Here is a 139,166-nt window from a genome sequence, read left to right as displayed (position 1 = left end):
GATATTCTTTGTAAGAAAAAATATTTTGAATAAAATTTAATACAACTTAGTCCAATAAACTATACCGTTTAGAACTTATTATGTTATTGTTTTATAAACTTTTATAACAATTATTTGTTCTCTACTTTATGATTTATTTATTTTTATAGAAAAATGTATCATATTTTTTCAAATATATAATTTAATTGAGAAAGTAATGAAGTACGAATAATGAGTGAAATTATTAAAAACTAAACTGACTTTTCCCTCTAAATTTAAATAATAAGTTAATTTGACCTCTAATTTGTTGTCAACTTTGTAAAATTTAAAATATTGGCTTTTTTAAGAATTTAGAGGAGAAATTCTTAGGGAGATGCTATAAAGAAATTCTGAATATAATTATGTTAATGCGTTTGCATCTTGAATTGGTAATCTAAAAACAATCACTCCATTTATGAATTATTGTGAAGACCATCCGTTACTACAGCTTTAACATCTGCTTATAGAGCAATCGATCAATGATGATTGCAAAATTCTTACAATCTTGATTTGTTTTCACATGTAAATTATTTAAGATAAAATAACAAAACTATATAAAAAGAGGAAGAAAATAACAACAATGCTAAATTTGCTGAAATATTACATGAGCACCTCAAAAAATTGAAACTTTACATTCAATACCTTTACAATGAGGATGCAACACATGGCACACACAAAACTAATAAAAAAGGTCAAAAACGCGTCAGAATAGATCAAAAACGCGTCAGAAACGCATCTGACATACGTTTGACACGCGCGTCAGTCACGTGTCAGTTTGTCAAAGTATTCACACATGTATCATTTATGTATCGGATATGTATCAAGGACATATCTGATTATTATTTTTCATATTTCTAAAATAAAAATAAATATATATATATATATATATATATATATATATATGTATTACTTATGTGTCCCTAAGGTGTTATAATATATTTTAAATTAAAAGATATATTTATCACGTGCTTTAATTAAACTTCACGCATCAAATAATATCAATAATATTTTGATATATTATTGTTCACTATAAATTGTAGTATAAAAATAATAAGTTATAAGGTGTATATATAACATAAAAATTTTATTAATATTATTTGATATATATTATTGTCTTTGAGGTGTATATATAATATATTTTAAATTAAAGATACATGTATCACATACTTTAATTGAAATTCGCGCATCAATATCTTTATATGTTAATCGATATATATATCTTTAGTATACATGATATATACAAAAAAGAACTAATAACAATATTATCCACTTTATTAGCATTAAAAAATAGGTTTAATGTCTTAAAAAACCCTGACCTTTCATCCTCTTTTCAATCATACCCTGACGTTGCAAATCTGTCAATTTTACCATATTTTGCATTTTTTCATTTCAATTGTATCCTAAAGAATAAAATTGGCCTTTTATTTATTTGGCAAAAATTCTCTAAATTGACCCTTTTTGCATTATATTAATTTTTTATATTAAATTAACCATTTAAAAAAAATTATTGAACTTTTGTCATATAAATAAAGGCCAATTTTATGCTTTAGGGTACAATTAAAATGAAAAAAATGCAAACTGGGGTAAAATTGACAATTTTTCAACGTCAGGGTAGGATTGAAAAGGGGATGAAAGGTCGGGGTTTTTTAAGGCATTAAGCCTAAAAAATATTTTTCTCTTTATTATTTGCAACAATTTCGCATTATGCGTCTAAACTATTTCTGATATGTATAAGATGTATCGTATATGTATAGTGTTTGTATTTAAGTTGTATATTTTAACACATTGAATATATAACGGGTAGTTGAAATATATCTATAACATATATTAAAATAAAAATATGCCACATGCTCTATAAACTGTATAAAATATTTATCGATGATACGTATTAAAGATATATTTATCATGTTTTAGTTGTATATGAAAGATGTATCTAACAAATACATCTAAACATATATTAAGGATGTATATGTCATGTATAAATTATATATCAACGATGTATCTGTTTAATACATTTTACAAATATATCTATCATATATATAAATTATTTATCAGAGATATATCAAATATGTATACAAAATATATATGTAATACATGTAATAAAATTTTCGATAAGTTTTGAGATGTATAAAAATATTAGTAATAAAATTTAAAAAAGGACAATAAGAAAAAGGTTCTGAACAACGAATATGTATTAAATATGTATTTCAAATGTATTGAATATGTATTAGAGGTGTATTGTATATGTATCAGATATTTTTTTCAAATATTTTCTATATGTATCAAATATTCATCGGTTGATTCAATTAAAACGATAAAAATGAAAAATAACAAATTAAAAGTTTAATTAATTCAATTAATTAAACTTCAATTTACTACATCTAGTTCACTTTTCGATCAAGATTAAAAAAAAAATTAACTCACCTATGTGTCGATTACCTATTTTTCTTAAATAATAAATTTATAATTATCCAATATAAGATGTGTTGAAAATGTATTAGAGATGTATTAAAAATGTGTCAAAGATGTATGTTTGATTATTTAAATTTATCTTTCAAGTGGTTTTTTGTATGTTTGATTATTTTTAATTTTTTTATATAAATTAAATTCACCACATTATAATTATTGTAATTTTTTTCTAATATAAATTAATATTTTTTCAATCTATTTTATTTTAACTACAATAAATGTGTTATAGATGTATCCACTATTAAATTATAACATTGTACTAAATATATATCAAAATTCAAATCCAAATTTTATAACTCGCAAACTAAAGCAAAAAACTAAAGAAACATTTGCAATTAGGTCCTCTATTTTTAAATTAACTCAAATTGATTCAAATTATCTACCTAGGCTGTTGAATCATCCTTGGACTCACTTTCACATTCACAATCTTTGGCACTTTCTCCATGAAATGTGGTACCTGAGCTTTTCCTTTTTGCCATTTCATCCCTCTAATTGAAACCAGCTCCACAACTTGTGTTACACCTTCATCACCAACCCCTTTGCACCTCATCACCAACCCCTCTAATTGAAACCAGCTCCACAAATTATCGCTTAAATAGTTTACTTTGCAAAAACAAAATGGAGATGCAAATAATTTCCACAACTTAGGCCGTTTTCTTTTCTTTTCATAACTAACACCTCTAGCTTTAGCTTGAAAATCTATAACTTCCCTTAAAAATATCTTTACAGCTCTTGCACCAAATGGATTACCTTCTAGTCGTCCTCCATGTTCTTCATAAGCTGCTCTGAGCCGTCTGATGAGTGCGTCGAGGCTGCCCCATGCTTGCCAAAGCGGGCACGGGCAGGGTGCTGGTGGGTTTGGCAGGCCAAAAAATGGACATTTGGTCATGGATTTTAGTTTTTCCGAACTGATCAAGATAGCGGAGGAATTCAAGAACATGAGCACCGCTGCACATGAGCAGTGAGAGTGGTGGCCGGTGGTTCATGACAACTTAGGATTTCCTTATCAATAATTTTTTAAAAAATTGCAGTTTCTAATTGGGGGTGTGTGATTAAATAACAACAGTTTGAATGAGTTTGAATTATTTTGATAGAATGATTTGATTTTTGGTGGTTTGTTGTTTGAATTGTTTAAGCTTTGTTTTGGGTGAGAGGAAGAAGAGAGAAGAAAAGGTTAACCACGGCCATTAATGGAGGAAATAAGAAAATAGAAAGAAGAAAAACAATATGTGTCAGATCTATTAAAAAAAAGAAGGGTTAATTCCTAAAAAAATCACGAACTTTAGAAGTTTCATTTTAATCATGACCTTTAAAAGTTGTCATTTAAATGCACGAACTTTCATATTATTTCAAATCTATCACCAAAGTAAAATTCGGTGTATTTTATCTGACTAAAAATTCATAATCCTAGATACTCTAACTGAATGATAATAAGATTTGATGTTGATTAATAACTTGGGTCTTTTATTAATAGTTTAGTGAAGAATTTAGTCAATAAAAATACACTGAAATGATGAATTTGAAACAATATGAAAGTTCGTGCCTTTAAATGGCAACTTTTAAAGGTCATGATTAAAATGAAACTTCGTGTAAAGCTCGTGATTTTTTTAGAAATTAATCCAAAAAAGAATGAAAAAGGACAAGTGGAAGGTTGTGATTAAGTAGGTATGAAATGTAATGTTTTCCCGTTATTAGCTTAAAAAGGTAAAGAAAAAACCAGTATAAGTGTAAGATTTAAGAAGTCTTAGCATTTTTGTAAGAAAGGCCCTTATTTAGCCCAGACCTGTAATTTTCTCATTATTTAATAAAACTTATACAAACAAATAACAAAAACAATAAAGGACCTATTAATTTTTTATAAATAATTTAAATAGAAAAATAACAATCATACGGTTTAAAGCTACTTGATTATAAAACAAATAGCATAAGAAAATTTAGTTTTGTATTTATGCAATATTAATTGCTTTATGTATTGCCAGAAAAATACAAAAATAAATAAACATATAATAAAAAAAAGGTATATCTGTTTAATTTGAATTAATCTTTACTGGAAACAATAAGAATAGATGATAAACATATAGCTAGAACTGTTCTACAGAAACCAAGAACATAACAAAATTCATTAGAATGAAATAACATATTAATTTCTGCATAACAGGCATTTACTTCAATTTATGCACTTACCATCAATTAGTGGATGAAAATAAAATTCATAAACAATAATATATAATGAAAGAAATCCAGGAAGTACCTTTTTGTTATTAGGATCATGAAAGAATTTGCATGAGTCCGTAACACCAAGACTAAGGTTCTAAAATTTGTCACAGAAAACAAAAACACATGTAGACACAGAAACGTTAACCACCAGCGTCACTAACATGTGAAAGAGTCCTTAGCACAAAGGCTAAGAAGAGTTCAAATTTCTGTCGCAGATAACAAAAATAATTGTGGACAAAGGAAAATAATTTAACATCACTATATGGAATGGTAATAGATCACACGTCAAAGTTTATACAGTTTATCAGTAACTGGCGGGACTGGTGAATTGAAGAATGCTAGTTGCTTTGCTTAACTGATCACTTATACATCATACTTGACATTTTATAAATGATGCTGATACATTGTTTGAGGATCACTATCTATCTAAACCATTGAGATTTTACAGAAGTTGAAGATCATATTCAAGTGTGTCTAAAAATACTGTCTGACATTTATTTTTGCTATATATTGTTATAGTTTTTTGTTTGAATTATTATTGTAAGAAATTTTAAATTTTACACATTAAAATAAATAAAGAATTAAGTTAGGCAATAACAAAATGTGATGATCTAACTTTGAACGCCAAAAGGGCATTGAGTAATCTCTGACTCGGTACACAGCTTTGTCTTTCAATACACTGGCTTGATAATTACTCGGAAAGCATCTAAACCAAAATTGTTAACAGACTAAGCTCAAACATTGCAGCACCACTCAAGTAAGAACATAAACTATCGAACATCTTAACAAAAATTACAGCTTTTAACAATATTACTTATAACTTTTTATAAAGCTAGTTGCTTATCTAATCCCACAAAGTAAGACCCCATTAACCTTGAAGTGCAAAATTATTCAGCCAAATTATAATTCCAACAACATACAACTATGAGAAACTATACACATACAATTGAAGATGGAAACATGCATCAAATCTATAAAACCAGATAAGAAGCACAATAAAGAGTTACAAAGATTTGCAAAATAAAAAGCAAGTCTTTTGGTGGTCAGTCGGTTGTTGATCGACGACCGGCAATGGTATTTATCGTTTTAGTTAGATCGGCGGCCAGCGATGTGCTCGGTGGGAATCGAAGTAAAAAAAGTAACCTTTATTTTGAACCGATGGAGTTAAGAGCATCAGTCGAAGAATTACAGTTAGGTGAGAATTGAGTAAGAATTAAAGTTGGAGGAAGCGAGGTTCAGAAATTAAGGAAAAAAGAAAACAAAAAAGCAAAGGGTTAAAATGGATTTTGCAAATTAAATCAGGGTATAATGGTAAAGTTGAACCCAAAATACTGTTCCTGCTACAGTGATTTGGGTTCAACTTTAATGTATTAGATAGATTTTTCTTATTTAATTTTGTTTTTTAGTTACGATAAGAAATATTTATTATCTCCAATTTTTAAGATCAAATTTTAATATTGAAGACTATATTTAGGTTCAACAATAAAAATAAATATATTCAATGAGTGATAAATTTAATTTTTATAATAATTTTTTAACTTAGTTGCACCAAAAATCACTAACTTTCGTGTGTTTTTGGTATTTAACATAATCTTTTCTTCTTGGCAGATTTAACATTAACTTTCAGTTTTTGGCATATTTGTCCACGGTTCCTTTTCCTTTGAAAAATTGTGCTGGTTTATGTAAAACGACGTCGTTTTTCATCCAAAATAGTTCCGTGGACAAATATACAAAAAAATAAAAGTTAATGTTAATTATGCAAAGAAAATAAGATTATGTTAAATATCAAAAACACGCGAAAGTTAGCGATTTTTGGCACAATTAAGCCTTATTTTTTTAATAAAAGTTTGTTTTGTCCTTTTTATAAAGTTTTATTATCTTTTAATGCATCCAAGTTTATTTTCCCTTTCATTATAAAAATAAAAAGGGCTTTAATGTATATTTTAGCTAAATAGTTGTTAATCTGATTTTTAAATTGTTAAGCGATGTACAAATTATGATGTATATTCATGTGTTTCATTCTATATCAAATCTGTAAAAATACATTTTAATTTTCTTTAATTATTTATGATATTAGTTTAATGAAAAATTCTATATTTTAAAAAACATTTATAAGGAGAATTTCAATTATTTACTCTACTTAAATGTGAGAAAGAAAATAATAATAATTTTAATTTATTATAGGGGGATAATAGTAATTATCAAAGTGCCAATCTCAAAGGCAAAGGAAAAGAGAGCAAGCTGGTAATTCTCCATTTCTCCTCCCAAAGTTAGGGGCATCATTGTCACCCAAATAAAAATATGTCAATGTCAATGTCAAATATTGTCATTTAAAAATCTATTTGTTCTAAAAAAAGGACCCCAACCAAGTATGGTGACAAATGACTTGCTCTATTCTTGACCTATACATATATAGCTTTTCATGGACCAAATTTCACATTAGTCCCTCCACATAAATAATACAACCTATTTGTCCTCCCTGGCCAGCCTGCTAGCAAGTAGAATTTTAGGGATTTTATTTTATTTAAGTTTGGTTGGATTTGATTTGATTTGATTTAGAATGCCTTTACATAAAAACTTACTTTAATCATTGAGTAGAGAACAAGATTAAATTTTGCTTCATGTCACATGTTTGGATATTTTGCTTTATGTCATATGTTAGCTACCTCTCATTTCATTATATGCACCATTTGATTTAAACAAAAAATAAAAATTATGTTGGTTCAAATTGAGCGCAATATATGGAAAAATACATTCATGAGGCCCAGAATGTGAACCATATAACCGTGGGCCGGACACCATATTAAACCCAAAACCCTAAGGTAATGGGTTAGGTAATCCATTTCACTTATATATTCCACATTTTACTCATATCTTTCCAATGTGGGATTTCCATCACACTTAATATTCAACAATCTCCCCCTTAAGTGTGATACCCTTTCACATTGGACCGCTCAACTTACCTCGGAACTAGACTCCAACCCTTTCGGGATAGAAGACCCGGAGTCACCAAGTTCCACCCAGCCGAACCGGGCTTTGATACCAATTGTTGGTTCAAATTGAGCGCAATGTATGGGAGAATACATTCATGAGGCCCAGAATGTGAACCATATAACCGTGGGCCGGACACCACATTAAACCCAAAACCCTAAGGTAATGGGTTAGGTAGTCCATTCCACTTATATATTCCACATTCTACTTATATCTTTCCAATGTTGGATTTCCATCACACTTAATATTCAACAAATTAGACGATCAAAATTTATTAATTTTATAAATTTTATAAAGTTCTAATGATATTAATTGTTTGTTTCAATAAAATATCACGAAAATCCATAAAAGAATTAAAAAATACATCATCTTCTAATATATTTTTTTATTCATATGTTAGATGTGTAAGTCTAAATTCATCAAATTTTTTTATGAATGATGAATTATTATAATATTTTATAATCTGATATCATTTCTGTAAATCGTTGAGTTTATATTCAATTCAAATGGTGAAATGTTATAGTTTTAAATCAATATTTTTTTAATTCAAACAATGCTCTAGATGTCTTTGTGTTTGCATGTCATTCACGACAAGCGGGAAGGAGTCAATTACCGAGTCACTAATTAACAAAATGTGAGATTTTTGGAGTAGCAATCAATGCAAAAATAATTAATTAGAAATCTTAATCATATTTGATCCAATGTTTTTTCTGATAATCGGAGAGGGAGAGTGTTTGTGGGAAGAGTTGATCCCATGACCTAGCAATTTGCCAACACTTATACCATTTGAGTTATAACTTATCGGTTGATCCAACATATTCATATTAAAAAAAAAGAATTAAAAACATAATATTTTTCTTAGTGTAATTTTTTTCAAAATATCAGTCTTATTTTTATATTTTCACATTTAACATATTTGCATATGCATTTTCATATTCCAAAACAGAACTTCTAAAAATAGCCCTTGAAAATGAAGAACCCATAAACAACTTGGGCTTATGAAAAAGGCCAGGACTGAAGTACCCGCCATGAATAACGATTTTAACTACCATTTGATAGTGTGCAATGCAACAGAAGTAGGCAGGCAACAAGAAACAAAGAAGAAGCAGAAAAAAGAAAATGTGAAAGAAATGAGCATTTGGGCATTTCGGGTAACTTTCCCTCTCTAAAATCCCCCAGTTTTAGCATCAAAATCAGCTTTCAGTTGAGAATTTTTTTTTATATATTTATTTCTGAATCATCTAAATTTAGCATCTTGGGAATCCACCCATTTCTCCTTGATCGTTTCTAGTCAGTTGAGATTACTTATTAAATAAAACCCATCTTCTTTTTAATCACTCTCACTCCGCTTTAAGTCCACCACCAGATCCCTTCATTATTTGTAGTTACGACAATATTGGGCTACTGGCTTTCTTAATTTCTTGAATGACTCCTTACAACAATGGTGTCGCCTAATCGAGAGTTTCCTTGTAATGTCAGCTTTGATCAGTTAGGAAATATAGGGAAGCCTTTGGGTGCAATTAAATTTGATGAATTTATGAAAAATATGATTTCTGTTGAAGAAGCTCACGTTTTACAAAATGTTAATCCTTCGTCTTCGTGTTCTTCATCCTCATCGACGTCTCCTCTCTTTCTTGGGAATTTCGAGTTGAATAACGGAGGAGCGTTGAGTAAGAAACCTGTCGACGATGTTTGGAAGGAAATCGAGAATTTAAAACACGTAAACCACATGGATAGCCAATCGATTCAACAAAAGCTCAGTGACACTTCACTTGAGGATTTCTTGGTTCGAGCTGGCGTGATCAACATCGGAAATCAAAATGCGATGATTAGTAGTAGTCATCCGCCGCTTATGGCTATAGATCCGATGGGTATGGTTTCTCAACAAGCAGATTGGTTGCAGCTGCCGATGGCAGCTCAGGAGCAGCAGTTGAATTCCGATTTTCATGTATCGGAATCCGTTTATGAGAACCCGGTTATTGATGTTGGATATACTGATGATCAGCTCACTATGACCATCCAATGCCAGCAACAGAGCCGCAAGCAGCTGCTGAAAAGAAACGGCGGTATTCTGACGATATAATGGAGAAGACGATTGAAAGGAGACAGAAACGGATGATCAAGAATCGCGAGTCTGCTGCAAGATCCAGAGCAAGAAAGCAGGTCAATTTTCTTACAGCACGATCCTACACAATTCAAGTAATCGAGTTAATAACTGACAAAATTTGTTTGTTATATTGATAGGCTTATACAAATCGCTTGGAGCATGAAGTGTTTCAGTTGCAGAAAACAAACAGCAGCCTCAAGAAGCTGAAGGTACTATAAACATTTTCTTTATTTTCTTGTGGAAACAATTAAAAGGTGGCAATTAGATCTATAGCTTTTATATGATATTATGGTTTTAGCAGGAACAGGAGATGCTTCAATTGTCTTGTCAAATTCCTACAACCAGATACCAGCTTCGGCGGACGAGCTCAGCTTCATTCTAGCTTCTGTAAATATTAGAAAAAAAGAAGATACCTTCATCAAATTAATATTTCTTCTGCTTTGAATTATTTTCTTCTGCTTTGCTAGTGACCATTTCACAGATTTATACAGTATCAGAATCTGTTATGGGATTTTACATATTCAAATATTCAATTCAGACACCATAGAGGTATACAAAAGTATTGATGGAATAGAGATATGAACTGGGAAAACAACAAGGAACAGGACAGTGTGAACAAGCACTTTCATATAAAACGTGGTATGCATACTAAGGATAAGCCATTTGTACATAAAAATGAGAAGTCTCAGAACATATAATTTACAACCTATGAATAACCCTAATGGTTCACTTTCATGACAACAATTTTGTGGATGCTAAGTAATTGTACCTCTTTATCACATGAAATTGTCTTGAATTAGCTTCTTCAGTTCCTCGAGCTTTTTGATGACGTTCGGATTCAATAGGTCCCTAGCCTCTCGTATTAGAGTGCCTTCCTGACTAGAATTATAAGCATCTACAACAGCCTTTATCCACGTGTGTAGCTTTTCTGGGGTACTACAACAAGAGAAGCATAAATTTATTAAACAAAAATAATCGACATAGCAGATTAACGAAACAATTCTGAGGCAAAGACTTATGTTAAAAGGATCTAGTCTTTATATAAAGAAATCTAGCCTATACATAGAATTCTTCATTTTGCTTAATCATGAAATATGCTAACATAATGATGGCAGCCTTGATACTACACGTTTGGGCGATTTGATATCGTATTATGATAGCTGAAACATGAATAAAAAAGAAATTCGTATTCATACGTGTATAGGCAGTCTACATCCTGTCCTTCAAGTTCATCCCCTGGGGTAAATGCATCTTTTAACGAACATAGTAACTCCTCAGGATCCTCAATTTTAAGGAGATGCTTTAGTATTCTAATATCCTTCGGCACAACTCTCTGCAGATTGCCCACTGCTGTCTTGTATAGATGATACAGTATATCCTTTACCTGCAGCACAGCAAAAAAAAAAAAAACAGAAGTAATAAGATGATTTTTGCTCTTTCCTCACTCTGATATGTTTAGGAATAATAACCTTTTTTTTTCTTGTTTTTTTCATTTATGGATTTTTATGGCTGGGAAATAGGGTAGTACCAATGCCAGGGAGCCACTGAAATAAATATTTATACATTAATTATTAAATGACTTGCAGGCTTTGTTAGCCCAAAGATACAGTATGCACATTCTTTTTGCATCATACTTACACAAGATTTTCATTTAGCTTATGCGTCATTGTTGACGGAGGGGAAAGCATCAGTGATTATGAATCATATTCATTACTGCTTCATAAATTTGACTAATTTCGCATAGCACAACTATGAGATGACTAAATCAACAGAACTCTCCTATAGTCATCTATCGTGGAAACGCTATGTGAGTATGTGACCATATTATTCTTTCAAAAGGCGCAAAAAAAAAAATATTAAATGAAGTTGGAAATTTATCATTTTGATTTAGCACATATTTTCAGCCACATACAGTGCCTTTGTAGTTATCAGGCGTGTCATGTTTTGAGACGGCAATTGCTTACCTCATCTTTTGTCATGTTGGACTCTTTAGCAGCCGACCAAGCTTTTGTGATCATCAAAACCAAAGATGAATCGAGTTGATTTTTGGCAGCTAAGTCATCTATCTTCCTGCAAGCAGCATCTAAAGAGGGAGAATTGACGATATCTTGCAACTTCAACTCTGCAGCTTGCAAAGCTTCCATGCTTTCTGTTGCACTATCATAGGCTTGAACAGCTTCCACACAATCATTTCCGAGCTTTGCCAATGCTTATAACGCATAAATAAGAAATATTGTCAGTACCATACACAAATTTAGAAGTGAAGGCAACTTTAAGATGTGAAGATATTCCCACAATGAAGGATTTCTCCCAAGTCATATCTCATTTAGTAGTGGATCAAAAGAAAGTTACCAAAACATGCCAGCCAAATAAATACTACTACAGGATTCAACTAAGTTACAGGCGATGAACTTGTCAAAATAAGGCATGAAACTATTTTTTTAAAATTGGATAGATGTAGTTTGAGTTCATTGGTAAGCATCGGAATGTCCTTATATATTTTTGCATACTAACCATCTCTCATTTTCACTAATATGTGTTTACAACTAACTCATCTCATTTCTGGATCTATAGAGCAGGCATTGATACACAAAAAATAGGGAGTAGTTTTATGTATCGAGTATAAAATAATAATGAATTCTTAATTACATCAAAGAAGTCTAATCATTGCAATGCAGTCTTATCACAATAATTTCATTTCTATAAATCAAAATAAATCAAAACATCATCAAAAGGGCAGAATTCAGCCTCACCATTTTGTTCAGTTGGATCGTCATGATATGATTGTGCAACAGTAAAAACATGCACAAAAAATTCCTTTGTGAAATCTTTCCTACGCCTAGCAACAACTTCACTAATATTTGAAGGAGCCTTCTTGATCACTTCAATAAGTTCATTATGTCTTTGAACATCTTCATCTATCTGTTGAATAGAATTCCACACATCAACCGATAACAACTTCATCACCATCAACAACAACAAGAAATACAATTTCATCAATCTTGAATTATAATTTTTTTACCTCTCTCAACTTCCTTGCAAACTTGAGCAACTTATGCTTCATTCCAGGATCATTCTCACTGTCAGCTCGTTCTTGGCAACGCTTATAGAAATGAGGCCGAATATTATCCCATTCTTTACTAAAAGCAAGCAATCTTCTCCAATCAGTTGGTGTAGGCTTATCAATCATGAATGTCCCGATAAGCTTATTACATACTTTAACCATGTTCTCATCATCAGAAACTATCAACGGCTCTCCTTTTCTGTCACTAGATACTTCAGTTGCACCACCAGCGAAAGCAGATACATAAAATTTTGGCTGGCTAGTAGCAATAACTGTTAACAAGGTCATAAAGTTCATAGCTTTGATAAATCTCCATGAAAACACAGTAATAAAAATAGAAACTTTGAAGAAAAGATAAAATCTTTGTTAAGTATAAAGAAAACCCAGTTCATAAAGAGAGAATTAGAATTACCTTTGAATTTAGGAGATAAATTAAGATTTGAATATCTAATGAAAGATGGAGATGGAGACTGAGCTCTAAATGATAAAGAGCAACAGTTGTTGAAAGTCACAGAAGCTAACTCCATCTGAAAATTTACCAGCTTCAATTTCACTACACAAATTAGGCTAAGAAAAGGGTTTCAGAGGAAGGTTTTAGACACAGCTTGGGTTTATGTCGATACGATGTCGTATTAAGCTGAAAATGAAAGCAACCAGAAATGACAAATGAGTCATTTTATTGAGTTTAAAACTAAAAAAATTTAGCGCTAAAATTAAAAGGCTCTCAAATATCTGGCTGCCCACCATACCTGAACCTCTGTTTTCGTCTTTGGCTGTGAAAATTTCTGAATTAGTCGAGCAAATGCTATCATTAACGTGTCTGTCATTGGATATTGCTACTTTATTTCACCAACCGTCTCTTGTACAATCTTCAAAACCCAAATTCACTTCAAAAACAATAATCAAGAACCAACCAACAACTACAACAAAAATACATTCCTTCTCTTACAAGAACGATACCCATTCACGAAGAACTTCAAATTTGTGCTATTTAACCAAGTTTGATTCATACCCAGATGCTGATTCGCTGGATGCACAATGCTCAACTGGTTCTACTAATTACAGTCTGCTTGCGCTTTGGCTTCGGTCCTGTTATAGCGTAAAGGATGTAAAAAGAGTGCACGCGGTTGTTTTAAAGTGTTTGAAGAATTCTAGTACTTATGTAAATAACAATTTGATTAGCAGGTATGTGAAACTAGGGGAATTAAATGAGGCGCGGAAGGTGTTTGATGAAATGCCTGAACGAAATGTTGTTAGTTGGACTGCTATGATTAATGGGTATGTTGGTTTTGGGTTGGATGATGAAGCTTTGAGGTTGTTTAGTGAGTTTGTAGATAGTGGGATTGCAGGGAATAGTAGGACTTTTGTGTGTGTGCTGAATTTGTGCGGTAAAAGGTGTGATTTTAAGCTCGGGAGTCAAATACATGCCTGTGTTGTAAAGGGTAAATGGAGGAATTTAATTTTGGATAGTGCTATTGTTTCGTTTTATGCTCAATGTGGCGACTTGAAAAGCGCCTTTTTTATTTTTGATCGGATGATGGAAAAGGATGTGGTTTGTTGGACAAGCTTGGTTAGTGCTTGCTCGCAACAGGGACATGCAGAGGAGGCTTTTAGGATGTTTTCGCAAATGCTGAGTGATGGATTTTCGCCTAATGAGTTTACGGTATGTGCAGTTTTAAAGGCTTGTGGAGAAAAGAAGGTGTTAAAGTTTGGGAGACAATTACATGGTGCCATAGTTAAGAGGATGTATAAACATGATATTTTTATCGGAAGCGCTTTAGTGGATATGTATGCGAAATGTGGGGAGATGATAGATTCTAGAAAAGTGTTTATTGGAATGAGGAATAGAAATACGGTTACATGGACTTCTATTATAGCAGGGTATGCTAGGCAAGGGCTTGGTGAAGAAGCCTTATGTCTCTTTCGAGTGATGAAGAGACGGAAGATTATTTCTAACAATTTTACTGTTGTGAGCGTTCTTAGGGCCTGCGGCTCAATCTCAGCTTCACTTACCGGGAAAGAAGTTCATGCACAAATTATCAAGAATGGGGTTCAATCAAATGTGTATTTAGGAAGCACTCTTGTGTGGTTCTACTGCAAATGTGGGGAGTTTGATGTTGCTTCAAAGGTCCTTGAACAGATGCCATTTAAGAATGTTGTATCGTGGACTGCCATGATTTCTGGTTGTGCAGGTCTCGGGTATGAATCTGAAGCTCTCGAGTTTTTGAAAGAAATGATGGAGGAAGGCGTAGAACCTAATGAATATACATATTCATCAGCTCTAAAAGCTTGTGCTAATCTTGAAACTGTTCTACAAGGAAAATTGATTCACTCATTTGCCAATAAGACCCCTGCCTCATCCAATGTGTTCGTCGGCAGTGCCTTAATATACATGTATTCCAAATGCGGACATTTATCAGATGCAATTCAAGTTTTCGACAGCATGCCAGAGCGGAACTTAATTGCGTGGAAGACGATGATTTTGAGTTACGCAAGGAACGGATTCTGCCGAGAGGCTTTAAAGCTTATGTATCGTATGGAGGCAGAGGGCATTGAAGTGGATAATTACATCTATACTTCAGTGATGAGTTCATGTGGTGATGTAGATTGGAATGCAGAGTCTTCATCCGAGTATTGTTTGCGGTCTTAGTAAACTGCATTTGCAGTTTACGGGCATTATTGTAAACTTGTACTAATATTTTTGTCTTCGGGAGAGATGAGGAGGAAACAAATATTTTGAAGTTAGATAAACACTCCCATTTGTAGGAAATTGATGTAAATAATAATGGAAATATAATTTGTAGGAGGATTTATAGTCCATTTGGTACCAAAACTTTTCCAAACTATGAATTTAGTTTTTTTCTGTTACACATATCAATATACAAATCATAATTTATTAAAATTATTTTTGAATACACATCACGGTATATCACATTTTAAGACCATATGGTGTCGCATCAGCCCATTATTTTCCGACATGGCACTGATGTGACGGTACATGATTTAATATAGAATATGACTTTATGTAGATTAAAAAAATACTTTTGTTATTTGTGAAGGTTTTTAATTTATTGAAATGTCATTGGAAATAGAGTAAAATTAAATGTAGAGATATTGGATGTAGTAAAATAAAAATAGAGGAATGTTATTGTTTGTAGTACATTATTAAAAGGACCATGATGGAAGAGAAGGAAGTTGAGGGACTGTGAGCGCAAATTAGCCAGATTAATTTCCTTTTATCAACCCACGGACTTCCCGCTTCTTCCTCTGTGAAATGAAATAAGAAGAAGAATCCACATAACGATCCTTTGCTCTTTCAATTCAATCCGAAAGTCATTTGCTATATCTTTAGATCCGGCTGGTAAGCTACTCGATTTTTGTTATTATTTTAATCTCATTTTGTTTAATTTTAGTTTTATGAAAAACACGCAAAATAGTAGCAATAGTAATAATCAAGAATTAGTGAAATCAATGTTTGTTTTAGTTGACCTGATTTGTTCTGTGCTAATTGAGAATTATAGAATTTTCTTTATTTTATATATTTCTTTGGTCAATTAGATCATCTTTCTTGGCTTGGCGTGCTATTTTCAGTTAGTGGTTCACAAATTTGTCTTTTAATCCATGCCTTATTGGAAAAACCTAATAATGAAGTTATTTTTTCTTGTTTGTACTAGTCTTCTTGTTGACTGGAACAACAAGTAGTTTGATCATGACTAAGACCGATAACTGATGCAATTGCGATCCAGGATCTCCAATTGATCAATATGAGAGGTTTATCAGAAAATCATTAGAGGTTTAGTAGAGTTTTAAATTTGTCGAATGTTCATATTTTTCTTTTTGTTGTATTTTGCCTTTTCATTTCCTTCACCCCCTTTGGATAATATTATGTCCTTTTAGGCTGAAATTGATGTTGTTGCATTGAACTTGGTTGAATGTGTTGGTATTCACTTATCACCTTTGATCTATCGCTGTACAACTTCCAATCTAGTGTCTGAATTCTGAATGCTATTTTGCTTACTGCATTTTGCATGACCAATCAATAATTATCACATGATTAAAATAATCTTGCTTTGTGTTTGAAGTTTGAACTTGACTTATTTTTTTAGATATTTATTGTTTAAACTTTCGTTTTCACTTCTTCAGGTTTCTAATATTCTTGTATTGATCTTTTTGGAGTAAGGGGATTTATTTGTTTGGGAAATGCTTTGTTGAGCTTTATTCAAGAGTATATGTTGGTATTGTTGTGGAAAAAGAGGTATTAATGGAGAAAAATAATACAAGTGATTCTCCAAGTTCTGAAAAGCTAGGGCAGTCTGTTGTGGATGTTCAGAAAAATGATCAGAAGGACCAGTCGGAGGAAGTAAAATCTATAAATATTAGCGAGGATGATTCTGAAATGGCTAAGGATAATGATAAATTTTATAGTGGTGAAAATGTTGACAATGATTATGGCTTGCTGCTTAAAAGTGAAGGAGATGTATCGCATGATAGTGTTAACAATAACATTAGCAGGATGGATGAGGGTGGGGATGTTTCTAAAATTGAAGGAGATAACATGAACAATTTCATTTTGCAACAAGTTGGCCTGAGTGACGAAGTAGATGAGGTAAAGAGTCTTGACCGCAAACCTGAAGGAGGGAAGCAAACTCCAGGTGAACTATCTGGTGATGTGGAGAAGAAGAATCCTATTTTTGGTGGCACAGAGGTCCCTGTGGTTGAAGCTAGCAGGACTACATCTTCGCATTCTGCAGATGCTGATCAGGAAACCGATGGATCTGCTAGGCCTGAGAAGGCTATGACTTTTCGGGACTATGTCAAGAATAAAGGTGTAGTTGCTGTCACTGGTTTTTTGCATGTCCTCTCTGGGAAAAAAGATGGAATTGAGCCGTTTCCTTCTGATGAAGACAAGGGGTCTTCAGATTTTGCAAATGATAGAGAAACTGCAGATGTTTCCCAAAAGCCAGGAGATAAATCTGCATGGAATCCTCTTAGCTATATTATGGCTTCTCGTAATGCTGATGTAGAAGACAGGGCTGAACAAGGGGTGGAACGCGTTGAAGAACCACCAGAACCGATGGTCATGAAAGGAAGAATAATACTGTATACACGGTTAGGATGTCAAAACTGTAAGGATGTTAGACTATTTTTGTACCATAAAAGGCTTAGATATGTTGAAATTAATATTGATGTATATCCTAGTAGAAAGCAAGAGCTAGAAAAGTTTACTGGGTCTTCTGCTGTTCCTAAAGTATTTTTTAATGAGGTTGTGATCGGAGGGTTGAGTGAGCTTAAGGGCTTGGATGAGTCTGGTAAACTTCAAGAGAAGATTGATTATTTAATTACTGAAGCACCAGGACATGAGGCTCCTCTGCCGCCACTTTCTGGTGAAGATGATGTGTCAACTAGCGGGTCTTTTGATGAATTAGCTCTTATTGTGCGGAAAATGAAAGAAACCATAGTTGTTAAGGATCGGTTTTACAAAATGCGAAGGTTCACCGGCTGCTTTCTAGGTTCAGAGGCTATAGAATTCTTATCAGAAGACCAGTACTTGGAGAGGGAAGACGTATGTTTTGTTTCTTTTTTTGTTTTGAAGGCGTATGTTTTGTTTCTTTTTTTGTTTTTCGTATTTGAGACATCTTTAGCACAAAAGCTTGCTAGTTTTTTGAAAGTAGCAAATTTTTAAGTCTCATTGTTTGGTCTGCTTGGCATAAAGGGCCAATTGCTTTACGCATCTGCTTAAAGATGTTTGAAATATTGAGATGTGATATTATTCTTATGTTTTTTCTTGTCCTTGTTCTGAACAGGCCATCGAATTTGGACGAAAGCTAGCTAGCAAACTTTTTTTCCGACATGTTCTTGAGTGAGTTCCTTAAAAAATACTCAAAGTTCTTACTTTATGTTTTTAAAATTATATACTTATACAATATCTTGATTGATTACTTTTTGCTACTTTTGTGTTTTGTGATTACTAAAACTATAGTGAAAATCTCTTTGAGGATGGTAACCACTTGTACTGGTTTTTGGATGATGATCCGATCGTGTCATCTCAATGTCACAACATTCCTGTGGGTATAATTGAGGCCAAGCCTAAACCCATAACAGAAATTGCATCGAGACTCAGATTTGTATTTTTTGCAATAAATGAAGCCTACACATCGGAAGATGGAAAGCATATTGACTACAGAAGTATTCATGGAAGTGAAGAATTTGCAAGGTTTGATGCATTTTCTTTCTCTAAAATTGATCGGTACTTTGGTAGCATTATGAATGTTTCTTTATCCAGTATGCTATCTCTATTGACGGAGGCGTATTTGTAGATACTTGAGGATAATTCAAGAGCTCCAAAGGGTGGAATTTCATGATTTACCAAGGGAAGAGAAGCTTGCTTTCTTTATTAATCTCCACAATCTAATGGTCATTCATGCAATATTAGTTTTAGGCTACCCAAATGGTGCTTTGGAACGAAGGAAGTTTTTTGGAGACTTCAAGTATGTAATTGGTGGGTGTACATTCTCACTTTCAGCTATCCAAAATGGCATTTTGAGGGCCAACCAGCGACCACCATACAATCTAATGAAACCATTTGGTGTGAATGATAAACGTTGCAAGGTATATCTGTTTATTTTTCTCGAATGTTAAAGTTAAGAGTCTAGCATTTTCTTGATTTATGTTTATTTATATGCATAATACATGGATAGGTTACTGCCACAAGCAGTGGCAGAAGTTTTTGTTGGCTATGTTTTCTGGCAGTGCCTTTTTTCTCTGTTTTCTGTTTCTTTTCTTTTTGTTTGTTGTGGGCCCGTGGCTGGGGATAAGAGGGGTAACAGGATGTTGGTTATACTTCCTCTGCAAACTTTAGACACATTCATGAAATATCGTGTAATGAATCATTGTATTTTATTTGATGTGGAAAAGCTGACTTTAGCAATACTTTCATGGGAAGGAAACAGGAATCGCCCTTTGTTAAAGGTCATAATTATGAACATTGATTTATTTGGCATTAGTAGTTCCCTGTTCTGTTAGCAATAAGCAACAGCGGTAGTTTTATTTTTCCATACTACATGAATTCAATTTTAACCTATTTGTCCAGTCTAATTATTATTTCATATATTGGAAGCATTAAAATTTAACATAAGCGGAAAAGCAAAGGACTCATAGAGTCGGGCTAAGATCTGGTCAGACTAAGATCTTTTATTTAAGTTTCGTCTTTGACTGAAAACTAGTACCTGGTCTTGATTAATAAATCTACGGTACCTCATAAGTAAATTATTCATGGGACCATTGTTTTTATCTTCTTTTAATACGTGCTTTATTCACATTATCTTAGTATTGGTGGATAAAGGCTTATGTTGTGACTTAAATGTCTTCTTTTTCCATAATCCATCATGTAATATTTAGCCATTATAGTTTTGCTCTTTTACTTGGGGAGAAAAGGGCTATCCAATAGGTTACACAGACATGAAAAAGTTTCGAATTATAGTTATCTCATACTCGATTCGTATTCTTTATCAGGCAGCTCTTCCCTATCCGGAGCCTCTAATTCACTTTGCACTTGTTAATGGTACTCGTTCTGGACCTGCACTTAAGTGCTACTCACCTGGAAATGTTGACAAAGAGTTGTTGGAAGCAGCCCGCTGTTTCCTAAGAGGTGGAGGGCTTGTCATTGATGTGAATGCCAAGGTTGCACATGTCAGCAAGATCCTTAAATGGTAAGTTCTTTCGCAGGATATGCAGTTCTTCTGTTTTCTGGATTACCATGTTAAAACGGGACATTTCTGGTATTTAACCGAATTAACTGACTGAACCAAATCAAAAAAGTTAGTTTGGTTTAGTTAATTTGGTTTGGTTATTGTTGTGAATTCTCAAAAGTTTGTATATATTTTGGCTAAGGTTCAGTGAAGAGAAATTAGAGAATTCGAATTTGGTTAATTTCATTCAGGAGTGTTTATGTAAATGAAAGTGTATTAGGAGTGTTTTTCTCAGAAAACTGTACAAGTATTGCTTGAGATTAATGCTATGTCCTTATGTGATGTGCAGGTTTAGCATGGATTTCGGCAAGAATGAGGTAGAGGTACTGAAGCATGCATCAAACTACCTGGAGCCTACCAACTCTGAATTATTGCTGGAGTTACTCGCCAATGGTCAATTAAAGGTGCAGTACCAGACTTATGATTGGGGTTTGAACTTGTAGCCTTAGTTTTGGCTTTTCTTGTAAACTGTGTAGATTTTTACAATTCCCTTCACACAAAATTCATTACCCAATGAGGAAATTTCAATATATTTTGAAAAAAATGGCAAATTACTATCTGAATGTCTAGTTTTATCGTTGTTAACTTATAATTGCTTTGTGCTTTCTTTGATTTTGAGCAGGTCTTTTTTGATAGCATTTTATATGTAACTATTACATTAAGATTAATTTCATGTTCAAAACTGAAGAGTCATAGCTTATAATTTGATGTCCACATTAGCATTTTTTCCAATTAGAAAATTGCTCGGTGTTCTAAATTGTAAAAAAATTGATAATTCATGTTTAACATTGACAAGATTTAAAAGTCATATTGTTATCTTGAGAAAATACATAAACAACTACCTGATGTAATATATTATACAAACACAACTTCTATTGACATGGCGATACAAATGTGCCTGGATAGCCTTCTTTATCATAATCAATTCAACAGAAAACATAAACACTGAACTAACCAACGCACAAAATATAAATAAAGGCCAAAAAAAATACTAAAAAGGAACAAGGGAGAAAAAAAAAGGATGACTAGGAGTATCATTGTATTTTTAAGCATCGATCATTTGAATTCAATTCAACTCAAACATTCATGCCAACAACTCCACTTGCTAACTAATCACCTTCATAGAAACATCAAATCTACCAATATAGGTGGTGAGGCTGCCTGTAACTTGTTTTCAATGTGCGGATTGGGTTGTACACAACAGAAGCACAACAACACTATGAGGATAGACGAGGACCTCCTTTCAGGAAAGCATGTGGACAAAGCCCAGAACACTCTATCGAGCATGCTTGTCAGACTTCATCACCACTAAATCATTCCATGATGCGAAGAGCCGGAACTGAAAGCATTCCTCGTTTCCCTCGTCGGTTCCGCAGTTTTTCATGAAGTTTTCTCAAGAATGATACACCAGTTTGATTTGTCAAAAAATCGATCAACTACTACTGCATCCTTCATTCCAGTTACTAACCTGTAGAAGTTATATAAAACAAGCAAAGCTAGAAGGATTATTTTATGAAACATACCCAAAAATAAAGAGAAAAGCTCAAAAGGATTTCTAACCAAAAGCAGGAATTGGCAAAGCTAATTAAACCGCCAGAGAATAAAAAACACAGAAATAGGTCAATGATATGAAATTGAATGGATCAAAAATTACATGTTGCAAAGTTAGAAAAACATCAATAACGACAAACTCTCTGTTCAAAGCATACCTTTCAAGTTCACCTTCACTGAAGACATGGTAGTATCTGTTATACACTACAGCTCCCTTTTTATCATCTTTTTTCGCCAGACCACTAGCGAGAGCCCCCGCAGAGGCACCACTGATTTCTGCACGATGATATGGTAAATGCCAAGGGACGAAATATTCCTGCTGATTTTTTGCATTTCTTTCATTTTCATCAACTGCGAAATTATTTTCAGTTACATCCATATTTTTCGTGAAGTTGCCATCTGCATTCTCCTCTGAATCTCTAATATGCTCTTTGAAAATATTCTCCTCTGTTTCTGATATGCTTTCCAAAGTGACGGCTGAAGGGCTTCGGACCCGAGGGCTGCCTGCGCCTATCCACTCTTCGACATACTTTTGGGATAGCGGAGTCCATTTGGCAACCAAAGATCCATCTTCCTGTTCTACAGCCCAAACAGTTATCAGTACCAGACCACCCTTTCTGACAACTCGGACTAATTCCTCAATAGCCTTCTTCCTCCTACTCTCTGTACTCAAGTGATGTAATACAGCTATGGAAATCGCAGCGTCCGCAAAACCAGTTCGATAAGCAAGATTAACTGCATCCCCAACAAAAACTTCATGTCCTCTCTCTGCACAAATTTTAATAAGCGATGCACTTATATCGCATCCTATAAAATAGCAATTAGGATTTAAACCCAAGTATTTCCCATTTCCACATCCCGCATCCAATATGAGAGATCCCGAAGGCAAAGAATTCAAAAAGGTTGCAACCTTTGGCCACTTAGCAAACCTAGTTGAACTAAAGTGGGGTGCAATAGCATCATAAACATGATGCACATACTTCTTTTCAATTTCAGGGGTGTATTGGACACTTGAAGATGAGCACTTCTGTTCTTCATCTACTGATGACAATTGCTGGATATGAGATTCTCCATCAGATGCAAGATTACACAAGCCAGAAGAACCTTTAACTTTGATTTCTCTCATAGCTTTAAAAATTCTAAATTGCCAGAGACTACCAATTCCAAGAAGGGATCGAGCAAAGGTTTGCCTAGAAGTTTCACTGAATCTACTTTCTCTTAGAACATCAAAGATCATCAGCTCACGGCAAACATTCTAGGAAGAAGCAATACTGCACAAGGACAAAAGTTTGAAGTTATTGTATGACTACAATGGCACAAAGAATGACACTAATCGCATAGGTTGAACTTTACAAACCCTCCTCAACCACGCTCTACCCTCAATGCAAACATAGTGTTAAAAATAGATCTCATCTTATGATCCAATGAAAGAAAAGGTGGGAAATCTGGAAGATATGCTAATGTACTAAAAGTAAGTCAAACTAATCACAAAATCAGTTAGAATTGGGAGTCCCAGCTAGCAAAATACTATAGGAAAAAGAAGCCTGCTAATATTCCAAAAAATTGATAGATCAGCATAAAAAAAAACATTTTATGCTACCATTTCCCAGTCGTATTTATTATAAAAAATCTTATCTTTTAAGATTTTATAGATAATATACAATGAATCTAAAGCTTAAATCAAAAAATCAGTTAGTAAAAAATTAGTCAACAACAAATTCAAATATACATTAAATTATTAAGTAAATCAGAATAACATACACAAACTTTACAAAATGAATTAACATTTATAAGAACGGAACTCACCTAATTGCATAGAACTGACGTTTTCTTGTGGATTATTGTGCAAGTACTAATAGCAATTAGCACGGTGCCAATATTAGCAGATGACTAGATGGCAGACGGGTTTTCTATTGTGCAGGTACTAATAACAATTAGCACTGAGCTTGTTTTCTATTGGTTTTAACTTGACACGGAGTATTAAAAGAGTTGACTAAAAAAAGGGGCAAAAATTCAGACTTTTGCCAAACCGGATTAAAAACACCCCATGATTAAAAAAAAAAGCAAATTACATTTAGGTTCCTGAGTTATTCCATAATTAACAGTTTGGTATCTTTTGTTTCAAAAGTATACTTAATGGTCCTTCAGTTTTATTTCTCTTAACTAAAAAACACTTCCGTTAATTTGCGGGACTAAACGGAAGTTAAATGAGGTATCAAATCGTTTAAAAGTGAGGTATTAAATCATTTAATAAAATTAAAAGTGAGACCAAATCGTTTACGAAATTAAAAATGGGGTTCCAAATCGTTTGAAAATAAATGTCGAAATTAACGGAAGGGTCTAATAACTAACGGAATTGAAACTGAGGTACCAAATTGTTAATTATAATATACCTCAGGAACCTCAAAGTAATTTGCTCTTAAAAAAATAGAGTGGGATAACTAATTAATTATAATTAAACCTTATTATTCAAAACCCAAATATCCTTAACTAATCCTAATTATCACTAATTAACCACAATTAACCCTTATAATTTTAACCTCCTTCTTCAAGAAAAGAGCAGCAACACCGGCGGAGAAGCAGCACCGGTGGAGAAGAAACGGGATTGGAAAAACAACAAGCATCAGAATGCAAAGTTAATTTTAAAAGAAAATTATATTGCAAAATGAAAAATGGCAGAAAATGAACTGGAAATCATTAATATTAAAATGGAAAGAAAAGAATCCATAACAAGAAATTGCAATTTGAACAAACCCAACGCAAACCAATACCGAAATTACAAAATGTTAAGAATTAAAGAGGGAACAATGATTTACATGAACACAAGGAGAAGACAGATCTAAGCACCAACCTCAACAAGAACACGAAGATTAACTCTATCATTAAGCATTAGCAGCAAAAAGAATAGACGACGATGAGGCGATGGCAGAGACGATTGGAACAGCGACGGAGGAGCAGAGGCGGTGCCGGAGATGGAGAAGAAGAAACCGAACGGCGGAGGCGGAAAATGAAGAAGAAGATGTGTTGATTTGGGTATGTAGGTTTAAGTGGAAAAAATTTCTAAACGGTTCCTGATGTTTTTCAAAAAGTTAATATAATATTTGAACTTTTAAAATTATAAAAAATAATTAAAATCTGAAAATCTTTAAATGTCAATTTGAATAACAAAACAAAAATAAGGAGTCTTGTTAAATTTGTTCCTATCCTAATAAAAGAGTGTTTTTCACTTTTTAACGTAAGAGTGATGCAGGGTGTTTTTTATACAAAATGGCAAAAATTTAAAAAATTATCCTTTTTTTTTACAATTGGCTTTTTAATATTTTGTACAAAGTTGAGAGGGTGGTTTTATAAATAAAGGATCGATTCACCTCCTCAACTTGGCACGAAATATTAAATAAGTCATTTTTGAACAAAAAGAGTCAAACAGACCCGTAGCTTGTCATTTTCATATTAAAAAATCTTTCGTCTATTCTCATCTCTCTCCATTTTTTTTGTTAGAGAGGTGAAATTAATATGAAATGACAAGCCAGCTATGAGTTTATTTGACCCTTTTTACTTAAAAATGACTCATTTAATATTTGTCGCCAAGTTGATTGGATGAATTGAACCTTTATTTGTGGTTTTATTATACAATGACTAAATGGCAGATGGGCTCCAATGCATTGAAATAGTAATTTAAATTAGAGATCCCTTGACTCTGTTTTCTGTCATTATAATCTTTATTTAATCTAGGCTAAATAAATAAAAAAAGGCCAAATCTTTTATGAAAGTTTTATAAAAGTCCAATTCTTTTAATTTTATCCAATTTATCCTGAAACGTATGATTTAGTTTCAATTATATCCAACTATGTAATTTTGCTCATGTGGCGCCTACGTAGCGCTGATGTGGCATATGCCACATATCAGCACCACATAAGTAAAATTGTGCAGTTGGACATAACTAAAATGGGTTAGAGATAGGGTAAAAAATAGGCCAAATGTTATAAAAAGATCAAACCTTTCACAAAAATTTCACAAAAGTCCTGACCTTTCAATTTTGTCGATTTTGGCCAAAAACTGATTATTTGGTTTCACAAAAGTCCTGACCTTTCAATTTTGGCTAAAAATGGATTATTTGATTTCATAAAAGTCCTGATCTTTCAATATTTGGCATGCCACATAGTCGTCATATAGGCGCCACATAGGCAAATTGAAATCATATTGAGAGTTGCCCACAACTGAAACCAAATAATTTGTTTTTGACCAAAATCGACAAAATTGAAAGGTCAGGACTTTTGTGAAACTTTTATGAAAGGTTTGGCCTTTTTACGACATTTGGCCTAAAAATATAGGGTTACAAAACTAAAAGAGAAAATGTGATAGTAAATTAAAAGTAAAACGAAAAAAAATAGACAGCCCGAGATTTTTAAATTTTTTGACACGTGGCGAGTAGGAAAAGGGAGCAACGAGTAAATCGTTGCCACGTCATCCGAGAAAATGGTTCAGAGACGGCGTCAGTTTTTTTTTGGACGGAAGGGTTTAGTGGCCTATTAAGTAAAGTTTAAAGGGTTTTATGATGTTTTTAAAAATTTAGGAGATTTGTGATAGAATCTCTCTAAATTGGAGTGCAATGGTTGATTGATAGCCGTGGAAATATGGAGTTTTCAAGCTGTTTGTGGTGTTGAACAAGTATTGCAATGGAAGTATTTAGTTTTTTCTAAATTGAAATTTTGTGCAACATTCATTCCCCCTCTGTTTCTCTATCATATGCACCACCTCTCCTTTTTATTGCTTTCCTTGAGTGTCCAATTATTCCACCGCACAACCAATGTTCATTATGTTTGTGACGGCCACTTATATACTGTCAACTATAGTGCACATAACAGAAACGGATACGAAATGACAATTTTTTTTAATGTAAAAAATGAAAATATGGAAAATATCTAAATAATAGACATATAAAAGTATATTTATAAATATTTAAAATTATAAAATTTTATATATATTAATGTATTTGTAAAATGATAATTTCATGCAGATAAATTATTTTATATTTATAAAAAGTAATAAAATAAATCATTTAGACGTAATCAATCATTAAATTCATAAAAAAATATAATCTGAATATATTTTTAGAAAGAAGAAAAACTCTTGAAATAATTTTCAAAATACCCTATTTTTAGAAAATAATTACAGCGGTATCCACCTTTTGTAAATAATTACATTTCATACTTTTTCTATTTTTCAAATGTCCCTTTTAATTTCAAAAATACTCTTTTCGTTTTTTGTTCTGTTTTTTTGTTGGTGTTTTTATGATATCTTTATAGTGTGTTTACGGTATATTTTATGGTATATTTATGATGTATTTGTATTTATAGTATATTTATGGTGAATAAACGCTTGTTAAAAAAATATTTTTATAAATATTTTATAAAACTAGGTAGCGAATATAATTAGTAATTCATAATCTAGATTTTTATAATTACTTTATGGATATAAGATAGTTTGAGTATAATCCCAACACTTTGTTCATGAATGACTTAGGTAGCAATTTGCCACTTCAACTTGTAAGCAATGTGTAATTAACACATAAATTAACTTTGTTGGCAAATTAATACACGAACTTGATAATTATGGACAATTAATCCATTTTAGCAAATTAATTTACAAGTTAGGGGGGCAAATTGTCAATTTAGGAGACAATTAATTTACAAATTGAGAGGGCAAATTGCCAAAATGGAGTAAATTATCCATAATTCCGTATACTGATTTGTCCACAAAGTTAGTTTATGTGTTAATTGATCATTACTTACAAGTCGGAAGGGCATATTGCCACTTAAGTCGTTCATGAATTATAAATAACTTTAATAATAAAAATTGTAGGTAACAAGTTAAGTTTTTTTTATAAAAAAATTATACATACTTTTTAAGTTTTATAATGAGATTTTTAAAATAAAAGGAAAAGAGTACAAATTATTATTTTTAATATCAAATTTTTGCTAAAAATCATGTGAAAAAATGTCTTGATTATAAATTTTCCAATTTTTTGAAATTTAACAGAGCACCACCACGCGCCCTTGATTACAAATTTTCCAATCTAAAAAATGTAGTTCTTTCTTTTTTGCCAGAAACCTTTAATGTAGTTGCAGCAGCCAGTTTGTGACACGTGCTGATAGGGGCCGGTTTTTGTTTTCGTCCTGTGCTACAATGTTGTCTTTCGGTTTCAATGATGTGATCGATTGGTTAATTTTACAACCTTTAATTAGGAATAGTTAAATCCATTACTCTCTCTTTTCTCTCTAACAAACTCTAGCCGTCAAAAACTTTTTTCTTATTTTTTTTTCGTCAGTCGTCAATTGTTTAATTTTTCTGTTGACGGTAGCCACTCTTTTATTTATGTTATTTTAATTTTATAGAATACAATAAATAACCAATTTTTTTTTATGGATTAAAATTTATCAAGAAGTGCAATTCAATTATCAAGAAGCGGAGATAGATTGAATATATTTCAGTAACAAAATGAATTCGTTTATGAGCTATACTAGTTTTATTTATTTTTTATTGTTTGTCTTTTTTATAAATGTTTTATTTTGTCATTTCTTTATGAAATGTTTGTTGTCCTTTTTCTGTGAGAGATTTGATGTCTCTTTTTTTAGGAGCTATCAGGTGTTAATTGAATCGGATGTTGTGAGATTGCGGGTGTTTGGAGAAGTTTGAACGAAAAGTAATTGAAGATTGCACTTAATTCAAAAAACAGTTAGAATTTATTTTTATTTTCGTAAGTAAAGTCTGCGAATCAGACAACATGTTGTCTGTTCCATATCAAGTCATCGGGTTTAATTTTTCAAATTATCCCGAATTTCTTACAAATGTAACTGTTTCATATTCCATTTAATGAGATCTGATGATTAAAAAAAATAGGAATAGTTAATTTATATATATATATATATAATGCTATTTAATTCATCTATTTTAATCCAGATCAACTGAAAATGCTATATAATTCAGCTATTTTAACCGATTTTATTGTACCACATGATGTGACAGTTTTTCATTTGTTTTGTTTAATGTATACTTTAATTTTTTATTTTTAAGCCCATCCACTTATTTGTTATCACATCAAGTGATATAATAAAGTGAATTAAAAAGAATGAGCTAAATAATATTATTCAAAATAAAATTTATTTATTGGAACCATAATTATGAACCAAAATTACCGGTTTACAAACCATAACGCTCGCTACTAAAAGTTACTCATAAATTGATATGCAGTTTATCATTTCATCCTAAATCGATATGCTAATTATATAAATATCTAAACAAAATGAATTAATTTATAAATAATGTTACATATTGATTTATGAAAAATATATATCTATTTTTAGTATTAAATGTAGTTATTTTATTTCAATACATGAAGATATATGCATGGTAATATTAATTTTATTGAATTTATCAAATTTTATTAAATCGAATTCAAAATAGTTATATTATAAAAAAATTAAAAACTAAATTGAAGACTTGATATGAAATAAATATTTTGTGCTAACACGTGCACTGCTGGATTCATAGATATATCTACAAAAAATAAAAGATAAAATTATCAAATTATTTCGCTAATAAGATACAGGTATCCAATTAAAACCTCTTCATCACCTGAAATAACTGATATCATAAATTATAGAATATTCAAAAATCAAACAAATTATAATACCTCATAAAGGATTCTATCTTTATTTTTAAAAGATTTTAATCTATTTTTAATTATTGATTCATGATAAATTCAAATTAATATCTGCTTCGTCGATAAATTTTAATTAATTTATATAAAAAAATAGCTATTTACTAAATTTTATAAAAATAAATTTTAGTTGTCTATAGACAATTAAGATTTTTTTATATGAAGAGAGAAAACATAGTTTTTACACTGATATATATAATAATTGACTATTTAAATAATCAAAATTATCTACTATATAGTATAAGAAAAATAAAAAATAAAAATATTACTATTATCAGTCAATTTAAAAGGAAGACAAGATTTAGAATGTTTATCTTATATAATCGTTCCACCACGCATTTTTCACAATAAGATAATGCACATTTATAATTAATGGATACTGAATCCTACCATAAATACAATGGAGACGAGTCGCAGGAGATCCACTCTTAGATGATATCGGACTCCCACCAAAAGGGTTAAGCCAAACGAAACCGGTGGTCGAATCTATAAGATCCGCCTCGACTGAAATGTAATCTCATCCACAAGGATAGAACCGAATCCCTGAGAACTCGAACAAAGCGCGTCGACCCTGAAATTTGGACAGATTATCAAATCTGCAAAGATTCTCGAATATCTTTCCTATTTGGATACAAACTCTAAGTTAGGAAGATAACCTCTAACTTAGGAAGACGAGATTATTTAGGAAGACGTTCCTAAATAGGATACATGTCTGAATAAGGGAATTATACTCCTAAACCCTACTAAATATGATTCACTTTCCTATTCCAACATTATAAGGTATACAATCATCTACTATATAAGAAGGTTGAGGTATGCCTAAACATAAAATTACAATCATATACTTAAAACGCTGCTCAAAGCCTAAATTGTCTTTAGCATCGGAGAGTTAATCGGACAACCACCGTCCGGTTAGCTTCTACCTTATTTTGCATATTACATCACCGGATCAGAAGACAGACTCCATCAGAAATAAAAAAAAATTAATTATTAATTATTTTTTTAATTATTTAATTTTCTACATAATTAACGTCGTATTATTTTATTGTACGAATGACATTAACACAACGATTGTATTGTATAGTTTTTTCAAGATTAATTAGTCTTATTCCTGCATGCCCTTAATGTCACCAAGCTAGGGCGGATTGTACAATAATGGAGTTATTGGGCTCCACGTCCCTTTGCAAAAATCATATATATATATATAAACTCAATTCTAAAATAATAAAATATATGTTAATTAATTAATAGCGTGATTGTTGATTTTTATTAGAGATTAGTGTCGCTTTATGTGTTTTACACGTGGCTCGTAGTTTGATTCGTCAAATTATCGAATTATATTTAAAATAGTAGTTAATTAGAAATAGTTAATTTTATTTAATATTTTAAATAATTTATCGATAGTTTAACATTTTTAATTGATATCTAAATTTTATATTTATAGAAAATTTAATTTAAAATATCAAATAATAATTATATTAGTAATTAAAGTAGTTTATTTTATTTAAAATTTTATATAATTAAAAAATAATTAAAATATTAATTATTAAATATTTTAATTAGTATATTTTAGTTAATACTTTTTACAATTATCTTAACATAGTAGTTTATTTTAATTAGTACTCTAATTTTAATAGTTACTTTAATATAATAGTTTATTTTAGTTAGTACTTTAATTTTAATATTATTTTAATAGTTTTTAATTAATAATTTATATTTTATAAAGTGAAAAGGACATTAACATAAATGTCCCCCCCCCCGCCGTGCTTTTATATATAATATAGATGAATAAAAATAGGGTTATTGGCAAAACAAATTCTAACGTTCCACTTTTTTTGCGATTTAAACCTAACGTTTAAAATTTTACGAAACAAATTCTGACCTTTTCAATTCTTGCAAATTGTAGCATAAGCCGTTTTCCGACCATTATTTGCTTATGCGGCAGCTATATTATTGGTATACTAAATCCCAACGTTTTAAAAATTTGCAAATAAAATTCCAACGTTTCGCAATTTTGCAACTTGTAGCCTAAAAAAGATGAGGAAATGGCTGAAATTAGAACTTGGGCTACAATTTGTAAAAATTAAAAAGGTTAGGATTTGTTTCGCCAATACTCCATAAAAATAAGGGTTAATGTAATAAAAATTCACCAACTTTACACGTTTTCTCATTTTAATCACGCAGTTTAAATTTTCTCATTTTTATGCACGAACTACCACTTTTTTTCAAGTTCATACACGGTGCTGAGGTGCCACAGCTCCATTGGTATAATTTGCTGAGGTGGAGACATTCTCGAATTATGTAAAATAGCAATGTGAGGTAGAAGTAGTGCTTATACCATGAGGTAGTGTTGCTATTAATTTTAAAGAGAATTACAAAATAAATAAAATTATTTTAATCTTTTCAACTTTTACTTTCTTTATTTTGTTAATTGTCCATTTAGTCAAATAAATTTGTCTATAATTACTTATACATTATAATTTTGAAATAAATTTAACTATTATCTTTCAAATTTATCCCTTTCTAATAAATGACTCTATGACTCAATTTATAAAATATTTATTAACTAATGAAGTTATATTAGTATTAATTTTTATAATTTAAAATAAAAATATCTGTTTTTTTAAAATTTTGACTAAATAGAGAATTTAAAAAGAATGAAGGGAGTAATAATAATAATAATAATAATAATAATAATAATAATAGTAATAAAGCTTAAAGAAGTATAGGAAAATCACGACTTTAGGGCAGAAGTCAATATAATTTTAAAATGAAAATTGATATTCAAAGTAAAAAAAATAAAATAAAGTGAATTATGACTCTGAATATAGACTAAAAAAAGTAGAGAATGACTAAATAAGAGGAGAATGGCAGACAGCTTTGATCGGCAGCTACATCACTTCACTTTCAGTTTCACTTCTACGAAATGACCTTTCTTCTCATATCACATTATCCTTCTATTTATACCTTTCTCTCGAACCATACCCACCGTTAATTAATTAAGTCTGATTAACTCTTTAAATTCACCACACTATGCATTTCAATTCTCAAGTTTCACACTGCATTTGCAAACCACATGCACTTCTTTTGCAACCTCAAACCAATTTGATCAGGTTCTTTAAATATTTTCTTACTTTTGTATATATAAATGTCACATTTCATTGATAAGTTTGATTATAATTATTCAGAATCCATGTCCATCTTTTTGTATATGTGTTATATTTAATTTTGTTTTAATTTGTTGACATGATGATTTGCAGTTCCAAGACCAACTATATGGACAGCAGAACTAGTTAGTGAATATTTATATTTATTAAGAAAATACTATGGTTTTAGCTATCAAAAAGTATTTACTAAATTGTTTTTTTTTATCGCTGCTAATCTCCATAGTTGTCCACTAAAATTCACCAATACTGATGAGTGACAAATCATTACAGGTCGTCACTGCACACAAGTTCCACGAAATGTGAATATGGAGAACCTTCGAAGTGGTTATTTATTTCCTGAGGTATGCAAAGAGATAAGTTAATTTAAATTAAATATTTACAACTAACTAATTAAAATATTCATAGAGAAACTAATCAAAACAGCTATATAATTGAATGTTGCTACATTTGAAGGTTTGGCCAGTCCTTCTCTGTATTGTATGAGGTTGAGGGTTCGACTTAATCCGTGATTTGCCTAGTTAAAAAAATTGAATAAACTATCTCTAATTAAAAAAAGAATGTTATATAAACGAGGAAAAATCCATCTCATGATATCGTATTTTTAATAAAATTTTAGTGTATGGTAATGTAATTCTGTTGCAATTAAATATGGTTTAAACAGATAACCTTAAGGGAAAACGCACACATGCAAAAGAAAGCACATGCAAAATTGATTAGACTTGGAATCGGTGATACCACAGAGCCTATACCGGATATGATAACGTCTGCTATGGCCCAGGTGACACACTTTCATACTAATATTTTTATTCCTATAGTCTTTTTTTTTTTTTTTTTATCAAATAGAGCTTCTATTAAGACTGGAATTTTATTTAAATTTTAAAATATAGCATGTAATTTTGTATATTCCGAGTCTTTCTCAATGTTTAAAATATTGCGCAAGTTTTGGAATTCAAATCTTTTAGAAGTTAAGGTTAATTTGGGAAAGAAAAATCAATGGTGTAAATTAATTATATAAGGGGAAAAAATAAAATTATACTTTTCCTGTTTGAGTGAGGAGAGAAAAATAGTGAAGGAAATAAATATTTTAATTTGAGGAAGGGTGAGCGCTTGTGGGAGAAATCGAACCCACGACCTAGCAGTTTGCTGTTTAGTGCTCATACCATTTGAGCTATAGTTCTATTGGTAAGGAAATAAATATTTAATATGCCCTAGAAGAAGTAGGAGTAGAAGTGAATATTTAATTCTATTGGTAAGGAAATAAATATTTAATAGAACTAGGACAAATAAAATGGGAAGGAGAGAGTGTTTCACACCTGATCATAAAATTATGAAAAAAATAAAATAAAAAATAAATTAGACCTGGTCAGGTTGGGTAGTATTTTTTTTCGAAAAGTATTTGGATGCATGCACACTCTATTGTGAAATGTGAGAGATTTGGAGAAAGGTCAACTTTTTGTTTTCACATTCTTTTGCACACATAAGTAAATATTTCAATGCTCCATGTACTTCGACTTTTCATAGTTTACAAGAGTTTTTTGAAAATTGAAAATTTTAAAGGAGTGTGTAATTAAACTTATTTTAGTATTTTTTTTACTGTCCAAAATCAGCAGTTCCAGTTTCATCAAAGGGAGAACCGGTCCGATTCTTCTCCAGTTCCAAGTTTGACCGGTTCCGAATCTGAACTGACTCGTAGTCAAATCTAACTTCGTGAATTATATATTAATAAGATATTGTAAAAAATACAAATACAATATTATCTAAACTATTAATACATTACTAATAATTTATTAATATTCATAAAAAAAATATTAATATTAAAGTATAAATTGAATATATGTATACACATACACACACACATGTATATGTATATTTGTGTTTGTATGTACACAATTTAGTTATTTAGTACAGTACATTTCAACACAGTCTAATACAATTTTTGGTATAAATTTCTACATACATAAGATTTAGAACCGTATTAAATTAAATTTTTAGTACTATCTAATTTGGAAAATGCCAACAATCAAAATATTATTCGATTCTATTTATTTTTAGTTTAATTCTTGGCTAGGTTGGGAGATCTATAAGACCCGTGCACAGTCGACCTCTATTATATTCTCACAATATTTTATTAAACCAAATAGTATATATATATAAAAAAAAAAGAATCAGAATTATTTTCATTCTATCTCATTTTCATTTCTATTTCTATTACAATGTTGAGTCTTGAACCAAACAGACATTTATTTCCTGATCATAAAGAACATTGATTGATTCCCCAAATTTTGTATTTTGCAGCGTGTGCATGGTTTGTCAACTATTGAAGGTTACAGAGGATATGGAGCTGAGCAAGGAAACATGGTAATGCCATCAAATTTTGGGGCTTATTTATTATTAATTTTATTAGCGGATTCAGATTTTTTTATAAAATGGATAAAAGTATATGAAAAGTATAAAAGATGGACAGAATTGACAAAATAAAAAATTTATAAGTGGGTATATTATAAATTTTAAAATGATAAAACTATCTTATTTAATTTAATATTAATATATTTTTAAAAATTTGAAATTATAAAGTGGGCAATTGCCCACCAATATGATCTTCCTTATTCATTAACAAATCACAGAAAGCCATTTAGGTTTACAAGATTGAGACACTAATTGGTCTATACCACAGGAATTAAGAAACGCTATTGCAGACAGGTTTTACAAAGACTTGGGTATAAAAGGACAGGAGATTTTTGTATCGGATGGAGCACAGTGTGATATTTCTCGCCTTCAGGTCAGTGTTTTAAAAATCGGATCGGCCGGCTCAACCAGTTTGATTAGGTGCCGGAGATAAATTCGATTTGATTGTTTCTTAAAAATAATTTTTTGGTTCATCCTCTTGAACCAGAAAAAACAGCAAAATAAAAAATTATTGAGCCCTTTAAATCATGAAAATCGTTTTGTTCTTTACTTGCTAGTTAAAATGTCATTTAAAAAAAACATTCTACTTTTTAATAAAATTTATCTGTTTAAAATCTGAAAGTTTATCTTAAAAAATATTTTATATATTTTACAAATATTTATACATTTATTTAAGGCCTAATTACTTAAAAACACCCCACGTTGTAATTTTTTTTCGTTTATACCCCGACCTAGGAAAATTTTCAATTATACCCTATTTTGAGTTTTTCGTTTTCAACTCTACCCCAACTAAGGGTACAATTAATAATTTAAATATTTTAAGGATAAAAACGTTAATAACAATTAAATAGAAGAATTTTACCATATTTTTTCTTATTTGGAAAAATACAAATAAGTCCTTCAACTTTCAAAAAATTTAAATAAGTCCACATAATTAATTGTTTTTAAAAATTTATTAAAAATTAAATTATTAAAAAAACTTTTCGATCTACCATCATACTTCTCCGATCCGTCACTAAATTCAAACAAAAAAATTAATTTTTTTTATTTTTAGACACCTTCGCCGGAGCCGCCGTCCCCCATCCGGAGAAGGAGGCTCCTTCATGTTCCTCCATGGAAGGAGGAACACTGTTCCTCCATCCATGGAGGAACAACGCTGTTCCTCCAAAATGGAGGAACAGCTATCTGTTCCTCCATTTTGGAGGAACACATCTGTTCCTCCATGGATGGAGGAACAGTGTTCCTCCTTCCATGGAGGAACACGCGGCGGCGGCGGACGACGGTTTTTTCGGGATTTTTAATTTTTTATAATTAGTTGATTTTTTTTAAAAAGATGGTGTTTTTGTAAATTTAATAACATTTATGTTTAATTAGAATATAGGTTAAAAATGAAGGACTATTTTAACTTTTTTTTTAGATGAAAAAATATTAACTTAGTGCTTCAGGGTAGAGATGAAAACGAAAAATCCAAAATAGTGTACAATTGAAAATTTTCCTAGGTCGGGGTATAAACGAAAAAAAATTATAAGGTGGGATGTTTTTAAATAATTAAGTCTTTATTTAAATAGTTCAACCGGTAGTTAAACGGGTTGAACTATAAACCAGTAGTCAAAACCACTATGTATCACTGCCCTTGCTTGAGAGCCATCAAAAATTCTGACTCTGAGTTTCTTCATAACAGATGCTCTTTGGTTCCAATGTGACAGTGGCTGTGCAGGACCCATCTTTTCCGGTAACCTTCAGAATTTATAATTTATGAGCTAATTTACACTATTAGTCCCTCAACTTCCTTCTCTCTACCATCATAATTAATTTCTTTTATTAATAATAATAAAACGTCTCAACTTTGACTTTATTCCACGGCAAATTCATTACTGTTTTTTTAGGGGGGAAATCCCTATTGTTAGTTTGGCTTAATTTCCTCTAATTTAGATAATATGGCGATGAGCTGGAGTCCTACCTGGAGTACACAATGAAATTACTTGTTTAGTCCACATAATTATGTCATATGTTAAGATCACATTGTCACATTAACATTAAAAAAAAAACACCAAGTCGGTTGTAATATCAAGATTGGCTTACGTAGCATCACATTATCTTAATACTATATCATATGACATTATATTAGATTAAAACAATAATCTAAGAGCAAATAACTCTCCGTTTCCCACATATATCTTAATTTATATTTTTATATTTTTTATTTAAAAATCAAACGATACGGTTTTATATTATTTCTTTCGTAAATATTTTAATCCTTCCGTTTATTTGTCAAAGGACTTAATTAAAAAAGTTCCTAAACTGCTTTTTGACACAAATAAATAAAACTTATATTTTTATAAGATTCAAAATCTAATAAAATGACTAAAACATTAACGGAAATAAAAATGGAGGATCATATCATTTGATTTTCAAATAAGAGGAACATAAGTGTGAATTCTGACATATATAAAAATCTGGTTAATAATTTGCTCGTAATTTGTTATATATAAAAGTTTGCAGTGGCGGATGTATGTGATAGAGGGTGGGGTCCATGTAATTTATTTTAATATACATGTCTATATATTGTTAAAAGCCATTAATTTAGATATAATAAATTTCTAATTTTTTAATAAAAATATACTTTACATAAATTCTTATTATGATTGTTTTATCAAATGCAGCATTTAAGATAATTAAATTTTTTATCCAACTTATTTATCTATTAGAGTATCTCCTTTGCAAATACTATAATTTGTGCTATTTTTAGCACAAAATATAGCAAAATGCTAAATATAGCATAAATTTTAATTTTTTTACTTCAATGCACAATGCTATATTAAATGACAAACTTATAATTTTATATTGATTTTTATTTTACATTCAATAAATATAAAATATTAATTAATAATTTCAATTTTTATTTAATATTTAAATCACATTAATAATTACTACTTAAATATTATAATGTATATTTTAATAAACAAAATATTTTTTAAATTTAAATATATATAATAAAAAAATTGAAACATTAGAAAAATATGACAAAATATAAATTATTTTATGTTTTTTTATAAAATACGCTATTAATTAATTATTTAAAATATTATTTTTAATAATAATAATTTATTTTTTTGAATATTTTTATGAATTGACTTGAATATTTTTCTGACTGATACTCATTAACTGGAAATTGAAAGATACTATCCAATATTTTCAGGATATAAAAATTTGTCGATAAATTATAAAAAAATATTTTAGTATTTTAATTTTATATAACTAATATATTTATGTATTTTTTATCATTTAAATTTTTAGTATGCATATGGACCCCATTGAGAAATATTTCTGGATCCACCACTTGTAGTTTGGCTCATTGTCACGTTATCTAAAGTTTAGATTTTTGATGCCATAAAAAAAAATTGTACAAATAAAAAAAAAGGACTATGATGAGAGAAAAGGAAATTGAGTCGGTGTAAATTATCTTAATCTAATGATCAAATAATAAATCCTGAGGATAGAAATAACTTTTGGAAGTGTAATTTTAACGAATCAGGGTTATATAGATACAAGTGTAATTATGGGTCAAGCCGGCAAGATTGAAGAGAAAACAGGAAAATATAACAACATTGTGTATATGAACTGTGGAGCTGAGAATGATTTTTTTCCTGATCTGTCAGCTACATCAAGAACAGATATTATATTCTTTTGCTCTCCAAACAATCCAACAGGAAATGCCGCATCGCGCGAGCAATTACAGCAATTAGTTGAATTTGCAAAGGTTAATGGGTCCATAATAGTTTATGATTCTGCATATTCTGCTTATATATCTGACGATGAAATTCCGAGATCAATCTTTGAAATTCCTGGAGCAAAAGAGGTAATTACTTAAGTCTGAATTCCTGTATACATCTCATCTGAGACTTAGACCTGACATGGTCTTTTTTCTTGATCCTTCAGGTTGCTATTGAAATTTCATCGTTTTCAAAATTTGCTGGGTTTACAGGCGTCAGGCTTGGATGGACAGTGGTTCCCGAAGAGCTGTTATATTCAAATGGATTTTCTGTAATAAAAGATTATAATCGGATCGTTTGCACTTGCTTCAATGGTGCATCAAATATTGCTCAGGCTGGAGGGCTAGCCTGCCTTTCTGAACATGGCTACAAGGTACCATTTCTATCAACTGCTTTTTTTTTTTTATATATATAATTGTGTTCGACTGTTTGTTAAATTATTAGATATTCTGAAACAGTATTGTTCTGCAGGTTGGATATCCGTCCAGCCCGGTTAAGTCCGTCTTGCCTGGTTTGGGATTTAGATTCTAAATCCATATTAGGACCCATTCTTACGTGCGGGTCCGAATTTTATTTTTAATTAAAAATTTAATAGATCTCAAAAAATATGATTAGACCGCACATAAATTCAATTTCTATTTAAAAGTTAGATAATATATGTATATTACGCTCGAACCATCAACCATGCCAAACTTGTAATTGCATGTAAAAGAGTCGGTTCCAACCGAGTCTAGTCTGAACCGGTCCAAATCAGGTTCATGATAATTTTAAGTAGGGGTACGCAAAACCCCTCCAGACCAAAAATTGAACAAATCCAGAATTCGCATATCGTATTTTCGCACAACTAAAGTTGTGGACCTACAGAAACATGGTCGAATTCGAATTAAGTTTTGAGTTTTAATTTAGAGTTGAGTCGAATTGAAAATTGATAATGCTTGGTATCGACTCCACCCGGTTATACCTTTGAATATTTTGTTGTTGACAAACAAATGTCCCCTTTTTGGATACAATTTCAGGCTGTGAAGAATGTGGTCAACTACTACAAAGGGAACGCAAAAATACTGGCTGAGACATTCGAATCTCTTGGACTCAAAGTTTACGGAGGAAAAAATGCACCATACATATGGGTACATTTTCCAGGCTTAAGTTCTTGGGATTTGTTCAACCAAATCCTTGAAAAAACAGATATAGTTACTGTTCCAGGCAGAGGATTTGGACCTGCTGGTGAAGGTTACATCAGAGTTAGTGCCTTTGCTCATAGTGAAACCATTTTGGAAGCTTCATTGAGACTGAAGAACTTCTTCACTTGATTGCAATTTTTAAAAATATAAGATAAAAATTGCCTTATTTCAAAAGATTAATTACTATTACTCCCATTGATTTAAGTTTGAAATACTGTTCGTTCTCTTAATTTTGAAAAATTAGTATTATTTCCTTGATTTTTATGTTTTACGTAACTAATTACTTTTTTTTTTTGAAATCATCAAATCTCATTAAATCGAATATGAAACAGTTACATTTGTAAGAAATTCGGAATAATTCGAAAACTAAATCCGATGACCTGACATGGAACAGACAACATGCTGCCTGATTCGCAGATCTTACTTACGAAAATAAAAATAAATTATTAACTGTTTCGCTAAATAAGTGCAGTCTTCGATCACTCGTCGATCAAAACTTATCCAATCACCCACAAACTCAGAGCATTCCATTCAATCACCACTTGATAACTCCTTCATAAAAAAGAGACAGCAAACTCCTACATAAAAAGGAGACAACAAACCTTTCACAGAGAAAGGACAACAAACCTTTCATAATGAAAGGACAACATAAAATATTCAGAAAAAAAACAAACAATGAAAAACAAATAAAACTAATATAGCTCATAAACGATTCCATTTTATTGATGAAAGATCTTCGATCTATCTTCACTTCTTGGTAAATGAATTGCGCTTCGTTGATAGGTTTTAATCCATCAAAAAAATGAAAAAGAGTCGCTATTTATTATATTCTATCAAATTAAAATAACATAAATAAAGGGATGGCTACTGTCAACAACAAAAATCAAACCATTGACGGCAGCCGGAGAAGAAATAAGAAGAAAACTCTTGGCGGCTAGGGTTTTTTTAGAGAGAAAAAAGAGGTTTTTATGGATCTTTGGTTATAAGATACGTAACTAATTACTTATGAAGGGAGATTTAGGTGAAGAAAACTAAAATGTGAGATAAATAATAATAATTTTTTAAGATTTATAAGAAAAACAGTAATTCATACTTAAATTCAAGAAAGTAATAAAAGTTAATGTTTTTTCAATTAAACTGAGCTAAATAAGTTGTTGATGCATGCGCTACAAAAATCAAATTGTGACGAAAAGGATCCGATATAAATGTATAACAGAAATTGATACATACTATGTAGTACCAATTTTATAGTCTATCTATCTATAACTATACTATAAGAGCGAAGGGGGGGGGGGACAAGCAAATTTACGATATTAACCTTTAATAATTAAAATAATTACAAATATAAAAATTATTAAGATGATAATATAGAAATTAGTTGTTGATGGAATTGTAATTGATTTAGAATTACTTTTTCTTTTTCCGTAAAAGTGAAATTTATTCGATGTGTAAGAGTTTGATTTCAATATAGTTTAGTCAACTTACTCCTTTAGATAATTGAGAGTATTAAAGATAGGAGCAAAGTTCAACAATTTGTTCGACAATCAATATAGCAGTTCAACTCCTTCATCTTTTTGCAATTTATTTAATTAATATTATATATATAATTATTTATATAACAGATTGTATAAATATCAATAATTTACTATAATTTGAGATTAAATAAAAAGTAATTTATACAAATAAATATTATATATATTGCTGGTCATATAAATATAGCTCTTAAATTTAATATAGTTTGATTAAGTAGAGTTAAATTAAATATAATAAAATTGAAATACTATAAAAATTATAGGTTTAATAGAATTCTCAAAATATTGGAATATTATGACAGTTTGAAGTTTAATAGGTTTCTAAAAGCACCTATACATAAATTGTTTTATATAAATTGAACTCATCATTTAACATGAAAGTTAAATTTATTTTAACAAGAAAAATTCCATCAAAAGGACTGCCAGCATTTTGGCTTCTAACGAGGTATGTAACGCGTGTATTAAAGAATTATTTGTTACTTTGTTAGGTAAAACAAAATTTTATTTTTTAGTATTATTGTTCCTTTGTGTTGTGTGCTTAGCATCAGAATAAGTGTTTATGTTAGTTTTGTATTTCATAATTTATAATTTGTGGCAGGAATGATTGTTATAGATACTGATTTAACACGTGCCTATGATGTATTTATGGTAGGATAAAAATTGATTGTGTTAGTAGTTATTAAAAACCTGGTTTTTCTCTCTCTGATCATAATATTTTTATTTTTGATCTTAATTTCTCTTTTTTCTTTTTCAGGTTTTAACATCTTTTTCAAGTGGTAACTATTTAATAATTTTTCATATCAATAACTAAAAAGTTAAATGCAAATTCATACACCAACTTTAACCTAATTTGCAATTACAACATAAACTTTTAAACTTGGCAGTGTCGGTAACCAACTTTCATTTCTTGGCAAATTGGTACACCGACCAATCATAAAACAACAAATGGCGGTTTATTACAATGTCCACGTTAGTATTCTTTGAGTTTGGTATATCGATTTGTCAAAAGTGTAAAGTTGGTTACTGACATTGCCAAGTTTCAAAGTTTATTTTGTAATGGAAAATTAGGTCAAAATTGGTGTATGGATTTGAATTTAACCCATAACTAAATAATAACTATCGATCACTTTTATATATTGCAGGTTCTGTTTTTCAGTTGAAATCAAAGATTTGGAATGAAGATTTTTATCCCTGAGCTGATTAAGCAAGCAGCTACTATAAATGTAATTTTTAATTTTATGCTTTAATTTAGTTTGTTTTTATTGATATTTTTAATATCATAGTTGTCTTTTATTCGACTTTTAGATTTATTACCTAAAATTACTCCATATGGCATTTACACTACAATAGTCACCATAAATAACGGGTCACATAAATATCGCTCACGTGCGTAGCACGTGGCGAAAAACTAGTACTATATATAAAAGCACGGATGGGGGGGGACAGGCAAATTTACCGAATAATCCTTTTAAATTTATCACTAAATAATGGTTTTATAGTAATTAACTAATTAGCTATTAAAGATATATTATAATTAGAGTTTTAATTAGAATTGAATTGTAATTTACTAAACGTCTAAACTTTTGGTTTGATTGAACTTCGTACAAGTATTACGAGTCTCTGATTAAATCCAACTGTATGCAAATTAATCCTGTACATACTGTAATGGATTAAAAAACAAGTAATACTGAAAATCAATGAAGAATGTATTCATCAATCCAACTTAGCATTAAGGGTACAAAATTCTCTACTAATTGATAGGTTATTCATGTATAATACATACATGTAAGTAATAAGCATATATATAGCTGTGTATTAGTACCGTGTGTATTAATATTTGCTTCCTTATTCAAATTGTGTTGTCTTTCATAATTAATTCCTAATTCAAATCAAATTCTAATTCTAACTGTATGTAATTTAATAATAAAATAAACATCTTAATTTATAAAGATAAAAAAAAAGTTTAATTAGATCATTGTTTAGTAATAAATTAAAAAAAATATCACGGTAGTGACGAAACTAGCCCGAAAATTGAGGTAGGACACAAATTTAATTAATAAAAATAAATATTTTTTTCATGAAAAATATGACTAAAATATATTATTATCAAAATTTTTAGTGTTATATAAATGAAAAGTAAAAAAAAACGCATGACAAAATAAATAGGAATCATTGTTTTTTAATTAGAGACAATTGTATTTTACGGGTTTTTATCTTCTAAAATCGTTATAAAATATCCACATCATCAATACTTTTTTTTTTAAGATTCATAAATTGATTTGTCATCTTTATCCGCAATTATATATTGATGATATTCTTAGCTAAGTAAGAAAACTCTTTCAATTGAATTGTTAATGCATATTACGTGTTTTATAGAAATAAAATTTATAAAAATTAGAAAATCAAGAGTATGTTTTTAAATAGGAAAATATTTGAAATTTTTAAGTTACAATTTAATTTAGATAGGGTGTGTCAAAAAAATTTAAATTGATTTATCTAATTATTATTGATATTAGGCTTTGTTAGAAAATTTTACGAAATTCCATCAATTTTCTTCCAGGTTAGCCTAAGCACAAATAATGTATTACATTGCACATTAATTGTCAATTCTATTATGCAAAATTAATTAGAAAATGTAAACAACCCTTTGTATTATGTAACTTAGGCCAACAAAATTTCTCATGTGAGGTAGGGCCATGCACGGTAAATTTGACAGTCCACCTTTCCATCCGTGCTTTGATACTGTCTAAGCGGTGTTTCAAGTATAATTAGACACCACAGAACTTTAAAATTGAAATGAACAAAAGATCACTTTATTCTCCGAACTTGGCACAAAGTATCAAAAAACGTCCAAATTAGCGAAACCAAATCACTTTTACCCCGATGTTGATGTGGCGCCCTAATTGGAGAATGAGATTTTAAATTTCAAATAATTAACTCTAATTAACCCTAATTAACTTAATCTAATTAAATACTTAATCTTAATTAATCTAAAATCCATCTTCTTCTACCTCCATCACCACTAGCCCTCCACCTCTATCAACCACCACCAAAAATCCATCAACCATCGCTGGAACCCATCAATAACCTCCCAGAATACCACCGCCCAAACCCATCAGTCGAGAAACGAAATCTGAGCCGACTCTCAGATGAGAGACGAGGGTTCGTCTCTCATGGCGAACAGAGAAGAACTCAGTTCGTCTCTAATTTCAGCAGTTGCTCATCAGAATTTAAAAAAAAAACTGATTTTTTTATAAAAAGTGCAAAAAAGTTCCTTATATTTTTAATTAATATAATTTTGATATGTAAAGTTTTAAAATTAAATTATTTTTTCTAATTATTATGGACTAATTTATACAATGTTAAAAGAATTAGGATTATTTTAAACCTTTTACCATTAAAAACCACCTATGAAAAAAAAAACCACCATTAAAATCAAAGAGTGTGTCTCACTCTCCTAGGTGAGAGTAGGGAGGGGGGTTTTTTGTATCAAAGTTCAGGATAAAAATGATATTGTTTTGTTAATTTGGACGTTTTTGATAACAATTACTAATTATACATAATATAATCTCCTTAATTCATAGTGAATATAATTATACAAGTCACACTACGAGCCACGTGCGTAGCACGTAATGCGAAACTAGTATTATGTAAAAAAGTCGGATTTGACAATGATTTATAGTCTAAAGAGAATAAATTTATATTATAACTTATTGAATAATATGTCTATCGATACTTTATTTATTTTTAGAATTTTGAATTTTATCATTAGTCAGAGACAATTTTTTCTTTTTTAAAAAAGAACACAATTGTAATACTCTCTCGTGGTGGACCAGAAATTTTTATTAGATGGGCAAGACTATACTAAAAGATGGATCAGTTGATAAAATTAAAATTTTAACATGGGCATACCATGAATTTAAAATGGTAAAATTATAGTATTTAATTTTATATTAATATTCTTTCAAAAAAAGTTTGAAATAATAAAATAGGCAACTAAACACTATAGGTTTTTTTTTTAGGTTCGCCTCTGATCAACTCTCTCCGTCCAATTTTGTACATCACCTTTTTATTTTACACATATTAAAAATACATTAAATATAATACACAATTTTTTTATATTTTTTTATCTTTTTGTCTTGGTAATGTGATACAGTCAAACATATCATTAATTTCTATCTAACAAATTCATTAATTAAGAGTAAAGAGAAAAATTGGTGTTAATAATATAAAAGTGACATTATTTTTAGGACATAAAAAGTGTAAGAGATGGCAAAAAAATGTATATTTTAGCCCCCTGATATACAAATTTCAAATGTTTGTTGTTTTTATCTATATGAATATATTGTCAAAAAAAAAATCTATATGAATACAAAATTAAAATTTTCAAGTATAAACTAATTTGAAGAATTTTATTTAATTATAGGCATGTTTCCTCAGATTGAATAAATTTGTAGTCTTTATTAAATGATGACCTATTAAAGTTAAATTAATCCAATTAAATTGTTTTAGAAAAGCTAGCACTAAAAAAAGTAATAATTTGATGATTGTCATTTGAAAACTAAAATCAATTAATAATTTAAAAATTTTAATTAGAATTGATAGAAAGGTAAACTTTCATAGTATATTGGCTTAATGTCGCAATAAACCTCGACCTTTTAGCTCTTTTTAATTTCACCCGGCGTTGTAAAATCACCAATTGTATCCCAATTCACATTTTTAGACTTTAATTGTACCCAATTTTATAAATTCGGCTCTTTTTCATTCGAAAAAAATTCAAAATAATCCTTATAAATGACTTATTTGAACTCTTTTTCATTTGAAATATTCAAATGAATAATTTATTTGAATCTTTTTTAATGAAAAAGATGACAATTTAGTATTTGTGAGTACAATTGAATGTGAAACGTGTAAATTTAAATACAATTAGCAATTTTATAATGTCGGAGTGAATTTGAAAAGGGATTAAAAAAAATCAAGATTTTTTTTAGGACCAATGGTAATGGGAGTTGACTATTGATAAAACAAATAATTGAATGAAGAATTTGAATTGGGATTTTAAACCCAGTTGTCGGATCAACAGTTATAAATCAAGAAAAGAAAACGCACAAAAGTTTAATTTTCCATCTTTTAATCATGGAAAGTGAAAATAATTGTTTTGTGATCTTCATATGAAAACCACTATCAATTCATGGAGGGCCAAACTCATATAAAGGCCTCTGTACTTTACACTTTTTTTTCCGTAGGTCCTTATACTTCATTTTTGTATTATAAGGTTCCTTTACTTACCTATTTTTTATTTTCAGATCCTTTTTGAGTTTTTTCCAGTTCTTTTATGCGACTGAAGGAAAAAAAGATTGTAAGTGTGGGGACTGAAAAAAACTCAAAAAGGACCTGAAAATTAAAAATATGTAAGTAGAAGGACCAGATAATACAAAAATGAAATATAAGGACCTATGGAAAAAAAAAGTATAATATACAGGGACCTCTACATGGGCTAAGCCTTCATGGAGTCCAAATAACACACCACGTCAATACTCTTTAATAATTCATCCTTTTATATTAATTACTTCGCTTTAATAATACATCTTTAATATTAATTCCCGTGATTTTTTTTATATTGGCTCCCGTCATTGTCAACGCAAAATACCCCAGAGGATCTTGTTTTCAACCATTAACTAAAAGAAATTAAATTAATTTGATGAGAATTTTAGAATGTCTTCAAGCAATTGTAATTTGAATAATCCAAATAACTAAATTTCATAAATTTAAATATTTTACTTTTCAACTATTAATTTCTTGGCCTAATGTTAAAAAAAACAAACCTTTACGACTTGTTGCAATAATATCTAAACCTTTTAATTTTTACAATAATATCCAAATTACATTTTTTTGTTGCAATAATATCCAAATTATATTTTTTGTAGCAATAATAGTCAAATCGATGGCTAAACTTGTTGTTTTCAATTAAGATATTAGACTCTTATTATGTTTTGATGTATAATAATATAGTAAAAGTCCCAAAAAATAGCAAAAAACTCAAAAACATTCACATAAAAAGTGCAATTTGGATATTATTGCAACAAAATAATTCAATTTGAATATTATTGCAAAAATTAAAAAGTTTGGATATAATTGCAACAAGTCGTAAAGGTTTGGGTTTTTTTTGCCACTAAGCCTAATTTCTTTAATCTGGGCTTACTAAAGTATGCACGCAAAATACTGTAAAAAAACATTTTCACACAGTTTAAAAATCATAATTAATACTATAGCTTTTCGCAACTTTATCTTTATTTTTTTCATCATACCCTTTTAAATACTATGAGTAATTTATATTTTAGACTATTGACAATAAATGATAAATTTTAAATAAGAGTAATATGAAAAAATTAACATTTTAAATTGTATCTATAAAAAATATGAACAATTATTTAAGACCAAAAAAAAGAAAAATGAACTATTGCTTTAAGATGGAGGAACTATTATTTATCAAACTTTAATGCTGTAATTTGTTATTTTAACCAAAGTTATGAAGTATTAATTGGATGACCTAGCCAATAGATAAATTACATGGCTTATATGAGTCACTCTTATTAGTCAGGGTAGTTGGGTACCATGTAATAATGCAAATTAATTAATTCCCTAATTAATCAAGCACTAATATATAAGTATGAATTATTTCTTAGTAGGACTATTCATTTGGCCGGTTAAACTGAATTAATTGACCTATTTATATTAAGTTCAGTTAATTTTTTTGGTTAAATCGATTTGGTCAAGAAATTATATATTTTTTAAATTCAATTAACTAAATTAATTGAATATTTTATACTACTTCCGTCTTTTAAAATAGACAAAATTTTTCATTTTAGTTTGACTAATTAAATTGAAATTTCGTCTTTATTGTTCATTATAATCTCACTATATTTTCTCTTTATTTTTAAGACGAAGAAACATTTACATCTAATTTTTCTACCGCTACATAAATATTTGCTAAAAAGAATTCGTTGTTATAGAAAAAATTTATTAAATATTTGTTTTGGTAATTTAGGGAGGGGGAGCGCTTGTGGGAGGAATTGAACCCACGACCTAACAGTTTGTTGCTTAACGCTTATACCATTTGAGTTATAGCTCATTGGTAAAAAAAAAATTTGATGAATAAAATTATATTAAAAGCCACAAGACGTGGCAAAGACCCAAACTTAAATTTTCGCACAAAAAAGAGGCACACTCATGGTGGCACACTCTAGGCTACAACTTAAGAAAGGGACTACATCAAGAATCCGGAAAAAGAATACAATTTGGATTTCTAAAGAAATCCAATTCAGAATAAGAAAAATTCCTATCACAAATTTTAAATAACCAAGCTGCCTTGGTAAAACAACTGAAGATCACCGCATTTTTGTCTGACTCCTTATTATTAAAAATTCTTCCGTTCCTGCACTTCCAAATTTCCCAAGTAACAATCATCCATAAACCTGCCATAATTTCCAATAGCGACCTCTCGGAATACTGTCATGCCACTGAGTCATAAAATCAAAAAACGATAATGGAAAAACCCAAACCACATCAAGTTTCTGAAGAATAGCACACCAAATACCTCTAGCAAAACTACAATGAATAAAAATGTGATCTTGACTTTCAACTACGCCACAAAGAGAGCACAGGGAGTTATCCGTTGAGATAATAGAGCGAATAGTCAAGAATTGAAGAGAAGGAATTCTACCATGAAGTGCAAGCCAAATAAAGAACTTAACTATTGGTAAATTTTATTAAATATTGAGTGTATATATTAAGATAATTAAAGTAAAAGTAAGATCGGATGTTAAATATTGATTTTAGCATCGATCGGTTGAGAACCGAACCCACTGGCTGCTTAGGGCATCATCCTAGGGGTATATAATATAAATGACCAACACAATCCCAATAACAGCTGAATTCATAAACATCAATCAGCTGAATTCTGAGTTCATAAACATCAATCAGCTGAATTCTGTTAATAGAGGGAATGGCGAGCGGGGGTTATGCAGTAGCTGAAGCATACATGCAGCGAAGCCTAGTTAGAGAAAGAATGAAGAGATTGGAAGAAGAAAGAGGCAGAGCTGAAGGGTTCAATTTCCCAATAAAACAATCAACTGCTTGTTTTCCATGCATGTTTAACAAAGTTGTTCCCGTCCAAATTGCTTCATTACACTCAAATCTAGAGATTGGACCAACACAATCCCAATAACAGTACCATCTTCATCTTTCTTCTTTAATTGTTTCTTTATGATGTGTATCAGCAATCTCTATTATGCTTTCACATCTTTTACGATGCCTAAATTATTAATTTTGCGTTGTTGATGTGTAATGATGGATATTCAATTTTAGTTCAAAAACTTTACTTACAAATAAAACGACAAAATTATAAAAAATTAAACTTATAAGATGGATAGGGGTGCAAACGAGTTAGGCTACTCGTCAGTTACTCGAGATTGATTCGAAAAATTCGAGCCGAGCTCGAGTTCGAGTTAGAGTAGCTTTCATCTCGAGCCGAGTTCGAGTATCAATTAGTGAGGTTCGCGAGCCTAAACGGGCCTAAAAAAGAACAATAATGATTTTTATTATCATTATATTAAATTTTTACAACTTAAAATTTAGGTATGCATCATAAAAATTGGTTAAATTGCATAATATATAGTAAAAAAATAATTGAAGTACAATAATTTTTTTTTTATTTTTTTTATTAAATTCAACTCGAGCTCGAGTTCGAGTAGCTCGGGTGTTGTTCAAGCTCGAGCTTCAAAATTTAAGCCCGTTTGAGCTCGAGCTCGAGCTTAACCTAACTCAGGCTCGGCTCGGCCCGGGCCATTTACACCCCTAAAGATGGAGTGCTTTAGAATGATATATGCTGATCAGATAGTCGTTTTTGTTTTTATTCAGCTCCGCCAAATTGAAAGATACCTGACACATCTCCTTAAACCGATTAAGAGCATCTCCAACTCAATTCAAAAAGGAGTTGGGTCCCATTATTTAGAGTTGACCAATTTCAACCCAATTCTATATTATTATTATTATTTTGAATTTTGAACAGTAAACTCTACATGTAGAGTTTCACAATCTATTTCTCTATAAAAATAAGTATGTATTTATAGTTTAAATAATTTTTAGTATTTATATATTTTTTTTCAATTAAAGAGGTTGGATGGTATTTTAATTTAAAAGAAATCAAACTGAAGTGATATTCGGCTTTCAGTCGAGCCAATTGAATCAATTGATTCGATTAGGTCTTAAACACTTGGGTAAAAATATTCATTCTTTCTTGCCGATCAAGAAAAATTAATGTTCACCTTAAAATACTAATATGTAATTGCGTCAATTCAAAATTATTCCTAAAGTAAAAAGGGCCTACATGCCATGCTAGTCCATAAATTCGCCTATACTCTATAGCCGGCCACTTGGAGTCAAGATTTTTTAATTTCACTAATATGAATAGCCTCACCATTGACTATATCTAAACTGTTTTAAATTAATTTTACTTTTCTTTTTCACTTTCTTTCTTCTAATTATTCGATATATTCAAGATAATTTATATATACATTAGAATAGAATGACTAACATGTGCTGAAATGATTATATTCGTGATATATATACACATTTATACATACATTAGATTCGATAGTATACTACAAATGACTTACATGTGCTGAAATGATTGTATTGTGATAATAAAAAAAAAATGATAGATTCAGTTCTTCACGTCTTTTTCTTTTACATCATTAAACCTTATTTATTCCATATAAATACTTATAATATATATATATATATAGGCATCATTTGGATTGAGGGATTTTGGAGGAACAAAATCTATAAATTTTGTATAATTCATGTATTTTATGGAAATCTATCATTTGGTGCAAAAAAATACCATGAAAATCCATGGATTTTGACAATCCATCATCCTCTAAAATCTATCGTTTAATTTCCCACCTCATAGGTGGGAAAGTTGAAATCCATCATTTTTAATGAATGATGGATTGTATTACAATTTAAATATTCCAAATTTATCCCCATAAATCTACGGATTTTGTATTCAATCCAAACAGTGGAATTTATAAATTCATTGATTTTACATTTTATAGATTTAAAATCCATCGATTTAGTAAAATCCATGGATTTTAAAAACTTTCAATCCAAACGGTGCCATAATGAAAACTTTTATGATGCTTTCTTAGTTAAATTTTTTTTCTATTCGATTATAACATTAACACCAACTAATCTGAACTTCAACAGGTTACAACCATGGGCGGTGCTAGGAATTTTAAAATAGGGCGGTTTGTTGGTAAAAATAAATAAATTGTGGGGACGAATGTTATAAAAATTAACGTATAATAACTAATATTTAAAATTTGAAGAACTAAATTTTTCGTTTTAAAAAATTTGAGGGGGCAGACGCTACCTCGGCCTCTAAGGCTGTGTCCGCCCCTGGTTACAACTATGTAATGTTTCTGTATGAGTTTCAATGGTATTGCATACTTAGAAATTGAACTTAAATTTTTTGATGAAATTAATTGTAACAGTTGATAGAAACAGCCAGTATTAATTTTTTAGACATAATTTTCTTTTAAGTGGTTCCAGTTTTGACGTGAAATTTCAGCATCACAAAAAGCCATGTAAAATCCATTAGTAAAATCAGTTGAAAAACTCGCTATTCAATTATAAATTACTTGGGGACTAAGCCAATTCATAAAGCATACATAAAATTAGTATAATATACTTTTTTGATCATATTCACAAAATTCAAAGCCTATAAATATATGTAACAATATAATTAATTTACCGTTCATTCATTACTCTCCAAACCTTAATTAGTGATGGCGGGATATGATGTTGCAGAAATTTACGTGATGAAAAAGTTAGAGAAAGAAAATATGAAGAAAGAAGCTACAGAAAAAGGAGGTGTTGCTGATTTTATTGAAAAGAAAAACAAGAAATGTGGAGCTTCTTTCTTTAGGGTTTTCAAATTTGGCCGTTCTGCTAAAATCTCCAGTAATAATTCAGAAAAAGGCAATGGAAGAAGTTAATTAATTAGCCTAATGGAGGCTGTTCTTATTTCTTTCAAGAAATTAACCACTGTTTGTTTTTTGCCTTGCTAATTAAACAAATCTGGTTTAACTAGGTCTATATATGCTTTTAAGGGTTATCTTCATTTGTTAGATGAGTTTGTTTTATGGTAATTTTTGTTTGATGAACACCACAAATTGTACATTTTTTCTTTCATTTATGTTCAATATTATGCTTCATGTGAAAAGAAACAGTACTATGTTCTAAAGTTTGTATTATCAATTTATCAGACTAATTCCTGTGAATCTTATTCTCGTACATTTTCTTTTTAATTCTTATTCTCGTACATGATTCTAATTTACTATGCTTTCACATTATTCTTTTTTGGTTTATGGTGTTAGAAAGTCAATATTTTTTATTTTTTATTAAAAGCTTCCAATAATATTTACAAATCTATCATAATTTACAAATTCCGTTGCAACTCTATTTTTTTTTTCAATCATATAATTGTGTCAATTTTTCGCCTTAGTACAATATCCATTTGCTTGTTTTATTCATATTTCAGTTTCTGTTTTAGCTTTAACTAACCACTGAAATATAAAAAATATAATTAGAATTTGCTTTTGTTTTGTTTTGTTTTCTCTTAAATTAGTTCTTATATTTAAAAAAAAAAAGAATTTTGCTAATTAAGTACTTCATATTAAAATACAACTGAAAATTAAGACAATTAAATTGATTAAAAAAAATGATAGATAGATTTGTAAACTTCAATTTTTTTTTATTGATCTGTAAAAGTGGACTAGAAAATACAGATAGTTTTGTTTTTTTTAAATATTATCATGACATGTTTTAGTAATTTGTAATTGCGTGGATTGATTTGATCCCCAATTGTTGTTCCTCAAGTAATTAATATGCACAAGTCGCATATTTTCTATAGCCATGGTCCATGGAAGTCAATTGGTCAAAAGAAGTTCCTACTAATTTAAGTAAAACTTTTTGATTAAATTAAGATTTATATATATATAATTGATCAAAGTGCTAAATTATTTAACTTTGTTAATGGAACGAAAAAATAAAATGAAGAGAAGCGTTCCATTAACAAAGTTAAATAAAATGAAGAGCAACCCGTCTAAAACTTAAATAATAATTCAAATAAATCTTAATTTTTCTTTATTCCGAAAACCCACTGGTTGGTCTGAACAGACCAACCGTTAAACCCACCATCGGTGGGTTTGCTAAAAGGAGACCCACTTTTGGTGGGTCTACTCATATGAGCCGACCACCTACGGTGGGTTTGCTAAAAAAAAAGATGTTTTTTACCCATCATGGTGGGTTCTCCGAATTTAAAAAAAATATTGAAAAGGATATTTTTTTTAATTTTTAAACGGTTTTTTTGACGATGGATTGGTTGTGGTGTCTCCAATTAAAATAAATATTGTATTCGTGAAAAATAAATAATTATTTGTTTAATTTTTGGATGAATTTTCCGGAGATCGATTTATTTAATTGGATTTTGATTGTTTAATTAGTTTTTGAAGTGTTTAATTGAGTTTTGATTGTTTAAAAAACATTTTATTTTTAAATATTATTTAATTATTGATATTTAAATGAAGAAGAGGGTGATAATGGCTAAAAAAATTATAAATATAAAATTGGTAAATATTTTAAACATTAAGGATGTTTTTGAACTTTTTCCATACATGCCACGTCATCACTTGACAGGAAAACAGACAGAGTTAATTTTTTGATGCGATCTGAACCAGTTTGGAAAACGTTAGGGGGCAAAGTAGCTACCTTTAATCTTAGGGTCTTATTAATTTCTTCGCTCTGATCTAAAGGACTAAAGTGAGTGTTTTGTCTAATTTAAATTAATTCTTCATTTAAAAGTACTTTATTTAATATTTTTATGAATTGTCTATAAAAGATTATATTTATGGTTATTAAATATTAATAGAAAGCCTCTCCAATCTCCATCGATCACTGTAATTCTTTCTGAATGTTCAACTCGAATACGGTAAAGGGCTAAAGGCGCTTCTGCTGAGTTGGTTCCCTGGTCAATTGAGACGACACCAAATCTATGATAGAGTACGCCAAAGCCTGCCCATCTCATTCTTTCTTGCCACCCAAGAAAATTCAATTTTCCCCTTGCTATTTTAATTTGTAATTGCGTCAATCCAAAATTCTTCCTCAAGCAATAAGGGTCCACATGCCATATTAGTCCATTCACTCTTTTTTTCATTTACTTTATGCATATTATTTTTTGTTGGTGGCAAAAAAAACCTCCGGCAGAGTCCGACCATAGATAAACTTTTGAATAGATTAGTTTTGGCATCTGATCCGTTCGGACTCCCATTTAATACATATATTTTAACAATTTAACCATAAATACTTTCATTAACTCTTATTTTATGGAATATGAGATTCGAACTTATTATGTTTTTTTACCTGTGTTAAGAATGCATAATATCTTTTTTAATAAAAATAAAATTTAGGCATGCAGATCAAAAATATCAGCAAACTAATAGATAAATTTCCACTATACACACAAAAGAAGAGGATTTTAGTGAAATGAAAGAGGATATTTATAGAGGTAGAAGGATATTATTCTTCTCCTTTTTAGTTATATGATAATGAGTAGTAAAATCAATAGTAAATTTAAAATTAAATAAAAAGAAAAACATAAATTATTAAATTAAAAATTAAAAATTTATTTTCAAATAGAATTTGAATTTATGATCGGTCATTTAACAGTTAGATTGATATAATTTTATTGAGAAATTTGATTTTTTTTTTTGCTAAATTAGAAGAAGTTTATAGTAATTGATTAACGCATGTGATTTTTCAATGTTTTTCGACGACAAAAAACCAAATCGCATATACCACATCTTTGCTTACGTAATACTCCCTCCGTCCCAATAGAGTTGTCCATTTTGAAAAAAAAAAATTATCCCAAAATTTTTGTCCACTTTCAAAAAGTAACTAATTTTTACACTCAATTTTTCTATATTACCCCTGTTTAAAATCCACTAATGAGTAAATTGAAAGTGGACCCTATATTAAATAGGGGTATGACAAGAAAAGTAAGAATTTTTTTATAAAATTCATGAATAATGATTGCTTTTCTTAACCTGTGTGATAAAGGCAAAGTGGACAACTCTATTGGGACGGAGGGAGTATCTACTGCATATTCTTGGAAAATATTAGATATAATAAAAATCCACCTCATCTTACTCGTTTATAATTGTACAAAACAGTAGTCCCAATCTAATTTCTTGGTGGCTAAGCCAATCCATAAATCATACATAAAATTGTTATAATATTATTTTAGTTCGTGTTCGTCATATATACAACCCTATAAATACATGTACCATTATTCATTTTTCATTCATTACTCTCCATAAATATCATATATTCTTAGCTTCATCATCTTTCTATTATAGCCATGGCAACAAGTTTTGCAGGGACGACTCTAGCAGAGGTTTACGTGATGAGAAAGTTACACAACGAAAAGATGAAGAAAGAAGCTGCAGAAAAAGGATCTGTTGCTGATTTTAATGAAAAGACAACCAAGAAATCCGGTGGTTTTTTCTTTAGGGTTTTCAAGAATCGCAGTTCTGCTAAAATCTCTAATTCAGATCAAGACTATGGAAGAAGCTAGGTTAGCCCTAATGCTGGCTGTTAATTTTAATTATTTCTTTCAAGAAAACACTGTTTATTTCTATATTATATGCTAAAGAAATCTAATTATATCAGGCCTGTGTTTTTGTAATCTTTTTTTTTTTGATGAATGCTTTTGTAATCTTTATTTGATCATTGATGAAGACAAACAAATTGAATCTTTTCTTCTTTATATATGTTCAATAATATGTTTCTTGTATAAAATGAAACAATATGTTCTGAAGTTTGTAATTAGAAATCTTATTTTTGTATAGGATTTTGGTACTTCTCCTGTACAATTTTATGTAAGATTTTTTTTTTCTTTGGATGTCCATTCTAATTAACATTTTTTATTTATAGAATATTTTTGACAATTTTTGTTTTTTTTACCCTCTAGAATTAATGTATTTAAAAGGATTTTTTTTAATATTGTGATGCATTTAATATAAGATGAGGACATAAAAATAAAATTATTAATCTTTTTTAAATTTGGTGCAATCAGAATTTTTTCAATAGAATAGGAGAGAAGGAATAACATGGAATAGAATAGCTATTCCATAAGAAATGGAATAGCCATTCTTTAGTTTTTGAGAGGAGTACTTATTCCACAAAATCATGGAATAGCTAGCAATTCCGTGGAATACCTATTCCATGAAGCAAAGCAAAGAATTTTCATTCTATACGGAATTGCTATTCCATTCCGCACCTATTCCATGAACCAAACATGGCCATAGAGGAATTGGAATTCCAACCCATCTCCATTATAATTTTAGCAGTAAAAGTTGGTGCAAGTTGCTAGTAATGGAAGTTGCCAAAAGAATTGGGTTCAAATCAAAAGAAGCCCAACTCGTAATGTTTTCTTTTTGGGACACTTGCTAGATGGAGGATATGTACAAGCATCACCTGTTAGTTTCTAATTTTAATATAAAGAGTTTTGAAAAAAATTGATATCACAAAAAGGACAGAAGAGCTAAACTTTTTGGAAAGTTTTGTGATATTCATAGTTTATTATAAATGACACATCTAATTATAAAAAGAGTTTAATTACAAATAAAATAAAAATTAATTGATGAATTTGTTTCATAACAATTATTTATTTAAAATTATTTGATTTATTAAATAATTAAAAATATTATAATTTGTTGATGTAATTTTTACAATTTTTTACTTATATATGGACTAATTAGACTATAAATAAATTGAGTCAAAATATCATTTTTTATTTACATTAATTAAATTCTTCCACTGATTTTACTAATAAAAATGGACATTTATTGTAAAAAAAATCATTTTACAATACCCTTTGTGATGTTTAAAAATTCAGATTAGATTCCTCAAATTCATTTCAACTTGAGGGGGTCAAGTTCACGATATAGACCATTCATTAAAAAAATGGATGGTGTACGGTGATTTAATTAAATTTGTATTTTTTTTAATCTACACCATTCATTTGCTCATAAATAGTGTATATGTATTGAACTTATTACTTAACCACTCAAGTTGAAATGAATTTGAGGAAATTTCAGTTTTAAAAATTCACAAAATGTTTTGTGTCAAAAATCAAAACTAAAAAGGTTTAATCACCAAAAAATGCCAAACTTTATGTCTTGTGTTAGTTATAGTCAAATCTTTCAAAATCACTAGATTTAGCCAATTTTGCTATACTCTGTTTCTTTTCAGCCATTTTTGAATCGAACCGAATTTGTTGCCTACATGTCATCCATGTCACTTCCAACTCAGCAAACTAGCTGACATGGCAACATTCCAAAATATGTCAAATCTTTACGTTTTGTGTCAGTTATAGCCAAATCTTTCAAAATCACCAAATTTAGCTAATTTTACTATTCTGATTCTTTTTCAGCCATTTTTGAATCGAACTGTATTTGTTGTCTCCATGTCATTCATGTTACTTCCAACTCAGCAAATTAGCTGACATGACAACATCGCAAACCACTAACCCAATTTAACCAAATCAAATATTAAACCAAATAAAATAAAATCAACTAAATCAAATAATAATTAATTAATTACTAAAATTCATATATATATATATATATACATACATATTAAAAAAATTTATTTTATTTAATTATTACTGGATATATAATAAATTTTTTACTATATAAATAAAAAATCGTAAAATTCAAACGGACATGGTTTTTGCAATACCTAAATCCAATGTCAAGTCACTTTCTTATGCACTATTTAGTGAGTACCCCCTTTCTCTAGGTGGTGGACTTATTGCAAACATAGGTAGAAAGGGGCTTAATACATAGTTTGACCCCTGAACTTGTACCCTTTTACCCATCTAACCTCTAAACTTAACGTCTCACCTATCGAACCTCTGAACTTGTTAAATAATCCGATTTGACCCCTGAACTTGATAAATTTGTAAATATTGAACCCTTCGTGTCCACCTGTCACTTGAAACATTCTGGAAGAAATTGTGTACGGAGGGGTTCAATGTTTACGTATTTATCAAGTTCGGGGGTCAAATCGAGTTATTTAACAAGTTCAGGGGTTCGATAGGTGAGACGTTAAATTTAGGGGTTAGATGGATATAAGGATACAAGTTCAGAGGTCAAGCTATGTATTCAGCCGGTAGAAAGGAGTAATATTTTTAAGGTAATAGGACATAAAGCATTGGGTCATGGTTTTTGCAATCAATTAAAAAAACATTTTAATCATTTTTCACCTTTTTAATACAAAAAACAAAGCTACCTTCTAAATTTAAAGAAAAAAAATTAAATAATTATGTAGTACTAATTAAATCTTGTATTAAATCATTTAAAATTATTAGATTTGCAATTATATTATAATAGCTTCTACCATTCTTCATCACCTTTTATTGATTAAAAAGAAAAATAACTTAAAGACCAAAAGCGCACTTTAACCCAAGCAATGTATGTCCTTAATGGAGTACTAGTTGTGTGTATTTGGTCAAAACATAATTAAATTTTAATATTTTTAAATTTTAATTGAACCGAACAAGTCAATCTGACTTAATTTTTTTATTTTAGTTTGTACTAAAAAATGAGTTTAAATTCGTTACTTTCAAAATTAAATCAAACTAAAATTAGAATTTTATATTATTTCAAATCAAATCAAATATATATATATATTGATTAAATATAATGATTCAGTTTTTTTTCACCTCCCTATTAAATTGTTTAATCTTCTTTTTGAATGATGGGTCCTAATAACTTTCTCTTTGAAGTCATTTTTCGATCTACTCATAAATTCCTAGGCAAGGTCAAGAAAGGTGCTTATGAGTAATGAACCATTTTTAGAATATCTTAAAGTTGATATGTTCAATGATAATCTTTTCAGAATTCACTTTATTAATGCTGATTAAGTAATTAGGAGAATGGGAAGGACCCATGAGATCATCATAAAAAATATCAAATCATTAAGAGAACATTAACCATAAAGTTAAATTATTTTTTGTTGAGGGGTCATAGTAAGCATTTGCCTTTTTCGTTTTCATTAATTAGTTTTCACAAACTCATTTTCTAGTTTCTACCTAATTGAAGGATCTTTATTGATGGAGTGCACGTGACAAGAAAGGGGTTATCACGTGATAAAGGGCCATTGGCTTAGCTGGGAAATTAAATAAATAAAATGCAAATCTGATCTGACTAGAATTCACTAGACCAGACCAAAGCCATGTGCATGGTTTTGCATTTCAAATTAGTAGACCCCATTAGTGCAAATATTTCCATGCCCTAATTCTTTAATCCTTGAAATTAGACTTACTGCTCATCATTGTTGCTTCACATCTTAGCTACCTTACCAATACTGGTGTAGCGAGAAAATAAAAAAAAGGTAAAAGAGTAAAATACTTATACGAAGAGATGAGAGCGTAATCAGACAACATCATCAAAAAAAAAAAAAAACTAAGTCGGGGTAAACTAACCAAAAAATCAAATTAAACTAAAATTAATCAATTAAACTCAGTTTAATTGCGATTAACTCAACGTTTGTACTTACACTAAATCATTTGTTAGATTTTTCAATAATGTATTTTTTAAGAGTTGCAATAATGTATTTTTTTTGCAAACACATATACAAAAGTAACTTCTTTTTTTTTATAAGTATCTTGTAAGAACATCATATTTTGGTTCATTGAGAATAAATTCAAATCTCAAATTTTCCTTTTTTTTATAAATTGCCATGGTTCTTAAAATAATAAAAAGAAAAACTTGAAGAACTTATAATGATTGTGGATCGGCCAGAACAGAAGAAACCAATAATGGTCCAAGAAAAACTCGCCCAAGTAGTGGAATGCAGTCAGTCTCGTCTTGTCAATTAATTCCGTCTTCCTTTGTCATACAAAATAGCGGTCCTTTGACCATTATATACTAATGTAAATTATTAATTTTTTTTATCACAGATAAATTTATTTTATATTAGTTGTTTGTAAAGATTAACGAGAATTAGTATATACTCCTCCGTCCCACTCTAATTGACAAAATAACTAAATTACAATAACCAATACAAATTAATAAATGATATAGATTGTTACTTCTATACCCCTCTATTGATAATGGAGCTAATTAATACTATTAGTATGTTAGTCAAATTCTCATTAAATATTCACTATTTTTCCATAAAAAATTTAAATTTAAATGAGGGTAAAGATGAAAAGTTAAAGAAAAAAATTATAGTTAAGTTAGTTTTGTCAATTAGAATGGGACACCAAAAACTCCATATTTTGTCAATTAGAGTGGGACGGAGAGAGTACTTTTAAAAATTAAACCAGACAAATCACGGTCTGAAGAGAATTGGGGATCGAATTTCCGACCTCATGCAAACTGAACGGCTTGACCATCAGACCAAGTCTTCAAATGCGTCAATTATTAGATTGATCTAGTAATTATGTTCAAGTTTAGTTGAATTCCATTGATTATTTTTAATATTAATTATTCTTCAATTTAAATTATAAACTCTCATATAATAATAATTAATTCATATTTATAATTAATTGATTTTTAGTTGAATTAATTATTATAAAAAAAATTATATAAATAATAATAATATGAAAATTAACTCTCAAAGTGCAGGTGAGTTGATAACACGCTCTGCTGACTTAAACGAGTTTTCCCTCCCGCAAGATACCCATCCGGTTCAAGTGGGAATTAATATAAATGAGTAAAAGTGTCGTTATATAGTTAGAAATCGTTCAGGACACCTCATGAAATTATGAAAAAAAAAATGATAACTAATCAACAATGAAAAGCTGACAAGAAGAGGTTTCCATGCTTTGGCGGGATGTCTTACCATATTAGTATTTACTTTTTGTTCTACAAAACACATCCCTTTACCATAGATTTAACAGTAGATAGTCTTTCATCTTCAGTCCCACCTTATTAATTTCTTAATTCAACCCAAATTTTTCACTCTCTTCAACAACCCAAAAAACACAAAACACTCTGTTTCTTGAAATTTTCACCCTCTTCTCTCTGTCTGAAGCAAAGTCAAGAAAAAAAAAGAGTCTTGCATGTAAAGATTACTTCACCTCGCTTCCGCATTAAGCACACTGCAGTGCAGATCCCTCAATTGGTACCTAACTTAACTATAACTAATTACCATTTCCTTTTTTATTTTATTCTCACACTACTAATTTACTTTGAACAAAGTCTCTTAATTTATAATACCCACGATCTGAATCTCAGGTTTTTCTTCAAATTTCTCAGCTTTGTCTCACTACATTTTCTGGGTTCCGCATTTCTTTTCTTAATCTTTGGTAAATGCACTACTGTGTTTTTCTTGAATCTTTTTGAAGCAGACTTAAGAGGCTGCATTTTTTCTACATTTAGGTAGACATTTCAGTTTTTGGATTCTTTTTTTATTACTGTTTGCTGTTTTGTGTGTCAGTCTTCTTTGACCTCTTCAGTGTTTTATTGTGGAGTAAATGGTCATTTTTTTAATTTGGTGCCTGTTTGTCGTTTTATGCAGTTCAAATTTAGACATTTGCTTTTCTAGTAGGGTTTGGATCAGCCTGTGTTTGCATTTTTTATTTATGGTTTCTGAGTTTGGTATTCTGAGAAGATATATGCCTCATTGCAGCAGGTATGGTCTACAATTAGATTGAAGTTTGTTTCTTTTGTACTCTTTTAGCTCCAATTTTGACCTGTGTTTGTATTTCCTTCTGTTTGGTGTCTGAGAAATCGGACAAAAGGAATTGGAGTTTTCTAACTGATCAGATTTGTCTTGTTTAATGTGTTCTGTTTTGACTTGGGATCAGTTATAGTGCCTGGTTCAAAATTTTACATTTGCATTTTGTTTAGCTTGATGTGCAGCTAGTATAAAACATTAGTTAGTGCAAATGAGGTTGCAGTTACATTTGTATTCATGGTTCTTATGCTGCCGAGTTATGGTGATTAGCTTTGTATTTTGAGTTATAGTTTTGTTTTGACCGGTTTTCACAGTTATTGAATCTGATACTTTTGGGCGCAGAGCTGTCTTTATTGATTGATTCTTTAAAGTTCACCTCATGCTGATTGCTGCTTGCAAATAAAACTCTACTTCAAAGAAAGTATCTGATAATTCTGGAGGATCTAATTTGGTTCTAAACTGTTATGCAGCTGATGCTAGATTGATGTTTAAGTAATGTCGAGGATCACTAAATGGAAGCTTGAGAAAACTAAAGTAAAGGTGGTCTTCCGGCTGCAATTTCATGCTACGCATGTAAGTATGCTCTAATCAGTTTTAAGATCTATACGACTTAGTACTGCTCTCTCAACATGTACTGGCAGTACATTATTGTTTTGTGCAATTTTCTTAAAGAGCTTCATCAGATTTATTTGGTAACAAAAGTCTCTTAGGCATTTGTTGCCTTGAATTGTATAAATGGTAAAGCAATTGTAGCATGCATATCGTATTACGACCACGATCTTAACAAAATAATTCTGACAGTATGTGTATTCTTCTTGCTAGATTGTAGTAGTATTTTATGTATGTGAACTGTGTTTGTGAACTCTGCTATGACTTATGTCACATTTCGTCTATGTGATACAGGTTCCACAAGTTGGATGGGATAAACTATTTATATCATTTATTCCAGCTGATTCTGGAAAGGCAACAGCAAAGACGACCAAAGCCAATGTGAGAAATGGGACCTGTAAGTGGGCAGATCCCGTATATGAGACTACCAGACTTCTCCAAGATATTAAAACTAAGCAATATGATGAAAAGCTCTATAAGCTTGTTATATCAATGGTAATATCTTCCTTTCCTGATTTTTCTATCATATCTTAGCTCCTTTCTTTGGTTTATTTCCTTTTAGTTCTTTAGGCCATTTAATGCAGTGACCATATTTGGTCTGAATCTGATTATTAATTAATATGCATCAGGGTTCGTCACGGTCTGGTATACTTGGTGAGGCAGCCATCAACCTTGCTGATTTTGCCTGTGCATTAAAACCTTCTGTCATTTCCTTACCTCTTCATGGATGCGATTCTGGCACAATTTTACATGTGAGACTTTTTGAATCTAATGTTTCTTTCATGTAATTTCTCAGGGGATTAAGCTATTGATACCGCTAAATGGATCATACAACAGTGCGCATAATCACAGCTTCCATGAACTCGTTTGCTGTTTTTAATAGTTCGTTGAAAGTATGTTTATTTTTATTTTATTACTTCTTTAAGATATAAAATTTTGTCTACCATTAACAGGTCACCGTCCAGCTGCTTACTTCGAAAACTGGTTTCAGGTATTACTTCAAAACATGGCAATTCATTTTCATTTGCTTTAGCCTACTTATATGTAGTAAAAAATTTATTTCAGAGAATTTGAGCAGCAGAGAGAACTTAGTGAAAGGGGCCTGCAGATTGACCAACATAGTCCTGATGAATCTTCTGCTAGAAAAGTAGCTTCTTCAGAAGAGACCATCAATGCTCAGTCAGATAAGGTTTGATGATTTGTTATCTTTGACTCCTTATTCCTTTCTTATTGCACGTATTAACTGATTTATTTTCAGTTTGCTTGGAATTTAACTGAGCTTTATCTTTACTCGTAAATGTTCAACTTTAAATTTTATGGGTTGTATACATGAGCATTTCTTCTGTTATGTGTATGCGTAACTATAGCACACATTTTTCTTTCCTTGCACACTCCCTTTTAAAAATTAAGAGTCAAATCTCTACAGTTTACATGACTTATGTCGGGCTCTTAATAAATTTATTCAAGAAGATCTATTTTAACCTATCAACATTCTTTAGATATGTTACTTAGACATGTCTAGGTTGGAAGGTATATTCTCCAATGTATGTGCATTTATTTCTTCTTCAGAAGTGATATTCAAGAGAGTAGAAAAGTGGAAAAAAGAATGAATTGCAATTGTAAATTAGTTTACCTTAAAACCTGTAGCAGAATTATTTGTTTTTCTTTATGAAAGTGGGCCTTAGTTATTATTCTTTTTACAATCTGAATTAGCAAATTTCTGTTTACTTCTGCTATGAAATCTGCACTCTATAAAATTGTTAAATGCGCATTTATTGTTATAGGATTTACCAGTGTTTTTTTGGGTGTACATTAACTAAAGGTAATATACTAAGAGATAGGAGTCAAAGTAGAATTTAACATTGCAGCTTGTGAATGTCTATATCTTTTTGTACAACCTACTATGATCTCGAATTACTTGATGTGTGTATCTTCTTGAGTAATATGTTGATGATATAAAAGGATGATTGCAAGTGTTTTGGAAATTTGAACTGGTCAAAATGGGTTCTAGTCTATCCATTTTATAGATGCTTATTATGGATTTCTCTCTGTTTCTTTTTCCATTCTTCATTATTTCCTCATTACAGGTATATGCAAGAGCTAAATTCAGAGAAAGAGTGAAAGAACTTTCGTCTCTTGAGGAAGAGGCGGGGCCAACTGAAGAATATGCAGACTCAGGTGTTGGATTTGATGGCTCTTCCAATACTTCAGAAAGTTTATATGCTGAGAAGCATGAATCCTCCAGTGCACATGAAATTGATAGCCTTAGAAGTACTGTCTCTGGTGATTTAGCCGGACTTTCCCTCGGCCAAAATCCTCAGCTGGAGAAAGGGGATCCTCCTGATCATCGGTTTTCAGCGCAGGGAACCAACGATTGGGTTCAGGGCTGGAGTTCAGACTACTCTGTGGATAATGACTTGGTAGCTGTTTATGAAGAGAACAGTAAGCTGAGAGGTAGCTTGGAAGCAGCTGAATCAGCTATTCATGAGCTGAAATTGGAGGTCAGCTTTTTAAAGAGTCTTGCTGATGAAGTAGGTCATGAAGCACAGAAGTTTGGCAAGGAACTTTCTGCTGAGATTGTATCTAGCGAGGAGCTAGGAAACGAAGTATCTTTGCTTAAATCAGAATGCTCAAAGTTGAAAGATGATCTCGAACAGCTCAAAATTTCTAAATGTAGCGGCAGGAAAGCTAATGGCTCTGAACAGGATCAAATGTCTCAGGATGTAATGCTCACATGGCTAAAGGGGCTTTTAGCCATGGAAGAAAAAATAATAGGGCTTCAAAATAAGGCATGCTATGGCTACAATGAAAGTGACCTTAAATTTTTTCACTCAGACATAGTGGTGTTGCTTGGTATCTTGCAGAATCTCAAAGCAGGCACTGGACTTACAGTTTCCAGTCTAAACTTGATCGCCTCTGAAGAAGCAAGCCTAAAGGGGATCAGAGAGATGGGTTCGCTAAAAAATGATCAGTTTGCTACAGGTACTGGTTTTGACGTCGACTTATATCAGCCAGAGCTAGGCATACTTCATTGTCTTAACATGCCTGGCCTGATTTCTCATGAATCTGACGCTGTAGATGTTACTAATGCAATGAAAAGCAAAATTTTTGAACTTGTGAGAGAGTTAGATGAATCAAAAGCAGAAAGGGAGAGCCTTTCAAAGAAAATGCATGAGATGGAGTGCTACTATGAAGCTCTTGTTCAGGAACTTGAGGAGAATCAGAGACAGCTACTCAGAGAGCTGCAAAATCTCAGAAATGAGCACTCGACTTGTATGTATACAGTTTCATCAACTAAGGGTGAGATGAAGTCGATGCATCAAGAGCTCAATGAACAGATAGATAGACTTGCTGAAGATAACCATCATTTAGGTTCCCTCAACAAAGAGCTTGAAAGAAGGGCTGTAACTGCAGAAGCAGCACTCAGAAGGGCACGCTTGAATTATTCTATCGCTGTGGACCAGCTACAGAAGGACCTAGAAGTTCTCTCTTTCCAGGTTTTATCTATGTATGAGACCAATGAGAATCTGATCAGGCAAGCCTTTGTAGATTCTTCACCTAAAGGATTTGATTCTCAAGAATATTCAGCGAAACTCTTGCAACTTCAAAACCAATCAGTTGGGATAAGGAAACAGCAGTTGGGTGGGGATATTCATTTAGAAGACTTGAAGAGATCACTACACTTGCAGGAAGGCCTGTACCGGAAGGTTGAAGAAGAAGTCTGTGAAATGCATTTTCTGAATATCTACTTGGATGTGCTCTCAAAGGCTCTCCATGAAACTTTTCTCCGTGCATGTGAAGATGCCAAACTTATGAATGAAAAAGTAAATGAACTCACACAGCAGCTAGAGCTTTCAGCCGAGTCAAAGAATGTAGTGGTGCAAAAACTACAGAGTGCAATGGATGATGTTCTCTCTCTCAATGATTACAAGGCTACCTGCATTGCTAAGTGCAATGACATGGTTTTACGAAACCAAACTTTAGAAGCAGATTTACAGAATATGACCCATGAAAATTATATTCTCGTACAGAAAATTGCTGAATGGGAATCTGTGACGATGCAATACAGAGGTTATGAGGAAAAATTGGAGGCGTATACTGAAGAAAATGCAGAGTTGACATGCTTGTTAGAGAAGAAAACTATAGAAAATGGGATTCTTCAACATGAAAACTTCTCTTTGCGGGATGAGATGAAAGCCATTAAAGCAGAATTTGATGAGCTGGCTTCAGGGAAGGAAAATCTGCAACAATTTATCAGTTCTCTCCGATGTAGATTGCAGGAATTACTGGTGTCCTATGACAAAAGTATAAGTAATCTGTCTCTTGTTAGCGAATGTAGTAGACAGGACTTCCAGTCCGAGGACTTAATAGGTATAATGATGCATCTAGAAGAGCTTCAGCATAATGCCTGTGAAAAGATTCTCCAACTTATAGAAGAGAAGAAATGCCTAATGCATGAAACAGATGCAGCACAACTGTCCATTTCTGCTGCCGAATCAGAGATTGGTTTCATGAAACGGAAGGTAGAACATGAAATAAGGAATATGGTGAATAAATTTGATGAGTCAAATATTTTGCTGCAGAACCTTCACTTAGATATTGAGGCTTTCGCGAACAGACTCGAGGTTGGCTTAGAAGTGGAAGAAAAATTTGAAAAGCAGCACAATGATCTTTTCTCTGGTCTTGATCATTTAAAAGTTGAGCTACAAGATCTTACTTCTAAGAATAAGGACCTTGCTAATGAAATCATGACATTAGAGATTGCGACAGCAGCAGAACTTACAAAAGAAAACCGGGCCTTAATGACGTCTTTACAGGAGAAGAGCGTCGAATCCAGCATGCTTTCATCAGACCTGAAGAGCTTACAAGAGAGTTTGCAATCTTTGTATGATGAAAATCAGGCTCTGATTGCATCTTCACGTGATACAGCGGAGGAGTTAAACAGCTTAAGGAATAGCTTGCAATGTCTGCATAATGAAAACCAGGCTTTGGTGGTATCTTCACAGGATAAGGCTGCAGAAGCTGTCAAGCTGGCTTTGGAGCTAAACAATTTGAAAGGGGTTTTGCAGTCTATGAAGGATGAAAATGAAGCTTTGATGGTGATGTCGAATGATAAAACCGAGGGCTGTGTGAAACTTGCATCTGAGCTTGAAAGTCTGAAAGAAAGTTTGCAGTCTTTGCATAAGGAAAAAGAAGCTTCAACTTTTTTGTTGCAGGATAAGACGGAAGACTCTGCCAGGCTAGCATCCGAACTGAACCTGTTGAAAGAAAGTTTGCAATTTCTGCATGATGAAAATCAGACTTTAATGGCATCTTTACAGGATAAAACGGAAGAATCTGCCAATCTTGGGTTGGAGCTAAACCATTTGAAAGGGGTATTGCAACCTCTGCATGATGAAAAACAAGCATTGATGGCATCTTTACAGGATAAATTTAAGGAAGCTTCCAAGCTTTCATCGGACCTAAACAGTTTAAAAGAGAGTTTGCAGACTTTGCATGAGGAGAACCAAGTTTTGGTTGCGTGTTCACAGGATAAATCGGAAGAGTCTGCCAAACTGAAGTCAGAGCTGAACAGTTTGAGAGACCAGCTACAGTCGCTACATAATGAAAACCGAGCTTTTGTGGCGTCTTCTAGGGATAAAAATGACGAGTCCATCCAACTTGCATCAGAGCTGAACAGAATGAGAGAAAGTGTAAAATCTCTGCATCATCAGTTGCATGACGAGAGAAGTTTAAGAGAGAATTTAGAGAGTGAAGTTACAGATAAAAATTCCAAGTTAAACGAGAAAGAGTGTCAGATGCTCGATCTCCACAAATCAGTGTCCGAGCTAGAATTGGAGAAGTTGAGAATTTGCAGTCTTTTGTCTCAATATGAGGACAGCCTTAAAATTGCTCGCGAAGAATGTTCTTTTGTTTCTGAGCTTAAAAATGAGTTATGCAAAATGCATGAACTTGTATTAGCTACTGATGTTCAACTAATTTTCACAGAAACTCAATACAAAAGCAGGGCTGACGATCTGGTTTTGAAGCTTTGGTCCTCAGATAAGCACCTTGATGAACTTCAAAAAAAGCATGTTGATCTAGAAACAACACTGAGTCATTCTCTTGCTAGTGAAGCCAAGTATATTGAAGAGAATGCTAAGTTGTTAACCAGTCTCAACTCCGTGAGATCTGAGTTGGAAGCGTCTATTGCTGAAAATAGATTGTTTCTTGATGCAAACAAAACTTTGAAAGCTGAGCTTGAGGAATACAAGGATCAGACTCAAGATGCCAAAATTAAATTTTGCAAGGATGAAAGTCGGCATTCTCTTGAGGTTGAAAGGCTGAAGCGCATGTTGACGAGTTCTGAAGAGGAGATTTATTCTTTGTTGCTCTTCAAGGAAGAGCTGGAAGTCAAAGTTTTGGTTCTCAAAGCCCAATTGGATGAACAGCAAGCTCAAATAATTACAATGGAAGGATATCATGATGAACTAATGACACTGAAGAAACAGAACAATGAGCTTTCTCAGAGGCTCGCTGATCAGATATTGAAGACCGAAGAGCTCAAAAACTTGTCTATCCACTTGAGGGAGCTTAAAGACAAGGCTGACGCTGAGTGTGTCCAGGCTCGTGAAAAAAGAGAACCTGAAACACCACCAGCTGCCATGCAAGACTCCTTGAGAATTGCTTTTATAAAAGAGCAGTATGAAACGAGGCTGCAAGAACTGAAACAGCAACTATCCATATCCAAGAAGCATAGTGAAGAAATGTTGTGGAAATTGCAAGATGCCATTGATGATAATGAGAATCGGAAGAAATCTGAAGCTTGTCATCTGAAGAAAAATGAAGAACTCGGAATGAAGATACTGGAATTAGAGGCTGAACTACAATCAGTACTCTCTGAGAAGCGTGAAAGAATGAATGCTTATGACAGGATGAAAGCTGAGATGGAGTGCTCCTTGATAAGCCTGGAGTGCTGCAAGGAAGAAAAACAAAAGCTTGAAGCTTTTTTGCAAGAATGTAATGAGGAGAAGTCTACAATTGCAGCTGAACTAAGTCAGATGAAAGGATCGATAGAAAATTCCAAATTGGCAATTAATCTTGTGGAGAAAGAAAATGGGCTGGTTTTCAGAACCATGAACCAGAAAAATCCTTTATCTGATGCTTCATACCTAGAACAAGATACTTCAAGCACTTCTGACGAAGCTGAGAATAATGCACTCTTAACTGGGCAACTTGAGCAGGTAATACAATTTTTTCACATATTGAGTCTTAAATTGGGTTATATTTATTTCATCAATATTTTCTAAATTTTGCAAATTGGTGGTACATGTTCTAGCAAATTTTCATCTCATGTGTTTTTAATTTACTTGATGCTACCTCAGTCAGTTTTGTTGTGGCAGAAAGACACCAAATTAAATGGCAGATTATTACTTAGGGGTAATGTTAAATAAATTCATAAACTATACATGTTTTCTCAATTTAATCATGAACTTTAAAACGTCTCAATTGTATACATCAACTTTCATTTTTTCTCAATTTGATGCATATGATGACGTGTCAATCATTTATTGGTGTAATTTTGTTGAGGTGGACATCATTTTTGGCAGCCACATCATCATAGTATGACCCCATGTATCGAATTGAGAAAAAATGAAAGTTCATGCATACAATTGAGACGTTTTAAAGTTTGTGATTAAATTGAGAAAACATGTATAGTTTATGCATTTTTATAACATTACCCCTTATAAATGTATTTATCTCATTTCTTGAATTGGAAATACAGTTCCTCTAGTAATTAAAATATTGTTTTCACGCTCTTTACATGCAAAATCATCACATGGCATATTAATTAAGAATCCAAGCATTTATTTTCTGCACTTGAAAGTCTGAACTCTCCCTCACATCTTGTACTAGATGTATATATCATCTTTTTCTGGGTACTCTTATTCTCTCAATTCTACAACTATTTTTTCTTATAGTCAAACTAGGCCCCTCCTTATCGGTATTTTATTATCTAAATTTTAAACATTGTTGATTAGTTGATGATTTATGATGAAGTGAAGGAATCTATGTTTCTTTGTCTATGTATTTATTTGTTTGCCATTGTCAGGATGCTCTTTTATCTAGTGGTATGAGTGGGATTCAAAGTCCATCACTGCCAAGTGAAGATAAGTTGCTGCCCAGTGATATGAAGCAATTGGTTCTCATCAATGATCGTTTCAGAGCTGAAAGTTTGAGGTCTAGCATGGACCACTTAAGTAATGAGGTATGCGTTTTTAGATTCTCAAGACAAGTCAGAAACTGCATATGGATTACTAATCTGTCTAAGATAGTTTGACATCACAACGAAATCGTTATTACACCTTGGGCTCAGATCACACCCCTGGGATTTTTTGACTAGTCCTGCTAATGTCTGTTAATAAGCTAAATTCACTTTTATGTTTTCAATGTAGTTGGAGAGGATGAAAAATGAGAATTCAGTTGTGCAAGATGATCAGGACTTTGTGCAAAAATTTCCTGCTTTACAAAGTCAATTTATGCAGTTACAGAAGGTAAATAATTTTTCATTCATGCCTTCTTACACATGTATAAACTTTCTTGATAAATACACTTACTTTTCTGCTTTTCGCAGGCAAACGAAGAACTGGGAAGTATGTTCCCCTTGTATAATCAATTTTCAGGGAGTGGCGGTTCACTAGAAAGAGTGCTTGCATTAGAAATTGAGCTTGCTGAAGCATTGCAGGCGAAGAAGAGATCAAGCGTCCATTTTCAGAGGTAAGCCGTCGAGATTTCTTAAAGCACTTGTTTGATAACTTTCACAACTTGATGCAGGATCCTTAAGAGTGAAACTTCAAGTGTGATGTTGTATAACTAAAATAATGACTGAAACATGGATTATTCTGTGGTCCAGTTCTTTCTTAAAACAACACAGCGACGAGGAAGCGATATTTAAAAGTTTTAAAGACATCAATGATCTAATTAAAGACATGCTGGAGCTAAAGGGAAGATATGCAGCTGTTGAGACTGAACTGAAAGAAATGCACGATCGCTACTCCGACCTAAGCCTGCACTTTGCAGAAGTTGAAGGAGAGAGACAGAAACTCATGATGACTCTCAAGAATGTTCGGGCATCGAAGAAGGCCCTACACTTAAACCGGTCATCATCTGCGTCACTCGGCGACCAGTTGTAGCAGTCACCGTGCAAGTCCTCTACTAACATCATATCTTGTCACATAAATCAATTATGCAGTTCATGGGACACCTGCAATTTTCAAATATAACAAGCCTCATGAGGAAGGCACAAATTAGAAGCAGCAGCTGTACTTTGTGTAAATAAAATGTACTGTCTCCCAAAAAGTTAGTATCATAAGGTATAGATCCCTGTAACATTATGACCTTTTGGTTCATGTTGTAAGTCATTATACTGTATAGTAAATCAAATTCTTGATAACAGTTTTGTTAAATTATAGCAACAAGCCAGAAAGTTTAGTTCTCTTATAGCTCTGTTGCATTTTTTGCATTAAGTTATCAGATTCTGCTAATCATTTCTGGAGCTTTTGAGCTGTAGCATTAGCTAGTTGCAGTGATGGATGAATTAAACCTCTTGATTCATATATTACCTCTAGTCTATATCGTTCGGAAATACTATGAAAGAAAAAGGCATTGAAATGTAAAACTCAATAAGTTTTTGTGCAATATAACCTCTAATCAAACACACTAATGTTTATTCATTAATTCCAAGAGAAATCAGAAGTTTTTAGCGAAAGCAAGGGTTCACACAGATGATTACAAACTTTAATGATCATATGAAACAATAATTTTCTTCACTGTTCTGTGAGCAGCCTGATAAAGGCAAAAACCAAAACAAATCAATCATTTTCTTGTATATATATTCCATTTAGTTTCTTTTGTAATTTTTGTTCTCTTTTTCCAATTTGTGCAGGAAGAAGAAACCGTCTTGCATGTAAAATTAACAGGGGAACTATAGAGTAATTTGATTAGGAAACCAACAAGGCAAACTTGGTTAGCAAGCTTCACGCTGTCTGATGACATTCGGAATTAAGAGCTCCAGAAACAATTTGTCAAAAAATTTCTGTGGCCACTTGACAGAATTCTGGAAACCGTCATGGTTTCTGATCTGCATCATAACTACCATCTACGATCAAATACTTGATAGAAAACAACACTAGCTTAAGAAACCTTGACGAATTTGGCAACTTCCAACTACAAGATTGAGCATGAACACCCCGTCTTTTTTGCAGAATCCTTCCGGAGCTTGTCTGTTAAAACAATGAAGGGTTAGTCTTTGGATTCTGACCTTAATTTTACACATGTTTCGTTTAAAGAAAAAACAAGAAAAAGAAGAGAAGACTATAGGAGGAATCGAGTTTACATATAAACATTTGAACGAGGTAGGTATCAGAAAATTTTCCAAGACAACAATCGAAACAAGAATAGCTTATCAATAATTTAATATAGTTTAAAGAATCTGAAAATATATGCGAAATGCTGAAATCTATTTCATCAGGCACATCCAAGGTCATATAGCAGCATCATTTTCCTATATCTACCGGGAACAAAAAGTTGAGTCTCAGTCATTCCTCAAATTACTACAGTGAGATAAAATGCAAGGCATCGTGACAATGCAGAAATGAGAATTAGCATAAAACATTAGGCATATGGTAGTTATACCAGCCAAGAACATCGAAAAGTAATCATAAGTGAGAACCTCATAATCTTGCATGGACACAAGTGCAGCACATATGTACATAAAATTTATGTATAGGTACATCTTTCTGAGTTAATACAGAAATGTGGATTACCGCTGATTTTGTCTGGCATAGGAGGCCGCAAAACCACGTGCATGGTGATGACAGCTCCAGGAAGTTCACCAACTGGAAGTCTGGACTCGGCAAGTGTCCTGTTGTTTTCAAGAATCTTTCCAGCATTTATGAGTTTCAGGTCATTTACGGTCTTTGGACCATTTTCGTTATCTGCTAAACAAGCACATTACTCATTAAAAAAATGTAATTCAACAAGATGAAAAAAACATCTTGTATGGCTAAATAACATGGCATTTCAAGATATAGATTAGGCTACATGCAATTGCCAAATTATTTTCCAGATTTGCAAGCACAAAAACAAAAATGCAGAATAAAAGATCAAGCATTTCATAACAAAACAAAACAAAACAAAACAAAGTAAGGTCTATCCATTAAATGTAAGAGATCCAAATTTCAAAGTCAGCAACAATTTTGAGTTTGGCATACATTCTTGAAAAGCAGAGTGGAATCTTGTTGACAGTTAGAGAGGTTTAATCCTTTTAGGCCATGTTTGGTTCATGGAATAGAATAGCATGAAATAGAATAGTTATTCCATAAGGAATGGGATAGCCATTCTTTAATTTTTGAGAGGAGTGTTTATTCCACAAAATCATGGAATAGCAATTCTTCGGTATACCTATTCCATGAACCAAAGCAAAGAATTGACATTCTATCTATTTCATGAACCAAACATGGCCTTAGAACAAAAGCAAGCACACAAGGGGTTTCAGGAATTGAGTATAATGGCTAATTAAACAACAATAACACCATCAAGATTCTTAATTTCTTACCAAACACCCCAAGGAATACACAATTATAACTAACAAGAATACAAGATCCATGGACCAAAAATCAAGATGCAGAAGATTTAAATTTCTTATTTAACCTTTTGGCCACTGTGAAATTATCTTCTCTTTAAGAGTTGCCACTGAAGTTGCTGGAGCATATTTGGTGGGGCCAATATCAGTACCATCTGCTAACCTGAATTTCAGCTCAATCAAATCCTCTCCTGCCATTACACTTCACCTCAAACAAACCCCACCCTAATTTTTCATAATATTCTCCCAAAAGATCCAAGAAACCCCTCTAAAAAGGCTCAACTTTGGACTAGAAAACACTGAAAACTAAAATTTATGAATTGAGAATATCATCAAAACAAAGAACCCAGAAGAAAAGTTGTCAGCTTTCTGACAAAAATGAACATAAGAAGCAATCTTTTCAACAAAATTTGATTGAAAAAAGAATCTTTCCTGAACCAGCAGATCGTACATGTAATCTTTGATGCGAAAGAAGCAAGAGGGTATGAGTAAGTAATTTTGAGATGAGAGATTTATAAGAGAGATATATGAAGAAAGATAGATTGATAGAGAGAGGGGCATGTATTATAATTGCTTCATAAAATAGAGTAATTAATAAAACAAAATTATATAGTAGCCAAAGAAAGAAGTTTTCAAAGTGATAGTTTTGCCTGAACATAATAACAGAAAATTCCAATGATATTTGAAAATGACACTTTTCTTTTGGTTTATTTGCATATAAAATTCCTAACGTTTCACTTTTATTATCACTTAATTTATTTTTTAAAATGCTGTAGAGTAAATTTTAACATTTTAATTTTTAATTTTGTGTAGCACATTTACATTTTGTGACGTCGTTTTATACAAAATGCCTGTTTTTGTACAAACTTCGTAGCTTTATATTTAGTGGAAAACACACTATGAAAAAGCGAAAGGTTGGGATATGTAAAGTAACGTTTTAAAAAATGAGATTAAATCGCTATAAAAGTGAGACGTTAAAATTTAATATGCAAATAATTTTTTCGTTGATAAAGCGCACCAATTTATTTTCAAATCTTGTTCTAATGATTATAATTAAATTCAGTCATAAAAATGATTATTAAATTATAAACTCTCCTCTAGCACTTACCAAAAGAAAAGGCTTGCGTTTTTTTATTAGCACTTCCTAATTTTAATGTTTATAAACCATATACTTTGTTGATTTTATGGATTGGAAAAGTTGTTAATTCGGTGCAAACATATTTGATGAGACTGTTCAAGGAGTATGAGTAGATTTCACGCATACTTTTAGTCATGCTTTATAAATTATTAGATAATATAATGTAATGGGAACTAAAAAAGAAACAGATTATTAATTCATATTCAGCAAAAAGAAATCAACTTTACATGTTTAGGTGATTATATTACTCAATAAGTATAATTATGCCACATAAAGGAATTAGTCAATAATTTTTCTTAGTTGATAATTGGCCTAATCACTCAAAAACCACTCACCTTTAAACTTTTTTTCAATTCCACCCCGACGTTGAAAATTTGTCAATTTTACTCACTTTTGAATTTTCCATTTTCAATTGTACCCCAATATTTTAATTTTTGTTAATTTTTTTACTTAAATGATGAAATCATTCAATTAGTTAAGTCTAAACATGAGATTAAATTCTTTTTTATTCAAAAAAATACAAATAAGTTCTTTATTTTTAAAAACTAACTAAAAACCATAATCAAATTAACACTAATTTAAATTCTTAATTAATTTAACTAAATTTAAATAAATTTTAAAAATATACAATCAATATATGCGAGACATGGAGAATGTTTTAAACAAATTTCCGAACACAAAAGATGTTAATTTAATTTTTCAGGGTACAATTGAAACACAAAAATGCAAAATAGGGTAAAATTGACAAATTTTCAACGTCAGGGTATGATTGAAAAGGGGCTAAAAGGTCGGGATTTTTTAAGACATTAGGCCTTGATAATTTCATACCTAAATGACTTTATTTGAATAAGAAGTTTAGCCTACTTCCTCATATTTATGCAAACATAATAGTTATTGAATCAGCCATCCATGGATCGGCAGTAAGCTTAGGTCAGAGTTCGAGTTCGAATTGAAACCCCGGAAGTGGATTAAAAAAAAAGTTGAATACCGTCAAAATTAAAAACGGTGACAGGATTTATACATTGAATTGATACAATTAGACACAAATGACATTGACGCATTATAATTTTCCAATGAATAGACGTAGATGTGCCTTTGTTTTTCAATTTTCTGGCTGATTCTCCATGAAGGTTCATAGCCTGCACTTTTAGCTAAGAATTTCATAAAGAGCAAGCGCAAATAGAGAAATTAACACTAAAATTAACTTTTCTTTATCAATTAGTCCCTTGAACTTATCAATATTAAAAGCAACAATATATGGCTGTTTGACTAAGAATTTGGATTGATTGATTAAAAATTGAGCTAACCTATCAAAATTAACAAGTTCACGAGACTAGCTGATAAAAAAAGTTCAAACTCATTACCTGGATGAAGTGAAATTATGAGCTAGTCTCTCTCAAAATTCACATTCCTATTATAATTGTTGAAAAAAGTTGCAGAAATGGGAATCTTATTATCCAAAATGGCTGTTTTCTGATGTCAACATCAAAACCCCACCAATACCATTGCGTATTTTTGTTTATATGGTACCTGCCTTGGAGGAACCTCATCAACAATTCACCTGCAACAAAAATGACAACCAAATTCAATGGTCCTCTTTAGCATACCACTATCACCTCCACATTCACAAATTTGGATATGCCCAGAAGAAACAGTTTAACCAAATCGAACCTCAGTTGCCAAATTATATTGAGACACCTGCATTAATCTTTTTCTCCATTTTGTTCCCTTTATAACTAAATTCCATTCAAATTATTCTGTTGTTTTCCACCATCTGTTGATTGCTGCTTCACAGCCTAAGTGCCTAACATCCACTACAATAAAGCATAACTCTCTCTTCATAATTATTATGATCAAGAAAATATACCAATTCAAATAGCAGGATTATAGTTCTGTTGCATTCCATGATATTTACCATTCAGTCTTGCGCCACCTTTTCGATCATCTTCTTCTGCTAGTATTGCCTCATTCGAATCCCCCGTCTTACGCGGTGGAATATGAAAAGAAAACAAACATATTATAAATAAATATAAACCATCAAAGTTCGGTGGTTCCTTTCTCAATAGATGGGAAACTATAAGCAAGTAAAAGGAAATCTTAAGAAGAATCTGAATCATGTATTGGCATGGTCTTAATTGAATGAAGGCGAAAATGAACAAAACATCATTAGTGAGACTAAAAACAGAACAAAACACAACTAGTGTGAGACTAAGAGATTATGACATTCAGTAGCATAGCGTCAACTTGCCTGATAGTGACAACCGATATTCTCTTTTATAAATTTTCACACCATTCGTCGTGCTATAATGCTTACTTGATGCTTCATTCCCACACTCCTGTTGAATCGTATGCATGTTCTCCATCTTCAGCACAAAATGGATTAGTGAAAGCAAAATTATGTTTAGTCAAAGGAAGGAGATTTGATTTTACACAACTCGAATTAACCAGGAATCTATATAATGCTAATGTAAACAAGTGAGGAATTTTTTTCAGTCTAGGCATAAGCACAGAGAAACTATGCTAGTGTAAGACCAGCTCTATGAATACTAGATCAAGAGTATGAAGATACCAATTATTGACAAAGCAAAGTACACTCAAACTCTACATATATGCCATACTGCAGCAGTCCATGAAACATATGATACCAACATAAAAACTGATACGAGAATTCTGTTATTCCATGAATGGTCCCAATCCACCTGAAATATTAGTCAAGTCTCCAACAATAGTATTACCTCTAATACATCCCCGTATGCGAATGTCCATCGGGCTTGAAGCGTGAACAAGCATAGCCTCACTTTACCTTTTGCATTAAATTAATTAAATGGGAGTTTTCGAAGATCGAACTCTAAACCTTTCAATTACGAAGGCTCTGATACATGTCAAAGCTCCGACAATTTTTTTAACTCTAACAGTTACAATTAACGACATTATACCTAAAATGACATAGAATCAGCTGTTTGTGCAGTAATTATTATAGACAACAAATAAAATGCTTGTGCATTTGGAAGAGTTATTTTGAATCATGTTTACTGCACTAATAATTAATGACATTCAGCTCGCTGAATAAAGAGTAAAATTAACCTGTGAAAAAAAAAACTGATGTACTCTTTCTGCACTAACTATTGGATGTAACAAACAAAACCAACATAATGAATTTAGACTTATGTCGAAGAAGGTTTAATTGCAGATTGTGAAAATATGCGTGCACCTTAATAATAAAAGGTAAAACTAAGTAGCACCGGCTATTCACACAAGCAACATGCAAGCAATGTTGAGGATATTGTTCATCCAATTCTTACCATCTAAAACTGAATAAATTTTGACTTCTCTAAAGTATGTTCATACATAGGTATTATGCATTTGCTGTGAAAATCATAATACCACACTATTCGCAAGCAACACATGTAGTCAAATATACAGTATCTATGATAAATAGGAAAAATAGTGTTCAAATGTTCCTTTCAAATCACATGATGAACAAAAGATGTTTGGTTAATACAGTTCGTGATGTAAGGACTATGCAGACCTGGAGTCATGCAGCATAGTAAAGAAATAATAGATAAAGAAGACTGTCACATTGTCCAGCAAAGCAGGTTGAAAATGTTCACTTCATTTGATTTAAATTGAAAAGTTTATTGTCTTCATTACTTCATTTTGAATCTGATAAAGTATCATATATTTTGGTTATGCAGCACCTCCTTATACAATTACATAATTGATACGATAAATTTCTAATTACAAAAACAACAATTTACACTGATTAGGACTATGATATGCCCTCAATATTTTCATCTTTAAACTACACAATATTCCTACAAACTAGATCTGACAATAAGCAGCACAAGCAAGTTTTCATGAGAAGGAAACCTGATGAACTTGCTGATGAGATTGTCGAGCTATTACCTCTGATTTGCTAAATGTAGGTGGCTGCCTTATTAGTAGTCTAAACCGACTGAGGTTTACAGTGGCATTTCTGAACACCAGACAGCAAATCTTTCCACTATCTAATCGCTTTTATAGGTTGTAAGTTTGAATTAATACTGAAGCTCACCAGTTGCCATAATGCTATAAATCAAGAACTTGGCAACTTATAAGTTCAGCAGATTCAATATCCTTACTGGCGATGACCTTCCAGACGACTGTTTCTGATTCAACCAACGAGGCATGCTCATCCAAGGACCCATCAATATGAGAAGTTGAGCTCAATGGAGATGAATCCAAATTATTACGAAGAGCAGCCTGCATAACTACAAGTCTATGATTGCCATCTTTTGTGACAACATGAATCTTCTCATGCAAACCAGAAAGAAGATGTGGAGATTCTGAATCACCAGAATCATAAATAGGAATTTTTCCTATAACAACTTTCCAGGCATCTTCTTTTTGATCATACACCTTGATCTTACCACTATCTCGAGAACTGGAGGGATCTAATGAGTATAATTCACCATCTACCACAACACTCAACTTTGTGCCCGCCTGCCTTGCAGGCCAACCTTCTCCCATGCCAGTTGGCATCTCAGCCCACGAATTGGTTTCAGGATCGTAAATTTCTCCCCCAGCATCAACAAAGAAGGGCCATGAGTACAAACTTTGGGGCACACATAATCTCCCCATGTATGAAGTCATCCCAGTGGCAATAGGCTTCAGCATGTCTGTCCAAAAGGCATTAGGATGCTGTTGAGATTTCGAGAATGGCATACTTGGAACTTCAGACCATGTATCGGTGCAAGGGTCAAAAACTTCAGCAGACTGAAGAGGTATCAGTCCCCCACCCAACTGACTAACCCCGCCAACAACATATAGCTTGTCATTTAAAATACTTGTCTTGCAGTAAGCCCTTCCAGTAGACATAGAAGTGATCTCACACCATCTATTTATAGTAGGGTCATATCGCCAGACGCAACTGATAGCTGAAGCTCTAAAAAACCCACCAAGCACATAGAGGCATCCATCAAGAGCGCCAATAGCACAGCCACAAAATGGCATTTGATCCAATATATGCTTATGCCCAAACCAATTCCTTATAGTTCCGGCAATATTAATGCGCGGTCCTAACAAGTTCCATAACCAAAGCCCAGAGTAACTGTTCCTAGATTTCTCTGCATAAACATTGGGCATCCGAGGCAACCTCTGCCATTTCCTTGACAAAGGATCCAAAGCATGCCATGAAAGTTCCTCTTCAATTTTAGTTAATATATAAAGCCATTCCTCTGTCAATCCAAGTTCTTTTCTCAATTTAAACAGTTCATTACTCATAACAGTTTCTTTCCACTTTTGAGACACCAACCTCAAATTGAAATAGTAAATTCTGGGAATTCTAGCAAGAATCTGGATTGATAATTCATCAGGAAGACTTGGAATCAATCTCAGGCTCTCATCATAAAAGCTCAACGATGTCTTTTGCCTCTTGCAGCCGCCATTAAGACTCACTTCATTAAACGGGGTTCTTCTACTTTTGGCATTAGCCAAACTTAAAACAGACCCCATTGGAAAATTCCCTAGTTAGCAGTTCCAACAGCGAACTTGCAGAATGCTGAAAACAAATAATGGGGCAAAAGAGTGAAGAAAAGCAAAGAGACTCAATTGTTGCACCAAAATATACGAGTAAAATTGATGGTCGATATGGGAGTGTCAATTAAAAGATAAATTGAAGTAGTGTATGACTTTCAAGAGTGATTTCAAATTTCAGAACATTTCTATGCTCCCAAAAGTTGAATCTTTTCATCAAAAGAAAGAACAATTCAATTGATTATATAATTCCCACCTAACCCAAAACTGATTGTAAAGAACAAAACTGATTGTAAAGAATATGAAATACAATAATTTAATACAGAAAATTACACAATCCTACAAACTAAAGAAAATTGACCTACCAACAAAACTGGGTTTATTCCAAGCAAAACCAAACAACAAATATATTCGATTCAGTTCCATTCTCAGTCATCAACATTTATCTATCTGATCGATTCACTAAACAATCACCAACGACCAAAAATTAAACAGAAAATTATAATCAAAAGAGGAAAACTAAATCTTAAAAACCCAATCATTAATTTATAAAATATTCTTCAAATTCCGATTCTTAAATTCAGAGAATCAGTAGAGACAAATCAAGACAAGAACAAACAAGCAAAGAAACAAACATTTGAGATGATAATTCAGTTTCAGATAAATGTAAAGAAAAATGTTAACCGATTCTGGTAAAAGAATTGTTACCTGCTGAGAGAGTAGTCAAGAAAGCGGAAGCTAAGAGTATAACTAAGCAACACGACAAATCAAAGCATCATATAGTAACAACCCCAAGTGCGGATAAGTTGGCAATGCGCTCTTCTAATTTAAATATAATTGCTGGTTGGGAACCATTTTTATTTATACAGTTGTTTAAAATTTGGGATCAAAATCCGTCTTCTGAACAAAAAAACACTATTGAAGGAATTAGTCTAACAAAAATAAAAAAAGAATCATATAGTAACACATATAGGTATAAGTATTTTACAAGCACTTTCCACGCTTCAAATTTCTATTATTATTTTAATCAGGCGGGTCCTCTAGATTTAAAATATATTTGAAATAATAAATACAGTATATAATTTTTTTATTAATAATATAAATATATAATATTTAAAATAATCAATTGTATATTAATTAAGTATATATCAGATAAATGAACTTTTGTTTGAAAGTTCGCTATGAATAACATTTTCCATCTAATTAAATTAATTCTATTTTAGTTCTTTTTAAAAAAATTAATTCTATTTTAGATATTTTCTTAATAATTTTTATTTTGAAATATTTTTTAAATTATGAAATATTTAATGAAATATAAAAGGATGAAATAGAATTATTTATTATTCATTAAAACCTTAAAGAATATAAACATTTATAATAAATATAGAGAGTTTATATAAAAAAAATTGATATCTTAAGGCGCATTTGAATTGGTGTGACTTTTTTTTTTTTGACGAATAATTGGTGTGATGTTTTCATTGTTTGAATGAGATCGCAAATTTAACCGGTTAAAATTTTGGGGTAAAACTTTACCTCTCGTAAGAGATTAGATATAGAAGAATTAAAGATCTCGTTTTATAGTTGGAATCCGTTCAGAATACCTTATTTACCACGTAATAAAGATTAATTTATAAATTTATCCAATTGGATAGATGAATATATATTTAAATATGTTCTCTCTTTAAAAATATATTAATGAAAATGTTTCACGTAATAGATTAGAAATTACGTACCAAGTTTCTCTGCGTTTACTTGATTGGGCTAGAGAAATGAATAAAGAAACGTTGACGGTTTACTCGTATGGTCTTATACATGTATTTAATTCAATTCCAATGCTAGTATATTGTTTTCTTTTTTCCTTTTAGTATATACAGAAGGTGCATGGAAAGTTACCTATACAATACATGTCTAATTTTTCATGTTTATTTATTTGATAATTTAATTTTACAATTAGTAGAATATTGTGCAACGCAATATTATTTGAGCTACAATGTCGTTTAATTTTTTTTACTTTACACTTTATTGTTGAAAAGTCAACTTTGATGGGCTTGATAAAATATGAGAAGATCTATGTTTTTTTCCCTGCTTGATATTTTTTGTGAATTAATCACATTTTTAATATCTGTTTTTTTGTAAGTAAATAATTCGACAAGCTAATAGTATTTTTTTTAGCTCTGTTCCATCAGGAACTTATTTCACTTGACAAACACAATGTCACAAATACTTCTTCAATTTTAACCATATACAAATTTGATACAATTTAGCTACAGAATTACTATCCAGCTTTTAGCATTTGACAAAAAAAAAGATTACTATCTAGCTAATGATAATAGCTTCTGTTATTGTAACGCTAATCAATCAAGCTACGCTACAGTTGTCATCTGATGAACATTGAATGGTGAATTGGTTGCAGAGCCAGGTTGATTCATGTACTCATATCCGGCATTGGCATAGCAAGATATATAAGAATCCGATATCATCTTGCCGGAATATGTAAAACATTTGCGTAAATCTCCGTGCCTTTCACTTCCATTTTTCAAATAAGATTTTGGCAGAGACGATGATAGTTTTTCATACATATCAGTTTCTTCTTCTTCTTCAATAAGCTCCTCATGATCGTGCAGTTCTGGCGCTGCTGCTTCTTCTTCATCATCATCAACTTCATCTAAGTGAACAAGCTTCAAAATGAGATGACCGTTTTCTCTATAGGATTCAAAATATTCACGGTGCTGCAATTTTTCTTCTTTAAGAATCAATCTCCCATCAGAATAATACCTAGTTAAAATGCAAGGCGGCAAATTTCCTTTTCTTGCTAATGAAGGAATTGCTGGGGGATACCTATTCCTTTTCATTATTTCACATTGTTGCTCATTTCTCTTTCCTTGATTGACACGTAATAGCTTATCCTCATCTAATTTCACCATTCTTGCTGTTCCTTCTTCTTCACTCGACTTCAAATAAACGCCACTCTCTGCTCCGATCAAGTCATCCAACATAGAAGACGACCATGAAGAACGCGATGAGGAAATATTTAATGATTGAAACAACGAAGAAGAAGAAGAAGAAGAAGAAGTAGTTGAGAGTGATGGTGATACTGGCAAAGATGGTGTTAGTGATTTCTTGTAAGAATGGATAACAAATGGATGATGAATTAGGTCTGGAGGATAAATTAGGGTTTTGAGACCAGCTGATGGTGGAGATGATGATGATGGCAAGGTTGTTGACCATAAAATGATTCCATAAAGAGATGAAAATATAGATTTAGCTTTGAAAAATAAATTCTTCTCCATCATGTAATCCATAGTACCCATCATTAACTTAATTATATATTTTCTTCTAATTAATTACTTTTCTGGGATTAAAAGAATTCAGCTAATCTTGTAATATGCCGCGTCAGCTGCAAAATGAGAATGATATCACAAAATTATAATGAAACAAGTAAAAAATAGATCAGCATTAATAAATTGAATATTCTCCACATATAACTGAATTGGATTTGGAATTTCAATATTTAAATGTATAGTTAAGAACAGAGACACACACAAGGGGCAGAAATGTGATGTATGAGCTTACTACTGAAACACATATTGGTGTCAAAATCAAATAATCTTTGTATATGTCAAATTAGAAAGTGTGATTAATTATTATTCTCAATTAGTAATTTACAAAAAGTTTGAATTTTAGACTCTGTACGACCATAATAATTTATTTGGGCTAGAGTATATCAGCTTTATAGTGAATATATTAAAGTGACATATTTTCATTTGTGCAGCTCTCCGTCTCCGACATAATACACACACACACACACACACACACACACACACACACACACACATATATATATATATATATATATATAATATAACAGTATTTAATGCATCTAAATTTAAAAAGTAAAATATATTTACCTATCCACAACTATATCTCATTTGTTAAATATATTATAAATTTAAAAATTTGTCAGTTCAATTTATCATTTTTCGAGTGTTGGTAAATATATTCATGCTCAACTTTAGTTGATGTGGCGCAATAGTATAGTGTATATGTCAAGTAAGATAAATTTTGTAAACGTATAATATTGTGTCATGTCATCTCTAAATAAATTGTATGTATATTTGACAAAAGTCAAAAAAATGATAAATCAAACTGATAAAATTTGAAAATTATGACCTACTTGTCAAACGAGATATAGTTATAGATAAATAAACACATTTTTCCTAATTAAAATGATAATGAAGATTTTTTTCCTGGCCATATTAAAGGCTCAAAGAAATGACATTTTTTTAATTTTCTTCTAATTAATTAAGTTAATTAATTGCAAACAAAATTTATAATGGAGGGAAAATGGTATGGAATCAAAGGATTGGTTTCTTTTGAAAATCAAAACTAAACATTGAAAGATGAATCAAATGAATAAATATTGTCAAAGATTGGAGCAACAGATTGAAATATAGAAAATTAATAATTTGATAGCTATATATCAGGAATTTAGCAAATAATCACATATGTACATAAAAGAGTGACTTACCTTATAATTATGTATGAGATTATTCCTTCCTCTACTCTATGCTAGCTAAGGCAATATTAAATATTCATTACCTATGTAGCTAGAGAAAGAAATTAAAGAAAAACAAAATACTTCAAGTTTAGAATTCTCAACTACTTTAATACTATGGTGCATATATACACACATAGGAATATGAGGAAACCTTAGGGAAATTTATTAAAATCAGATTTTGTCATAACTTGAAGATGAAACGGTTGCAAATAAGAAGAAATTTGGTTTATATGTAACAAAAATATGGTTTCCAGTTGTTGCAATATCCATACCCGTAAATGAATCCATTTGTTTTGGATCTATTTGCCTGTATCTGAACCATCAGTTGCATTTAACTGATTTTGTTTTTGGTTTGTAATTCTGGCATCCATTTTTGATGCCAAGTCCGATTCTTCTTCTGCCTTCACTCTCAACACCTCACCACATGCACGTACTCAACTATTTGTGGCATCTTTTGAATCAGACATATTCCTTAATCATGGGTCGTTACTATGAATTTGTCTCTCTTTTCTCCCGCCTCTCAATCTCATATTTGTTTATCATCGCCGATATTTATAACATAATTACCCCCACCTCAGTTGGTTTCAAATATGGACACCAAGCAAGAGAAATTAAGCGGCAGATCACTGGTTTAATTTTCACATCCCATAAAACTTGTTGAAAGCATTTAGACGAATTGTTAACAAATTCGTATTAAGTGAGAAATCCGGGCGATAAGATGTCGAAGTTAGCCTCTCCAAAAATTTACTCAGATGATCGGACTTCTCTATAAAAAGGTGGTCATCCCCCCGGAGGTTCTCTCCTCACCAAAAAAAATACAACATAATTAATTACTTTATATTTAAAATTTAAGTTTAATCATCCAAAAATATTTCACCTTTTTGACTTTTTTATTTACTAGTTTCGCATTACGTGCTACGCATGTGACTCATAATGTGACTCGTCAATTAAATTTATTATAAAATTACATAATTTATTTTATTTATAATCAATATTAAATTAATTGGCATTTTTTGTTAAAAAAGGTTTACATTTTTTATTTGAGTATTTTTGTAAAATTTTGATTGGAATCTATTTTATAAATAAATAAATTACATATCTGTAATGGTCTATTTTATTAAAATGAGTAACGGGGCCATAGTTATTGTATGCCCCCACATATACACAACATTAGTTAAATTTTATAAAAGTATCATATTAATATGTAATTAAAATACTTCAATATTTCAACATTTTTGAATGCATTTATACTGTGAAAATTTGGAAAGAAGTCCTAAAGTTTCTGGGTCTGAGGAGAGATGCTTTGCCTTGAAAAAGGGAAGTGAATTTTTTCATCAGAAGAGCAGATGAGAGATATCCAGAATGGCAAAGTACAGGAAGTTGTTATTTGCAGCTTCAGTTTATTTCAGTTGGAGAGCAAGGAATGAGCTCATCTTTAATCAAAGAGTGCAGGAAATTGAAGAGATAGTTAACAACATTCTGTTTGTTGTTAAAGCTAAGTTTTAATGTTTGTTGTTCTAATTTGCAGTTTGTGTAGTTTCTGCTTGTGAGAGTTGTTGCTTTTGCTGTTTCTGGTTTGAGTCCAGAGTAAGTTGTATCAGCTTTTGCTGAATTGTTTTTTTGGCCCATAGCAATATATTGTTCTTTTTTGGTGATTTATCAAAAAAAAAAACTTCAACATTTTTCCATAAAAAAAAATACTTCAACATTTCGTGCTAGAATGATCTATATAAGTGCATGAATGATTGATTGTATATAATGAAATTTTATTCTCACATCTCATGATTAAATAATCAGAATAACATTGCTAACTATTAAAAGTTTGTCTAATAATTAATAGTTAATTGAAATTTTATCCATTTTTACTATCTACCATAATGCTATAATCACTAAATCTTAAAAATATACTCCTTTACGTAGTTGTAATAGCTAGAGGAATATTGTGGTTGTATTAGAAACAAATTATAGGTCTTTTGTGAGAAAATTACTATTTTGGATATTAATGAAATCCAACTTCGGCAAAAAAATTAGGTGAAGAGAGATTTATTAGTCAATCTATCAAATAATTGTGTTTTAATTAAGACTCTGATTATAACATATTTTAAATAATTAATTAATCAATGACCATTACACCTTTATTTAGTAATAAATTAGAAAGAACAATTCAGTAAATTTGCCTGTTTCCCTCCCATGGTCTAAATTTTTAAAATTATCGTTGCAGTCCATTTTTAAAATTTTAATTTTAATTATATTCATTTATTTAAATTGAATTGAAAAAAAAATCAAACATGACTTTCATATTGTTTTATGTTGTTCCAACTTTAATATCTTTTAACCATTAAAAATTCTAAACATGAATATTTATCAATTTTTAGTTTTAATTATAATTATTTGTTCAAATTGAATTGAAAAAAAAAAATCAAACATGACTTTCGTATTGCATATGTTGTTGCAATACTAATATCTTTTAACCATTAAAAATTCCAAACATGAAGTAAGAGGAAGGGTATATGAAAAAAATGTAATACCCCAAAATATTAAAGTATCTAATTGGACCACGTGTCCAGCCTATATTTGCCAGAGTGGCAAAATTGGAAAGTTTTCCGATGAATAAGTTTTAGTAGGTCGTTTTGGAAAGGATTGTATGCGAGGAATTTAATAATATTGTTCAAGTCTAAAGTTAGAATTGGAATTAAAAGGAAAAATGTCAAGAAAATTCCAAAATACAGTACAGGGACCAAAGTGGTAATTTAGCCACTTTGTGTCGAAAATGGAAATTTGTAGGATTGTGACGGAAAGTGTTAATATCGAGTTCCGTATTATTTATCGGGGATAAATAATACATATAAGTCATAATAAAAGAAGTTAACGATTTAGCTATGGACTAAATCGTACGATAGAAAAGTTTAAAGGATAAATAATAAGAAACAAAAAGAACAAGGACCAAAGTGAACCTTTAGCCAGAATATATAAGGATTTGGATATGAATAAGGAAACAGAAGAAGGATCGAGAGAAAAGGAAATCAATCGCCGATTACGTCGTTTCGCCGCCGTTTCGCCGTTCGACTTCCGATTCAAGTGATTTTCGCGGCAATTTCTTCAGAATCGAATTCTCTATCGATCCTAAGCTTCGTTTCAAGGTAAATATTTTGATATTTGGTGGGAAATTCGAATTAAATGGTGGTTTTGGTTTAAATTAGGAATTTAATGATTTTGGATCGTTTTTAACGTTTTTGGAAAAACAAAGTTACGGGTTTTGAAGGAAATGAGGTATTATACGCGTATGGCGAGTGATAGCACGACGGGAAGCCCGGAAACGCCGTTTCCGGGGGCTGCGTGCAGATCGCACGCGGTGTGCGATCGCACACCCGTGGTATGCGAACGCACACCTGTGGGGTTCGCACACCCACGGTGTGCGAACGCACACCACCCTGTGCGAGCGCGCAGTGGGTCCGCGGGGACCAAAGTGGACTTTTAGCCTTAAGGAAATGGGATTTTGATATTTTCAATATTAGATCCTAAAAACGATTAAGGACCCCGATTAATTAAAAAGATATATAACAAGTATCTTGACTAAGTGTCAGAACACGATCAAAGCTAAGAATCGTATTTGGAATACGATAGTGTTAATCTAAGTCGATAACTTAGGGGTTTAGTACTAAGCCTACGTTTATGGATTAAACGTACAGGTAACCCGACTAAATAAATGACGTACCGACGAGCTACTAGGCCAACGAGCTGGAATAGCTACGAGAACGACGCATGGAGCTTACGTTTACGGGATGATTATAATGCAATTTTGGGATAGCGGTCACTGTGAGTTGCACTTTACTTTCGTGTATTATATATTAAAGTTATTTTATATAAATATATATACTGTCTACACGCATCGCATTATATATAATTGATTTCAATGTTATATGTTTACTTAATTTCTATATACGAGAACTAGTATGCGATCCGAAGAAACTAGCTACCTATTGGGTGTCAATAGGCTGTGTGATCACCAGTATTGAGTCAGTCTAGTGTGTTTGCATTTGAGAAATGATGTGACACAGCTGGGAGCTGATGATAATTGATATTTACGATTGGGTATATTATTTAATACGAGTGAGTACTCGGCTACGGTGTATTCTGGAGTCCCCGTATCTAGTGGCTGGGCCACCAGCGAGTTGAACTCGCAATTGATATTTACGATTGGGTTGAATGATATATGATTATTCGAGAGATGTGTCGCATGTTAGGATATTAGTTTCGTACGGATCAAATACCTGTTTATATATTTTATATCATTGTTTTCTTGAGATGCGATGTTATATTTTTATTTTAATACCGTTAGTAACAGACCATCTCCTTTGTGTCGGCAGCCCTTTTTGGCTTACACAAAGTACAAGTTTGTATAGAGCTGCAGTAGTCAATAGGTGTCTAAATAAGATTAATGATTTGGTTTCAAACGGTATTTGAAAAGTAAACTCTGATATAATTTTATAAATGAGTTGTTTAGAAAGACGACGTTTATCTGTTTAAATTTGATACCAATTGCCGTGAGTGGAATTGGTGATGCTTGTAATCAGAAACAGGGCGGTGCTGGATATGAGATATCGCTCGGTAAGACCCTGATTTCTAAGAATTGTTTCGCGAATGTTTTCAGAAAAGGAATACGATATATTAATAATTGAATTATATTATTTAAAGAAGATTTCTGATAATGTAATATATATAGTAATATGTTTTAATCGCGAAAAATTTACATTGGTTTTAGGCTTGCTACGGGTTCCGGAGCTACCACTCCCGTTCCCTAGCGCCGGTCGCGGCTCAATAATTTGGGTCGTGACAAAAAAATTACTCCAATTTAAACAAATGGTTGTAATTGAAATTAAAAATTAAAAAATAGATTAAATTTTAAAATTTTGGTGCTTAAATAATTTTTTTTAAATAGAATTTTTTTCGACAGTTCAGCCTAAAAGTTATCATCACCTTTAAAATAATTAACGTTCGGTTGGCATAGTGGCAAAATATCTTTGAACGCTTACGCTTTGCATGATAAAAACACAGAAATAGAAAGGGACGGTAATATAAAGAGAAGGGAAGAAAAGAGAAGGAAAAAAAATTTAATACTAAATTAATTTGTGTTTGGATACGATTGGAAAAGTACAAGAAAGAGAATATTAAATTTTTATTTGAAAAAATAAAATAAAAATTAAAAGGCAAAAACACCATATGAAATTTATTAACTTTATTAATCTATTATATATCACTTTATTAAAAATTAATTAACTATTAATAAATTTAATTAGTTCGTTTTTAAAGTAATTACTTTACGTACTACAAACTTTCAAAAATAATGACATTCATATTAATTATTAAAAATATAAAATATAAAGTATAAATTATTTTAATAGCTATTATAAATTAAAAACATCATTAAATACAAAAATTAAAAAAATCCCATTAAAATATTTAACATATATAATATAAGACATATAAAAAATAAATATTGACAATTTTTTTTATATAATATGAATATTTATAAAAATAAATTTGAAGTTATTACGAGGATAGAAAGATATTTATCATAAGATTTGTGTTTTTAATTAGAGTTGAATTTGTCTAAACCTCAAAATGGAATGTAGTTGATTTCAACTCCTACAAGGTGAATAAAGAGGAGGCTAATAATCACCCAGCCCCTCTGATTTTTACCCTAAACTTCACTAAACCCTCTATACTTTTAAAACGGTCACTAAACCCCTCAGCATTTGTGGTGGCGCCATTCACGGTCATTATAGATGAAAATACCCCTTATTTTTTGGCGGCTGTAATTATAAAAAAAATGGTGGCACCAGGTGTCAACTGACACGTCACCAAATATCCGAAAAAAAATCTAAAATACCCCTCAAATATTTTAATCAAATCACACTCAATCAAATCCAACCACACTAAATCGAACCCAACCCATCCGGTCAACCTATCCATCACCGCCCGCTACCGCCGCCCTCCGGTCAAATCTGTTCTTGGAGAACAGATTTCAAAATTTGTTCATGAGAACAAATAATATGTTCCTAAGAACAGTTATCTGTTTTCAGGAACAAAAAATCTATTCTTGAGAACAGATCTGTTCTCAAGATTAAGAAGACGACCCATCCCGGATCTGGTCATCTTCTCACTTGAGAAGACGGCCGGAGGGGGCAGGTGGGTTTGGGTCGGGTGGGTCTGGTCGGATAGTGGTTTGAGTTTGAATCGATGGTTTCAGTTGGATTAGATTTTTTTTATCAAATATTAATTTGGGGGTATTTTGGATTTTTCAATTTTTTAGGGTATTTTACTGACGGTCAGCTGACGTGGCGCCGCCAATTTTTTTTTTAATGACCGCCGCCAAACAAAAGACGGCGCTAGGAGTATTTTCGTCCATAAGGATAGTGAATGAGTGCCACCATAAAAGCTGGGAGGTCTAGTGACCACTTTAAAAATATAGGGGGTTTAATGAAGTTTAGGGTAAATGTCAGAGGGATAGATGATTATTAGCCAAAGGAGAATGATTCATCTTTTATTTCCTTCTTATTCTAATTAAATAGTTTATCCGAACAAAAAAAATTTAATTCTTTTCATACTATTTTTCCTTCCGCTCCTACTAAATCCAATCCATCCAAAATGTTAAAGAGGTTTAGAGTTGAAGCTCATCGTCATATAGTTGAGTATGAGCTCTTGCTGTGAATTATAATTTGAACAAAGTCTAAAATAAAGTAAATTCATCATACTGAAAATATTTTTTTAAATGTATCTAATTTGCCGAGTTAAATTATAATTTTTTATTAATAATATAATACGTATTTGAATAAAGTTTGTAATCAATAGATAATATAACATTTAAACTTAAATTAAATATTTTAATTAATGTAAAACTAATATAACTATATTGTATGTCCCATATCCAATGAGAAATTTATAATTTACATAGTGAATTAATGTCGTTTTATATTACAAATGAGTTATACTCAAATGATATAAACGCTCAGCATCATTTTGCTAAAATCGTGAGTTTTGTTAGATTCCATCTTAAAACCAATTGGTGTTAAGTGGAGGTATCCAACTAATATTTAAACACAAATCAATTCACACACACAAACAATGTGGGATTCCTACTTCAACAAGTTTAATTTTTTTTCACAAGTGCTCTAATAAAAATATCTTCTTATATCGATTTTTATTTGAGGGTATTATTGATCCTCCATTGTATGTAAACCGTCTGATGTGATCAATTGAAAAAATACGGAGATAGATGGAAACACTGCCGTGGATGTTGAAATCAACGTGGGAAACGCATGTTAAATGCTAACGTGGTAGCTACATGTACATGTGCAACACCTTATAGTAATACAAACGTTTTGGCATAATATTGTCTCAATCCATATCTCCAAAATTTGCCTCTTCAACATACCTCAGTATCTCAAAATTTTGATTTCTAAACTGAAAATTTTGAAATGTTAGTTGTCTAAGAAATTCCATACTAAAATTGTCAATTTTCCTATTTTTAAAATATTATCTAATTTAACACAATTAACAAGAACAAAGCTACCAATGAGTTGTAATTCAAATGGTGTAAGCATTGGAAACGAAATGTTAAAATTGTGGGTTCAATTTCTCCCACAAACACTCTCCTTTTCAATTATCCTGGGTTCGATCCAGGTCTCAACAACCAATGGGCTGATTTAAAAAAAGAATGTATATAACCACAACCAACTTCCGCTAACCCCGCTAATAAGTAGAGTAGATCTATTTTTGGCAAAAAAAAAAACTTGTGTGTTGTATGTGTGGGGAAGGAGGGGCAAGCCCCAAATATGACATATGTATCAAATACCATAACTATTTTTGGAATATCAAAACATCACCATTAAGGGATGAGAAAATTTAAATTATGCTCTAAAGAAGTTATGGGTAACAAATGATAGATCAAACTATTACGATTTTAAATTCGTAGTAAATTCAACAAATGGACCATAATTATATAATATATATATATATATATATATATATATATATATATATATATATATATATATAAACGTTTTACATTTTTTATGATAAGGTTGCACGTTTTGTTTAATTGTTTCATGAAACATGTTTTTGATTTTTAATATGAAACGCTTACGAAACTCATATATGTAGCTTGATATATAATTTTTTTATCTTTTTATGTTTCTAATTCTCAATTCTAAATTTCTTCTTGGTATCAAAGCAGAGAACGTTCTGTCTCTCCTTTTTCAGTATGACTTCACTTTCTTTGAATGTCGGAAACTTTGTCACTTTAAAACTCAACCCATCAAACTACCCATTATGGAGAGAACAGGTACTAGGCCTAGCCGAAAGTCAAGATCTTATTCACCATATAAACAAAGAAAACCCAATTCCAATCAAATTCAACACACAAAATACAGAAATCACAAACACAGAAACAACCCCAACAAAAGAATTTCTTACTTGGCAAAAATCAGATCGACTCCTCAGAGGGTGGATAATCGGAACTCTCTCCGAAGAAACACTTGGTCTTGTTATCGGGTTAGACACAACATCGGCAGTATGGGAAGCACTCAAAGAAGCATATGCACAAGATTCTCAAGAACGAGAATTCACTCTCCGACAACAGCTCACTTATCTGCGCAAGGATGACAGTAAAACCATTACTGATCACATAAGAATTTTCAAAGGTCTTTGCGATAACCTTGCAGCGATTGGAAAACCTGTACCTGATAAAGAAAAAATCTTTTGCCTTCTCACAAGTCTTGGTTCACAATATGAAACTTTCACCACCACAATGTTAAAACCTCCAAGACCAACCTATTCAGAACTGATCTCACAACTGCAGAACTTAGACCATCGCCGAAATTGGTTTTCAAATCAGTCAGATATCTCCACAACACATCTGGCTTTCTATGGACAACATTAAAAACAAGCTAGAAATCCCACACCTAACAATCAGTATAACACTTTTAATTCTGCAGGTCGTGGTTTTCAGGCACAACATTCACGTGGACAATCACAAAATACTTCTGGCTCCTTCAACTCACAACAACGACGTCCACCACCACCTGGAGAACGAAGGATGACTGCGGCTGAAAGAGATATGTACCGAGACTCGACTTGTCAATTTTGTGATAAAGGCGGGCACATTGCAAAAATTTGCTGGTGGTTACCAAAGAAATCTAGCCAAGAGCTTCCACAAGCACTTGCTGCACTTACATTGGATAACACTGTTGTTGAAACGGAATGGACATCAGACACAGGAGCTTCAAATCACATGACCGGGCAACAAGGTATGCTAACAAATATTAATAATTATCATGGAACTGATTCTATTATTATTGGAGATGGATCTTCATTACCAATAACAGGTATTGGTAATTCAATTATCAAACAAAAAAATAATGTGTTACCTCTTCATGATGTTCTTTTAGTACCACATTTAAAGAAAAATTTACTCTCTGTAAGTCAACTTACCTCTCAATTCCCTGTTACATGTGAATTTTCTAATGTTAATTTTTGTGTGAAGGACAAGAACACAGGTCAACCACTTCTAACAGGGAAACGGAAGGGTAATTTATATGTTCTGACAGATGAACCAGAAGCAAATTTTTCTTGTCGATTTCGATCCGGCACTACAAACATCTGGCATCAACGTTTAGGACATTCACAGTTTTCAACAGTTCAGCTTTTAAAAAATAAAGGACTGATCAAAGTTTTAGGCCCTAAAGAAGATCATTTTTGCGATAGTTGTCAATTAGGCAAATTAAGTAAATTTCCTTTTAGTTTATCTGAACACTCAAGTTCTGGCATTTTTGATAAGATACATTGTGATCTTTGGGGTCCTGCCCCAATTTTATCTATTGGCAAATTTCGTTTTTATGCTTGTTTAGTAGATGATTTTTCGAAATATACATGGATAATTCCTTTACGTAATAAGTCCGATTTCTTTGATGCTTTCTTAGCATTTGAAAAATATGTTGAACGTCAATTCAATAAAAAAATAAAGACTTTCCATTCTGATGGAGGAGGAGAATTCATTAATTCTCGACTTTCTTCCCATTTTATTGCTACAGGAATTCTTCATCAGATTTCATGTCCTTATACACCAGAACAAACAGGTATGGTTGAACGTCGACATCGTATAATAAGAGAACTAGGTATGACAATGTTATTTCATAGTCATGCACCTTTATACTTATGGTTAGAAGCTTTTTCAACTGCTGTTTTTCTTATTAATCGGTTACCTTCTTCTGCTATAACTTTTAATACACCATACTTCATGATACATGGAAGACATCCTGATTATACATCTCTTCGTGTATTTGGTTCTAAATGCTTTCCCTACACTTGGGACACTAGAAATAACAAATTTGATCCAAAGAGTGTTTCATGTGTGTTTGTCGGATATAGTGAAAAACATAAAGGATACAAATGTTATCATCCATCCAGTCGTAAATTTATTATTTCACGGCATGTTGCATTTGATGAAACAACATTTCCCTTTAAAGCATCAAACACCCCTCTATCACTTCCTCACGTGAATCGCATTTTTGATTCTTGGTTGTTAACTTATGGTTCTGCTGATACAGGTACCTCAAAACTGGAAACACCTCTACTGTCTTCATCTCATATACCACTCCCTCAAGTTGTTGTTTCAACTAACAACATATCTGATAGTCTTATGCATACTGATTCACCCACCAGCCCCGCTACTTCTACTCCTACGCAGGCTGCCTCAACGACCAATTCTGCACCCACCAGTCCCACGGTCTCTACTTCTACGCAGGCTGTCTCAACAACCAGCCTTGATACTTCAGATCCAATGCGAACAGCCACATCAATCAGATATGTTGCATCTGATGATAATTTATCTGCTCCCACTTTGCAACCCGTACTTCTTCCACAAACCATGGTCACTAGATCTCAACATGGCATAATTAAACCAAATCCCAAATATGCATTAACAGTTACTTCATCTTCTACTATACCACCTGAACCTAAGTCTATCAAAACAGCTTTGTCCCATCCAGGTTGGAAATTTGCTATGCTTGATGAGCTAGATGCTCTTCGTCAAAATCAGACTTGGCAACTCGTCCCTCGGACCTCTGATATGCATGTAATTGGCTCAAAATGGGTTTTTAAGGCAAAACTAAAACCTGATGGAACTTTGGATCGTCTTAAAGCACGTCTCGTCGCTAAAGGTTATCATCAAATAAATGGACTTGATTACACTGAAACCTATTCTCCTGTCGTTCGTCCAGGTACGATTCGGTTAATTTTATCTTTTGCTCTAGTTAAACATTGGTGTATTCGTCAATTGGATGTGAAAAATGCGTTCTTACATGGTCATATTATTGAAGACATATACATGCATCAACCCCCAGGTATGGCTAACACCCAGTTTCCAAATTATGTTTGTAAGCTACAACGCGCATTGTATGGTCTTAAGCAGGCACCACGTGCTTGGTTTGATCGACTCAGTAAATTTCTACTTTCATGTGGATTTTTCTGTAGTCTTGCTGACCCATCTTTATTTATTTGTCACTCTGATCGTGGAATTCTTGTTTTACTTTTGTACGTAGATGACATGCTTCTTACTGGATCCTCGGAGGCACTTGTTACTTCTTTTGTTCAAACATTAAGCCATGAATTCTCCATGAAGGATCTCGGCCCAGTTCACCATTTTCTTGGCATTGTCATTACACCAACGACTCGAGGTCTGCAGTTGTCCCAGACACACTATGCTCTTTCTATACTCGACCGTTCCAAAATGATGGACTGCAAGCCTATGGCTACTCCACTAGACATCAAACTCAAACCTCCTGGTTCTACAACTGTTCTTACCGATCCTTCTCATTATCGTGGGATTGTTGGCGCTTTACAATATCTCACACTTACACGGCCCGATCTTGCTTACAGTGTCAACTATGTATCTCAGTTCATGCACGCTCCTACTGTAGCTAATCTCAAGATGGTACATCGCATTCTACGATATATTAAAGGCACATTATCTATGAGCCTACATCTTACCTCTGATACTTCGCTCAATTTATCTGCGTTCTCCGATGCTGATTGGGCGGGTTGTCCTATGACTCGTCGTTCTACTACTGGTTACTGCACATATCTTGGTTCTAATATTATTTCTTGGTGTGCAAAAAAACAGCATACTATCTCCCGTTCTAGCACTGAAGCTGAATATCGTGCTATGGCTCATACAACAGCTGAACTTACATGGCTCACATATCTCCTTCAAGATCTTCGTATTTTGCCCGTCTCTTCACCAATTCTTTATTGTGACAACATGAGTGCTCTATACATGACCATTAATCCAGTTTTCCATGCCAGAAGTAAACATATTGAGTTGGACTACCATTTTGTACGTGAACGTGTTGCTCTTGGGTTACTTGTCACCAAATATATTCCTTCGGCTAATCAGGTTGCTGATCTGTTTACCAAATCAGTCCCCAAAAACATCATTGCTCACTTTCGCACCAAACTGTGCCTTCAGCCTCGGCTCAGTTTGCGGGAGGATATTAGCAAACCTGATTCTATTGATGAGTCAAAGGAGTAATAAGGAATATCTCATCAATTATGGAGTGATAAGGGTGGTAAATCTCATTCAATATTATTTAGTCAAAGGATAAATTTGATGTACAGGCTTCTCAAGAATAGCAAGTCTCTACATATGGTAGTCTAATGAAATTGGAAATCTTCTAATCTACTCCTTGATACATGGCATTATCTCTTGATTTATGGAGATTCATATGAACACAAATCTGCACTAGGCAGATTTGTTTCACACAGCAGTAGCATGTGTGATCTCTATATATAGACTTGTTTCTTTCATTGTTAGATATCAAGAAATTATTGAATAAAAAGGCTACTCATTAAACTCTTCCAATTGTGTTTCTAATTCTCAATTCTAAATTTCTTCTCGTTTTACATTTTTTATGATAAGGTTGCACGTTTTGTTTAATTGTTTCATGAAACATGTTTTTGATTTTTAATATGAAACGCTTACGAAACTCATATATGTAGCTTGATATATAATTTTTTTATCTTTTTATGAAACAATTATGATACGCTTATAAATTCATTTGTGTAACGGTCTCACCATACGTGTTTTTTTTTTATAAAATAATTATGATACAACTATGAAAATTATTAGTATAATTATATCGTGAAACATGTTTTTGTTTTACATGTATTTTTAATACAACATTTATGTAAATGCATCACCAAACATAATTCTGAGTTTTTTTTATAAAACAATTGTAAAAAACTTATGGAGATCATTTGTAGATATGTAAAAATTTAAAATATTAGTCTCTAATGTATTTACCATTGTGAGAGAAATCTGGACAGCACAAGAAAACATGAAATGCTGCTGATACAATTACACGTTCACATTAAGCATATCTGGATATGGCAATGGACCACAAGCAATGGTGAGAAAATGATAACCAAAATGGGTAAATCTGACTTGAAAAATGAATACGCTAGGTTTTTCTGTCGTTAATTAATTAATGGGCGACAGATTTTAACCTTCAACAACAGAAAATCAGTAACTATATATTTTGGGTGAGGGATAAGAAATAGTGAATGTTGGAGAGAAGGCGCTACAACACCAATCATAAGCACTGACAAGATATTTGGCTACTTGGCTAGCTGTACTACATCATCATTTTTTATCCAATCGCCTCATTTCTCCTTGGAAATTGGTCCCCTACTTTGATTCTGTCAATCTATCAACAAATCAATCAATTCTCTTTTTTCTTAGCCCCTTACTATTTTTTTATTAAACATTACTGATTACACACAACTTCATCTTAGTATCTATCATCATTATAATCAAATTATTTTTTAAAAAATAACTTCAACATTATATTTCGTTATTTTTACGATTTTTAATAATTATATTTAAAACATCATAAAAATTGAAAAGATATGATATATTAATCCATATTTAGATTTTTTTATAATAAAAATAATATAGAAATTTTCACAAAATTATATAAATGGAGCAATTTATTCAAAAAAATAAGTTAACAAATTAAAGTATATTTAATTTTTATTAATTTTATCATTTTAATTTTTTATTTGTTGCTTTAATATAATTGTCAGGATCGTATAAATTTAAGTCTCATTTTTCATAGTCATGGATGATTGTTATAATTACTCTCTGTCTCGTTTTTTCTTACAAATTAAAAATATATTAATTATTATGGATATATTTTTTCTATACACCTAATTATATTTTTTTATTATAAAAAACTTTATGTTTTTCAGCTACAGAATTAATTAAAGTGTTAAAATTTTGATAAAAAAAACTTTCATTAAAAATTGTCGAGTGGCACGCATTTAACCAATACTTAAATACTATATTATAAAGTCAAACATAATTACTTATATAGTATTATTTATTTTCCTTTTATATATACTTTATTTATTAAATTTATTAATATTAAAATAAAATAAAAAATACTTTCTCCGCCTCTTTTTAAAAGTCTCATTTGATTATGCACAAAACTTAAGAAATAATTTACTATGATGTTTTTTTTCTTTCAATTTTATCCTTATTAATATAAGTGGAAATTTTTGTAGAATTTATTTTAATTTTAGATAAGAAGGATAAAAGAGAATTCTAATGTAACATTACTTCAAAATTAAAAATGAAATTTTTAAAATGGAATGAAGAAACTATGCATCAATAATACAAAAAAGAATATTTTGTTTTCGAGACATTTAAATGAAAATTCACTAATGTCATACACAAGTAAATGGTGTGAAAGAATAGGGCTATATAACCTATCCACTCTGTGAATCTAACTTCTCTTAACTTTGGTATTAAAGCCTCGAAAGGAATAATATTTAAATCTACGAAACGACGATGGATTCACCAAAACCCTAATCAAGCTCTTAAGTAATCCTAAACAATTAGTAAAACCTCTTCTTCTTCCCCAAACAAACCCTAACTTTATCTAACTGTGAATTGGCCTCAGAGTTGGTACTGGCATCTCAAAAATGCAAGTGGAGCCTGGTCTCAAAATGTAATTGAAGCACTTCAAACCACTCACAGTTCCACCAATGCTTCCGCCATTTTCAATAGAAGAAGCAACTCTCTCATCTTCTTCATCATATACAATTTCCTTCTTCTTCATATTCTCAAACTCGTCTTCTTTAGCTCCTCCATTTTCATTCACTTGTGTTTCTTCTTCACATTCATTTTCTTTTTCCTTTACTTCTTCACTGCAACATTTCTCAATCCTATCATCTTCTTCTTCTTCTTCTTCACTGTGACAATTTTCAATCTCATTTTCTTTTTCTTTTTCGTTTTCTAAGTTAACCTCATTTACAACCTCAGAAGGAGAGTTATAAACTTGATGATCTAAAGAAATAAGGTGCAGAGTAAGACGGCCATTACTCCGATGAGCACGAAAATAATCGTGATGCTTAACTCTCTCTTCTTTAAGAATCAATCTCCCGTCACTCGTATAATATCTCTTCAAAACCCAAGGCATATGGCCGGGCAAATTCCCAGTTCTGGCCAGCAACGGTATTGGCGGCGGAAACTCCTTTTTAACCTTGGGCGAACACCGTTGATCTCTCTTGCGACGGAGTAGATTCAATCTTTGCTGATGATCAGTGTCCTTAAAAAACGTATCATCGTGATTATCTTTAAGATCAAGACAGCTCTCAATGCCAATGTAATCTCCAATCAAAGTAGAAGAAGAACTTGCACTTGCATTATTAGATCTCCAATCAGTCAAAGATTGTTCTTGCGTGATTCTTGGGTATTGAGACTGCATTTTAAAAGATTTCAAGAAATGAAGAAGAAGAAAGTTTTGGCCAAAATTGCATGAAGAGAGAAGAGAAGAGTGTATTGTTGAGAGTGAAATGAGTGAATAAATAGTAAAGGTTCAGATTTTGAGATGTAGAGAGAGAATCGAGGGAAATTAGATAGTGGCAGAGACAGCTAATAGCTGTGACGTCAAGATTTGGTTCCATTTGTGGATTCAAAATCTGATACCATTATCAACTTACCTGTAAAATGTTCAAATATCACAGCATATCATTAAAAACATGATCTGTTTATAGCTAATTATCTGGCACTAATGGCAAGAAATGTGAGATTAAAGTGCTAATTCATGCTTCTCATAACATGCATGTACTAAGAGTTGTCTTTTCACAGACTTAACATGTGACTGCTTCAAATTACAATTGTATCATTTCAACACCTTTTTCATATTATGTGCGAGAGTACATAGATTTTTGGTTATTACTACTATTCAACTGGGTACATAGATTATGCTTCATAATCCATTTCTATACCAATATTCGGCAAATTTAAAAAAAAAAAACACAAATTCAATACAATATGGCATGTCATGGGTTAAAAATCTGCGGAACTGACGGTATTGTCCCACTACGCTTCCGTAATTATCATCATTTTATGTTTTATGTTTTGATAATCCAAATTCAATTTTGTTACAAACGGAAAATTATTCATTCAATTTATGTGAATTACCGCTTATGCTATCAACGGGAAATTACGTGGCCAACTTTTTCGTTGTTACGTGTAATGGTCGAGATTGCAACAGTAACATCCTATTTCGAAAAAATAAAGTAAAATTATTAAAATATTAAAAATAAAATGATAGTAATTGAAGTGTAAAAGCCTATACAATTGAGTAACGGCAAACAAGTACATCAACCTGTTGTTTTAAAAGTTTGGCTAAACCCATCATGAAGTTCTTATACTATTGCTTTTTATTTCATTTGATCCTTGACAAATGTTTTACATTTAAATGATCTTTTAACTATTTATTTTGTACATATTTGGGCTTTTTAAGTTTAAAACATCGTCATTTCATGCAATTAGCACGACGACGCTTTTTTGTAGTTTCATTCTTAAAAGGATCATAAATGTACAAACTAAATAATTAAAAGGCCATTTAAATATAATTTTTTTGTTAAAGATCAAGTGAAATAAAAGCTAATAGTATAAGGATTTTACGATGATTGTAGCCAAAAAATTTCTGGCTATATACTATCGTCCACCTCTATTTATCATGATAAACCCATGAGGCGCATAATAATTATGATAGGTCTAATAGTTTGTAACTGAAAATAAAATGCAATCACGCGTGTAATTCAAGCCGATTCACTGTCAAATTTAAATTCTATCTCTAAAATTTAAAATTGGATTGATATTTATTAAGAGTTCGAGTTCGGGCGACATAAAATGATTAAGAAATGAATTCAACTCTATTATTTATGTAAAAGAATAAAAAAGAATTAAATTTTAGTTAACAAAATATATTATTGTAAATAAATTATTAAAATTTGGTTAGATAAGTGAGACCGTTGGGCAAATATCTTAATGTTTAAATTGTATTCGATAGCTGACTCAAATAATTTGAGCTCGACTCAATTAAATATCTGATTGATTCTGCTCTATTACACTCATAGTATTAATCAACACCTAGATACGGTCAACTAATAATATAAGATTAGAATGTGTAGGATATGTAATTTCTAATAAGGTCTCTAATACAGCCCCAACAAAAGCTGCATAAGATTTCTGTATCCATAAACATTGAAATGGCCAGGTGGAAAGAAAAATAGAGCCATACAGCTTGACAGTCTAGGAAAAGATTTTAACATTGCAAAAAAGCTGAAAGTGCGTATATAATCTACATTTTGACACAACCGGCTATACATGTGCTATGTGCATATCTTTTATCTATTCATATTTCTCCTTTATTATATAGTCAAAACCAATAATGCTATACTATATCAAATCAAATGAATCACCTAAAAACATGTCATAATGTGATAGATTTAGTCCATAAATGATGTAGTGGACTGAGTCTATCTAATTTTTTTTCCATATTTTAATATTCTTTTGAGCTTTTGGTATTGAAAGGACATCAATAATGAATAGCAAAATAATTTTATGTTTTCATAAATAACTAAATTCATAAAAATATCTAAAATTATGATTTTCACACTCTTGATTTGGCAATTTTATGAGGCCCCAAAATTATATTCAAGTAGCGACAAATAAAAAAAATGAATGATCTAACTGAAAAATAAAATGTATTTTAGTCTTTTAAGTTATTTTTTATGTTAAATTAGTCTACAATTGGAGAATGTTTTTAAAAATATTGTTAAAATAATTTCATTATTATGTCAAATTTTACAAAATTATTTTGCTATAATCAATTGACAATATATCGTCTGTCTATGATCATAAGATTTTTAAGTTTGTGTCTCTATCCAACCTAATTTCCCATGAAAAAGGTAAAGAAAATTAGTTATTGTAATAATGGTATAACAATGGCTTTAAGAATTGAACTGGATGACTAGTCCAACCGGTTCGATGGAAATTAGAAGTCAGTTTGGTTTGATTTTTTATAAAATAAAAATTATAGTTTAACTTTATTGAATCGAAAAAAATGTTGAACTAACTATACCATAAAATTATTTGATTCTTTATTTGCTTGTGAGAGTGTAATCTGTACATTTTTTTTAAGCAAATTAGTACTCTAAGCCCCTTCACGTTTGTCATAATTCACAGTTTGGTACTCCTTATTTAAAAATCAAACAATTTGATATCCCAGTTTTGATTTCATAAATTATAAGGCTTTTCTGTTAAATATAGATACTAAATCGTTAACGGAACGAAATATGAGATAACAAATCGTTTGAAACTGAGGTACCAAATTGTTTATATAATTGAAACTGAAGTATTAAATCGTTTATATAATTGAAACTGAGATATCAAATAGTTTGAAAGTAAGTTTCAAATTATTAACGGAATTAACAGAAGGGCCTTATAGTTTACAAAATCAAAACTGAGACAACAAATCGTTTGATTTTTAAACAAAGGGTGCCAAACTGTAAATTATGACAAATATGAGGGGTTTTAGAGTAATTTACTCTATTTTATATACGATGTATATAACTTATTTATTTTATATTTAGTCAAATTGAACTGCTGAACACACCGGCTCGACCACTAATTTAAAAGGAAAAATATGTATTTTTGTGAGCTATTAATTTGTCAGTCAAATGGTCTAACTAATTAAAATAAAATATATATTTATTGATTTTTTTAATATGTTTTAATTGCGGATTAAATCATTATAAAAATAAGTTGGAGGATTAAATTATGCTTTAATCTTATCATTTACACATTTTGGTTAACAAGGGGGATATATTTGGTAAAGGTGGGCATGCACCGGTTCATAAAGGTAATTTGCAAACCGGCACATAATAGTTAAATTTTAATTTTTATTCTATTTAATTATATATATATATATATATATATAATTTATAAAAATATATATTATTTATAAACTGGTTAGCTAGTTAACTGCGGTTTGTAAAATTCCAAACCTAAAAATAAATCATTAACTATAAAATTTAAAATTTAAAACTAAATTTTTAGACCAGATAATCACATATTCCCGATTCAATTTTATGGTTTCAGTTTGGTTAACTGGTTTGACTAGTTTTCTTGCCCACTCCTAATATTTGGCACAATGTGGCATAAATAATAGACGGGTTTGGCAAAATTTAGTATCTGGTAAATATAGCAAACGGCCTAAAGTTATTGATAGAAAAATATATTTTTGCCTTTTTAAAATACCAGATATTGCAGAAAATGAAATCATTACTATCTTATAACTTAATGATTGGCAAATCTTTGACAATAACAACTAATTAAGTTACGCATTGTGATTTGGCAGCCAGCCATAATCATCAAGCTAAAGCCAGAATTTTCTGGGATTCCATATATTAATCAATATTCTCTAAAAAAAAGAATTGCTTCATCAATTGAAAGACAAAATCGCATAATTGTAATGAAATCAATTCAGAATTTAATATAAAAAAACAACACCATTTTGCAAAGATGTGATATATATGAAATTCATACAATAATAACATTTAAATAATAGGAAAAGAAAGATTACGTACCAGAGAAGTAAATGGAGAATTGAGGAGAAATTAGCTAGCTGAGGAGGAGATGGGCGTCTCCTCCCTCCTAGGCAATTCCTCCTTAATGAAGATTAGCAGATTTAATTAATAGTAATAGAATGAAGATTAGGGATTTGGAAAGTCACAACAGCAGAGACAAACATCTAGCTATACGTATTCTGTTATCTTATGTCTATCTTCACATTCATTCATTCATTCTTCCTTTCTTTTATCCCTATTTTATTTTTTTTGTTTCTAACTTCATATATTTTCCACATAATTGTTTTTATAAATAAAATGATAAATGTAAATGATTATGCGAGATTTGAGGGATTAAGATTAACTATTAGAGTTCATCTTAATTATCATTTTAGCTTAATTATTACTGTTTATAGTGTTCATTTGGAAGTTTTGGTCCAGCATTTATGCAAATCTTGCCAAATACATATTGCCGGTTTATATGAAATTTTTAAAAGTTTTAATAAATTAATATGTTTATAAGTCATGGAATATGAACCAATGAGGTATAGCTCAAATAAACTAATTTGACTATTAACTTAAATAAAACTCCAAGAAAATGTTAAAATACTTCTCATAATATATAAATTTTTAAATTTTTAAATTAAAAGAGTAATTATAAATTGTAAAACTGGTTGCATGGGCATCGATCTGTTTAATCCATAATTCTTCAAACAGTATTATTAGATCAATTGTTGTATTATCAGAGCGCGTGAAAAGCAACCGTAAAATATTAAACACAAATATATTAAAATTGATAGAAAAAAAAGTAAATAAATAAATACAAATGTATCAAAATTAGAATAATGTTAAATAAAAATACTTTTACGTTTGTTTTCCATGGACTCTGAAAATATGCATGATAGTGTATATAGTTGAAGTTATTTAGAGAAAATTAAATTAAAAATTAGGAAGATCCTTGAATTGAAAAAGAAATATGTGGTGGAAGAAGAGAAATTAAGGGGGACAAAAGGAAGTGATGAGCTGGTAAAAAGTAGTTGGCAATTTGGGATGTCTGGATTGGTAGCAGAAGAATGCATGTATAATCGATATGGATCTTCAAACTGTGTCCATACCCTTATCCGCCCACAATATTGGAACTCTCCATCAAACTGTCAATTATGCAGACACAACCTACAACTCAGCTTTATTTATAATTATAATTATAATGCCTTGCACTGTCGCATTATATACTTGCCCATATATGCTGTTCCCAAATCAAGCTTGCATTGCAGCCCGCCATGGTTATCCCACGCTATCACTTTTTACTTTTTATCTACACAACTTCTCAAATCAAAATTCTACATACTAGAAACAGTCCCGCCAAAAGTTATATAGAACCAAGATAGAAATGTCGACACGGAAATATCTTTTCTTTTTTTTTTACACAAATAGGTTATAAGTACATGATTTTAGAATTTTACAAATATTTTCGGAAATGAAATGTTAGAGCGTACGACTGAATGCCTCCGAAAAGTTTATACACATTTTTTTGAGGGGTCGTGTTTGTATCGTATCAATTCACATGCAACTTTATTGATACAATAAGAGTGCATACTCATATAACTCATTTTAGTTTTCAATCCTACCACAATATATATTTAGAATAGATAATATGGTAAGATATGATTAACACGTTAAAGATAAACGAATAACATAATTAATACAACATATATACACACAAATACGATGCGGCTAACACAGCCTATTTTTTCAATAAACATAAGTTGATCACCTACTTGTTGCTCTGTCATTAGCTTCGCTATACAGTGGAGGCCAGGGACATGAGTCACATGAAAGGAACACGTCTCATGTCCCATTGTCCATGCTTGGAACCAAAAAGAAAGATCAAATTCATTTTTTAAAATTTAAAATTTTATGTCTTCATTTATTCAATGTACTTATTTATTTTGAGTTTATAATTTTGAATCGAACCGGTTTTTTTGACACCGTGTCGTCCACGTCACCGCCAACTAAACAATTGGTTGGCATGGAAGCTGAAATATTTAAATAAGATTTGACTATAACTGACACAAAATACATAGGTTTGGTATTTTTTGGTGAATAAAACTAATTTTAAAATTAAATAATTAAATGATTAATTATATTATAATAAAATTCATATATATTAAAAAAATAATGTTTTTATTTAACGCTAATTAAAATTAATTTATTTTTTTACTAAATTTAAATAATTCTAATAATTTTTTTTTACATATTTGATGGATAGATAATTAATTTAAATTCTATTAAAACAAAAAATGTCATATTCATCTTAATTTTTTTTTTTTTAAATTCCAATCGTCGGTTCTTTGACACCGCCGCCGTTTGAGACCCAATTGTTCGTCTTCCGACGAACAATCTGAGAGTAATATACACAACAAACATACGACAGTATTCAGGATTCAACTATACACACATAAACATAAAAATAATCACTGAATAGACTGCTTATTTAAAGGACGAGTGTAATTATTTTCTCATTTTTTTCTTTAAAAAGTGAAGTTCATTGTGCTGTAATCAATATATATCATGATGGTTATAAGCATAAACGCATGTCATTTTACTTGGCATAGCCAAAAATTTACCTTAATTTACACATAACTATTTTATTTATTACCTAAACCCAGTCATAACAAGATCGCAACAACATTAAAAAAAGATCAAGTTTAAAATCATCATGAACATTAAACTCTTTCACCAAATTGTCACGACCCAATCTCAGGGCCGAGACCGGCGCTAGGGAATGGGAGTGGTTGCTCCGAAACCCGTAGCAAGCCTAAAAACGTAAAATAATTTTTCGCGAAACATAAACGTCATGCATGACATAAATAAACACGTGTCATGCAGAAGCACACATGCCAGGCACATATATCCTCTGGCAGTCACAATATAAATAACGCAGCAAGCGTAAAACGTTTAAAAATTTAAAACGTTAAAGTTATATTTACAGAAAACTATATATTACAGCTGACTCGCAAAATACTTATCTACTGCAGCTCTAAGAGTAAAGTACTATTTCTTTACATACTCAAAAATACAGACTTCTGGAAGTAGGATAGAAGTCCGTTGCTTCAAAGCGTCTTTATCCTGAAAGGAAATCTGTGAGGGGTCAGTATATTGGGATATACTGAGTGAGTTCATACATTTACTGATAAGTATTCAAATAAAACATAAGTCGTAATCAATCATATGCAGCCAAGTACAAGATCCGATTGAAACCCTAATCCTCAAATATGTTAACCGTATATACTCAGAGGAAGACTTATCCAATAGTCCGACCCGGGAGTATTCACACTCTACCACGTCAGTCGCGACACTTCTCTTAATCCCAGTGGTGGGTCTAACCCACTAGATACGGGGCTCAGGTTACACTGTAACCGAGTTCACTCTCGTATCACAATCATACATCTACCTTCAGAATTCATGTACTTAATCATATTCACAGCTGTATCAAATCAAAACTGGTGATCACACAGTCCTATTGCCGCTCAATAGGTAGCACGTTCCATCGGATCAATACTGGTTTCAAATCAAGCATATGTGCAACTCACTTAAAGATTTAATATATAAATCATGCAATTCAAATATAAAGCAATATAAAATAATTGCTTAATTAAATACTTTAAAAGCAAATCGTATAAACTCACTGAAAACGCTTATCCAAAAATACGTCGGGGCTTTAGAAACGTCAAGCTTCCCGAGCTCCTGGTCCAGCTTCTCCTTGCCTCGCTGGATCTAAAACAATTTCAAAACATTTGACTCACATCAGAATCCTATTCTAAGATTGACTCTAGACTCGAGACACGACAAGACACAAAACATAAGCCGTCATGCTTCAAACGTTTTCCGATAAGCGAATCATTCTTCTCTCATTTCTTAATACTTCTCAATTCAATTCTCAATAGAGAATGTAGGTTTTCTCAATGAAACCAATAGATATCCATAAACTAACTTATCCCAAACAACTAGTCATAATTTACTCGTTTTACGTCCGAATCTCGCATTTTCGGAGTCCGGGAGTCGATATCGGGATGGGGAATCGTCAAATTAGGTTTTTAGGGTCATTCCCTTCAAAAGAGGGGTGGTGCACGTCGTGCACCCCCTTGTGCACGTCGTGCACCTTGGGTGCACGTCGTGCACCTCACTGGTGCACGTCGTGCACCTCACTGGTGCACGTCGTGCACCTCACTGGTGCACGTCGTGCCCCTGCACGACGTGCACTGTGTTGTGCACGTCGTGCCCCCTTCGTGGGCACGACCCTGGCCACTGGAAAAGGCCCTCCCGACATGCTAAATCGATCCCAAATCATCCAAATCACCAAAACATCAATCAAGCTAGTCGGAAACACGAGAAAAACGCTTAAAACGAATCGAATACGTAATCACGATTCGGTTTCGCCGTAACCTATCGTTTAAAACCGTTTTTCCATCAAATATACTCAAATAAACGGAGAAACGACTTGCTTACCGTGATTGCCCTTCGGAATACGATCGATTCGAGTTATTAAACGTCGAAAACGGACGAGAAACGGAGATCGTACGAGAGAAACGGCGTTGATCGTTAAGAAAGAAAAGAAATGAAACTGAAGGCTCTGGATCCTTCATTTCATCATTCTGATCTTATTTATATAATGGCTAACTTGCACTTTGGTCCTTGAAACTTTTCAAAAGTTTCAATTTAGCCCAAAACCTATCCGCGTCCAAAATTTAAACGGTCTCTGATTGACTCGAAACTTTTACCACTAATACTATAAATTATTTCGCGGACTTTGGCGAAATAATTTCCGTCACGGGATTTATATTTTATTTTATACTAATTTCTGAAGTTAAACCCTTAAATCCCGCTAACTAACTTATTAAAATTTATTCTAAATTCCCGATATAATTAAATTAAATTCTCCTTAATTTAATTTATCGGAAATTCCGACACGTGGCACGACGTCATTATCTTAAAATATTTTGGGGTATTACACAAATTTAATTCAACATTAATTCCTAAGTAATATATTAATTGATTTTTTTAATTACATATTCATTAAAATATATTATAATATAAATTTATTAGATTTAATTAGGTTTAATAAAAAATTAATTTTAATTTTAATTAGTATTAAATAGGAAATAATAATTATTTTTAAATATATATTTCATAAATGATATAATTAATTTACTAATTATTAAATTTAAAATTTGTCTTGAATTTAAAATTAGGTTTATTCATCCAAAAAATACCAAACCTATTTTTTTGTGTCAGTTATAGCCAAACCTTATTTAAATATTTCAGCTGACATGTCAGCCAATTGCTTAGTTGGCAGTGACGTGGATGACACGGTGTTAGAAAAACCGGTTCGATTCAAAAATGGCTAAAAAAGAAACAGAACATATAAGGTTTGGCTAAATCTGGTGATTTTTAAAGGTTTGGCTATAATTGACACAAAACGTATAGGTTTGGCATTTTTTGTTGATTAACCCTAAAAATATGACGAAAGAAGTTCAATCAATGATAGATAAAATTGAAATTTCAGTTTAATTACTCAAATCAAAACAAAAAAATTGTTTATATTTTTGGACTTTTTTTTTGAGATAAAAAGTTCTATTAATTAAAAGCTGATTGATCAGCCAATACATAAAATTTGATAATCGGAGGGACATGCCCCAACCAATTAGATAAACTAAAATAGTCATATGCTACCACATGAGATTTTCTATTAAAACAACATTTATGCATCTCAATTAAACTAAAGTAGTCATTTGCTATCAAACTAATAATATTACAAAGCAAAAAGTTGTTGTTGAAGGCATCCATTACAACCTTTAAAATAAAGGGAATTAGATTAGTTTCGCTTGCCATAAAAATACTAACTTTAATCGCACGACTGCTACAGCTAGCAGCTATAACTTCATCGTTAAAGTCCCTGATCACATCTTCTGTGACATATCTCTTCTCTTGAACATTAAAGACATCATTGATATTGACGCAAAACATATCGATATTTGGTGAAATCCGTCGTAAGATGGTGGCTCTAATTGTTTTAGAGATCCAAGTCGTTTGCATCGCAAAAAACAATTTCATCTCTAACGATGAAAATAAACTACTCTTAATTTCGATTAGATCAGATTTAATGAAATTAAGATATTAGAATAGAAAATAATTTCTAGATTTAGACCATAAATGGCAAAGAAAGAAATTTTATTCAAAATTAAAGACAAAAACTATGGAGAAAGCTAAAAAGACTGAATATGAGAGATTAGGGAAGTGATTTTAGGCCAAGAATGGCCAAAACCACCTCCCAAATGACAAAAAGAAAAAAACTTAATAGGGTTTGAGAGGTTTTTCAAAGAGAGATACAGCTAGCGTTTTGTGTTGAATTCAATATATTTTTGGACATTTAGATAGTATAATTGACTATTTTTTTAGTCAGAGGGTAATTAATAAATAATTAATTTTGTTACTAAAAGAAGCTTTCTATTCAAACTTATATTTTATGTAGAATCCGACAATGGTGTTCAAATAAATATGAATAAGTAATTTTTATATGAATTTGACGGAAAGTTGTAATGTATTTATGGCATTATACGTGTTTAGATTAAGAACATCAAACAGAATAATAATCCATGAAGTTTGAAAAATGTTAATCAATTTTCTTTTAAATAAACTTATATATGATGTTTTTTTTTTCAAAGGTTAAATTTATATAAGGAAAAAGGTCATTCATGCCCCTAAAATTTGAGATCTGGATCAAGTAAGCCCTCAACGTCCGGAAAAATTCACCCATGCCCCCAACGTTTGTAAAAATGGACAATCTGACCCCTCGGTTTAACGCCGTTTCATTACTTCTAAAACTCCGTTACTGTGATCCTACGTGGCAAAGATAAAAGGATCATTTATACCCCTAAAGTTTAGGAAGCAATGATACAGTGGTAAATTGGGGGACTAACTGTTCATTTTTTCAAACGTTGGGGCATAAGTGAACATTTTCAAATATTAGGAGTATAAGTGAACCTTTTGCAAACGTTGAGGGCTCTTTTGATCCCGGAATCAAAGTTTAGGGGCATAAATAATCTTTTTATCTCTGCCACATAAGATCACAATAATGGAGTCTTAGGAGTAATGAAACGGCGTTAAACCAAGGGGTCTGATTGTTCGTTTTTACAAATGTTAGGGTTATGGGTGAATCTTTCCGGACGTTAAGGACTTACTTGATCCAGACCTCAAATCTTAGAGACATGAATGGCCCTTTTTCCATTTATATATGATGTTTCTTTCATTATCATATATAGGGTCAGAGGTCAACAAAATAATCTTATTCAAATCCATCTCTTCTCTTTTGACTTGTTATTCAATTCATTTTGAATCTAAAACCAAAATGTACCATTATTTTATTCTATGTCATGAATGAAAGTTTAGTTTGTTCTGAATTACTAATCTACATATTGCGGTATATTTGAGCTATAATAAGAGACAGGAGTGAATTCTTTTCAAAGTAAACAACGAAAATAAATTTGGACGTGCATGTTCCAAATTATTATCTTCCCAACTCTTATTTATATTAATTTAGTAAAATAATGTTAAACTAGCTATATATTTTGGTTTTATATATGTAAATTTTAATGTTTGGTTTAATTATATTTTAAAATTAATTTTATTTATAAATTAATTATATATATATATATATATATATATATATATATATATATATATATATATATATATATATATATATATATATATTTTCTTTGAAAATAGGCTTCGTGTTTAAAATTTATATTCAGATAAATCAAAAAATAATTATAAACATATTGAATATTTTATTTTATAAAAAATATTTTTATATGTAGTATATAGCTTATCTTTTATATATTGTCATTATTATTATGAATCGATATCATACTTTAAAGAATCGTATTCATCAATTATTTTTTTTGATAATTGAGGAGGAAAAAAGTGCTTATGAAAATAATTTAATTTATTGCTTAACAAAATTAAATACTTATATCATTTGAATTATAACTTATTGGTTATATTCATCTAGTTCTATTTAACTGAAACCTTTTTATAGGAAAATGTCCGCCAGTTGCGAAGCCATATTATGTGACAAAGAGGGATAATGTTCCATATATTTGTCTTTTTTACTAATATAATATTTTAATTAATATTAATTTATACATTCATCATTTCTTTTAATAATGTATATATTGTCCGCCTTTATGATTACGTAATATAAATCTTTTGTTCTTTTTTTTGAACATTTGCGGTTTCATATCTGATATTAGTTTTTAATACCTAAAAGTAAGAGAAAATAATACTAATATTTTTAAATTTACGAAGAAAATAGCAAGTTTAATTTAATTTTTAAAAGTACACTACCACATAAGTCACTTTTAGCAACACTAGGTAAGTGTTGCTATATATGTAAAAACCATTGCCTTAGGCCTATTGTAACGCTTTTCAATCAGCTACATTTGCGGCCGCTGCAGTAGACTTTGATAGCTACTGCAGCAATTTTTTTAAACTATTGTAATAGAAAAAAAATCGTTGCAATTAATAACAAAAGCAACGGTTTGAAACATCTATTGTAACAGTTTGGTAATGCATTTTTGGCAACATTTATTTTTTTAAGGCAACGGTTTGTACAGTACTTTAGGCAACATTTATTTTTATAAGACAACGATTTTTATAATATTATAGGCAACATTTGTTTTTATAAGGCAACAATTTGATATTACTTTAAGCAACACTTATATGTACTGATGCAATGGTTTGGCTAAACTTGAAGCAACGATTTATATAGAATACGCAACAGTTTATATTTAAAGAACAAGAATTAAAAACGGAAACTATTTCGCTAAATTTAAAAACAGAAAACATTCACTAAAAATGGATAACATAAAATATTTACTAAAGTTAGAAGACATAAATATTCATAGAATTCAAAGTCTAAAAATATTCCATCCAATACATCACAAAAAAGAAAATGTATTCATCAAACATAACGATTATATTACAAAACATAACTAGTACTTAACTAGAGGAGCTCTCAATCAAAATTGAGCGCTTTCAGAATCCGAATTTTCACTTGGTTCAACTACTATAGGATTCACTTGAGACATAACACTTTCAAATAACGCCTTATACCCAGCCATCTCCTTGTCAAATTGATCTTTCAGTTCTTTCCGTATCTTGTCCGTGATAGATTGCCCAAGCTCTTCGGGTATAATTATTGAAGAACTGCATCCTACTCCGTTCTTCAAATTGGTTCTTGTGACCCCTCTTCCATACAGAAATGCACGACCGGGAGGCCTCTCACCTATAACAGTGAAAAAAGAATCATTTTCACTGTTTAGGAGCTCCTGCAATTTGGACTGCAGCCAAATAAGACAGAATATAGTATCAGAAATATGACAATCTAACAACCAGATCTTGGACTATAATGCTACAGACAACTACAAAGACTTGCATTTACACAAAACAGAACATAAAAACACAAGACTTGAATTTACACAAAATGGAAAACATTCACTAAAAAGGACAAATAACCTCATCATAAGGACATTCTATATACATTCCACAAGATGTATAATTTTCTTAAGAACACATGAGAAACAGATAATGTATATAAAGTTATATTTCCAAAAGGCTGAACAAATAAAAAGGACAAATAACCTCATCATAAGGACATTTTACTATTGTCTCTCATATTTCATTTTCTATTGCACATTTCCTTTTTTTTTTCTAAGGGATGATTACTAATTACATAAATAACGACATTCTATACAACCAAATTTCTTTTAGGCAATTTAACAAAAACGTTATTTACTTTAAAAACGTACCCACGTCAAATCAATAGCAAAGGTCCCCATTCTAACATCATTGATCAAATCAGTACCCTTAATACTAAAATGTTTCTTTTTCCCTCTCTCTGATGCATTTAGCCTAGCACAAATATTTGAAAAGTAGAAGCGAAATTGAATCTTACAATTTTGCTAGTTGTATCTTCCCTTGATTCCTTGTATGAACGGCCCGCTTTTCTCTTGCGCGTGGCAATGAACATTTCCGCCAAAGTCGGATCAGCCTTATCCTCCTTTTCATCTTGCTGCAACATGGAATTATAAAACCGTTGGTGAAAATCATGTCATAGTTTGAAATTAAATCAAATCAATTAAATTAAATTCTTACCAATTTTTTTCTTATTCTAGCAAAACGTTTTGGCCCTGCAGTATGCATATCCTTCTGTTGGTTCCGATTTTCAACATTTATCTCACTAATGCGCTATAAAAAGACAAGATGGAGATGACAAATTCAAGATCAGAAAAGATAAGGGGAATATGAGGCATGAAAGCTGATTATTTAATAGAAAATCTTGAGAAAAGAATAATATTAATAAGATAAATAAAAATACCTTTACAAAATCAGTATTACAATAGTTGAGAAGAGCTTTAAATTGCGTCTCTGGTACTCGGGATGGACCAGATGCAAGTCTTGATTTATCGGTCTTGAACTTATAATAATGGTTCTTCTTTAATCTACATTTATAAACTCTCCAGTTATCCCCGATAGTTTTCAAAACCCATCTAAAACTATTGGTTGAAAATGAACATTTAAAACTATTGGTTTTCTTTCTTCCATTCTCCTTGAGTGTACCTTACTCAATGTAGTAGGTCCTCTAGTTCTTTTCTCTTTAGGCTCTTTTCCTAAATGGAACAGGCAGAAGATGCAGACAGGGTCAAGAGATTATCACAGTAACACTTGAACAATTTAATCTTAGGTTATCCTGAATTACTCAACTTCCAAAATCTACTTAACAATTACAATTTTAACTGAATGATGAAAAATATAATTCATAAAGCCATTTTGAGTTAAATCAACATTTTACCACACCACAAGTGCATACAGCCATAGACAAACATCAACATCACATTTAGCAGAGAATTTTTTGTTCCAATTGAACAAAGTCAAGAGTTGAAAACAAAAGAAGAAAATTAACTCTAATTTAAACCACTAATTAGCTAACACTAACAATGATAACCATAATCTGTTTCGAATTAATGAGATTAACTAAGAAGCAGGATTAGTGAAGAGTAATCATTGTTAAGCAAAATTTGAAGAAATAGTTAGAAGCTAATGAACTGAATTTACAATACTATTCAGTAAGTACATTTTGTGAAATCAAATTACAGATATGGTCACATCTTCTTTTTTCAAAACTTCCACTTCATAATTGAGCAATTTTATTTTATGTTAGTAGTGGGAACTTTGAATATAAATTTATACAAAAAAACTAATTAACAAACAACTAATAATGATAACACCAATATTATCCTAATGAGTTGGCCTCATAATCAGTGTTATCATATCAAAACTTGCTGTTTCAGAATTCAGCAACTTCCACAGCAACACTTTGAAATTATACATTGGCAACTCAAGAATAAAGTTCAAGAAGTAACTAAGAATCTTTGATACCTGAACTTGTCTCTTCATTCGGTTGTACTTCAATATTCTCATCAAGATGTTCGGTTTCTTCTTGCTCCTCTGTATCCTTTTCGAGATGTTCTTGTTCTCTTTGTTTTTCGCTAACAATAGCATCATCGACTAAATCCTCTTCAATTGCATGAGCTGCTCCCGTGGATTTCACTTCGCCGATTTTTTCTTTAGTTCTTTTTTCCTTTGAAGTCCTAGATTTTGAATAAGAATGAGTAAATCTCTGGCATTATATTTTTTTTGTTGACCTCACTTCAACAATATTTTTCTTTCCATTTTTCCTTCTCTTAAAATGTTTCAAGTTATCTAGATGAAAACCAGACCTGCATTTCACAAAGAAAATAACTACACTTATAACTCAAACTTAACTAAGAGCATTCACAAAGAAACTAACCAAACTAAGAGCATTCACCCTAATTAAACCCTGATTACATCCACAATCATAAGAATTTATTTCACAAACAGTAAACCCTAATTACATTGAAGATTAAAGAAGAATCAGTAAATTATACAAACCTTAAAGAAGACATTTGAAGAGATCAGTAAACCTAGAAGAGAAAGAGATGTTAGCAATGAAAATAAAAATAAAATTGAAAGAGAAACAGATGTTACCTTTGGCGATGAATTAGAGATTGAAAGAGAAACAGATGTTACCTTTGGTGATGGCGATGAAGATGACGATGGCTATGGAAGAGAAGCTCAATCGCTGAATTTGAAAGAGAAGCTCAATCGTTATGAACTGATATTCGCACCTTAAAGTTAAGCTAATAAATTACGGAAAAATGCGATTAGAGTGATTTTACCTGTAACAGCGGCAAAAAACAAATTCTAGAAACCCTAAATCCAATATAAGCAGAGAGAAACCTAATTGCAAAGCTGAGATCGGGGATGACGATGAAGGATGAAGGATAGTTTTGGAGATCGGGGATGACGAACAGAAGCTATAGCTCGTTCTCAATTTGAAATGTAAAATTGAAAGAGAAGCCTGATGAAATTGAAAGAGAAGCCCGATGAAAGAGATGCAGTCTTTAGATGGTGTTTAATCAATTTGAGTAATTTTGTTTTTTATGTTTAAAATTGAAAGATGAAATTTGAAATTTAAATAGAAAAGTCAATACTACCACCTTTAATATTAAGGACATTTAATTGTATTATAATATTTAAATTTTTTTACTGAACTCATAAATTAATACCTGCTGATAATACTCAAATCAATTATACACTAAGCTATTGAATATAATGAAAATCAATTTGATCCGAAACTGCATCATTTTATTAATTAGAATTATGAGTAATTAGTACATATTGAAAAATAAAAGATGTTTAAATGAAATGAATTTCTATAATTTTTTTATGGTCTCATCAAGTTATTTACTGATTTTAAACTTTTACTGTAATTTTGAGTTGTTTATTGTTTATTAAGACTTATAATATAGTTAAAAATGTAATTTGATATGATGTAATAAAAGGCAGCAGTTTAAAAGTGTTGCTAGATTCAGTCCAACTGTTGCATTTGCTTATGCTAATGCAGCAGTTACCTATATCTGTTACCTTATGTTGCAAATTCGTGATTTTTGTTAATTTGTTTACAACAGTTTTTAACTGTAACCTTTCTGTTGCCTTATACATACTATTGCAACAGTATTGAAAGTGTTGCCTTGCATGTGTTGCTGAAAGTGACTTATGTGGTAGTGGTAATAGTAACTATTACAAAAATTAATTTTTCTCTTATTTGATTAATACATGTACACAAAAACATAATCGAATAAATATAATTTTTTTTGATAATCAATTTTAATTTGTAGCAACTTCAGTCCTTTTATGGCCGTCGTGAAGAAAATGATAGACGCTTGTACATAAATAAATGAAAACGGACTTTTCAAAAGAACAATATATTTATTGCTATAATAAAACTTTTTAAAAAATAAAAATGAATTGAATTTATATACACGTAGTTCAATATGGCATTAAGGAACTTGTATTTTCCCCTTCAAATGATATTAATAAAACAATGGCTAGCTAGCTACCCAACTTCAAGCTTTCTACAAGTTGTTGTACATATAAGAAAATGAATCAAGAGTTTGGTTTGCTAGAAACTGTTGTTCTAATAAGGTTGAACTTTCACAATGTCCTATAAGACTTGTAATCCGTTGCTCATTCTGATGATGATCAAGATCTAACAGCCATGATTCAACCTCCCAAATTGATGGCAAATCCATCTGTTGATTCATTGATGAATCCAATGCTATTACATCCTCATATATTTGATTCCAAGATTGATTTATTTCCTCATTTAGAACCACTTTGCTCCATGAATTCTCAATTGATGCATCAAAAAGCTCCTCCGCGCTACTTTCTTGCTCTTGCTCTTCTTGATTTTCAAATTCCGGCACCAGAATGATCTGTTTGTTTGATTCTGCATTGGAATAAGATAAATGTGAACTTGTACTCGAAGCACCGTTTCCGGTTAGCTCTTGAACGAGATTTTTGAAATTCAACGTATCCGTTATGTAGACTTTAGGTCTTAGCACTTTGATCAAAGTGTTGAATTTCTGCTTCTCGTCGTTCTTGCAAATTCTTGAGGATGTTTTGCTAATTAAATTCTTACCCATTATCAAAATTTTATTTTTTTTCTCAATTTCTGCCTATTTTGCAAGGAAGATGAGGACCCTATAAATATACATTGGACATGCATGTGGATAATTTTAGAATAAAGTTATAATAACATGCAAGAACTAATATAATTTAATGAAAAGATGCTGGAAAATGATGTATTAACTAGTTGGTTTAGTTAAGATAAGTTGTTAAAGATGCTGAAATTGATGTCGATTATACTAGGGTTTCATGATAGGAGTCTAATGAATCAATTTTTTATTCTAATTATAAATTCTGAAAGAATTAATGACTCTTATGAGTTATGACTATGACTTGACTAAAATATCAAGGAATGTGCTAAGCCTTGTCCTTACATTGCATGTATATCAAGAAATAGAAATCGGTCAATATGTTTGATTTAAAAATAAAATAAAATAAAAAGAAAGAATAATTACAAAATGTTAATTCATATTTTATAGTAAAACTGAATTATAATTCCTTGTAATGCAGTCTTCTGTTCAAACTAGTTGTCTTTTAGTGTTTGTAAACTTATAGAACTTCATACTTAATTTCATTTGTGTTAAAAATAATTGCTCATGGAAAGATCACGCGATTTATTTTCTTTGAATACTACAAATAAGAATCTTGTACTAAATCAGAGTCTTTTTCATATTTTTTATAATAACAAATATTTTATAAACGAAAATAAAAGTATAATTTAATTAGAAAGTTATAAAAGTATATTTAAAAATATAAAAAAAAGCTCAATTAAATAATAAAATTAATCTGTTTTCTTATCATCTTGCTGAAATCAAACAATAAGACATATAAGTCCATGGAAGAATCATAATTTTGAACTGACTTTTTGCTGCAAACAAATATTAATGAAAATTTAATTGAAAGAAAAAGAATTAAAAGAAACAAAAATGAACCTTGACTTGCGACAAAAAATGAAGCTTTTATGTGCAATCTTTTTATTTTCGTATTTGTTATTTTATCTAATTTTTTTATGCCACTTTTATTTTTCTAAACTAATGATTAGAACTAAATATAATTTATAAAATTATTATGAATAAAAATAAAATAAAAAGGCATATTTAATTTTTCATTTAAAAAATGGAGGAAAAGAGTAGTTTATTTTAGCGTGTCATATAAAGTGATGAAATAAAGAAGTCAATATTGTAATTATTTCTCAAAAATAGGATACCTTCCACGCTCCGGCCCAGTGCCTAGATGGTATTGTAGCTTTCAACTTTCTGCCAACTCGTCGCCAAAAGAATTGAAAAAAAAAACAAAAAATTTGAAATCATCTCCAACTCACTTTACAAATCCGCGCACATTAGCCTCATCACCGCAACACTGACTCTCCTCCTCTCAAAATCTTCACACACACTCTTACAGTAATAATGATGGCGAAGAAGAATCACCGTGCGGAGTTGCTGTTAATTAGTATGTGCTTTTTCTGCTTTCTTTTTTGTTCTTCAATTGGAATCTCTTCCTCTTCTTTATTATTCTCTTCAAAGCTCATTCACCGTTACTCCGACGAAGCTAAATCACTTGGTTTACTATCAACAAACCGAAATAACGGCAATGCCAGTACCCAAACATGGCCTGAAACAAATACTTTCCACTACTTGCAGTTATTACTCAGTAACGACTTGAAACGCCAAAAAATGAAACTGGGTTCTCAAAATCAGCTGCTCTTCCCTTCCCATGGAAGCCGTACTCTCTTCTTCGGCAATGATCTTGACTGGTCTGTCCACTTAATTAATCTTACTTACCTATTTCGCTTTAAATCAAATTAATTTTGTTTTCGAAATGCTTGGCAGGTTACATTACACGTGGATCGATATAGGAACACCAAATTTATCATTTCTTGTAGCTGTGGATGCTGGTAGTGATTTACTTTGGCTCCCTTGTGATTGCATACAATGTGCTCCATTATCTTCTACTTTCTACTCTTCTCTGGTTAGTGACAAACATTTGAATTTTGTTTCTGTTTTTGTAATTTATGAATTCAATTAGTGTGTTTGTTTTTTGATTTTTGGAATGATTGATTTTTTGGCAGGTGCTCTCCTTTGGTGTATCTATCTAATACTCTATCTAATTGCAGGATAGAGATTTAAGCGAGTACAGACCGTCTTTATCGAGTTCAAGCACACACCTTTCTTGCAATCATCAGCTTTGTGATTTGGGTTCTCATTGCAAGAATCTTAGGGACGACCCTTGTCCTTATGTTGCTAATTATGGTGATTCTGAAAATACTTCGAGTTCTGGGTTTTTGATCGAAGATAAGTTGCATTTGGCTTCTGTCAGCCTTAATTCAAATTCAACACAGAAGCAAATGCAGGCTTCTGTTGTTTTAGGGTACTCATTTTGTTCTTCTGCAGTGTACTTTGTTTAAATTTGTGGGTTAGTTTAGTTGTTAATGGAAATTTATGTTTTTCTGTTTGATACAGCTGTGGTAGGAAACAAACTGGTGGCTATTTGGATGGAGCTGCTCCTGATGGTGTTATGGGACTAGGACCTGGAGACATTTCTGTTCCAAGTTTACTTGCCAAAGCTGGATTGATTCCGAAGTCTTTCTCGCTCTGTTTTGATGTGAATGGTTCAGGGACGATTCTGTTCGGCGACTTAGGTCATACATCCCAAAAATCGACACCTTTGCTGCCTTTACAAGGAAGATAGTATGGAATCTGTCTACTCTTTCAAGTAGTTCTTATTTTATTAGTCAATTCACTTGTCCTGTTCTTTAGGCTTGCAGAATTTTTATGATTGTGCACAATTTAACTAGTTTCGTAATTGTTTCAGTGATGCTTATCTTATTGAGGTAGAGTCGTATTGCGTTGGTAATTCTTGTCTTGAGCAATCTGGATTCAAAGCATTGGTTGACAGTGGTTCATCTTTCACATATCTTCCAACTGATGTCTATAATAAGATTGTGTTAGAGGTGCATACATGAGTTCTCAGTTTGCAATTATTTTAATGTTTCTTGTTAAATGGCCTAACGATGAATTGTTTCTTGATTCCAGTTCGATAAACAAGTGAATGCCGAAAGGATCAGCTCCCAAGGAGGCCCGTGGAACTATTGCTACAATGTCAGGTTGAATCATAGACTTGGAGTGGTTTTGCAGGCCCCTTTCCTTGTTTATGTATTACTGATCTCTGCTGTTTTTACTTTGGAGCAGTTCAAAGCAGCTAAATGACATTCCTGCAATGCGACTTCAGTTCCTTATGAACCAAAGCCTTTTAATTCATAACTCCACGTATTATGTTCCCCAAAATCAGGTGTGCGTCCTGTTTGGGTGCCTGTTTTTTCAAATTTGAAATTTGTAGGAATATTTTAACACAGAAGTGTTGGATATTAGAATTTGTTTTAGAAAGCATAAAAGAATGAAATTGTAGGTTGATTAATGACAGCACTATGAGCTGTATGCATTTGTTTTGTGAACTTTGTGCGCTACATGACCAGGTTTCAGTAAATTCACCAGTGACTAGAAAGAAACTTATAATGAGGTTCGTAGAGAAAGATTGAGCTGGTCCAGTCTCTAAGTCAGTTTGAGTCTCATATTTCAGTCCCAACATGCCTTCTACTAGACAAACTTATAAAGATAAACTCTCCCATTACACTTTTGTCTTGCTAGCATGCTGTAAAACATACATCTTGATATAATTTTAACAAATTTGGGGCTTTTTAACTCATACATACTCCTTTTAGTATTTCCTTGCTGTGAATATGGTGACACGATGCAAAAACTTGTCGAGTAGTTTGTTTGAGGAAATATCAATTAACTGGGATATATTTTGGTGCAGGAATTCACCGTGTTCTGCTTAACACTGCAGCCAATTGATTACAACTATGGAATTATCGGACGTAAGTATTCATCTCTGATCTTTGGCTTTGCATCCCTACTGTCTTCACAGCATCTGTAACGACACTGACAAAAAGTAAATTGCAGAGAATTACATGACAGGCTATCGTGTAGTTTTTAACATGGAGGATCTGAAACTGGGTTGGTCTAGTTCCAATTGTAAGTATCTATTGTCTCCTTGCACTACTATTTTCATGAATAAATTGGATTGTTGATGCTTGGAAACTTCTTGTTCATGAGGATTGTAAAATTTAGATGAATTCTAGAAATAGCTTCTATGTCGATGAAGACATTTTTCTTGATTCATAATTCGCTCAACTTTGATAATTCTTTGACTGCTAACACCAGAATGTTGATTCAGTTTTTATTGAATCTATATAGTCCGTAATTAAACTTAGTGTCACCGTTATATCAACAAGTAGCATTTGTTATCTGCAAGACACCCTTAGACCTTAGGCTGAACCTACATGCTTAGATTTCCTTTCTCATGAGCCCTTCAACCATCGTCTTGAAGGCGAAAAGAATGCAAGTGTTGGCATAGAGACTGAATTTTTGAAATTTATAGTCTCTCCCGGCGATGTGAATTCCAAATGTTAATGTCAAGTCCAAGTGTCCAACTATCTTTGCACTTCAAATATCTTTGTTTACTGTTGCTGCTATATTGCATTTTTGTAGGAAAATAATAACACCAAATCGTCTTGTGATCTATGAATAGCTTCACGGAAATGATGGTTTTGTTCAAATCTTATGATGTTATGATAATGATATTCATAAAATCGGCCAATTTCATTGATTTTATTGACGTCTGCAGGTCAAGATATAAGTGATGAAACAGAAGTGAATATTGCACCACCTCGCGATGATGGATCACCAAATCCATTACCAACCAATGAGCAGCAAAGCATACCCAATAAGCATGCAGTTGCACCTGCTGTTGCTGGTAGAACTTCTTCTAAACCATCTGTGGCATCCAAGCATATTCCCTGCCTGCACCTTCATATAAGTTCATTAACCTTGCTACTGCATATGTATCTCTTTGTTTTGCATATCTAAACTTCTCTCCTTGTTATATGCCCTTCCTTTTGCTTGTAAATCCTTTCTGTACGTAGCTCTTCCAATCGCCTATGCGATCATGTTACCGGTTGTAGTGTAGGTAGGTAGATAGAAAGGTTTATTTATTTTGATGCATAGCCTTTCTTCTTAACCTTCTATTTTTTCAGTTTGATGCTGATATTATGTTAGTTGCTTTTGTCTTTAAGAATATGCATGAGCATGGTCTGATGCAGTGATTGAAGAACCGGATCAACTGGTTGAACTAGAAATCGCCAGTGAGGCCTACCCTAAATGGCTAACACTATCCAATGCATTCCTAATGTTTCGGTCTCGAGTCTCAATAATGTCAGTGGATGCCATTTAAAAATTTGAAAGTTTAGCTACTAACCACCTAACCAATAGCATAATTAGATTCTACCTCGGTCAAAAAAACTAGAAATCTGCTGGCTATCTGGTCCAACCTCCCCTTAAAAAAATAAAAAATCCTGTCCAACTGGAATAAACCAGCAGAAATGGCGAACTGGTGTGTTTTTAAATATCGATTGAACCGGCCGGGTTTTTGTTACATGCAACTTTGCCTTAAATTGCTTGATATGAGCAATGTTTTTAAAACCGGACCGGAGATCAAACTGGCTTCATCGGGGGTTCATGGTTCGACCGGTTCGACCGGGTTCAATCGGATTTTTTAATTTTATTAATATAAATTATTTAAATTAGAAATACATGTATTATAAATAAAAAGTATGATAAAATATTTAAATAAAATTGTTTTTTAAATTTTATTATATAAAATATAGTTATAAATAATCAATGTTTAAGAATATGTAGAATAATTATACTAAATGAGAAAAAAATAAAGTTTTAATTTAAAAAATAATAATTATTAAATTAAATTTATACAATTAAAGTTTATAAATAAAAAATATGACGACACATTTAAATAGAATTAATTACTAAATGTGTGAAATACGATTATAATTGATGAACATTTAGGTGTACATAGAATAATTATATTGTATGAGAAAGAAAAAATATAACTTTTAAAAAAATAACTTTCAATTTAACAATCATCATATTTTTATTTAAAATTTAAAAATAATTTATTGTGTGAAATATAATTATAGATAATATCAAGAGTATATAAAAGAATTACTTTATATGAAAAAAAAATATGTGATTTTTTAATTTTAATAATTAATAATTATAAAATATAATATAACATTTTTTATCAAATAAAAAATATGATAATATATTTAAATAAAAAAATAATTTAAAAAGTTTTCTATGTAAAATATAATTATAAATAATTAATATTTTAAAACATGTAATGGTATTAGAGAGAGTATAATTAATTTTCTGAGTGAAAATATTATTTTGATGAGAGTTGACATGTGACATGAAAGAAAAAATAATGTGTAAAATGTAATTATTGATGAGAGAGAAATAAAGTGTTTATGGGTAAAAGGAAAAAAAGACACATGGATAGGAGACCACAATTGATTTTCTGTCATAAAGTGTCTTTTTTGATCCTTTTTTGACAATTTTACTCAAAACCGGATTTTTCTGGTTTTTATGGAAAACCGGATTTTTCCGGTTAAATCCGGTTTTTGACCGGTTTTGACCGATTTTTTCACATTACGATTTTAACAAGAAACCGGACCGGACAGCTGACCGGTTCCCGGTTAACCCGGTCCGACCGGCCGGTCCGGTCCGGTTTTCAAAACATTGGATATGAGACAATTTTGCCTTGATTTTTTCGGTATTCATAAAAATTGCTAAGAGGGTCATAGACCATATACGTTAGGTTTAAAAGAAGTTGTTTCTATGTTTAATTTTAGGCCTAATTACTTAAAAAAAAACCAATCTTATAATATTTTTTCGTTTATACCCTCACGTAGGAAAAAGTTTATTTGTACTCTTTTTTTGATTTTTCGTTTTCATCTCTACCCTAAAATTTAAATTTTTAACAATTAAATTAATTAAAGGATGAAAATATTATAAATAATTAATAATATTAATGTTTAATTAGAATAAATATGAACGATCATTTTGAATATTTTTCCAAATTAAAAGAGATCAAATTAGCTCTTTAGGGTAGAGACGAACGTAAAAAATCAAAAAAAGGGTATAAATGAACTTTTTCCTAAATCAGGGTATAAACGAATAAATGTTACAAGATGGGGGTTTTATAAGTAATGAGGCCTTAATTTTACTCGACCGATAAAATTGGCGGCTGAATTAGAAATTGATGCGGTTGAGCTTCCGGTTCAATTTTTAAAACACCGGTATAATTGTGCACAAATAGATGGTTAAAGATATTACTGGATACAATTTTAGGTTGATATGCAAATTGGGAAGGGTTAACCTGAATTTGGTATGGTCGTTTTCCGCACAACACGGTGGTGGCGGTCGGATAATAATGTAATATATAATGGTGATGGCGACTATACAAAAAAGAGTGGACATTTAGTTTTGTAGAATTTGAATGGTGGCAACTGGCGATAGAATGTGAGGTTTCAGTTTATGTGGTGGCGGCATCTGTCTTCAACGATTGAAGCTGTCGGGTTTGGGTCAACACTGTTTGATACCAACATTATCCTTGTTCTCCTCCTCTATACTTTATTTATTTATTTATTCAAATACCAACAGAATCCCTTTTAAAAAGAGCATGATTTAGAAATACTAGTATGAACTTCCCAAATAAGAAAATCAAAAGATTTCAGAATCCAGAATGGCCAACATTTTGATGCAGAAATTGACTATGAATGTGTTTTATAGTTGGAAAATCTCAAGTAATCAACTGTGTAGTACTAAAATAGGTCTAATTAATGATTATAAAACCATCTATCCTTTTTTTTTTAATTTCATCATGACATTGCAATTTCGTTAATTGTGACTGAATGTATATATTTAAAATTCAATTACACTCTGAAAATTAAATTAGACTCTTTTTATTCGAAAAAATATATAAAAATTCTAATAAAGTATTTTTTGAATACTTAGTCACTCAAAAAATTAAAAATGAATATGATTTATTTGAAAAGATTAACTCATTTTTCTTTTTACATACAATACTACCTTTTTTAAAGTATTTACAAAAATAATATCGACAGATTTTTGAATTTGTCACTAATTCTTGTCAAATTGTAGCCCGCCAATTATTTGGCGGATTTAGCGACGGATTTCAAATCCGTCGCTAAATCTGTCGTTGAAAAAATTTTAATGACAAATTTTTAATCTTTTGCTAAAATGCAGTTTTCTAATAGTGTTGACATGTCGGTCGACAATTCTTATCCACCGGCCGAGGTATTTGGTGGTCGGTCAGAGGATCGCTGGAGATGGCCGAAGGGCCGCCGGAAGTGGTCCCCTGCATACGGTGGTGGTCCGGAGGTGGTTGGTGGGCTGGTCAAAGAAAAAGACATATTTGCCACGTGTCGATATTTTATTAACTCACATAGATTAATGAGATGTGGATACATGTAAATGATAACATTATTCTTTTAAAAAAAAGTTATATGATTATTTTAAGATATTGATATATAAATGTAAACATTTAATTTTCTCATAGAAATTTCTGCAAAAATAAAAATTTGTGAGGCGTAAATGCAAATCAAATCTTATTCTAGAAATTTTTTGCATCCAGTGCGTGGTTTTTTAGTCAATAAGCTAATAAAAGTATAAATTCATGATTATAAAAAATAGGCTTAAATGCACCAAAAATCACCAACTTTCGCGTATTTTTGGTATTTAACATAATCTTTTAATTTTGGCAAAAAAGTACATGAACTTTCAAAAATTTGCAATTAAAGACACATGTACCGTTTTGGATGTAAAATGACGTTGTTTTAGATTAAAACACTGCCGTTTTGGATGTAAAATAACACTATTTTTCAAAAAAAAAAACGTGATTTTAATTGCAAAAAATTGGAAAGTTCAAGTTAAATATGCCAAAATTAAAAGATTAAGTTAAATACCAAAAACACGCGAAAGTTGGTGATTTTTAGTGTATTTAAGCCTAAAAAATAAAATAATAATTTTTATAATAATTGATTTTAATATGTAGAATTTTAAAATTTTAAAAATATTTTTAAAACTAAAAATTAAAAATATAAAGCCCGAAATGTGTTATGCAATCAAAGATTGACGTGAATATATGACTTAAAGAGATGAACATTATGACGGGACAAGTGATCATTAATTCACCTTCATTTAATCAAGCAGTTAGGATATGACACCTATAGATATATGATTGATATGATAATTAATATCCATGTAGTACTCTCTTGATATCGTAAACTGGAAAATACTAAACATAACACTTAAAAAAACCCTGACTTTTTAGCTCCTTTTCAATTCTACTTTAATATTAAAAATTGATCAATTTTATCCTATTTCGTATTTTCTCGTTTTAAATATATCTTAATTTTTTAATTTTTCATAATTTTTTTATTTAAATGATGAAATCATTTAATTAACTAAGTTTAAAGATAAAATTAAATTTATTTCCATTCAAAAAAGTACAACTAAATATTTTATTTTTAAAAACTAAATAAAAACCATAATCAATGTAAAACTAATTTAAATTTTTAATTAATTTAACTAAATCTAAATAAATTTTCAAACATATAAAATTAATATATGCTAGACATGAAAAGCGTTTTTTAATTTTTTTTCCAAACTAAAAGAACGTCAATTTAATATTCAGGGTACAATTGAAACAAAAAAATGTGAAATAGGATAAAATTGACCAGTTTTCAACGTTAAGATAGGATTGAAAAGAGACTAAAAGGTTGCGGTTTTTTGAGGCATTAGGCCAAAATATTATGTATTTTATTTTATTTTTCAAATACAAATTTTATGAGGGAGGGAGTTATAAAATTTAGACTTAATTGTGCTAAAAGTTAAATCTTTTTTATTATTTTTTTAAATCTATCCAATTTGTTAAAAGTTACAAAAACATTTATTCAATATGAACAATTCGCTAAAATTTATCTAATTATTTAAAAATTCATTTAATTGTGCCTATGTGACAATTAAATGTCATTGTTTTAAAATTTAAAAAGAAAACGAGTTGCCGAAATTGGAATGACATGTGGTTCGCATAAATTACAATTTTATAGTACTATTGTCACTACAAAAAATTTGACTTATTGTGATGAAAAAAATTATCACGGTATAATTAAAATTTGTCACAACTCCCATATTGTGACCAATTATTTTTATCACTGAGTTCGTCAAAACAACCTTGTCTCAATAACATTATTATGATAAAAAAACGTATTTGTCACTATAATTTTTTTAATGATGATGAATATCTTTTGTCATATTAGATATAAATTATGACGGTCAATTATATCACAATAATAAAACTTTTGTCATAATTAATATTGCTTTGTCATAATATATACCTATTTTTTGTGACAAAAAATATTTTTTTGACGGACAAAATTTCTCACAATTGTAATAGTTAGTCAGTTTTGATAAATTTATTTTGTCATAAATATTACTATAATTTTTATGATGCAACTTATTAGTCACAAACTTTTATTTGATAATATATATAATCACAAATTTTTATTTTGATAAAATTTATTGTCATAATTTATCTAGTGATAAAAATTATGCGAATCTATTATCACAAAAATTTGATATTATTCCATTTTTTCAATAATTAATTAATATTTAGTTTCATCATAAGCAAAAAATACAAGACACTAAACATTGATATTCATTTATAATCAATGCTTAGCTACATGAATCAATAAAAGCAAAATTCACATTGATCTTGTTCTTCCGTTCACATAAACTAAAACACTTGGTGTACTTTCATCAGTTGTACAAAATAATATAGTGTACTTTCATCTTTGTTATATGTCCATTCTCCATCCATAATGTACTTGGCCAACTCTTTTTGGAAGATCTTCTGTAAATTGATTACCCTGTAAGAGAATATCTTAATTAAAATATGAAACATTTAAACTCCAAGTGCAGGAAAACCAAAAGACCATTGATTTTAAAGAATAAACCAATAAACATATATAGCATTAGACAAAGTAAATAAATCAAAAGAATGTAAGAATTACAAAGAAAGAAAATAATTATGTACCTGTGCAGCATAAAGAGGATGGTTAAAACTAAAATTGGGTCCATAACCACATAACACATTTCAATTCACTCCATATTTCCTACCATCTTTTCAAAATATAAAAAACCTATACCAAATTTTTTAGAGTGGTTAGTGGAGGCGAGGGATAGTGAAAGGCTACATGTTTAGAGGGTCGTGAGACTGGCCATGCAAGAAATTGATTTGCTGGACTTGGAAATTAAGGTGGCAGAAGGATTCTAATGGCTATATTTATTGGATTATCGTAAAGCAGTGATAGTTATTTTTGTGGAGTGGTTAGTGGAGGAGAGGGATAGTGGAAGACTACATGCTTAGAATAGAAGGATTAAGATTAATAGACGTGGGTAGTTGTTGAATTAGCCATATTTATTTGCTTACCATTATTAATATTTTATTTAACAATAAAAATTACTTTAAAAAATAGATATACAGAACATATGTCATTAGTATATATTATGTATTGTACCACTAACAGAATTATTCTAATATGATTTAATTTTAACATAAACAAAAAATTATTATATGATTTATGTTTTTATTTTAATCAATACTTTTTTTATCATAACATAATTTCATATTGTGATAAAAAAAATTATCATCAAAAATACTTTTATAAATATTTAGTGACAAATACTTCATTATAAAAAAAATGATTTTTTTATAGTGATAAAAATATTTGATGAAATATAAATTCATCACAATATCATTTATTTTTTCTTTATTTGCAAGCAAAAAATTTTTGTCACAATAAAAATCGGGTATTACGATAAAAAATATTTTATCATAAAAATTATTTTGTGATAAAATAACTTTTACGGCAAATACTTCGTCACAAAAAAATAATTTTTTTTTATAGTGATAAAAATATTTTGACAAAATATAAATTTATCACAACATTGTTTATTTTTACATGTGTTGCTACAAAATAAATATTTGTCACAATAAAACCACATATTATGACAAATTTTATTTTATCATTAAATATTTTATCACAATATAATGAATTTCTTGTAGTGATGTAATATTCCCATGTAGATATAATGAAATCAATTTTAAAAAATTGAGTAGATTTCTAGTTAATTGTCTAAATAGAAAAAGTTTGTTTTTAATATGATTTGGCGTTAAATTTAACAATCTATCAACATTAATAATTATATATTAATTTATACTACAATAGTTTTTTTTTATTTGTGGTATTAGGGTTTTATTTTTACAATACAACCAGTCGTTTTCTTATAAAAATAATAAAAGGAAAAATAGTAGCACTGCATTAAAGAACACTAAACCGCGCCAAAAGTGTCGAAAGGACCAACTACCATAATATGATATTCCCCATCGCAACTTAAGAAAACTACATTTTCATGGAAGAAGAAGAAAGATGGTACTTTTAAACACTCAATCTTTTTCATTTTGTGCCATTTGTCGCACACCACTCAATTAAACCACATTTTTCTTTGTTTTTAAATATTCTCTCTCTCTATCTTTTATTTCTTTATTTTATTTTGTACAGTCCCACCGCCCAATAATACATATACCCAATTCAATCAACTCAGCTAGCTAAGTAATACACTACTCGACAACAACTACTGAACAGTACTGCCTTCTCCCATAGGTAAATTTTGGTCTTTGCGTGGATCCTCTTCTGACCGTCGGATCATCATCGTATCACTTGTTTATCGAACGTGGCATCTGCTGATGCCATGCAGTTCTATAATAGAGCCCATTATTTTAGTTGCATGAGTGTTTAAAAAAGAAGAAATGAATCTCTCACTTTTAACTTTTGACAAAAAAATCTCACTTTTTCTTTCCCTTCCAACTCTAACGTGTTTTTTTCACTTTTCATCTTTCGTGCGTCTTAAGTAATAAGATCGCTTCATCTAATCTCAAAGATTAGATTTGGGATCAAATTATAAATATGTATGTATTCTTAAGTTAATAAACAGATTCTTTAATTTAAAAAACTTATTGTGAAGAACTTTATTTATATCATCGCACATTAAGTATTAGTATTACTTCTTTATATTAATTAGAAAGGAGTTCAGAATCGACTCTTTTATCTCTAAAGAAATTTACACCTCCCGTTAACTCCGACTACAGGTCCGACTGTGAGTGGCTCCGCCATTGTTATGTACTCCAAATTATTAATACTCCCTCCGGTCCATAATATTTGTCGCATTTATCTTTAACACAAGAACTAAGAAAATAATTAATATGTCTTAATTTATAAACATTTTTACTAAATTAACCCTACATTAAAATTTGTTTACATTTATAACTACCATTTTCATTTATTTATTGTATTCCTTCAATAAATTAATGGAGGACAAACATGGAAAAATAGCAATTAATGCTCTCTTAATATTATAACATGACAAATATTATGGACCAATTCTTTTTTCAAATGCGACAAATATTATGGACCGGAGGGAGTATGTAACATATTGAATGAACTTATCTATCCATAATTTTAGTGTGTTTATAAAATATACCACGATTTTTAAATCCCGCCAGTTTGTTTCATCATTTTTACAATTTTTGTTAAATATACTCATAACTCGTTTTGAATTGATGCGTCGCAATATTATTCGTCTTTATGTACAAATTTTATCCTAAACGGCATATACAACCTTGCGCTGTGTTAGATCCAAATGAATAATGTGTATATTTGGTAAAAAAATTAAAAGATGATGGATCAAATTGACAAGATATACAAATCGTGATATATATGGTAAAAATGTTAAAATTTTGAATAGATCATTTTGTTTTGTTTTTTTAAATTTGAAAAATGATATACATATATATATATATATATATATATATATATATATATATATATGGTAAGTGCTCAGCTAATTAAAATTTTGAATAACTAACATGAGTTTGTGAGGTTTGAGAATTAAATTTCACCTGGAATCAACCTAAAAGAACAATAAAACAAAAAAGCAAGAAAATAATTCCATGAGTCTTATCTTGAGAAGCTTCTTGCAGATTCTAGCACACAGAACCTTTTAGTTAATAACTTATGTTGTTATATATATAAAAATAACAAATGTATAATTAATAATTTCTTTATATTATTATAGATCTACTACCCTAGATTTTTTCCCTAATTGTTTATTTATTATTTTATGCAACTTCCTTATCTTTCTGGTTACTGTAATGTGTAAAGCCATAATTAAAAAGCAGGTCAGACCAACCAAGAGTATATAAATCAGTGTCTTCTCTTCTTCTTTATCATTCACTCATCATAACCAAACTTCTTCTACTCCTTATATTACTATATATCCAAAATCTTAAACCCTAAAAGCTCACTTGTTAATAAAAACCAAATAAAGAAACAGAAAAATGGGAGTTGCAGGCACTGTGGAATACTTATCTGATTTACTCAGCAGTGTCAAGAAACCTAAGAAAAAGAAGCAAACACAAACTGTAGCTCTCAAAATCAGAATGGACTGTGATGGCTGTGCACGTAAAGTCAAGAGTGTCCTCTCCGGCGTTAAAGGTATATTACATTTGTCTCTAAAACTCCAAGATTTTGATCACTTCCAACTCTAGTCAAAATATTTTAACTAAATTAACCGGTCTATTCCGGTTAAGTTGCATTAATTTTTTTTTGACAATTTGGTTAGCTCAATCGGTTTGATAATACAAAAATTTAACTCGATTGTAGTTAAGAGTTCTAAAAATTTAGTAACAAAATTATGAGAAAAAAATACATCAAGGGTTACTGAGTTTTTTAAGTGATTCCAAAAAAGATAGTGAACTTCAATTTATTATTTAAAAATTATTAAATTTTAATTTTAATTTCAATCGAGTATTTTTGATCTAATTTTGATGACGTGGCCATTGAAATTACAATATTTAGATAATATTTGTCAGGTCCATAATTTAGTTATACGCCATAATACATTATTTCATTTTAAATAAAATATATAATTTGGTAACATTTGCCGACGTGATAAATATTTTTAAATTAGATGGTCACATAAGTAAAATTAAATCAAAAAAAACCTTTATGAAATTAAAGCTGAAGCTTGATGACTTTAAAGAAATAAATTAAAATTCAATATTTTTTTTAAATAATTTGAAAATTTAGTTACCTAGAAAGTATTTGACCCTAAAATTAACCAAATATTATTTATTTTTAATTGTTATTTTGTATACTTTATCGATTTAACCGAATTAACCAACTAATTTAGTTGGTTTAGTTTTATACATTTTTAAGATTTAAGTTAATATAATTTTAGTTAATTCAATCTGTTTGGTTAAAAATATAAAATAATTCTGTTAATTTAATTTTGGTCAAATGATCAGTCAATTTTAATCAAACCGACTATTTGCTCACACATAGCCGTGTTGTATGGAAAATTTCCGAGTCCTATATTTCGGTTTATGAAACGCTTCTCAATTTTTAAATTTGTAATTAGAAAGTAATATTATTTTGCAGTTTTCCATTTCAAACGTTTATCATTTCTGTATCCCTAGAAATCAGCAAGGGAAAAATAGTTTCTTCATGTTTTCAATTTAATCTACAGGTTAAGTAATGGTTTTATTTTTCTTGAACTTTTAGGAGCTAAATCAGTGGACGTAGACTTGAAGCAGCAGAAGGTGACGGTGACTGGTTACGTGGAGCCTAAGAAAGTATTGAAGGCAGCTCAATCAACAAAAAAGAAGGTCGAGATGTGGCCTTATGTTCCTTACACTTTCGTAGCTAATCCATATGTGTCTCAAGCATATGACAAGAAGGCGCCGCCTAATCACGTCAGAGCTGTTCCGGTCACCGCCACCATTACTGAAACCACCGTGGACGATCAGTACACCAACATATTTAGTGATGAAAACCCAAATGCTTGCTCCATCATGTAGTTATTGTGATCAATAATTAATAATTAAGTTTCTGCATGATTCATATAATACTGTATATGAAATTTTGGTGACGTTGATATATAAATTATAATCATGTCTTTTTTCTAGAGAAAATAATTGTTTTGATTGGACGTACGTGGCCATTAGATGGTATATGTGGGTTATTAATTAAGGGACAGCTAAGTATGTTTCTGATTATTAAATACATATATAAAACAAGATTAGACAAATATATATTCAAGGTCTCACCGGTACAGTAATGGACGTTTTAAATATTTTTGAAGTCATCGAACAATAATTTTTTTATAAAACTATTCTCGAATTATAAAAAAATATAAAATAGTTACTGAAATATAGCTTTTTTAAAATTCAGTAACTGTTTTATAAAAAATTATAGTTCGGTGACCTCAACAATATTTAATCCGTGATGGACATACGAGTACGGATATGTAGAAGGACAAATTACAAATACGATAAAGTCATGAAAAATTTGTACATATACAATAAATTACAAATATCATAATTCATTTAAATATAACAAAAATACAAAAAGTTAAAAGAAATTTAGTTCATTAAAATTAGTTCTAATAACAAATCTTGCACATTAAAAAAGTTAACATCAATAAACCTTGAACAATAAAAAAACAACTTAAATTATATGAAAAAATAAAAATATATGTGAATTTATTTTTGCACTAATATAGCTTCAAACTCTTAACCTCTATTTTTTTTAATCCATAAATAGCGTCAACTCAAAAACTAATTCATCGAGTGGTAGATTACAATTTCAAAAATTCATGCACCTTCGGATGTCTCAAATGATCAGCACCATTTCAAACTAAAACTTCTGCTATTTTGCGAGTAGTTTTTTTTTTTTCTCATGTAGGTATTCCAGTATCGAGTTGCATTTACAATAAGAAGAAGATACAGGTTGACTATTTTTTTAGTAAATTCAAGCATCCAAACAACCCTCCATGAGAAACCACCAACAATAATCACTCTTTTCAATAATAGAATTAAAATCACCAAATTCTTTTTTTAAGGATGAAAACTTTGCAAATTCAATTAAAACTTTCATATGATCATACATTTGAAAAAAAAATGAAAAACCTAATTTAAGATTCCTATATTTTTATTTCGTCCCTAAGAGTTTTTTTATTTAGTCCTTATACTTTTAAAAACAGTCGTATGAGCTGTTAACAAAAATGGTGAAGTGCGGTGCACTCTCAGTGACCCAATAAAATTGTTTTTGATTCACATTACAGATTAACTAAGTACAAAATATACCCTAACATGGTTTCCCCTACCTCCAAAAACCCTAATCCTACCTACCAAAACCCTAATCCCACCATCGTTAACCCTCATCAAAACCTCCACAACACAAATTATCCCTCCAATAACCTAAACCTCTCCTCTCCGGTGTTTTATTTTGAGAACTTCGCTGACTCATGGAATTACATTCACCTTCAACGTGCTTTTCAGAAGTTCGGTGTTGCGGGTCGCGTTACCTTGGCAAGGAAACGTAACGTTAGGAATCTACGCTTTGGGTTTTTCCGCCCTAATCCTGAAGAAGATTTCAGCACAGTTCGATTCCGTCTAAACAGAGTTAATATAGGGTATTTTCGCATAAGGGCTTTTGAAGCAAGACACCCTACCAGCAGAAGCTTTCCGGATGATGCAGTCAAGATGGATCACCCACGAACGGTAATAACTGGGAAGAAACAGATATTCAGAGCTTCAATTAGGGATGACAGATCCTATGCTAATGTTGTGCAATCTGTTCCGATCGTTTATTCGCCAAAGAAGGAGTCCTTGGAAGCGTTAACTTGTTCGATTATTGTCAAAGTGAAACAATTGCATCAGATTTTATATGCACATTCTTATTTGCAGGATAAGGGGATTATTGTTGAAGCTATGTCTTTTCTGGGAGCTGACGAATTATTGCTCAGGTTTTCGAACTTGGCTGCTAGATTGGTTTTCGAATCAATTACCTTTCCATCACTTTCAGATTTCTTTGTTTCTTTTTCTCGCTGCGACGAATCTGTTGTCAGTAAGGGGCGTTACGTCTGGTTGAATATTGTGGGTATACCTGTTTGTGCATGGGATGATAAATTATTCATGCAAATTGGGAATAGGTTTGGAGATGCAGTGACTGTTCATCCTTTAGTGAGCTCCATGGAAAGACTGGATTCTGGTTCAGTTTTAATTTCAACTTCGATAAGTTACATTCAGGATTCGTTAACCTTATCGATTCGAGGAAAGAATTATATTATTTACATCTCAGAATCAGACATGCCAATTCTGTTAGATGGAGAGGATTACTCAGATTCTAGTTCAGTTTCTTCAAAGGGAACATTAAGCTCCAAGAGTTCTTTTTCTGATGGAAATAATGTTTCCAATCATTCAGACTCTATTAAACCTAATGGGTTCACTAAGGTTTCATCACCTGCTTTTGTTTTTTCGTTAAAGGGTGGGACTTCTTCAGTCAGACAATCAGCAGCTAATCTGGACGATATTGCTGCAAATATCGGAGATGTGGAACCGTTAAGTCATGAGGAACAGGTGATCATAGAAAAATCTGTTGACAGGTCTGTTGATGAGACACCAGCAAGCTTCCGGGGTTTAATAACTCAGAGACGTAAAACAAAGATGATTAATGAAGCAGGAAATCTTTTATCTACGTCCCAAATTTTGCCAAGCCCAGAGTCTTCTTTTTCAAACGATATTATTCGCAATCGTTCAAAAATGAATTTTGCAACTGCTGCCAAGCAACGTTCTGAAATTGAAGCTAAGAAAACATGGATTACAGGTCTCCAATTGGGTTTATTTTCTGAGGAAAATGAACAAGGGATTATTGAATTACTCTCACAAGGAATTGCTCTGGAGGAGCAAGCTAGATCTTGAGGATTTATCCTTTCCCAGGTGTATTTATTTTCTTATGTCGAGTATCTTT

The 139,166-nt window shown here is 31.0% G+C and overlaps 14 protein-coding genes, 2 long non-coding RNA genes and 1 pseudogene across 28 annotated transcripts; 8 read left to right on the top strand and 9 right to left on the bottom strand.

Moving 5' to 3' along the window:
- Positions 1-8,749: 8,749 nt before the first annotated feature.
- LOC126677302 (ABSCISIC ACID-INSENSITIVE 5-like protein 5) lies at positions 8,750-10,320 on the top strand (annotated as a pseudogene).
- LOC126674527 (uncharacterized protein At4g37920) lies at positions 9,211-13,488 on the bottom strand. 4 transcript variants are annotated; one of them, XM_050371085.2, is made up of 7 exons: positions 13,279-13,488; positions 12,825-13,138; positions 12,556-12,724; positions 11,767-12,011; positions 10,999-11,186; positions 10,572-10,738; positions 9,211-9,881 (listed from the first exon to the last, which is right to left on the bottom strand). In XM_050371085.2, the coding sequence occupies exons 1-6, from the start codon at positions 13,391-13,393 to the stop codon at positions 10,579-10,581; spliced, it is 1,191 nt and encodes a 396-aa protein (XP_050227042.1). In that variant the 5' UTR covers positions 13,394-13,488; the 3' UTR covers positions 9,211-9,881; positions 10,572-10,578. The 4 variants fall into 4 exon arrangements, with proteins under 4 accessions (XP_050227042.1, XP_050226342.1, XP_050225980.1 ...); XM_050370385.2 differs by having other exon boundaries at positions 9,211-9,832; XM_050370023.2 differs by lacking the exon at positions 9,211-9,881 and adding an exon at positions 9,908-10,187.
- Positions 13,489-13,554: 66 nt separating this feature from the next.
- Positions 13,555-15,736, top strand: LOC126673686 (pentatricopeptide repeat-containing protein At4g18520, chloroplastic). Its single transcript, XM_050368296.2, has one exon. It carries the CDS (start codon positions 13,669-13,671, stop codon positions 15,514-15,516), a length of 1,848 nt encoding a protein of 615 aa, XP_050224253.1. The 5' UTR covers positions 13,555-13,668; the 3' UTR covers positions 15,517-15,736.
- A 383-nt stretch (positions 15,737-16,119) lies between these two features.
- On the top strand, positions 16,120-21,177 carry LOC126672499 (uncharacterized). Of its 2 annotated transcripts, XM_050367174.1 has the most exons (8): positions 16,132-16,227; positions 16,541-16,659; positions 17,010-18,429; positions 18,671-18,726; positions 18,847-19,080; positions 19,184-19,475; positions 20,379-20,575; positions 20,904-21,177. In XM_050367174.1, exons 3-8 carry the CDS (start codon positions 17,128-17,130, stop codon positions 21,055-21,057), a joined length of 2,235 nt encoding a protein of 744 aa, XP_050223131.1. In that variant the 5' UTR covers positions 16,132-16,227; positions 16,541-16,659; positions 17,010-17,127; the 3' UTR covers positions 21,058-21,177. The 2 variants fall into 2 exon arrangements, with proteins under 2 accessions (XP_050222611.1, XP_050223131.1); XM_050366654.2 differs by lacking the exon at positions 16,541-16,659 and having other exon boundaries at positions 16,120-16,227.
- Positions 21,178-21,469: 292 nt separating this feature from the next.
- LOC126664937 (tRNA (carboxymethyluridine(34)-5-O)-methyltransferase) lies at positions 21,470-25,210 on the bottom strand. 3 transcript variants are annotated; one of them, XM_050357574.2, is made up of 4 exons: positions 25,017-25,210; positions 23,972-24,158; positions 22,324-23,436; positions 21,470-22,082 (listed from the first exon to the last, which is right to left on the bottom strand). In XM_050357574.2, exons 3-4 carry the CDS (start codon positions 23,400-23,402, stop codon positions 21,995-21,997), a joined length of 1,167 nt encoding a protein of 388 aa, XP_050213531.1. In that variant the 5' UTR covers positions 23,403-23,436; positions 23,972-24,158; positions 25,017-25,210; the 3' UTR covers positions 21,470-21,994. The 3 variants fall into 3 exon arrangements, with proteins under 3 accessions (XP_050213531.1, XP_055959952.1, XP_050213530.1); XM_056103977.1 differs by lacking the exon at positions 23,972-24,158 and having other exon boundaries at positions 24,982-25,210; XM_050357573.1 differs by lacking the exon at positions 23,972-24,158 and having other exon boundaries at positions 25,017-25,209.
- Positions 25,211-32,792: 7,582 nt separating this feature from the next.
- LOC126677579 (probable LL-diaminopimelate aminotransferase, chloroplastic) lies at positions 32,793-40,810 on the top strand. 2 transcript variants are annotated; one of them, XM_050372274.2, is made up of 10 exons: positions 32,793-32,998; positions 33,146-33,177; positions 33,323-33,393; positions 33,714-33,830; positions 35,348-35,410; positions 35,727-35,831; positions 37,140-37,190; positions 38,994-39,317; positions 39,398-39,604; positions 39,703-40,237. In XM_050372274.2, the coding sequence occupies exons 1-10, from the start codon at positions 32,919-32,921 to the stop codon at positions 39,760-39,762; spliced, it is 1,110 nt and encodes a 369-aa protein (XP_050228231.1). In that variant the 5' UTR covers positions 32,793-32,918; the 3' UTR covers positions 39,763-40,237. The 2 variants fall into 2 exon arrangements, with proteins under 2 accessions (XP_050228231.1, XP_050228227.1); XM_050372270.2 differs by lacking the exon at positions 39,703-40,237 and adding an exon at positions 40,248-40,810 and having other exon boundaries at positions 32,796-32,998.
- A 21,084-nt stretch (positions 40,811-61,894) lies between these two features.
- LOC126658129 (uncharacterized) lies at positions 61,895-72,847 on the top strand. Of its 3 annotated transcripts, XM_050352634.2 has the most exons (12): positions 61,895-62,203; positions 62,600-62,713; positions 63,229-63,331; positions 63,662-63,862; positions 63,997-64,119; positions 64,321-64,358; positions 64,433-64,556; positions 65,455-70,590; positions 71,460-71,615; positions 71,803-71,901; positions 71,982-72,124; positions 72,261-72,847. In XM_050352634.2, exons 3-12 carry the CDS (start codon positions 63,254-63,256, stop codon positions 72,538-72,540), a joined length of 6,378 nt encoding a protein of 2,125 aa, XP_050208591.1. In that variant the 5' UTR covers positions 61,895-62,203; positions 62,600-62,713; positions 63,229-63,253; the 3' UTR covers positions 72,541-72,847. The 3 variants fall into 3 exon arrangements, with proteins under 3 accessions (XP_050208591.1, XP_050208590.1, XP_050208593.1); XM_050352633.2 differs by lacking the exon at positions 62,600-62,713; XM_050352636.2 differs by lacking the exons at positions 61,895-62,203; positions 62,600-62,713; positions 63,229-63,331 and adding an exon at positions 64,164-64,203 and having other exon boundaries at positions 63,809-63,862; positions 63,997-64,021.
- A 207-nt stretch (positions 72,848-73,054) lies between these two features.
- LOC126658201 (membrane-anchored ubiquitin-fold protein 6-like) lies at positions 73,055-75,582 on the bottom strand. The gene is made up of 3 exons (XM_050352639.2): positions 75,059-75,582; positions 74,173-74,343; positions 73,055-73,629 (listed from the first exon to the last, which is right to left on the bottom strand). Exons 1-3 carry the CDS (start codon positions 75,186-75,188, stop codon positions 73,574-73,576), a joined length of 357 nt encoding a protein of 118 aa, XP_050208596.1. The 5' UTR covers positions 75,189-75,582; the 3' UTR covers positions 73,055-73,573.
- A 4,248-nt stretch (positions 75,583-79,830) lies between these two features.
- Positions 79,831-82,471, bottom strand: LOC126658175 (F-box/kelch-repeat protein At1g22040). Of its 2 annotated transcripts, none has more exons than XM_050352637.2 (2): positions 82,351-82,471; positions 79,831-81,667 (listed from the first exon to the last, which is right to left on the bottom strand). In XM_050352637.2, exon 2 carries the CDS (start codon positions 81,619-81,621, stop codon positions 80,197-80,199), a length of 1,425 nt encoding a protein of 474 aa, XP_050208594.1. In that variant the 5' UTR covers positions 81,622-81,667; positions 82,351-82,471; the 3' UTR covers positions 79,831-80,196. The 2 variants fall into 2 exon arrangements, with proteins under 2 accessions (XP_050208594.1, XP_050208595.1); XM_050352638.2 differs by lacking the exon at positions 82,351-82,471 and adding an exon at positions 82,008-82,311.
- A 1,353-nt stretch (positions 82,472-83,824) lies between these two features.
- LOC126664735 (uncharacterized) lies at positions 83,825-86,188 on the bottom strand. The gene is made up of 2 exons (XM_050357265.2): positions 86,171-86,188; positions 83,825-85,039 (listed from the first exon to the last, which is right to left on the bottom strand). The coding sequence occupies exon 2, from the start codon at positions 84,954-84,956 to the stop codon at positions 84,006-84,008; it is 951 nt and encodes a 316-aa protein (XP_050213222.1). The 5' UTR covers positions 84,957-85,039; positions 86,171-86,188; the 3' UTR covers positions 83,825-84,005.
- Positions 86,189-97,539: 11,351 nt separating this feature from the next.
- LOC130015160 (uncharacterized mitochondrial protein AtMg00810-like) lies at positions 97,540-99,013 on the top strand. The gene has a single exon (XM_056104812.1). It carries the CDS (start codon positions 97,587-97,589, stop codon positions 98,787-98,789), a length of 1,203 nt encoding a protein of 400 aa, XP_055960787.1. The 5' UTR covers positions 97,540-97,586; the 3' UTR covers positions 98,790-99,013.
- Positions 99,014-100,929: 1,916 nt separating this feature from the next.
- Positions 100,930-106,428, bottom strand: LOC126681699 (uncharacterized). Of its 2 annotated transcripts, XM_050377258.2 has the most exons (3): positions 106,205-106,428; positions 102,747-102,826; positions 100,930-102,262 (listed from the first exon to the last, which is right to left on the bottom strand). In XM_050377258.2, exon 3 carries the CDS (start codon positions 102,025-102,027, stop codon positions 101,200-101,202), a length of 828 nt encoding a protein of 275 aa, XP_050233215.1. In that variant the 5' UTR covers positions 102,028-102,262; positions 102,747-102,826; positions 106,205-106,428; the 3' UTR covers positions 100,930-101,199. The 2 variants fall into 2 exon arrangements, with proteins under 2 accessions (XP_050233215.1, XP_050233211.1); XM_050377254.2 differs by lacking the exon at positions 102,747-102,826.
- An 8,776-nt stretch (positions 106,429-115,204) lies between these two features.
- LOC126666151 (uncharacterized) lies at positions 115,205-116,327 on the bottom strand. Its single transcript, XM_050359145.2, has 2 exons — positions 116,202-116,327; positions 115,205-115,587 (listed from the first exon to the last, which is right to left on the bottom strand). Exons 1-2 carry the CDS (start codon positions 116,325-116,327, stop codon positions 115,267-115,269), a joined length of 447 nt encoding a protein of 148 aa, XP_050215102.2. The 3' UTR covers positions 115,205-115,266.
- A 1,317-nt stretch (positions 116,328-117,644) lies between these two features.
- Positions 117,645-118,747, bottom strand: LOC126668459 (uncharacterized). Its single transcript, XR_007638347.2, has 3 exons — positions 118,507-118,747; positions 118,220-118,409; positions 117,645-118,026 (listed from the first exon to the last, which is right to left on the bottom strand). It is a non-coding gene; the product is annotated as an uncharacterized LOC126668459 (long non-coding RNA).
- Positions 118,748-121,526: 2,779 nt separating this feature from the next.
- On the top strand, positions 121,527-125,411 carry LOC126665958 (aspartic proteinase-like protein 1). Of its 2 annotated transcripts, XM_050358905.2 has the most exons (11): positions 121,529-121,747; positions 121,939-122,051; positions 122,128-122,266; positions 122,412-122,665; positions 122,758-122,985; positions 123,110-123,248; positions 123,331-123,401; positions 123,487-123,586; positions 124,112-124,172; positions 124,258-124,329; positions 124,982-125,411. In XM_050358905.2, the coding sequence occupies exons 2-11, from the start codon at positions 121,972-121,974 to the stop codon at positions 125,221-125,223; spliced, it is 1,386 nt and encodes a 461-aa protein (XP_050214862.1). In that variant the 5' UTR covers positions 121,529-121,747; positions 121,939-121,971; the 3' UTR covers positions 125,224-125,411. The 2 variants fall into 2 exon arrangements, with proteins under 2 accessions (XP_050214861.1, XP_050214862.1); XM_050358904.2 differs by having other exon boundaries at positions 121,527-122,051.
- Positions 125,412-130,938: 5,527 nt separating this feature from the next.
- LOC126669641 (uncharacterized) lies at positions 130,939-131,828 on the bottom strand. Its single transcript, XR_007638532.1, has 2 exons — positions 131,330-131,828; positions 130,939-131,162 (listed from the first exon to the last, which is right to left on the bottom strand). It is a non-coding gene; the product is annotated as an uncharacterized LOC126669641 (long non-coding RNA).
- Positions 131,829-134,497: 2,669 nt separating this feature from the next.
- On the top strand, positions 134,498-136,496 carry LOC126664809 (heavy metal-associated isoprenylated plant protein 24). The gene is made up of 2 exons (XM_050357369.2): positions 134,498-134,849; positions 135,918-136,496. The coding sequence occupies exons 1-2, from the start codon at positions 134,693-134,695 to the stop codon at positions 136,211-136,213; spliced, it is 453 nt and encodes a 150-aa protein (XP_050213326.1). The 5' UTR covers positions 134,498-134,692; the 3' UTR covers positions 136,214-136,496.
- The last annotated feature ends 2,670 nt before the right edge of the window (positions 136,497-139,166 follow it).

This window comes from Mercurialis annua, linkage group LG1-X (genome assembly GCF_937616625.2).
Source record: "Mercurialis annua linkage group LG1-X, ddMerAnnu1.2, whole genome shotgun sequence".
Classification (NCBI taxonomy): Eukaryota; Viridiplantae; Streptophyta; class Magnoliopsida; order Malpighiales; family Euphorbiaceae; genus Mercurialis; species Mercurialis annua.
The sequence above is the reverse complement of the archived record's forward strand: the minus strand, read 5'-3'. Positions and strand labels throughout refer to the sequence as shown.

Bases quoted from the DNA above. Each gene is read 5' to 3' on its own strand.
- LOC126674527 (XM_050371085.2), bottom strand. From the start codon at position 13,393: ATGGAGTTAGCTTCTGTGACTTTCAACAACTGTTGCTCTTTATCATTT. The intron at 12,012-12,555 runs GTGAGGCTGAAT...ATGCGTTATAAG, and splicing joins CGATCCAACTGAACAAAATG to CATTGGCAAAGCTCGGAAAT. The intron at 11,187-11,766 runs GTAAGCAATTGC...GCTGTGCTGCAG, and splicing joins CCAACATGACAAAAGATGAG to GTAAAGGATATACTGTATCA.
- LOC126673686 (XM_050368296.2), top strand. From the start codon at position 13,669: ATGCTATCATTAACGTGTCTGTCATTGGATATTGCTACTTTATTTCAC.
- LOC126672499 (XM_050366654.2), top strand. From the start codon at position 17,128: ATGGAGAAAAATAATACAAGTGATTCTCCAAGTTCTGAAAAGCTAGGG. The intron at 18,727-18,846 runs GTGAGTTCCTTA...CTAAAACTATAG, and splicing joins TTTTTCCGACATGTTCTTGA to TGAAAATCTCTTTGAGGATG. The intron at 19,081-19,183 runs GTTTGATGCATT...GCGTATTTGTAG, and splicing joins GGAAGTGAAGAATTTGCAAG to ATACTTGAGGATAATTCAAG.
- LOC126664937 (XM_056103977.1), bottom strand. From the start codon at position 23,402: ATGATCTTTGATGTTCTAAGAGAAAGTAGATTCAGTGAAACTTCTAGG. The intron at 22,083-22,323 runs GTATGCTTTGAA...TAACTTCTACAG, and splicing joins AGTGAAGGTGAACTTGAAAG to GTTAGTAACTGGAATGAAGG.
- LOC126677579 (XM_050372270.2), top strand. From the start codon at position 32,919: ATGCATTTCAATTCTCAAGTTTCACACTGCATTTGCAAACCACATGCA. The intron at 35,832-37,139 runs GTCAGTGTTTTA...TCTTCATAACAG, and splicing joins GTGATATTTCTCGCCTTCAG to ATGCTCTTTGGTTCCAATGT. The intron at 37,191-38,993 runs GTAACCTTCAGA...TTAACGAATCAG, and splicing joins TGCAGGACCCATCTTTTCCG to GGTTATATAGATACAAGTGT.
- LOC126658129 (XM_050352633.2), top strand. From the start codon at position 63,254: ATGTCGAGGATCACTAAATGGAAGCTTGAGAAAACTAAAGTAAAGGTG. The intron at 64,120-64,320 runs GTGAGACTTTTT...TACCATTAACAG, and splicing joins ATTCTGGCACAATTTTACAT to GTCACCGTCCAGCTGCTTAC. The intron at 64,359-64,432 runs GTATTACTTCAA...AATTTATTTCAG, and splicing joins ACTTCGAAAACTGGTTTCAG to AGAATTTGAGCAGCAGAGAG.
- LOC126658201 (XM_050352639.2), bottom strand. From the start codon at position 75,188: ATGGCAGGAGAGGATTTGATTGAGCTGAAATTCAGGTTAGCAGATGGT. The intron at 74,344-75,058 runs GTTAAATAAGAA...CTTGTTTAGCAG, and splicing joins AATTTCACAGTGGCCAAAAG to ATAACGAAAATGGTCCAAAG. The intron at 73,630-74,172 runs GTAATCCACATT...TTGTTTTAACAG, and splicing joins TATGCCAGACAAAATCAGCG to ACAAGCTCCGGAAGGATTCT.
- LOC126658175 (XM_050352637.2), bottom strand. From the start codon at position 81,621: ATGGGGTCTGTTTTAAGTTTGGCTAATGCCAAAAGTAGAAGAACCCCG.
- LOC126664735 (XM_050357265.2), bottom strand. From the start codon at position 84,956: ATGATGGGTACTATGGATTACATGATGGAGAAGAATTTATTTTTCAAA.
- LOC130015160 (XM_056104812.1), top strand. From the start codon at position 97,587: ATGCATCAACCCCCAGGTATGGCTAACACCCAGTTTCCAAATTATGTT.
- LOC126681699 (XM_050377258.2), bottom strand. From the start codon at position 102,027: ATGCAGTCTCAATACCCAAGAATCACGCAAGAACAATCTTTGACTGAT.
- LOC126666151 (XM_050359145.2), bottom strand. From the start codon at position 116,327: ATGTTGCAGCAAGATGAAAAGGAGGATAAGGCTGATCCGACTTTGGCG. The intron at 115,588-116,201 runs GTAAGATTCAAT...ATTTGGCTGCAG, and splicing joins AAGATACAACTAGCAAAATT to TCCAAATTGCAGGAGCTCCT.
- LOC126665958 (XM_050358904.2), top strand. From the start codon at position 121,705: ATGATGGCGAAGAAGAATCACCGTGCGGAGTTGCTGTTAATTAGTATG. The intron at 122,666-122,757 runs GTACTCATTTTG...TGTTTGATACAG, and splicing joins CAGGCTTCTGTTGTTTTAGG to CTGTGGTAGGAAACAAACTG. The intron at 123,587-124,111 runs GTGTGCGTCCTG...ATTTTGGTGCAG, and splicing joins ATTATGTTCCCCAAAATCAG to GAATTCACCGTGTTCTGCTT.
- LOC126664809 (XM_050357369.2), top strand. From the start codon at position 134,693: ATGGGAGTTGCAGGCACTGTGGAATACTTATCTGATTTACTCAGCAGT. The intron at 134,850-135,917 runs GTATATTACATT...TTGAACTTTTAG, and splicing joins TGTCCTCTCCGGCGTTAAAG to GAGCTAAATCAGTGGACGTA.